The following is a 143,397-nucleotide window of genomic DNA, read 5'->3' on the forward strand; positions in this document are numbered from 1 at the left end:
TGCCAGAGTCACGTAATTTACTGATTTTTTTTTTTTTTTTTTCTTTTCACCCACGCGGGTGCCGGGGGGCCTCCCGGGAAGCCCTCGCCGCCCCCTCGCCCGCGGGCCGCGCTGACAGGCCGGGCCCCTGAGGGCGGGTGGGCTTCAGCCGTGGGGGACACCCGGCTTTGCCAGCGAGACCGACGATGTCCCCCGTCCCGGGCATCGCTTCGCCTCGGAGGAGACGAGCAGGGCAAACGACTGCGTGAAGAAGGCCGCGGCGCGGGGTGCTGAGCCGCCGGCCCTCCCCGGCGCCGGGCTGGGCCCTCGCCGAGTCCTGCACCAGGGCCCCGGGCAATGGGCGCCGTCTCCTAGGAGACCGGGGGGCGGTGGGGAAGGCAGGCGCCGGGGAAAGACTACAACTCCCAGGATGCCCCGCGGGCGGAGCGGCGCCGCGGGCGGTGACGTGCCGGGCGGAGGCGGGGCGGAAGTGGGTTCCCCGAGCAGAGCGGCCGGCCGGGCCCGGTTCCGGGTGTCCGTGCCTTGGCGGCGGCGGCGGCGGCGGCGGCGCCGGGGGGGGAGAGAAGATGGCGGCGGACTTGGAGGAGGAGGTGCAGGCCATTGACAAGAGCCTGCTGGAGTGCTCCGCCGAGGAGATCGCCGTGGTGAGGCGGCGGGCCCGGGGCGGAAGGGCGAGGAGTGCTTGGGGCGGGGAAGGAGCCGGGGCTGGCGAGGCCGGCGGGCGGCACCGGCCTGCCCGGCCGGCGGTGGGGCCGGGAGGGCCGGGGGCCCTTCCTGCGGCCGGGGCGAGGCTGTGGCCGGGGGCGGGGGGCGAGCAGGCTTTCCGTGAGGGGGTGTCGCTGCCTGGGCTGTTTATAAGGGCACCCCGGCTGGCGGCGGCGGCTCTTTCTGGCCGTAGCCCTCTCTTGTCGCCAGCGTCGCTATTGCAGTAGCCGAAATCGGTCGCAGCGAGCAGCCAGCTTTTCCTGTTGTTCCGGCTGGCGCAGGTGGCTCCCCAGCAAGCCGCCTGGACGTGGTCACCCCCAGCCGGGGGCGATTCCTCGCCGCTTGTGGGGCTTGGCGGGCGCCGAGGCCGGCGGGGGGAGCGGGGCCGCTTCTCGGTGTCTCCCTCCTTCACCTACTGCTTCCTCGCCTTCTCCAAGCAGCCGAGAAGATCAGTTCTCCTACCCAGTGTGCTGCCTTCTTGCATCTCTCTACCGGCGATCGTGTCTTGACGTCAGAGGATCCCCCTTCCCCCGTTAATTTAGGTCGATGTCGGCCCCCATGTATGCTTTGTCGTGTTGAAGTTTCGTGACAGCATCCCCCCCCCCCCAAGTATTTAAGATGCGGTTCTGCCAAAAGCTTGCACTAGTTAACCTTAAGACTATTAGAATGGGATGCTTGTAGAGGAAGTATTAGTAAAATCAGTGTAATATTTAAAGTAATCTACTCTTGTTTATATACTTTTCCTGCTTTTATGAAGAGTTGTTGGAAGAGGAGCGAAGTCTTGAGGGTAAAGCTTTCAGAGAAACTTTTGTTTCTGGCTTAGGTGCCAGATCTTATAGACACTCGTGCATTTGAGGAACTGGATATATGCATTAAAATATTGGGACTGCTCATGTGCCTATCTGTAGGATAAGACCTTGATAAGTCTGTGTGTATGTCGATGAAAATTACATTGACTGCTTTACAAAAGAAAAGACAACATTGTAATTCAGATTATCCTCGGATTATGGTGATACGTCTACAGTGTAGAGGTATGATTAGATGGGCATATGTGCATAGTTAGCTATATCCTAGCCAGTTTAGCTCCAGGATCAGTCTTCCTTCCTCTCAACAGAAACCCCAATAATTCCATCAAACACTTCACATAGTAGCCCATCCCGAGCCCAAACTACCTTGTTTGTGTGAGTAGCAGATGCTTTTTTTGGGTCACACTGTAGTTAAACCAAAAGCAATGGTACACCAAGTGGAACACATTTAGGAATTTGCTATAGGTACAAGTGCCAGCTTAAGCTTAGTCAATTCTTTTTCATTTTTATTCTCTGTGATCACCAGCACGAGCTACAATTCTGAGATCTATCACTCTCAAAGCTACAATGTGCTAGCAGCTAAATGCTGCTGGCACTACCTGATAGATAAGTAAACAACATACTTGGGTTTTAGCATTGTTTTTCTCCCTCCTTTGCTGATAGCATTACTTTGCTGATAGCCCAATATTAACAAAACATGCCAGCCCAAAGCAATAGTTGCAGCACTTTACACTTCAATTTCTTATTGCAACAACTTAGTGATAAACTTCCAAAGAACAGAATCAAAAGAATGTCATCTGTAACAGAACATTAGCCTACATTGCAAATATTTGTTCAGCTAAGAAAAACATAAATTGTACTTTTTAGCTTTTGAAACAGTAAACTGAGTTGTTTTATGGCTTATTTGTATTACATGTTTTGTTCGCCTAGTATCTCCTACTTAGATGTGGATTTAATAGAAACCCTGATGGATCATTAGGTATTTACTTACATAAAATGTTATTTGATCAGTGCTTCTGGTTTTTGTTCGTTTGTTTATTTTTTTTTCCCCAGGGCAGTCAAAAATTGCTGCAGGAGAGTAAGTCTGAGGGGGGAGGAAGTGAACAGGAATACACTTACCTTTTTAATAAAAACTTCTCTTGGGAGTGTAGAACATAGGTTTTCTTCCATGTGACTTCAGGATAGGAGATAGACAAAAACTAACTGAAAACTTGCCTAAATACAAAGTATCTTTGTTAAAGAACAAATTCCAACGTTTTGAGTAGTTTTACTGGAGATCAGTGCCTCCCAGGCAGTGATTTAGAAAGGCAGTGCAACATAAGTATACGTATGTGTATATTTCTAGGAACAATTTTACATGCACAACAGTATTTTGAGTTGCCTTCCTAGTAGCTCTTGGAGTGACATGTTTCCTTCTCCTAGTAGCCTGTACATCCTTCTGATATTCATTTAGCCAGGATCTGATTTTCAAAACTATATGCACAGTTATATGTATAGAACCGGCACCACAAAGAGATTTAGGTGTGATGACATTCAGTGTTGCCACACCTAACTTTCAGGCAACTACTCCCAGAATCTTTGGGACGGGAAAGCCGTTTTACTCGAGGAACAAGAATTTTCGCTGGCTAGGTATTTGTCTGAGCTTGTAGTGTGGCTAATATGCCCTGTGTATTTTCTAGATAGAAATTAGTAATGTACTGCTGAATTAAAAGTCTGAAATTAAAGGTATTTTGCTGAGAAAAATGCAAGCGTAATAACTAATATATGCCCTAGAAAATAATCTAAAAAATGATCTTATTAAATGGAAATCATGGAAGAGACTAAGTCAGTTTCACTGTGATTGGGTCAGTTCCTGGCAGTAGTAGATATTTGGTGACAAATGATGACAGGAGAGGAAAAGATTAATGAGCTTGGGAAAAAAGCAAATTAGATTCTCAGTAATGAAAACTTTACTTTTTTAGATTTTTGTGCTGTATTCTCTGAATCCTGGTGGGAATGGTGAGATTATCTGTAAACTTCTAGATAGTTGCATACGGCTTTTTGGCAACCTTCTCCCATGGACTTCTGGATTTCCTTGGAAAAATTCTGGGCTTTGACCATCAAAGCTAGATCAATACAGAAAGATTTAGTAGATTGATTATGATTTTAAAAAGTCAAACTTAAGGCAAGAGAAGTGAGGGATGCATATTATTCTACTAAGACCTGTACTGACAAATACTTTTTTTATATGTAGTTCTGCTTTAGAAAACATAGTAAATTAAAATACTACAATATATTAAAAAAAGAAAAGGCAAAAATGCAGCCATTCTTAAAAGGCACAAATGGACTGCTGACTCTGTGTCCTGAAGAACTTACTACAGCTGTGTTGTCTCAAACATAAGTTCTTAAGAGTAAGTCATAAATAATTCAGAGTAAATCAAGCTGTAACATTTGATTACCAAACCCATTTATTTTGGTATAATTAATTCTTGGTTTTCATGTACAGTTTTAGGTTGATTGTGAATTCTTTGTCTGAAGTTGCCAGGGGGTATCTGGTTGTCATATTTACAATGAGAAATGGCATACTAAGGCTGTTTATGTAATGCAGGATTTAATCGGTGCACACTTGCAGTATGTGCTTGCTCCCATTTGTTTATTATAAAAACCTTGCAGCCTTAATTTATAGTTTAAACCTTTATAAAATTGTAATCCACAAGGCAGAAATGAAACAAATGTTGTCCTAGAGGATTTTTTTTTTTACTCTGTGTGTGTATACAAGGGGAAAAAACCTAGAATGAGATGTGAGTTTTTCAGTGGCTTATGGCAGGTACAGTAGTTTGATGGCTTTTAAAAACTGTCAATGTTGTTTTTTACAGTTGATTGACTAAGAGAATTTATGGATCTAACATCACACTTGAAATAGTAATTCAGATAAGTTATTTTGGTGGTAGGAGAAACCAGACCCCCTCATTTTCATAGGTAATTTCTTGAAATTAAATAAGAGAGGGACTGTTACCTAATACTGTGTTTGCCATTCTCCTTGTACTTTTTGTCTTTGCCTGTTACTTGCCAACTCTAGGCTTCCGCTGCTCCTGTGTCCCCAGCTGGCAGCATCAGTCTGCACTCCAGAGAAATGCAACCAGCATAGTTTGGGCCTCATCCTAAAAGTCAGTGCTAATGTTGGGACGTTTTACTGGTCATGCACCCTGGAGGAAAATTTTTAAGAATTTGGTATCTTAAATTTTGTGGTTTTGAAATGAATTTTATATGTCAAAAAGGTAAAATGTGCAAGCAGGGAAACAAATTATTCCTTTCCTAATGTCTGTCTTCTTTGATCATCTAGATTTAACACTTGGAAGGAAGCATGGCTTTCTAGTTTTTCAATGCCATTTTAGCTTTTTGATTTAGAAAGAAAAAAGTCATCTTGATGGATAGAACTGTGTTTGGTATTTTTATTAATGAATGGTTTGTGTTCTCTTTCCTTTTAATTTAAAAGAAATGGCTGCAAGCAAATGACCTTCAGAAAGAAGTATACCAGCATCTGGCCTATTATGTACCAAAAATTTACTGCAGGGGTCCTAACCCTGCCCCACAAAGAGAAGACATGCTGGCACAACACGTTTTGCTGGGACCAATGGAATGGTACCTTTGTGGTGAAGATCCTGCATTTGGTTTTCCAAAGCTTGAGCAAGCGAACAAACCTTCCCATCTTTGTGGCCGCGTTTTTAAAGTGGGAGAGCCTACCTATTCTTGCAGGTAGTTCAGCTTAGCATTGTGAAGTATTTATAATTTGTGAAGCCGTGGAACATTTTTCAATAAGAATATACTGTCCTCATGAAAAGTTAATACCCCAAATGTATTTTAAAGTAACCTTGAAGTGTTTCATGACAGGTGGGATCAGGGGAAAATTAACACACTACAGGTTTGTAAATAGGAAAAATATTAATTAGTGCAGAGTGTTTTCTGTACAAAAGAAATGCAAGATTAAGAAAGTGGTTGGGGTGAATTGTCAGTGTGATTTAAGGGCATTAATCAGAAGTAAGTGGGTAGGTGTATGTGTGTGTAATTCAGGTGTTTAATATCAGCTGTATTTTAGACCTCTTTCCATGACCTGTTTAACCAATCTATTGGATGCTAACACAGGTGTAATGCATGCTTAGTGGGGTGATGGGGGGAGGGAATGTCTGTCTTATTTGGAGGGTTTATTTTTCTGGGTTTCCATCCCCTTCACTTACAAGGAGAGAATGATTGTAGAAGAATTTTACTCTCTAGTGCCCTTCTTTTCTAGAAACTTACTGGCCTTACTCGCTGAAGTTCTGATTCAGGGTGGACTTGAGATACTTAATTCAGCAAGCTGCCACTGCTGCTTTTCTGTTTCAATGATCAGTTAGAATAGGTAGTTTTGGAAGTGTTTTGAGACCTGTTATCTTGAGATGGATGAGATTAAACTGGTGAGTACTTTAGATCCTTTCAACTGCTAAGAAAACTATCTCCTCTCAGGTGTTTTTAGGTTCTTCCTTCACACCTGGGAAAAAGTGGAGAGATCTGGGTAGAGAATTAGAGAGTGGGAGGCTGAGTACTATCAAAGGTTATAAAAAGAATTTCCACAGTTTCTTTAGTACCTTTTAATGAAATCTGGTCCCAAAGAACTAAAAACCCAAACCTTAGAACTAGTGTTTTAATTCAAGTCAAATTGCATTGCAGCTTAGGAATAATAAGTTAATGATCAAATGCTCTTTATATGGTCTAATGAAAACTGTGGGATTTCTGTTAATTTCTTCTAAACACTTGTTTTTTCAAGACCGACAACTCAATATATGAAGTATATCCTTGAGAATACTGTCAGGTATGGTGAAAACATAGAATAATGCAGTCCATTGGTGTAGAATTTAGAGAATGAGTGAGAGTACTGTTTATACTCAGGGTCTTTGTTTCAGTAGAAAAATTATTTAAATACAGCAATATAATTATTCAGCTTAGAAAGGACGTCTTACTAGGCCATCTTGTCTGATCTTCTGCTCAAGTCAGGGTCAGCAGTGAATACAGAATATTTTTGCTGTTGCTGCTATCAAGATGAAGTCTCATCTTTCAATTAAGTACTGAACATAGATGTAAAACTGTTAATGTTTCCTGTTGTGTGTTAATACTTTTCTTTGACTAATTCTCTTCGGTAATGGAGAATAATGAGAGTTTAAATCAAACTTTTGTGAGATACAGAAAATAATTGTTTTCTGAGTCCATGAAATACATTAAAAGCAGTGGCTTTTCTGTCCAGTTGTGAAGCTTGCAGGTCTGCCTCTGCTTTAGGTATAAGCACCCTTATTTGTTTGAGAAATTACTTGGCAAATGGTTCTGAGTTTGTAAGTGTATTGCCAGAAGTTTAGGGCTCTGAAGAATCGATACCCAGTATTGTAGAACTAATCTGCCCAATACTGTAGGCATATAAGTGGGTTTGATTTTTTTAATTAAAAAAAAAAGAAATGCCATGAACATAAATTATTCTAAACCAGAAGAGCTTTGTATAATTTTACTTTGACATTTTCACCTTTAGTGACTCCTCTGGAGAAAACAAATGTGAAAATGGTACTTTATGCATAGTAAGTTATGGTTGCCTGATCATCTTTCAGTAATTACCTGGTTTAATTTATCTGGTGAAATGAAATTAAGATAATTCTTGATAATAACATTTCATAGGATCTCTGGTGTTTTGTTTTGAACAAAATAAGTTGTCTCTCTGAATTCTTGTTTTAATAATAGCCATCATAAGACATTAATTCTCTTGGTAGTTATTTTTACATTGCAAAACCTGACTCCCTTAATCTGGAGGTGCCTTGGAGTCAGTTGCATTACATAGGTTCATGTATTTTCAGTGTTTCTCAGGGAGACAGTTAAATGTAATGCGTAATTGTCTCATTCGTTTGTTTAGCCCCTTTTGCTAGAAATGTTCTATCTAATATAGCAGTGCCTGTAGACTGGATCTTATTATGGTTTCTGATCTCCTGGTTGAGGAAGTTGCATTCTCGGACCTCTTCAGTGAGCTTGTAGGGCTAAACTTAGAAGCAGAGGTTTGATCTAATCTGTTGTGTGCTATCTTTCTTTCCAGTGTTCAGTGAAAAAATGTCTTCTGTGATTGCTGGAGATTGTTAATGCTTGTACTCTGCACTTGAGAGAACTTGCTTGCATTTATACTGTTTACCTTCCTGTACAGTGTTCTGTAATTCATCTGTTTACTTGCTTATATACTTGTCTTATCTCTTGAAGGCAATGGCTATGTTGCCCAAATATATATGCTACCTAGACAGCATTTTAAAGCCTCTTCTGTTACGAGAACAGATTTTTTTCTCCTTTATTTGTTTCCCCCTCCTTGGAAGCCATCCCTTTCCTCTTTCAGAATATATATGTTAGACAGAAGGTTCATATTGGTGATATTTGAAAATTACTTGTTGTAAAATATGTGATTAAAGGCAGAAACATTTGTTTAAAGCTGCGTCCCATTTTTTTTTGCTGTTTTCAGGGACTGTGCGGTTGACCCAACTTGTGTGTTATGCATGGAGTGCTTTCTTGGAAGTATTCATAGAGAGCACCGATACAGGGTTCGTAATACTGCTGGAATATATGATGTAGCCATTAATAATTTTCTAAGTGTATGAAACTCCTTGTTTAATGTTTTAAGAATGTATACATAATTTCAAAATGTTAGATGAACACAAAGTTTGGAATTACGTCTGCAATAATTTACAGGAACTTGAGTGTTTTGTTCTGACTGTAAATTCTGAAAGTTAACACTTTAAAATATCAAGCAATTAAATTTTATGCACAACAGTTAAGCTTACAAATGTATGTTATTTTTAACATGGGCCTTTTAGTGTATTTTACAGAATTAGAGTTGTTTTTTGACTTGCTTTGACCTATTTTTAAAAGGTATTGAAAAACCTTTACTAAGAAACCACTTTTATTTAAAACTTATTTCCTTTAAACATCTGAATTGTTATGAAATTCTGTACAATAGCAGGATTTTTGTTTGGTTTTAAGCATAAAGTTAGAATAGCAAACTAAAACTGTAGATGCTGTTTATTTTAGTAGTCTAATGCTATTAGTAGTACAGATTAGTTCAAAAAACCTACAAACAAAACCAAGAAGGCCTTGGTGTGTTCTTAAACTAAGATGATAAGTGAAAACTACCTGTGCATTTCTGTAAATCTGGTTTTGACAATACTGCACTGCTGTTAGTGTAAATCCAATCACTGCATGGTTACACTGAGCACTAGGATTTAGGGAAAAAAACCCCAAACCTACAAACACAACTTGCCCCAAGAAACCCAACCCAATTCGCTGGTATCAGCATGCTTCTTGTATGTAGGTTTTTAGTTTGCAAGCTTAGTGAATTAACAAGTCTAGGTGACATCCAAAAGCAAATGTTGTTTCGAATGTCCCTCTAATTTTCTTGATACTGTAGGATGTACCTGTATGTACAGAACGTACCTGTATGCCAAAAATAGGTGAAAGAAGAATTCTTCTATGTATCAGTTAATAGTTCAAAAAGAGTATTATTTCACTTAATAATTCAAGGTGATCGTAGCTTTAAAATCCATTTTATTAAAACAGTGTAAATGTATCATTACAGTTTTCAGATATTTTTTTCTATGCTTACTAAGACTTAAGTGGACAATTTGTAAGTTTTGTGTGTAAACTCTGTGACTGTAAACAGCACATCTTTTACTCACTGTGTAGTAGCGCTGTATGAAATGATTTAGCTTTGTTCAGATTAAAAATGTGAGAATCTGAAATAGTACAGATGGCATTGCAAGTAATAGATTCAGAAGAACTGAAAAGCAGAAAAATCCCACATCCTTCACGTGGGGCAGAATGAGGGTGTTTGAAGCTTTTGGTTTTGTGATGTTTTTTGGTTTTGTTTTTTTTTTTAAACTAACTTTTGGCATGGGCAGACTGATGAAGTAGATAAGCTTTCAGCTATCATAGAAACAGGCATGGTTTCACTGTGCTTTTTTAACAGAGTACTGGCTAAAGCTATTGGGTGTTGTGTGATGATGCTTTTGTAGTTTAGCTATGACTACTCATTTCTTAATGTGCACGTATGTATATGCATATTCACATGAACCATTTCGTTTTTAAATAATTTTAGATGACAACATCAGGTGGGGGAGGTTTCTGTGACTGTGGTGATACAGAAGCTTGGAAAGAAGGTCCTTACTGTCAAAAGCACGAACTTAACACTTCAGAGACTGCAGAAGAAGAGGTAACAACAGTTGAGACATCATGTTTCAAAACACTGTTAACCGTGTATATATGTGTGTGTATATATATATAAAAAACTCATTCATATGAGGTTATTTTTAGTTTTGTACACCATGTGTGAGAGACAGGAGGGAATTTAATGGTAATACTTGAACCAGACTATGAGTTAGACAAAATTAATGTCTTGTCTAACTTAAGGAGTTATATAGAATGACATTTTCTACTTGAAGACTTTATTTTGTATGGTTTTGGTTGCCTCTGCAGCTTTGGTTCTGTTTCTTTGTTTTTCTGTCTTATTCTGAAAGGTGAAGGGAGTCTGCCACGTGAAAAAAAAAAAAATCTGTATGTAGTCATGTGCATGAAGAAGCCAAATTAAGCTGTCTGTGCAGCATATGTTCTGATTCATACCAAAATAAAGTGCACAGATTTTTTAAATCAAAATAATTTGCTGCTACAGGAAAGCCATAATGGAGATATAAGACAGAGGTCTATAAAAGCTTGTTTGGTATGGAGAAGGTAAATAGAGAACATATCTTCACCATTTCTCATAGCATAACAACTTGGACACATTAAATGCAGAAAGACATGCTACTTCTTACAGTATAAATTCAAGCTGTTGGACTAACTGTTACAAAACGCCATTGTTGTTAAAAGCTTATATGTGTTCAAAGGGAAATTTAACATGTTTGTGGAAGGAAAAAATGATCAGTGGCCATTTAAAAATTGCAGATACCATCCTTGGTGTGGGAGGTATTAGTGTCTTAAGTTACTGGAGACCAGAGGAGGATTCTGTCCTTTTCTTACACTCTTCTCTTAGTATCTGTTATTACATCTCAGGAATGAGAGTGGCTAGTTGGGCTTCTGGTCTAGCCACTCACATCTGTTCTTATGTAATATAATTTCTGTGAGATTTTTTTGGAAGGGAAAAATATAAGGCAAATTTTTGTAGTAATTTTGTTGTTTGATGGTTTAAGTGAAGCGACTGTAACTGTATTTGCAGCGACAGTGGTCCTTCTAAAATCTGTTATCACTCTCTCAACCCTAAGACTCTAGCACTGCTGCGTGGACTCACCACTTGATCTACACGCCAGTTTATGTTAGTGGGCAGCCTTAGAAAACTGTTGTTCTGATATCTTGGGTGGACTGCTACTTCTGTGTCCAAAGATACTCACACAATGAGTGTGAATAACAGAAAAATTAAGGTACTGGGCAGGCTTTGTGTTTCTTCCCCGTGAGTGATGGGGATTGACATCTCTTATGTTACACAATGTTGTGTTCAAGGTAGATCAAGGATCATTTGTTGAGCATTATCAGAGCCTGTTTTCTGCCTTACCCCCAGGTACGTGTCTTTGTTGAAAGCACTGGGAATGGAGGCAGTGCTGTTGCTTAAGATTTGCCTTTGCTTTTGGTGACTGATGGTTCTTCATGCCCTAGATAAGTTTTAAATGAAGCAAAAAAAGAGAAATGGCAGTTATTAACACTCCTGTAAAGCTTCCAAATATTCCAAAAGAATCTTGGGGTGGGTGGGTGAATAAACTTTACTAGTACAGGTGAATTGCTGACTTTCAAGGGCCTCCTGTAGATAATGCAGATTTAAGTTCTGAAAAGATTATTGTGGCCATTTTTATACAACATAAACTGTAGTGGAATGCAGCATCTGGTATTAGGTAATCCTAAACCAGGAACTGGGCTACTGTTAAATACTTTAATGGGCTAACAATTACACATACTTCAAAATACCAAATACCAAATGATGAATTGAGTCAGTGACCCATGTCCAGGTGACCTGCAGGACACGCAGTGTTCCCTTTCCAGCTTTGTAGAAGGGGTACTAGTTGTTCTGAATATCAAAAATTTGAAATAGTAGAAGAAGAATCAGAGAAGAGGTTTTTAATGTTTTCTATTCACATACAAATCCCTTGAAATGGATTGGAAGGAAATGGCAGTGGTACCTGTACTACCTGATGCAGAGTTGGCAGTGGTTCTCATTTGCTGCTCCAAAAAGTAGTCCCTTTGACTTTGCAGACTGAAGCAGCACTCCTCTTCCTCCCTTTCCTCATTTCAGTTCCCCCACCTGCAGCAGCAGCCATTCTGCTCTGGCAGAGAGGAGAACGAGTTTATAGTGGCTGCCGATGTCAAATGGAGGGCGGCCTGGAGAGTGTGGAGTGGGCACAAGTGGGTGCACGGCCCACGAACAAAAGGGGAACAGCTGTCTGCGAACAAGACTGAGATATGGGCAGATCATTATGAAATACCTAGTTACATTTAAGCATTTAATTATTTTTATGCAACAGCATGTAAGAGACATGCATCATAAATCATGATCCCAGTGTGCTGTATGTTGTATAACCTTGGATAGATAAGACTTCTGCCTCTAAATATGCATCTGTTGCCTTGTTTTATATGTAGCACATAGTCGTTTGTGTTCTGCAGTTTACTAACATTGGTAAGTGGAACAAAAGATAGTGATTTGAAATTACGTTGTTTGAAGGCATTGCGGAAAAAGCAGATTTTAGTACAGCCAAGGTTAAAAGTTCTTCAGAAGGACTATCTTAGAAGGTGTGCAGAAGTGGGAACAATGCAAGTGAAAATGGAGAAGTGTGTGAATTTAAGTGGGTGATCAGAGGCAAGTTAACATTTAGGTATTGAATGTTAGATTACTGTTTTGGTGATTGTCAGTGAAGAACTGGAAAAAGAAAACAGGATGATTGTTGACTATTGCTTTCAAATGTAAAGTCATTTAAAGAAAAACATCATTAGGATGCTTACATCATCTTTGACAAAGAGAGGTGCAAATTTGACAATTTCTGTTTTGAATGTCATTTAATTTCTCAATTGCTATTTATTTTTATTTTTCAGGATCCTCTTATGCAGTTACCAGAAGATATGGTAGCAAGAGCTTATAATATTTTTGCCATCACATTTAAATATGCAGTAGATATATTAACATGGGAAAAGGAAAATGAATTGCCTGGCCTAGAAATGATGTAAGTATGGAATTCATCTTCTGCCTTTCAAAGGCTTGCAGATATTCACAATAGAAAATGCAAATTCTGATTTTAAGTCTATTTTCTGCCTTTCCTAAAATTGCCAGGAATATCTTGTAGACAATGGACTAAAATAATTTTAATACATTTGTTTTTCTCATATTTTTTACTTTTGTGATTATACAGCCCATTCCTCTCCACAGTGATAATGAAACAATGTCTTTGTGATACCTTTGTTTTCTTAATATCGAAAAAGAAGTATAAGTAAAATACAATACCCTAAAACTAGTGGCAGGTTAATTTCTTATGATCAAAATTACTGAAATTCTGATGGCAAAAGTATTTTGTACTTTCGGTGATCCACTTACTACAAATTTTGAAGCATTACAGAATATTTAAGTGTATTGTAACAGCATAGTTATCATGGATTCATTTGTGACATCTTGTTAGTAACTTCTTTTACTTTGTGTGAGTAAGAATGCTGTGTCAATAAATGATGGGAATCAAAAGATTGCACTTAATCTGTGTAAGCGTAGTAAGCTGTGATTATGAGGATTGTGGAGTTTGAGCTTTTTAAGAGACTGCCAAGTGTTTGTTGTCTAATAGACCTTTATGCAGTATTGGGGGAATAGGTGTGGCAAAATAATGCCAAGACCGGTGAAATCTTTAAGAAGCTATGGGGGAATGTATTGAGCACAGCTGCGATCAAAGGAAATGTGTTTTCCTTAGTAGAAAACTATCAATCCATAATCAACCAATGTTCAAAGATAATACTCAGCCTTAAGTATTGTCTTAAGATTTTGTTCATTTTGGACTTAATTCTGCAGGAAAGATGCACATTCCTATAGAGATTAGGGATGGTCAGTCCTTTTCAAATAAATTGTTGAGGTATGTTCCAGTATAGCAAAAGAAGCCAGGCTTGGGTTGTCTGCTTGGTGGAAAACTTTCTTAAACTAGGAGGTGATTTTTTTTTTTTTAATTACATTACTTTGAATTACATAAATTCAATCCTTGCTTTGAAGCGAGAAGAGTGACACTTACTACTGCATGCTGTTTAATGATGAAGTCCATACCTATGAACAAGTTATTTATACTCTTCAGAAGGCTGTCAACTGCACACAGAAGGAAGCTATTGGTTTTGCAACAACAGTAGATAGAGATGTAAGTAAATTAATTGCTAGAACTTTTAATTATACTTACCCTAATATTTATTTTATATGACTACACTTTATTTTGTTTTCCCAAAGAGTGTGGTTATATGTAGCTGAGCCCTGTGTGTCAGGCCACCCTAAAATGTCTTAACTCATTGGCCAACCCAAACCAGACCTAATATTGAATATATGTTTCAGTGTAACTGTATTCCATTAACTCTTGGGAGTGTAGATAGCAGGGTGTCTCTCCTCTGTCAAGGACAGGCAGCAGCTTTAGCTCATCCCTTACTGTACACCAAGGAGCTGACATTGAAAGAGCCGCTATATGTGCTCCAAGCATGGGAAATGCTTCTCAGAGTAACACCAGTCAACTGTGAGGGATAAAATCCATAATTGGCTGCTTTTGTTCCGGTGCTCATGGAAGTATTTGTGGTTTTTTAAAATTTAATTTTCTTTTTCATAAATGTCAGATGATAATGGCGGGAGGAGGTAAAGCATTTCATACAGCATTTAGAAAGAACAATGAGTTCAGAATCACTACATATTGAATATAATTTTAACCAGTATGTCGGTCTCAGAAGCACTCTGCCAGCTCTGTTTGTGTTCTGGCTTGTGTGCATTTTTTAAGAAAGGGAAACTTTCTAGGGACAGTTGCATCTTGTTATTTGTGCCATGAGCCTGTAAGCAGTTGCTGTGAAAATGAGTGTCCTTTTATGTTGTTTTGTTGGCTTGTACCTTTTTTTTTAAGGGGGGGTGGTGCGAGGGGGGAAGTCTCTTCCAAAACAGCAATGAGAGTGTTGTTTTGGGTTGTTAAATTACTTTAGGAAGGTCAGTGGAAAAGGAAATATAACCACTTTATATTACTTAACACTGAACTAGATTTTGGTTTTGTGTTATCACTACTCTATTTTTGTGACACCAGTAACCAAAAGATTCCTGTCTGATCCCTGAATGCGTGCTGACTTGAGCACATGCTGTGTATTGTAGGATACACTTTGGAAATTTTTCCCTGCTGTTGATACCTGTCCTACTTCTAAATAGACACATGAATGCATATATATATGTGCACATGTGTATGTATGTAAAAGAAATGAGGTTATGCCTGAAACAGTAATTTGGCATCAGACCAGATCTAAAATCTCAGTGAGCTATTCTGTCTATAATACGCTATAAATTGAATCAACTATCTATTTTAATGTATGTATTGACAGTATAGAAAGACTTGCATGATATGAAAACCTTCCAGTTTTGAAATAAACCACGTGCTTTAGTTGTATGTTTAAAAGACCAATTAGCTTTCATACCTACTTTTCAGAAGACATTGAAATGTCTGAAATATATTTAAATTGTACCGCAACTAATGATTGATGCATTAGTACTAAAGACAAGGTTTTGGTATTTTAAGTAAAAGTGTGATGGTTACATCTTAAAAACAATGTTATACACAGAAAATTTAGTATAACAGGTAACTGCATATATGGTATAATTTTATTTTCTTTTAAAAAGTACAGGGTACATTTTGGGAACTCAAGTATGTAACTATATACAGTAATTTAAAAAAATTAGAATAGCATGAAAGCAAGAGTGGTTAATGTGCATCTGAAACTTTTACTGTATCTTTTATACTAATGTAAAACACAGCATTTAGAAGCTGATGGTAATGTTACTTCTTTACAAATTTAAAGGGACGTAGGTCTGTTCGATATGGAGACTTTCAGTACTGCGATCAAGCAAAATCAGTAATAGTGGTAAGTAATACTACCTACTTATTTGCCTCATCTTGAGCAACAAGAGGCTTTGCTACACAGTTTTGGAATATTGTTACTGTAATAACTCTTTATATTTTAATAATACAAAGTGTTGGAGATACTATTTACAATATGCACAGTAGAGGTATCAAAATACAGGTTTATGCTCAGTTGTTTTTTTTTTTTTTTTTTTCTTTTTTTCCACTATGGTCTGCCTTGCACCTAAAATCATTCCCTAAGAAGACGTTCCTAGACAACTTTTCCCTTCAGAAAACAGAGTTTGGTCAGGAACTTCAGATGTCATCTTTTAGAATTGCATGTCAGTTCAGATCAGTGAAGTTAAAATATTTCAGTTTTTCTCCTATAATATGAAGTTATTTGCCTCTTTCACAGCTACAGCTATGGAAACTGTTACTGATTTAATCCAAGTGTGAAACTACAAATACACTTTTATTTTGCATGTGTGTATTTATTTGTGTGTATATGTATTCATAATATCTATATATTACAGGGGTTTTCCATGTAATAATATTTTCTATTTATTTTTTCTTTAACTGCTGCAGTGCAGTACTTAATCACATGAAGTAAATAGTTTATGTGTTATACTGCTACCACTGAAAAACAAATACTGCAACTAGAGTTACTGGCCTTAAACTATTTAAGGTATTTTGAAAACGGTAACGTATCTTTGAAGTTGTGCAATATTTTTAACTTGCCACCTATGCAGTCAAAGGACAAATGGCTTTTATGTGTAATGTCTAACTATTACGGTTACTAACACAGAGATGAGGAGAAATACTTTCCTTCTTGTTTCAACTCTGTGTGTTTAATTTGTATTATTGAAAATAGCCCATGGACAATCCATTTCTGTCCTTGGTGGGCTGCTGTGTGACTTGCATGTCACGTTGTGAGGAACAAGTGTGTATGGCTGTCTTTGGTTGTGCCTGGGACTGCTTATGAGTAAAATGCAGCAGATCAGTGTGTACAGTGATAAGAGGCCGAGTGGAAAATGGATTGGCCTGAATATGTTGATATTGCATAATAAAGTCCTTCAAATATTAATAGGGTAAACAAAGTTCAGACCTTTTTGGTTTTGTTTCTTCCCGATGTAGGTGTTAGTAATTAGAATATGTATTAATATTATAAATTATTGAAATTAATCATAGGAATGCTGTGTTTCTGTACAGAAATATCTGCTGGTCCTCACTTAAATATGCATTACCTCCTTTTTCCTTTTCTTTTTAAGAGAAACACCAGTCGTCAGACAAAGCCATTGAAAGTACAAGTTATGCATTCATCTATTGTTGCCCATCAGAGCTTTGGTCTGAAGCTCCTAACCTGGCTTGGCAGTGTTATTGGATATTCAGGTGGGCAAACTTCAACTTTTTTGAGATAAGCTAGAGAATATTTGTGAGGCAAGCTGAATTCCTGAAGCAATGTTGTCTACTTATTTCAGATATGTAATATATAAGGCAAAGCTATTAATAACTTGTCAGACTGAATTCTGTTTTCTCTTATTGGAGCGCTGTTCTGAGTTCTGTCTTCCATATGAAAGTGCTACCAGTCGTACTTAGTCTTCTTGGATACTGTTTTCTGTTTAGTTGCTGTTGAACAGAAGCTGAGAATCGTTGTCAAATGCTGTGTGCCAATCTGCTATTTTTTCAGTCCCTAGTTCTTTTTAAATGAATGCAGTAAGTTGAAAATAACCTGTCTGATTCGATAAAACAAAATTATTCAGAAGCAATTTGATGAATGATGGTGAAAGTGATTGCTTCAGATTTTTTGCTAAGTAAAACAGAGAAAATGCAAGGATGTGTGGAGGTTTTGGGTAAGTACAGAAACCAACAAAGTGTTAATCAGATATTTAGAAAGAGGTTTCTTCAAAGGATATATCACAGTATCATTTTTATGGGAAGGCTCTGTGTTTGTTTTGGCTTGGTTCCTCCTTTGTCCTGATGAATCATAAGGTGGTGAAGATGTGGAGCATGAGGGGAAATAAAAGGAAAATGTGTCAAACTGCTGATATGTAGAAATGTAGATGCAGTCTCCAATGCACTTTGTGTTCTATGCATCTGTAAATGTAACAAGAATTATTAGCAAAGCACATTCAAGTGTAATATTGCACATATGTTCTGCGTAGGTGCAAGATTTCTTCAGAGATTGTATGTTTTATTAGACCGATAGCTGGAAAACTAGCAAGATTTCAGGCACAGGATTGCTATATCATGTTACATTTTTTGAAAGATAAATAGTTTGTGTTTGCATAGAGTCAATTTCTAAAGATACACAAATCAAACTTTTCAAAAGTTATGGTAGCAATTTGTTCAACTATTTGCCAGTGTTGCTGGCAAATGATAGGTATTAATAGAAAGGAGAGACATGAAGATATTTAATTTCTGAAATAAATTTTCCTTTCAGTGTAACATGTAGGCAGGCACTGTCTTTCTCATATTCTTTAAACCCAGTTTTGTGCCATATCATTTGTGCCAGGTACCTAAGTCACTAATTTTCAGCACTAAATTACAGTTGCAAAAAAGTAACTTTAGTATGTTAATGAAGTATCAAATTACAGATGAAAGTGTTCAATTTAGTTTGATTTGTGTGTGTGGTGTTTCTGAAGTTCTGCAGAGTCCACTTCATTTAAATGCAGTGTCCTTTATGATTCAGAAGGGCAAAAATAATATTAGATGGTAAGCAGCATGCATCTGTTTTGTCTGTGACCCACATGCTCAGGTACTTGAAATGCCTTACACACCTTGGGATGCAGTCTTGCAATGTACTCTGGAGTCTGGTTTTGTGAAATGCAATTTTGAAAAAGTTGGTTTTCCTTAGCTTTTTGACAAACACACCGAAACATCTAGATTCTGCTCAATCTTTTAAACAGCCTGTTACTGTTCATCTGTAATAATGGGTGATAGAATTGCACTGCTTGGGTGGTTACACTTAAATGTCTCTGAGCAAAGGGAGATTGGCAGGTGGAGGGGTCTTCTGCTGTGCCGGATGGTTGCTGTGAAATGAGTGTCAAACTCTTGTCAGTGAATAAAGGGAAAAACCTTACTACGGAACTTTGTCGCAAGCTTGACTACCACATCATTTCTAGCAAATATCAGTTCTTCAAGAATAAGCATCTGTTTGCCATTTGTAGAACAATGCAGTAGTTTCCATTAATTTGTTTCCCTTCATAACAGTAGTTGGAACTGAACTCTGCAAGGCAAAAAAAAAAAAAACAACCAACCCAGACTGCTATAGGGGTTCACAAACTGTATAGAATTGCACCATGCAGCACATGGTATGGTATACATGGCACTAAGCCACTGCCAACTCTACCTAAGAAGCTGAGATGGCTAAGCAGTGTGCAGAAATAAGGGCTAATGTGTCACAGAGTTGTGTTACTGAATATGCATTACCTGCAGTGTGAAGCTAGGTTGAACATGGTTAATATAAATGTGTCTGTGTTGTGTTCTGCTGCAGATGCAGGCTTGTCTGCCAGCATATAATAACTTACATGTTCATATAAAAACAATTATTACTGCTTTCCATTAGAAGAAAATACATAGAGAAGCTTTAAAATAATAGCAGCTAGTAAGTGTAAGCAAAAACCTCATGAGTATATGAGTCATTTCATATATGAATTATATTTTCATTTTGCTAGGACTCTAAACAGGAAAAATAAAGCCTAGAAAATTAGCCTGCTGTATAAGTATTTCTCATATTAGTAAGGCAGCAGCACTTTTAAGAAAGCACATTTTTATTTAATAACTTTGAAGCAAATCGTTGTGTTTGGCAATTTTCTCAGGGTTCTTAATGTTCCCTGAGGTCAATGCGAAACTTGCAAGGTATGAAATGTTTATGTTTCTGTCAGCAAAATATGAGCAGTGTTACTCAGTTGTCAAGGAAAAGAAGGCTCTATGGCTTATACTGTGTCTTATGAAAACTCCAGTACATCAAAATAATGTACAAGTTAGCGTTTAAGCTAATTTATAGCTAATAACTAATTTATATCATTTGTTGTCATTAAGATGGCCTTCGTCGAATATTGTGTCAAGTTGGTTTGCAGGAGGGGCCAGATGGTGAAAATTCTTCTCTTGTGGATAAGCTGATGCTGTATGATTCTAAACTGTGGAAAGGTGAGTTTTCTCAAACTTCTGGAAAATACTGAACGATGCTATGCATATGAGTTTTCCCTTTACCATATCTGCTAATGTTTGATCATTTTTACTGTGGTGTATTATAGATAGAATTGTCTGATTTGTGATAATCTCTCTCTTCATGATGCACTCCAAATATATTGAAGACAAGAATATAAGGAGACCATTTGGGATGGGATTGGTTTTAGATCTAATTTTTCAAAGTAGTCTGAAATTAAGGCTGACTTGAATACACAGATGACAGTGATAGTTGAGGGAAATTGAGTAAACAATAGAGTGACTTGGGGTTTGTCTGTTTTATAGGATCTCAGCATCTATATCATATCTACCAACATGCCTCTCTTTAAGTGATAGGACAGAGGGTTTTCTGCTTTAACTTGTGTTTGTGTTCATGAGGTATTCTTAAGTGTTCCTAGAACATTCAGTGAAAACTACTGTTCTGGTTTTTTTGGAGCCCTTAAAATTTTAGAAGCTTGATTGATATAATGGCATTGGCTAGAAAGTTGTAATGTTGAGGAAGTGGAGATAGTTAATTTCTTTTCCATCATGGATTCTGTGTCTGATTTGATATCCTGAAAGGGCGTGTAAGGCCAAGTGTAAGAAAGAGAAGCACAAAGAGAAGGCAGAGAATGATGCAATATATCTGTCCTTCCCTTATTTAAACATGAATATAGTGTTTTGAAGATTGCTACCCTCCCCCAGTATCTTTTGTTGTTCTTGAGTTCCAAGGTACAGATATCCTAGAGAGTAGTAATATCTCTCTGTGGTCTGTCTTGGGGACTTCTTGGAGCAGCAACAAAAGCAGTAAGTAGTAAGGTGGAAAGCAGATGTAGTATGGAGAAAATTATTCTTTTAGGTTTTGTTTATCTTATACCTTTGTCTTGAGTGAATGAATCCCTGGCACTCAGATTTTCTTTTAATTTTTTTTTTTACCTCAAATTTCGTGATCTGAAAGGTACTATTGTGGACCATTACAACATTTTTAATACAGGTTTTGTTAGGATAAAGTCTTTCATGTAAGCAAGGACTAATTTGCATTTCTATTTCAACATCAATATTTCTCTACTTTTTCATGTATTCCACGGTTTCTCTGCATTAAAGAAATAGTGTAATGCCTTTTGACTTAAGTGACCTGCAGAAATAAATAATACATACATGCATGTATTTCCAAGATACATACAGTCAATTCTCATTTGTATTGATAATATTTTCTGGGATGCTGCTCAGACAGACTAGAAATTCAGAGATAGCTGAGCTGATTATTTTGCAGAGTTGTTCACAACTAACAAAATTTATTGCAATTCCCAGGACTTCTCATAATAGCACGCTCTTTTTTTTTTCCCTGGGTTATCTAAATCCTCTGTTTATCCTGAGGAAGAATAGAGTTCTGCTCTTGTTTGCCTGACTTGCCTTATATTTGAAGGTTTATGTTCCCAATCAACAGCTCAGTGTTATCTTATAGAGGAGTAATAAATAATGCTACCTGAAGAATTTTGTTTTATGTATTCTTCTTCATCGTTTGCTACCACCTGACAGACTTAATCAAAGCAGCTTCTGCTCCAAAATGCACACTTACCTCATTCTGTAAAAGTTTACTTTTCTAAACGTTTCCATAATATTTTGACAGAAAATAGTGACATGCAATATTTCATTCATTTTTCTTGACAGGAGCTAGAAATGTGTATCACCAGTTATTCATGAGCAGTCTACTTATGGATTTGAAATACAAGAAACTTTTTGCTATCCGCTTTGCAAGAGTAAGTATCTCTCTTACAAAGAGCTATTAAATGGTTAAACTATCTAGCGAAGAGAGTTTAGTTAGTGTGCAGTGCTTCAAATGAACTGTTATCCAGAATTTTTTTCCTTTTTTCAGAAGTGCAAAGTTGAACTGAAATGCTGACTACCTTATTTCTGTCTTCAAAATATTAGTTATAATGGCATCTCATCTCCTGGGAAGAAAATGAGCTTTCCAGGCTCCCCAGAACTAAAGCAGTTCAGATGTTTTTGTCTTCACCATCAACTATACAGGCTATCACTTCTTAAGAGCTAATTGCTTCTCATTGTTGAGGTGTAAGCTGTTAATAGCACTACTCAGAAATTGTGCTGAAATTCAGTTATGCTGATTAGTATTTCTGTAGTAACTAGTATTTGAAATGCTTTAAATCAGCACTGCAAAATTCTGCTCACTCTGCTGAAGACAAATAAGTTTTTTGAGTAGAAAATAAAATATTAGCCTTTATTGTGAAAATGAGAGTGAGTAGATCTCGCGTGTGAGCAGATTAAGTTGTCATGTTCTTTGCACAAAATATCTATATAATAATCAGTAAGAGCTACTCTTCCCTTTATCATGGAATTAGAGTTTCCCAGAGCAGACATTTAAATAAAAAAAATCAGGTCAGTGTGGATTAGAGGTGAATTTCCCCTTGTTGTTTAGAATTACCGGCAGTTGCAGAGAGATTATATGGAGGATGATCACGAACGGGCAGTATCGGTGGCTGCTCTGTCTGTCCAACTCTTCACTGTACCTACTCTGGTGAGTAGTGCCTGTCTTTCTTTTAAAAACTGATAGTTGGCACTCCTTGCCTTTTTTTGCCTCCTTCTTAATAGAACTATGAGCGATTGCAGAGTGATTTTATGAAAGATGACCACGACAGAGAGTTCTCAATTGCTGACCTCTCGATACAGATATTCACAGTGCCTTCTCTTGTAAGTACTAAAAGACCAAAAAAGGAAATCTTTATTTGTTAAAAGCAACTCAGGGTTCTTGAATCAAGACTGCAGATTTCTTTTAACATTACTGTGAAAATGCACGGCGCTGCTGCTGCACAGCAGTCAGACTGTTTACATACATTGCTATGGGTTTAGACGGTAAAGTGTTCACCATTGCAAAGTTTGAGTCTGACTTCCCAGAGTGGGCTGGGTATTTGTGGTTTTTCTTTTTACATTTTTCTTTTACTTTTTTTGGAAAGGTACTTAAATTTTTATTTAGACACACACATATAATATTTAAATTCTTCATCATACTGAGCCACAGTTACTGTTTGTAGCAGTCTGCATTATCACAGTGATATTTGCATATCACAGTTTCAGAGCATACCATTCTGGTCCAGTTTTATGATTGATCCACTTTATGTTAATTTTCCAGTCAACACAAGTGCAAGCAAGAACTGTCTCATGATATTCCCTACTTCCTTTGGTACTTCTAGACTCAGATGATGCCTTCTTTCAGGTTTTCCGTTAATTTTTGTTACGGTGCTTCAGGCACTGCAACTTCTCCCAGCTCGCTAACTCTGCTGGTCTTTCACTGGCTTATGCTTGTTTGGGAAATGTCTTTTTTTTTTTGCTCCAGTCTCCAAATAAGTCTGTCTTTGCTTGCATTACAAACTAGACAAATTAAACTTTGGAGCTGTACTGCAAATAAGTCTGATTTTCATAGCCAGAATTGTTTAAAAAATGAATGCTTCTGAATCCTTCCAAATTTAATCAACTTAATTGAGCTCTAAAGTTCAATAGTAGCATAGCAGTTATGATGCTGAGCAAAGTTGTTTTTCAGTTTCCTAGGGCTGGATGTTATTCATGGAAATTCAACAAGTCCTCAGGATTTTGTTTCCATGGTTCAGGGCAATATTGTGTTACCTCTTTTAATTTTGATGCTGTCAATAAGAGTGTTGCCAGTATTCAGATTACAGTTAGACTTAACCAACTAGTACTATTCAAAATGGTTACAGTATTATTTTTTCCTTTGGCAGATGGAGTGGTGGAATATGTGTATTAACACATTTTTTTAAATTAATTTTAAAAATTTCCTCAGAGGAGAATAATTAGTGTCCCTTTTACATGTTTTCTATTTCAAAAGGCTGCAAAAAAAAGTAAAACAAATTGTTCTTAACTGTTTTGTAGAAGTATAGAATAGACAGGACATGAAAGTAATCATAATAAGCTCATACCATATGAAATAAGAATTGTTTTTAATATATTTGGAGCTATTTGGATTCATTCTTAACTGAATGAGTAGGTTGAAGAATGTAAAACCATCCCACTGCCCCCCCCAGTAACCAGGGGATTGAGTGCACCCTCAGTAAGTTTGCAGATGACACCAAGCTGGGTGGGAGTGTCGATCTGCTGGAGGGTAAGATGGCCCTGCAGAGGGACCTGGACAGGCTGGACCGATGGGCCGTGGCCAACTGTATGAGGTTTAACAAGGCCAAGTGCCAGGTCCTCCACTTCGGTCACAACAACCCCATGCAACGCTACAGGCTTGGGGAAGAGTGGCTGGAAAGCTGCCTGGCCGAAAAGGACCTGGGGGTGTTGGTTGACAGCTGGCTGAACATGAGCCAGCAGTGTGCCCAGGTGGCCAAGAAGGCCAACAGCATCCTGGCTTGTATCAGGAATAGTGTGACCAGCAGGAGCAGGGAGGTGATTGTTCCCCTGTACTTGGCACTGGTGAGGCTGCACCTGGAATACTGTGTCCAGTTTTGGTCCCCTCAGTACAAGAAGGACATTGAGGTGCTGGAACGTGTTCAGGGAAGGGCAACAAAGCTGGTGAAGGGTCTAGAGAACAGGCCTTCTGAGGAGCGGCTGAGGGAACTGGGGTTGTTTTGTCTGGAGAAGAGGAGGCTGAGGGGTGACCTTATCGCTCTCTACAACTACCTGAAAGGAGGTTGTAGTGAGGTGGGTGTTGGTCTCTTCTCCCAGGTAGTTAGCGATAGGATGAGAGGAAATGGGCTCAAGCTGCGCTGGGGGAGATTTAGATTGGATATTAGGAGAAATTTCTTCACGGAAAGGGTAGTCAAGCATTGGAACAGGCTGCCCAGAGAGATGGTGGAGTCACCATCCCTGGAAGTGTTCAAAAAACGGGTAGATTGGCACTTTGGGACATGGTTTAGTCTAGTCTACCCTTGATTGGCTTAGTGTGGACTTGGTAGTGTGGGTTAATGGTTGGACTGGATGATCTTAAAGGTCTTTTCCAACCTAAACGATTCTATGATTCTATGATTTTCAAACTGATCTTAGTAATTTAAGAGTTTGAGCTCTCAAGTAACGGAGGTTGGTTGTTTTGAGGGAGGATGGGTGATTGTGCTGGTAGTGATGTTTCTGGGGGAAAATGTTAATCATAAGATTTCCCTCCCCATCTCCCCCCGCAGTAGTATTTTAGAAACTGTATTTTGGAGTGTCATTAGCAACTGTAGAACCCAGAAGCTCTAGTCAACAACCACAGTGTCAGTGAGGTAGATCAGAGTAGCCAATCTTCTTGACTCTACCAGCCACATAATAAAATCCTCATGGGATCTGAGAACTGCAAGACTCATCCCATTTACCTTGGAGCACCGACAGAATAGGGGAGTTCTGGAAGAGCTCACAAGTAGGAGATGTCAGTAACTTCTTAGTGCCCCCTATTCTGTTGTGGGGTTCGGTTAGGTTAGGTTGGGTGTGGAAGATGATCTTTGTTGGACTTCACAATGCCTGTTCATTTGTTTCCTACAACACATGGATATATGCAGTAGCCCTTGAGGGGAATCTTAAGTCATTTCACATAATTTCCATGTGGAAATTGCACTATACAGTTCCTTAGCAGTTCAGAAGATGCACTGTTCACCACAGTGCTTGACAGTTTGTAAACAGAAAGCAGAAGAGCTGTTACTCCTCTAAAGGGCTCATACTTAAATTATATGAGAAGAGACAACACATACTTAAAGGGAGGTACAAGTTAATTATAAGACACAAAATAACATATGTCTTGTGTCATAATTATGTAGGTTAGCAGGAGCCTAACCACGGTCAAACTTCTGTACAAAAGGGATCTGAAGAGAGAGATCTAGATTATGATAATTTCTGGCTAGATTACTTTTTTTCTTCTGCGAATGTTTGGAAGATTGGCTTTCAATATGTTCTTCTGTTTTAATTATTGAACTATTTGGGATAAAAATTCATGTGTTCTGTAAACTTCATGGTGCAGTGTGAAACTCTTGTTAGCTGTGTCTGTTAATTACAGCAAATTTCAATGTACTTTGGCATAGGCTCGAATGCTAATAACGGAAGAAAATCTCATGACCACTATCATCAAAACTTTTATGGACCACTTAAGACACCGTGATATCCAAGGCAGGTTTCAGTTTGAACGTTACACTGCTCTGCAGGCTTTCAAATTCAGGCGTGTTCAGAGCCTTATTTTGGATCTCAAGTAAGTATATGAACTATGTGCTGATTTGATCGATTAAGGAGGAAAAAAACCCCATAAAATTAACACTTTTATCTTTCTAATGTACCCAGGTATGTGTTGATAAGTAAGCCAACTGAGTGGTCAGATGACTTGAGGCACAAGTTCCTAGAGGGTTTTGATGCCTTCTTAGAATTACTTAAATGTATGCAGGTATGTAAATCTGTGAATTACAAAATTTGCGCTGTGTTAAAGCAGGAAGTTAGCTATCATGATATAAAAATGGAGGAAATTTAATGTACCCTCCATTTTATAACTTCAGTGCAGTATAACTTTTGGAGTTGTCATGTTTTTCTGAAACATAACATCTCGCCTAACTTTTTTTCATTTAGTTTGTTGTAGAGGGCAGTAGAAAGGAAGAGTGGTTCAAAAAGGCAAATGTAATTTTGGGCATATTTTGTAGCTATACAGGCAGACAAGACACAATTAATTGTGTGAGCAAAATCTGGTCCATCTTAACCAACTTTCTTTCAAAGTGAGAGCTCCAGTTGCTGCTGAAGTGTCAGCAGAGTTGCTCCTTGTATTGAGGAATATGTAGTGCCTGACATACAAATAGACCTCTTCACTGTGTTTTTTTTCCCCAGCCTTTTCATGTACTATGTTACTGTAAGAGGAGTATTTTAAAAGCAGTGTGGCTTTTACAAGGGCAAATCGACTGTATGATCAGTAAGGTATAAGTCAGAATCACTCCGGCTTTTCAGGACTTCAGTAGCATTCCTTTCTTGGTACTTAGCTTTTGTTAGTCTGTTTATGATAGTCTCTTGAATATATTGTAATCCTCAGGCCATGCTGGTTTTCTTCTTCTTATGCCAAGAGCTGATTAGGTACTGTAGTACACAGTCTTTAGTTAGTACTTAACTGCATTTAATAGCACGTCCCTAGAAAATACATTCAAAAAACAAAATGTGTATGTAAGATAATGTATGTATGCAAACGTTGTTGTACTGTTCGTAATACTGAAATCTCTGCGGGTGTTAGTAATAAATAGAGCTCATATCCAAAACCTTTCTTGTCCCAGTATTCTTCTCTTCCAATTCCTGTTTCATTTTCTTGTTATTATTTCAATGTTTATAATTCCTTTTCAAATGGTCCCAAGCTTCTTTTTTCCTGTAACAGCAACAATATATTTATAAGGACAGGTAGCCACTGTCTCACACTTACGCTAATGTTGTCAACGTATTTCAGTGATACAGTGTTGAAATGCATAATTCTTTTTGTTCTAGGGTATGGATCCAGTAACTCGTCAAGTAGGACAACACATAGAAATGGAACCAGAATGGGAAGCAGCATTTACATTGCAGATGAAATTAACACTTGTTATTTCAATGATGCAAGACTGGTGTGCTTTAGATGTAAGTTCCTTCTGAATAGTTTTTCCATGTGACTATGTGAAGGGGAAGAAAACCCAAGCAAATGTGTAACAATTGAGCAAGACAAGTAATTGTGCCATAAGCCAAGATCATCTTCTCTGAGCAAGTGCAAATCTTTTCTGTATTTAAACACATCTTTCATGGCTTGAACTGACCAAGTCATAAGAATGTGGTTAAGCCTTTTAAAAAACATTGCAGAGAGTTTTGTCACGCATCTGATAGTTGTGATCATCACCACACTATCAGGTTATAATTTTCAGAGAAGAGGGAGTAGAGGAGTAGGCCCTGGATCTGCCAAATACTGCCTCATTATAAATCGGGTTTTTATTCCATAAGTGTTTCAAGTTTTAGAAGTACAGAACTTCAGCGTGGTAAAATATGGCTGTGGAACAAGTGATCCTAGAATATTTGAACATTCAAGCTGGCTTTAATCTGTCACTGTTAGTTAATGTGCAGGTTTTACTAGTCTAGCCTGATCATTGCTTAGAAAGTTCCCATAATATAAGTTACAAAAAAAAGAAGAAAAAAGAACTAGTGGATGTTTTTCTAATCAGACATACCTGTATGAGTTTCACAATCTGTGTCCCCCTTAATTCATCTCCTTTTGTTGGATTCCTTATCTTAATTTTGCAGGACTGTTAATAAAGGTAAAAACCTCAAACCAATCAGGCTTTTTTATGTTGGCTGTATTATTTTGCAGAGCTCTGTTTTTTTCATAATCTCTGTAAACTGTGATTTTTTTTTTTTTATTTGATTTTTTTTTTTTTAGGAAAAAGTGTTAATTGAAGCTTACAAGAAATGCCTGACTGTGGTGATGCAGTGCCATAGTGGTTTTACTGATGGAGAACAGCCTATTGTTCTCAGTATGTGTGGACATTCAGTTGAGACCATCAGATACTGTGTTTCTCAGGAAAAAGTTAGCATTCATCTCCCAGTTTCTCGTTTACTTGCAGGTATGAACTAGTTTAAAAATATTTCAGGAAATTAAAAATGTTGTATAGATGTGATTTGTATTTGTGTGTACATAAGGAACCACACAGCAGTTGTTTAAAGCCTGAACAGGATGCATTTTGGCCATTTTCTAGCTGTTTGATAGTCCCTAGGCAAAATGTTCCCAAGCATTGGAGAATGTTATTGTTTCAGGCCTGGGGGAGATTCTCATGCCTCTGGATTTGTCACTACGATGTGTTGTAGGCAATTACTGCCGCTTTTTCCACTTGAGTGATGCAAAAGAAATGCAATAAAATATGGACTGTAGTTGACTGTTTGTAATATGTTTAGCTGTCAGATTGAATAGACTAATCAACATTCTGTTACAGAACAGATTTATCAAACAGATGTGTCACCAGAAAATTAAGCTATGTCTTTCTCTTTGTATTGTGCCTATCTTGTTCGACAGTCGTGTTTAAAAAAGGTTCATGAATTTTAGTTTACAGAATCAGAAAGTCATATGATAAAAATAAATTCACGGGTAATGAAGTGAAAAAGGTAATTCTTAGGTAAAATACTGTGCTGCTCAGCATTAAATAACTGAGTGTTTAAATCTTTAAGTAAAACCCTTGTAGCTTTAAACCAAAGCACACCAGAAAACCCTTACGTGTTTTGTAGAGGCCTCCTTAAGAGTTCCTGAACTGTTTTATAAACCTCTAAGGATTGGTAGAAAGGGTGAGGTATATGTTGTTGATAATTTGTCCTGAGAATCTAAGGACTCTCAGCTGCTGCTGAGGGGACATGACAGAGTCAAAAGAAAGGCAAAAATCTTGTACTGTAAGTTTTGTACAGATACAATGGGAAAACTTTAATTGTCCTAAAATGTATGCTTTGTAATATGTCTCTTCAGGAAATAGCTGTGTAGCTCCAGGGTGATAAATTTGCAGACTTACTTGTAGCTGTGTCCAGAAAATGGTCCAGTAGTAAATTAGATGACCTTTTTTGTCCCATTTGAATTATATAAAATATTGTGTTTAATATTATGTATGTATTTGTTTCATGTATTCATGTAGGCTTGCATGTTTTGCTGAGTAAAACTGAAGTGGCATACAAGTTTCCAGAGCTGCTACCCCTGGTATGTAATTAAATGTAGCATATTCATTAAATATAGTTAATGCTGAATGTGAAATTGGTCATGTAAGTGTAGGATATTATTAAATAAAACAAAGGACCTTTATGCTATGAATTCCATTCAGAGAGACTATCTTTAGTAGATAGAATTACCTCTTAAAAGATTAATATCTAGATATTCATGACTGGAGCGTAAGCAAGCAGTATTGCTCTCTTAAATAACTTAAGACTCAGATTTAAGGTTTGTACTTTGTTCTTCATGCATTACCTTCTTTTTGTAGTAGAAACTGGTTTTGGAACTTCTGGCAGGATCTGGTTTCTTCTTGGCCTAGGTTCTAATTTTCTTCCCCAGCTGTTTCTTGCTTTCCGCATGTTCTTACTGATGTGCTCGTTCTTTAAGGGGAAGTTAAAAAGAACAAGATAAATTAAAAGAGGAGAAAACATAACTGGGAGAAGAAATCTCAGTGTCTTTTGAAAGAAGCAGTACTTAACCTTTGAATGAAAGAAAGCGAATGACAGTGTTATTAAATTGATAGTGTTGATGTTTTAAAATACAAGACCTACCTTCTTTAAGAATAAACTAAAGCCCTTGCAGAGTACTGTGGAGCAAAGACAGAATGTAAGGTTGGTTAACAAGTGGATAGATTGTGAATAGGCTCCTCAAACTTTTCTAATATATATGTTGGATTTGCTTCTCTTTTGTATTACCAAAATATTTTAATAATCACAAATATCCTCCTCCTTCATTTCAGTCCCATTTTCTTTTATTTTCTGTGTATGTATCAAAATATTGCATTTTCTCAATGCAGAGTGAACTTAGCCCGCCTATGTTAATAGAACATCCTCTCCGATGTCTAGTCCTATGTGCCCAAGTGCATGCTGGGATGTGGAGAAGAAATGGGTTCTCTCTTGTTAATCAGGTAAGTACATAGTAGCTGTAGAATCACTGTTTTCTGATAACTCCCCCAAGATAATTTTGGACCACAAAACCTCCCCTTTCTGTATTGATTTCAAAGTTCACTTATATAAATCTTACGGAGGGCAATGCGAGATCGGCTTTTATGTCAGCATTTGTATCATTTGAATATTTGTGCTTTTAAACTGGTCTTTGATTTCTTAGTCAGAAATGGCTTTTTTGTTTCAGGACTGCTACAGTGCTCAGTGAACTTGGTGCTCTGTCCATAAAGAAGTTTCTGTATAATGCAGTGAATGACTCCTAGCCTTTTTACTGTACACTGTCCAACAGCAGCATGAAGTGCAGAATTAGATCTGTGCATCTTCAGTAATGCATTCATCACCTTCACATAAAGGTGTCTCAAATATAAAAATATGCACCATTAAGATGCTATTACTATTTATGTTTATAAAGTAATTGAAATCTGAAGACCACACAGAAGCATTAGGACCAGTGTAGAACTGAGTGTTTCTTGGCTTTTATCTCGCACACTTCTTTCATACTTCTGGAGACTAGCTCCATCCATCTCTAAACTTAACGTTCTCTGTGTTTGTACGAATTGGGTCTTAGGCATTTCAAGCTAACAACTATAAAATGGGTACTATAGTGTCAGTGTCACCCACCAGGGTGATCATCTAAAGTGATTTTTCTCAGCAAGACATAGATTACAACAGAAATAGGATTTAGTTATGTGAGGTGTTCACTTGATTTATTTGCAAGAAACTTCTTTCCCTCCCACAAGCCCCCATCTTCACTAGATAATTGCAATGCATGTGTACTAGAAGGCTGAATTAAGCTGCCCAAACATATTATATTCTAACACTTCTTGCCTCTTAACCTAAAGGATCTTTATAAGGTGATGTCCTTTATTGTCATTATTAAAGCAAAAGGAGCTCTAGTTACGTACAGTTACAGCAACGCCCATATTACTGTAGACACACATCAAATCTGAAATATCAGCATAGCTTTTGATGGAGAAATAAGTCTCCGTGTTAATTTCCCCTAGTTGTCAGCATCTTGAAGTTAAGGTCCTGGTTTAGTTTAGGTAATATAGCTCCCACAGTCTGGAAGTTTTTTCCCTTTCCTTTGGCTGTGGAAAGCTCATATTCAGCCAGCTCCTTTTGGATATTTTCCCAGAAGATAGGAATGGGCATCTATGTGTGGATTATTAGTATGGGGAAGAGAGGGAAGGCATGCTTAGCGCTCTTCCATGTAATTCTGGTGAGAAATGGTGTGTCTCTAGAGGAGAGTTTAGCATGCTGAAGGTTGTTCTCAGTCCCAGGTAGAAACTTGACAGCCCTCTTTTTATTTTTCCTTAATTGTGATAGAATCAACCTTTCCCACATTTCAGTGCCATGCAGTGATTGTGGTGTTGCTGCTGCTTCAGTACTGTTCAGTTCACTCCCAGGATGGTTTGGGTTAAGTATGGTTCTATCACAATACTAACATTTTGCTGAAACAGGCAATTCCTGAAAGATTATATCTCAAATAATTAAAGAGCAACACATGGAGCAAAGAAAGAACATTTCTCCAACTGCAAGGGCTTTCTCTCCTGTGAATTTCAAACAGTTAATTACTAAAGAAGTAGATATATTAAAATGTAGCCCAAAGAGGTCCACAAGATTTTTCTTTCTAAGTGTATGCAATCTAGACATTAGATCAATAGAACCCAGCCAGCAACTCTGCTTGTTTTGTGCTATATAAAAATGCTTTTTGCATACAAATATATTTGTATAATTTTTTCAAATCACAGATTCATTTTTTGTTTACTAATACTTTATAACAAAGTTTACTTTTCCAGAATGAGAATAAGTTTAGACTAAATATGATGTTTATTAATTATTGTGGTCTGCTTTCTTGTTTCAGATTTATTACTATCATAATGTGAAGTGCAGGAGGGAGATGTTTGACAAGGACATAGTAATGCTTCAGGTAACCACATGTACCAGTTTGCATTTTTATCAAGCATTTTCAGGATATGTGTGCATTTGGTTTTAGCTCCATCAGAACCTTTTAATGGCAAGGAAAAAGTAAATTTTTGTGGAAGGACTTCTATTTTTTTTTATTGTATCTGTGTCTTTATGGGATAATTTGTAAAGGAAATACTGTTGTTGTAATCCTTGTTTTTTAAATATACTGAGGAAAGTGCAGAATTTCCTGTGTAACCCATATGTAATGCTACATCTTCAAGAATGTAATATTTTAACTAGTGGGTTGTGCTGTACTGGCAGTCGTGCAAGTGTGCAGGTCTTCAGTAATGTATTCAATGTATGTGTTGCTCTTCTCCCTCCCTTCAAAGTTGGCATCTAAAATGCTGGCTAGAAAGTGAAACCCCATATAGTAGTTTGTGATTTTTTTTTTTTTTGTTTGGTTTTTTTTTCCCCCCCTTCAGAAGGGATTTTACAAATCTGGCAGTCTACTTAGCTCTGACACAGAGAGGTCTGATGCATTACTTCTACATTGAGAGTGACAAAAGCTAAAATTTGCAGCTCGGGGTGTGTAGTTCACCTAGACAGCAAAATCTGTTCTCAGAAAGTCACTGAAATCTTACCTAGAGTTAGCAATACCCAATGTGATGCATATGTCTCGAGTTCTGCTTTCAGACTTCTTTCCCTGAGGCTTGATCTGCCCCTAACTCTTAATGATCATCTGCAGCTGGCCATTTGGGTAGATATCCTTCAGTTTTGTTGGAAAGTATTCTGTCCTAAAGATGGTCCCATTAGCAATAGTAAACTAACAACAAATATTTATAATTGGACAGCTGAGACACATTGTTTAATACACAGAAAAAACTTTGGCCAATAGTTTTCAGAAATGGAAGTAAACATTTGTGGCTACATTGAAACATTAGTATTGTTCTTTTCAGGAAGGTTTGGGAAGTCTTGCTAAAGTCTTCAGCCTTTGTTTTGAGGATTGGAAATAGTTTTTAAAATCTTTCTGTGCTATATACTAAGTGATACTATGCCTTCTAGAAGTTGAGCCAGCAGGAACAGAGACAAAACCAACAAACCAAAAGTCTTTCATTGAATTTTATTTAGAGTATTTGAGATAGAAGGGATAACCCAGAATATTTTACACTTAAAAGGGCATCAGAAATTATTAATAAAGCATAGGATCCTGCTTGTCAAATGTGCTGTCACTTGTGTTATTGGAGTCCTAAGAGAGTAAACTTAAATAATTAAATCTTCATGCCCAGGATAGAGAGAGAGGAATGAATTTCATAAAAGATATGCTGTGAACATTGTGTATAACTATACAAACATGCTATAATAACACTCAATCTGTTTTCTGTTTATAATCCTTTTTTTCTTTAATAGACAGGTGTGTCTATGATGGATCCAAATCACTTCTTGATGATAATGCTGAGTCGCTTTGAACTTTATCAGATATTTAGTACTCCAGACTATGGCAAAAGATTTAGCGCAGAAAATACTAACAAGGTATTTTATGTACTACTGCAATAGAAAATCTCCAGTCTTGTTTTCAAAAGTATATCAGATGCTGTTTACTGAGACTCTGCAATTTGTTGATAAAAAATCAAAACCTATGCTATTTTAATTTAGTTTGACCAATTTGAAATATGCATAAATATTTTTACCTGTCAAACTGGTAAATGTCAGAAACTGATGCATAATTTTTGCATTGTTTAAGAAGTTTAAGGCAGCTGTGATTGCATTTCAGCATAGCTTAATTTGGGAGTGCTAAGGGTGAAAACAGGCAATGTTTTGAAGCACCAAAAAAAAAATGTTTTCAGCATATGGAATAATTCTTTTACCCTTAATTGGAAAATGTAAATTCTTTTTTGTTTGTTTGTTTTAATTCAGGATGTTGTTCAACAAAATAACACTCTTATAGAAGAGATGCTATACCTCATTATAATGATTGTTGGTAAGTTCAGAATACATTTGATTTGATTGATACAATACTCTTTAATGGTCTGGAATGAGCATTCTTCATTGTCACCTCAAGTTCAGTTCTATTTTGAACTTCCTGTGGTTCTGACTTATTTCCTAGGAGAAAAACCTTGAAACTAGCTTAGATTAATGTAATGAATTTTTGAACACTGGTGGGTGAACACAAGATTTCACAGAAGAGACTTACTTTCCAGTCTTTTGCTTTAAGTTGCAAAAGAAAAGAAAGAGATGTTTAAAATCCTTTTTAAAAAAAAAAAAAATTTTACAGGTGAAAGATTCAGTCCTGGAATAGGACAGGTAAATGCAACAGATGAAATCAAACGGGAGATCATCCATCAGTTGAGCATCAGGCCAATGGCTCACAGTGAATTGGTAAAGGCATTACCTGAAGATGTAAGTAACTTGGCAGGGGGGTGGGGTGGATGGAAACTTCGACTTTATAAGGCTGATTGCTGAAAATTTTTCTTACACAAGTTTATGCCACTTAATGTGGAATGGGAGCAGCATGATGATGCCATGAGTAAGATTAGCATGAGTACAGATTAATAGTTGTCATGGAGAAGGTAGGAAAGACCTATAGAAGAAGAAACATATGAAAGAGGCTGGAGCCTGAGAGTTTCTTCAGCTCTTTTCTCTTAATACTGTTTCTTATCAGGCCATCTGGCTAGCAGTCTCTGCAGTTTTCTTGTAAACCCTGAACAGATGTATCGAAGTGGGTTGTTGGAGCTATCCAGAAATATAAGCTAACAATAATTGAAGAGATGTGGATTCAGACACAGTATAATGACTTGTGTAACATAAATGCTTCATTTGCATGGACAGAAGCATTTATCTGAATCCTGGTATGAGTGGTTTTGTAGGATAACAAAGCTGTATTTATTTATTTATTTTTAAGAATATTTTTGAAGTGATCTTAAACATGATTTTTGAAGGCAGTCAGAATTCAAAAGTTAATCTTTTACTATATTGGTAGTACTTCTAATGATAAATTCTAAAATATTTCTTGTTGTTCTAAGTATTTTAAACAATTTGAAAAGTCAGATTTCAGGGTAACATTATGTTTTTTTAAAAAAAATATTTTAGGGTTGTATGAAAGAGCAAACTAGGATGTAAACTAGAGTTCTAAATTGTACTGTCAGTCTTAAATACATTTTCCCTGGCCTGTTAACTGCTGTGAATATGTATTGCAGGAACAGGATGGGAATGTTAAAATGTAATTTGTGTAGGAGGCGGCTGAGCTGATTCCTCCTGCTGCATTTTGTGGTTGTTTTACCATTTTTCAGTGACTTATCTTTTTAGCTTTCCTATATATATTTCATTTTAAAGGGCTAGAAACCAGAAATGTTGACTGTATATTCCTAAGATAGGCTGAGTAAGCTAACTTTGGTTTTTCTTCTGTTACTGTTACATGCAAGTTTATTATGACAAGGAAAACCAGTCAGAATTAAGCACGTAAAATGGCATGATTTTTTAAAAGTATTCTTCGCAGAGATGGTATTCCTGAATGTATTTTCATGTTACATGCTTTAGTGTTCTCTTGAGAGACAGTAAAATGACTTTGTACTACATTTGTTTTGCATGCTTATCTAGTGTTGTATGATAATTGGATGTGTTTAATCCAAGAACTACAGTAACACTGTCTTGCCTTTTCACTCAATGTAGGAGAACAGAGAGACAGGAATGGAAAGTGTGATTGAAGAAGTGGCCTGTTTCAAGTATGTTTCTCTTTTATTCTAATACTTCAGCTTTAAAAATGGAATATCTAAATTAGTGAAAACGAGAAAATAGAAGAAAGGGGGCTGGGTCATGGTGTTTTCCCATGTCTTTACTCATGTGCATCATTCTGAATACTGTTACTTATGTGATTTCTAGAATGCCTATTGAACAGTGTTTTTTAGCTGTTCTGGTTAACCATTTATGCTCAGATGTTAATAACCAATGAACATAAGTTTTTATCTCTCCCACACCCCCCCCCTTTTGTAGGAAACCTGGATTAACAGGCAGAGGGCTCTATCAACTAAAACCAGAATGTGCCAGGAACTTCAATCTGTATTTCTATCACTTTTCAAGGGCAGAGCAATCAAAGGTAACTAGTAATCTAAGTTACTGGGTTTTATTTTGTGTCTTTTTTGGTTTGCTTTTTTCCAAAGCTTTATTCTGTGAAGAAGTATTATCAGCTGGTTAAAAGTTAACTTATTTGAGAATGTTGACAAAATTTGCCCAAGATTTTGCAGTGATTTCTGTGCCACCAGATCCTGTGCCCTATACAGAGCTGCTGAAATCAGTGGGGCTTTGGAAGCTTGTCTGTGGGTTCTCTTAGGTCTCGTTTTACTGAAAGTATTTAAACAATCTGTATTTTCACTTACCTTTATGGAAATTACCATTTCATCTCAGACTTGTCTTACCATTTTATGCTAGAAAAAGAATCCAGGCTGGCTCAAGATGAAAGATTAATTTTGAAGATGCAGGCTCTAGTTTATAAGTAGAATGTAAGACAAACTGAAAAGACATGGAAGCTTTCTTGTTTTATTTAAGGCTGGGAAAAAGGGGAAAAAAACAGTAACAATGTAATAAAGTGTGAATGTTTTTTTATTAGTTTTATATTTATACAGGTTTTGAGTAACATTGGCATCATTCTTCTATTTCAGGCAGAGGAAGCACAAAGAAAGCTGAAAAGACGGAACAGAGAAGATACAGGTATTTCTCATTGAGAGAAGATGGGAGAAGAGGGAAGCACCCATCAAACTGTGTATCGCCCTGACACTTAGAGTAACATTCTATTCTTGGGCTAGCCAGAAATTGGTGAAAATGTAGCAATTTCCCTTATGTGTCTCTGGTTATAGACAGGAATCTGATCCATCATAGAACCAGCCTTCTTCTGAAGGGCTTATTCTTTTGGCTTTTCTGTTACATGCAAGCCATGCTGAATGTTACAACCTATTACTGTATTGCTGTTTATCAAGCAACTGTATACTGTCTTGGGTTAAGCTGTTAAGTCAGACATTTTTTATGTGGGTGTTGCAAATTTTAGAGATGCTGAAATGTCAAACACACAAATTTCCCTTTCAGCACTTCCACCCCCAGCTCTTCCTCCTTTCTGCCCACTTTTTGCAAGTCTGGTTAATATTCTGCAATCTGATGTCATGCTGTGCATTATGGGAACTATACTGCAGTGGGCAGTAGAACACAATGGCTATGCCTGGTCAGAGTCCATGCTGCAAAGGGTATGTTTCCTTATTTAAAATTACACTTATGCTAAAGGAAGGAGTATGTATTTTAGCATTTTAACATGGGTTTATAGATTGGGGTTGTTCACTTGGTATCTAACACATCCAGGATACTCTGGATGAGAAATAAATGGTGTTTTATGACATACAAGACTAGGGAAACCCCTCTGCCTCTGATGCAATTAATTTTTAAAAGTGAATGGAAGATGGAGGTAAATTTCTAATGGGATGCACAAAGAGGGAAGAATTCTGCTTGAATCAATTGAAATAGTTAGTGTTTACTGTGGCAGAGAAGCAGTTTATCTGAGTTGTTGCATATTAGGTAAAGCACATTGACTTTGTCTTGATGTTCCTTTGCTTATTTCAGTTTAGGCTAAATCACTTCGTAAAAAATCATAGAAGTACAGAAAAGAACTTTCTAACTTGAAAATGTATCAGCTTTGGGAAACTCAACTAAGCTCTTTGTTTCTCACTATTTATAATGGTCTTTAAAAACCTGGAGGGTTACTGTAGATTTTGTTGTCCATGATGGTCATTTTGTGGGGTGTGCAGAGATAAGTGGTGAGCTGCCATCACAGGGCTATTCATATTGCTCAGGGTTGTTGGTTTAGTGTCCAAACCCAAACTTTTCTAAAATATTGATGGATTTTTAAATAACATTTTTAAATAAAACCCCAGCTCTGAAACTGAGTATTAACTTTTTACATTCAGTCTTGTTGAGTGTATATTACCTTTTATAGCTAAGTTTAACATAAGCAATTCTGTATACTGCAAAAAAAGTTGAAAATGGAACAGTATTATCAGTATTATAAATCACAACAAAAATTGAAGAATGTAGTTACGTTTAGGTAATGTGAGAATGCTAGGCTTTGGAATAACTGTGTAGAATAAGATTTTATTTTAATTTTTTTGAAACTGAACTAAAACATGCTCAGCCATACGAGTCCCTCTGTGTTGTTCTCCAAAACGTGTGATTCATTAGGGACCTAGCACTTGCTCAGAAACAGTGCTTTGTGTTCACTGGTTCCATGCAGTTGGACTGCATCTTTCCCAAGTTAACTGCTCTCATCTTGGAAGCAGCATGCAAAGGTTGATATGAGGCATCTGGAAGAGGTGGCCTATATCTGATGAGACTTTGTTAGATAGATGTGATAGACTGAGGAAGAATTGACTGTTACTTACTAAAACAAATTAAAAAAACTTGAAGACTCAAATCAGGTTTTACCACTTTTTCTATAGATACTTTAGTTATTTTACTGTTGCGTTCCAGTTCTGCTACAGATTTTCCAGTGATTATCCTTTCCTTACATGGGTTTCAGTGTTGATTCCAGGCATTCAGTAACGCTTTTTGGTCTAGAGCAATTTGTATGGGGTGGCAAAAGTGATTGATTCAGCATGACAGAGCTCACCACCAAGATTTAAGTTTTTCAGCTTTAAAACACTGTTCAGCCTATTTTAGTGCCAAATAGGGTAATTTTAATTTTTAAATTCAAGGAGATTACAGCTTTTCACTGACCTAAAAGTTAACATTATTTTAAAATGTGTTTCTAGAGTGTTAGAATAAATTTAGTTTAATAATTTTAACTTTTAAATTTAAAGTTAAATTTTGTACGTAAAAAGGATTTAAAGTGTGCATCATGCTTCTGTCCAGAGACTTGTGATAATAACATGCAATTGCTAGGGAGAATTGCTGCCTTCTTACTCACTAGACAGGACAGCAAACAGAAAGATAGAAGTGGCATAATGTGTTGGGTTTTTTTTTATCTGGCAAAGTTTTGAGAATTTGTAAACAAACACTGTTACTCCTGTGTAATGTAGCTTTGGAAATACGTATATAGAAATAACTTCAAATATGTTCTTATTATATAATTTTATTATATTACTTCCTTGTCTCTTAATGAATTATCCAAATTATATAAAGAAACTATATGAATTATTTTACCTAGGTTTTGCATTTGCTTGGAATGGCACTGCAAGAAGAAAAACAACATCTGGAGAATCTCAGTGAGGAGAGTGTTGTAACATTTACCTTCACTCAGAAAATATCAAGTATGCCTTTCTTTTCAAATGTATAGCAAATTTTAAATAACTGAGAATGCCAGTATCTCATATTTTATTCTTCTGAAAGAGTATTTACCAGAAGAGTATATTTGGTTTTCCATCAAAGTTTTACCACGTTGACTGTACATATGTGCTTTACATATGTGTAGATTCTATAGTAGCAATGCTTAAGGCCTTTTCTAGAGGAGAAATCCAGAAGTAGAATAATTCCCAGTAAATCCAGTTCTTAATATCTTTAAGTAGCGTCTCAACATGCTGTACATGATCAGATGCTACGATTTTAAAAACTGTAGTTGCTTTCTTAAATGGTCTTTTAATCTTGGCTCTACTTTGCATCTTCTGACTAGTGCCTCTAGTTTTGCTAAGACATGAAAGTTGCTAAGACAATTCCATTTAAAATAGGTGGGAAATAAAATGTTGGAGGTTCTACGTGGCAGCTCCAAGGATGAAAATGGCCAGGGAGCACATGCAGTGCATTTGTCTTGTAAGGAAATATAGTCAGCGAGCAAGACTTTTAAGACTATTTCCTCTAACTGTTCAGGATTTAGAGGGTATTAATGAAAATGTTTGTGGAGGGGGGAATGTAAGTTACATATTGTGCCTGTTTGTTGAAGGAATTCTTCATCTGCTGAACATATACAAGTGTTGTTCTTTGTTTTGTGTTGTTTTTAATGTTAGCAAATGATGAGTTTGTCAGGTAACAGTATAATCAATTGTTGCTGTAATTTTTTTCTCAGGACCTGGAGAGGCACCCAATAATTCCCCTAGTATACTAGCTATGCTAGAAACACTGCAAAATGCACCTCATCTGGAAGTGCATAAGGACATGATCAGATGGATATTGAAGGTAAATCTATTTTATATAACTGCTGAAATTATGGAAAGAAGATTTTAGAAATGTTCCTAATTATATTGTGATGATTTCCTCATTTCCCATGTTGATTTGTTGTACCTACTTTTTTTCCTCTTCTGGAATCCAACACTGCGCATTATCAGGCCAGCATTCTAGTATACACACTTATATTCACGTGTCACAAATTGTTGCGTTTTTTTCTTACAGACTTTTAATACTATTAAGAAACTAAGAGAAAGCTCTTCAACAAGTCCTGTGGCTGAGACAGAAGGAAATATTATGGAGGAGGTAAAAGCAAGCTGTAACAGTTAGCTGATCTGGAACAGGTCTGGATTTTGACTAGCAGAGGACTATATTTCTAATTGCAGCTCTAAATCAAAGATAGGAAACATCAGTGATTTCTGAAATTCTGTCTTGCAGCTTATAGATTGAACCCATTTGTTTGAAAGACCTGTTGGGAGAGTCCCTGGACTATTTTTCTTCACTTTATATATTGTAGTCTCCAAATCTTTTGCATGTTTACTCCTTAGAACTGTTTGTAGTACTGATCACATTAAATTCACACAAAATTTAATGATTCTGCTCTTCCCATAATTTCAGACTCCGTGGAAAATTGTTAAAATAAATGGTATCTGTGTATTTTTACCATGCAGGTCATTCCAGATAAGCTCTGCTGATTTGTTTACCTTGACATGACATTATAGATACTATACAAAGACCTTGGAGCATTGTAGTGCGTTTAGGAATACAGCTCGTTTGGAGGAAGAGCAGCACTAGAGACGAGACCTGTCACTTACTTACCTTTTTACCTTATGAATGCTCAAAGGGAAGAGAAATACAAAATACAGTTAAAGGTTGAGGGGGAGAGGTAGCCTTATGGATCTGCAGTTCTATCTGGCATTGAACATGAGCTAAAGAAAAGAGGGCACAAAATAACTTTTTGGTAGACTTTTCTGTTGCCTTTTTATGAGATTTTCATTCTTTGGGGGTTAGTACATGTTACACATAGCAGTAGCTAAAATGAATTATCTGTTGTAACAAGACTTTAAAAGTGGCTGAGCGAACAATACAATTTCAGAGTTCACGTGATAAAGACAAAGCTGAAAGGAAGCGAAAAGCTGAGATTGCCAGACTGCGCAGAGAAAAGATCATGGCCCAGATGTCTGAGATGCAACGGCACTTCATTAATGAAAACAAAGAACTATTTCAGCAAACTTTGGAGGAGCTAGATACTTCAACCTCTGGAGTACATGAAAATAGGTAAAGGAATGTAATTTAATTTTTTTTCCTTTAACTTCTACGTCTGATTGTCCTATTGTTACTGCTTAAAGTGCTTTTTTTAGTCTTGATGGAAAACTATACATAAGTTTTTGAGAGCAAAAAAGCAGCAGTAAATGCAATGCTTTCCTCCCCCTTTCTGTCAAGATGGTGGGTTAAATATTGATTCCTCCCTTGTCCCATCCTCATAGTGCTCAACATAAACTTGCAAGTAATTTTTTGTATAAAATCATCTAGTAAATTGTTAATAATACTGAAGAGACTATGCTATTAAATATAGTAAATTGGAAATAGCTGATTATATGTCTGTTGAGGATCTGGAAAAAAAAATCTGCTTGTAGCTGGAAATACGAACTGAAGCATGCTAATGATTTTGTGGCAAGTGGAGAGTGTTTTCAGAATTTACTTCAGGCACTCTAAGGGATGGTGATGATGGAGGGTCGCAGATATAGTTTCTGTCTTAAACTGGAGTGGGTAATACTATTGGGAGGGTATGAATTTTTTCTGTAAAATATGTTCTATTTCTGGGGACATAGGAATTGTTGTATAAATTCCAAAACTATTTTTTTGTCAGCATTTATCATAAAGCTAGGAAGCTCATTAATCACATTTAAATCACAATCTGATTTGTAATGTTTTTCAAATAATTTGCTCATATTCTTTGAATATTCTAGCCCTGTAATTTCAGATGCAAAACTCACAGCCTTGGGACCAGAGCAAACTAGAGTAGCTGAACACAGACAGGTTGTTATGTGTATATTGTGTCAGGAGGAACAAGAAGTTAAAGTGGACAGCAGGGCTATGGTCTTGGCAGCATTTATTCAGCGATCAACTGTGTTGTCTAAAAATAGAAACAAAATTATTCCAGACCCTGGTAAGTAAAGTTCATAGTTGTCTTTAATGAATGTTGGAGTCACTGTAACAACTGCAAGCTTTCTTTTGAGACAGTAGCATCACTTTCTTATGTTAACTGTATAATTGTGAGCGACTTCATTGTAATCAGTGGCAAAACTCCCATATTTTTAGTGAGATAGAAATGTGTGTTCTAAATAATGTAAAATAACTGCAAAGCATTATCTAAATATTCTGCAAGCCATTTATGACAATTATTTGTAATTATTACAAAACCCTTTAACATCAGAAGAGTTTATCCTTAAACTAATGCTCATAATGTTATAGAGAGAGGAGGTGTTGATGTAGTGCTGTAAAAGCACAAGGTACGCATTTCCTTCGTCTGTTACATGATCCAAAATGCCTATTAGCGATAATAAAAAAAAAAGCTTGCATTTCGGTAACTTTGTGAAACAGATCACAGTGATCAGTGGCATTGTTACAAAGGTTTCTCTGGATTCTATATATGTAAACATATAGAAAATTTCTGCACTGAATCATTTTGCACTCTCACTCTGAAGATTGACGTTCTTAGACTCATTGTTTAATGGTACTGAAACACCAAACCTGCAGGTAGATCTTGGGGACTTTTACCAGGGCCCAGCACCTCTGAAAGCTTGGTTTGAAGTCTAAATACATACAGTACATATGCTCAAAACAAAATGACATGATACTTGTAAATGTTCTAAATAGTTTAAGTTGTTATGGATTAGCAATATGGTTTATGTTTCATCAAATGAGTTATACTTTTATGATAAAGTTTAGTAATAACACAAATGTGGTAACATTTATCTGCAGTTAAGTCTTTTGATAAATGTTTATTTCAAAGTTGTTTTGTTTTATTTTAAATACAGAAAAGTATGACCCATTATTCATGCACCCAGATCTGTCATGTGGAACACACACGGGTAGCTGTGGACATATTATGCATGCTCATTGTTGGCAAAGGTAAAAAGCTATATTTAAGTTTTTAGTCCACATAGCACATCATGCCATCAGTTTGCCTAATGGCACAGATTTTAATGGCAAAATTACTACCATGTAGTAAACTGAAGAAGGAATGTCCTGAAGCAATTAAACCAGCTTGTTTTCTGTTGGGGGGAAAAAAAAGTAGAAATCATTACAATAAATACTGTAAACATGTTCAAAATAATTTTCATTTCCTATCTGTCATCTTGGTAAAGAAGAATCCAAAGCCACACGTGGCAGCTTTCATTCCCTTTGGTTGTTTATCCCTATGCATAATCCCCTGTAGTGCACATAGATCTGAACACTGAAGCTCAGACTTTTTTTTTCCAGTTTAGTAATAGACATATTCCTGCTGCTTCTTGTGCTTTTTACTGAAGTTTTAAATGACAGTGCCTCCCTTGCACCCTTAATTTCTCCGTCATGCTTAACTTGAAGTAGAAACATCTGCAACCTAGTTCAAGTTCATCTTCAACATAAACTCAATTTTATCCTTTGTTCTTAAGGTTTTTTATAAAACCTTTTTCAGTTATTTTTATTCTTTGATTTTTGGAGGGGGATAAATGTACTTTGTGCTGTGTGGTGCCAGTAGTGTGGCAAATGCAAGCCATTCAAGGTTCTGACTTCTGTTAGGCCCTTGCTTTGGTCCTTGGCATGGCTCCTTGAAGTGCCTGCCTTCAAATTCTGCCTTGTATGTGAAGAGTGTTAGGAGCTCCCAGAGATTCTGTGGCCATAACGATGCAGCGATTCTAGTGCAGGTTTCATTTGTGGTCTTTGATGTCACTGCTCACTGAAGATGTGTTCTTCGTCTTTTTGTGTAGCTCATGTACAGTCCTGTGTGGTTGCCATTAACTCCTGGGAATGTCCTTAGATGCCTGTATTCAGACCATTTTTGGATCAGTCAGGTGTGCTATAAGCCATCCAGAGGCTTCTGGAATAGCAGTTACATTTAGCAAAGCAGTGAATTCAGTTCCTTATTGTATAGGATTTGGAGATCAGCCACCAGTTTTTCCAGTGGCTGCTCTGTTGTGGCCTGTAATGGAAAATGCACATGGATAATGCTCATGGCACCTCCCTTAAAATTTTATGGAAAACTGAAGAATTTTATTTTTTTTTAATCCTTCAACATTCTCTCTACCTCTCCCCCTCACCCTTTTTTCCCTAAATGGAAATTGCTAAAGTTCAGATTTTAAATGTGATTTTGGCAGCCCAATGAACTTCAGCATTTTGGGGGATTTTGGCTGCAAAAAACTGGGGATAGCCTGCAGTTAGCAATACTTTATCAGTCAGAGGGTAGAGCTTTTTTTCTTCAGATAATTCTCTTACTTATATATGGGAAAAGGCAAACCAGTGTCTTTGTGAGAATTTGTGAATTTACATGTTAAAGTAATGTTTTAATAATTTGCCATTAATATCTCGCTCTTTTCTAAAGGTATTTTGATGCTGTCCAAGCAAAAGAACAACGAAGACAACAAAGATTTCGAGTACACACAAGTTACGATGTAGAAAATGGTGAATTCCTTTGCCCACTTTGTGAATGTTTAAGCAACACTGTTATTCCTCTGCTTCCTCCATCAAGAGCTTTGTTTAACAGGTCTGTTTGCTTTATAAATGTCCTTGATAAACGTAAAAAAACCCAAAATCCCAAATGAGCCACACCTCAAAACCCCCTATCAAAATATTTATTATCTTCCATTTTGATAATCTCAAATGGATTGCCTGCCTGCTTATTTTGGTTTGTGGACCTTCCTTGGTTATTGTATAGTATGGAATTTAAGAGTATGAAAGGACAGTGAAGTGTAGGACCTGCAGGAGAAGAACTGAAGATAGAGAAATATGTGGGCAACGGAGAAAGAGTCTGTTGAGACAGAAGAACATGGAATGCCTATGAAATACTAATTCTGTGTATAGTTTGTTCTTAACCTAATGTGTGTATTCTGTTTATATATATTTTTGGACAGGTTAGACTTTTCAGTCCAACCAAACCTAGCTCAGTGGATCAAAACAATATCCCAGCAAATAAAAGCACTGTATTTACTTCGAGACGAAGACTGTGCAAGTAAGTCTGAAGAAATGTGTATATTTGTATGTGAAAATCATAGAATCATTTAGGTTGGAAAAGACCCTTAAGCTCATTGCGTCCAACCAGTAACCTAATACTGCCAAGCCTACCACTAAACCATGTCCCTAAGTGCCACGTCTACACGTCTTTTTAAATATCTCCAGGGATGGTGACTCAACCACTTCCCTGGGCAGCCTGTTCCAGTGCTTGACAACCCTTTCAGTAAGGAATTTTTCCTAATATACAATCTGAACACACCCCCCCACCCCCACTGCAGCTTGAGGCCATTTCCTCTTGTCCTGTCTCTTGTTACTTGGGAGAAGAGACCAACACCCACCTTGTTAAAGCCTCCTTTCAAGTAGTTGTAGAGTGTGATAAGGTCTCCCCTGAGCCTCCTTTTCTCCAGGCTAAACAACGCCAAGGCAGGAGGAAGACTAAGTATTGTTGTTCTACCACAGTGGCATTGAGAGATGGTGGCAAAAGTGGGAAGAGTAGCTTGGAATTTCAGTGTCTGGTGATGCGCTCCTGCACCTTTTTATAATATAAAAATTATGTATAGGTGAATTATTGGTGTTTTATTACTTCTTGTTTCTACAGGCAATTCTGGTAATTCAGAAAAAATGCATCAGCTGCAATTACCTGAAGGATTTAGACCAGGTTTCAAACTGAAGTATGTATATACATCTTAATAAATCATTAACACTTCATTATGAAATGGTAAAATGAAAATAGAATGTGACTTCTGTGCTATAAGGTCTCACTAATTAAGGCAAAAATATGAATTTTGCTGCTGTTGTATAAATTTCAATATCAGGATTAAGCTTTCTTTCCCTGTTACTTGTAACTGCATGAAGGACTTGTCATTGTAGCTCAGCACTACAAGTAAAGCATCAAGAAGGACTATGAAATGGAGAGTATGCTAATATGTAATTTTGGCTACTATTTTATGTTTGTATTTGAGTCTACCACTTTTTCCCTTAGGGGAAAAGTAATGAAATTCGTTACATGGTACAGACATTTACCTGTCAACTGCACACAAAAATGCAAGACACCTATCCCCGCTGATGGTAGATTTTGCCATCAGTCACACACGGTTCTTTAAATTTAGTCTTAACTATATTATCTTTGAAGACTGGATATTCTTCATGCTAAAAAATGAGATTGGTTCCAGTCAAATAATCAAAAAATAATTGGGAGTGTATCTGTCACAGAAAAGAGGTTACAGAATACCAGATCCAAAGAAAGATACTGGAGTTCTCACTTAAATTTTAAAAATCCAGGTGTTTAGCTATGGGGTGGATGCTCATCATTAAAAGTACTATGCTGCCAGTGGAGAAAAAAATGAATTAGTAATATTGTTTTCTTTGTTGCAGGAATCCTTATTCTGAGAGCATAAAAGAGATGTTGACAACTTTTGGTACGGCAACATACAAAGTAGGCTTGAAGGTTCATCCAAATGAAGAAGATCCACGTGTACCTATAATGTGCTGGGGAAGCTGTGCTTACACGATACAGACTATAGGTTCTAATGTATTCATTTTGCTCCTTTATATGTGAATTTCAGAATTCAGTTAAATTCACAGCATTGAAATGTTGTGGGGTTTCTTTTTTTCCAGAACGAATTTTAGCTGATGAAGATAAACCATTATTTGGTCATTTACCTTGTCGACAGGTAAGGATCAAGTAGCAGTTCTTCTCTGAATCAGTGGAAAAAGAGGGAATTTTGCTTTTTTAATGCAGAATATCTCAATTTTAAGTTACGGTTATTTGATAGCTTTATTTCTTGGATCCTACTGTTTAGTCAATCAGTATCTGATTATTAATCTATGTAAAAATCAAATCTAGCAAAAGAATTATGTGGGTTTTTTTTCTACAAATGCATAGTTTAGTAAGGTCAGGGTTTCTCATGGTAACAGTTAAAATAAGAATACCAAAGGGAACTTAGATAATTGCATAAACATAAATATCTTTGTCATGTACTTAGACATGCATAAACTGCAGCTGAGGGGCCTGAAAAGAATGCTGTAAGTCAAAAGACCTTTTCATGTTGAGGAACCTCATTAACTGTGGCAATGTCTCTTTTTCTTTGTTTTTAAAGGATGACTGCCTTACATCATTAACAAGATTTGCAGCAGCTCACTGGACAGTTTCATCTCTTTCGGCAGTACAGGGTCACTTTTGTACTCTCTTAGCATGTAAGTTTACCACCTTACTCTGTTTTTTACAAAGATACAGATACAAAAAGATGGTTACAGAATGATTGTTAGTCTTGATTACCAGAAGATTGTTTTATATAGTGGTTTTAACTAATAGACCAAGAGCTGGTATTTTCACATGTGTACCTATACATATTTCATCATACCACAAAAAAAAGACATTTCTTTCCGTCTGCGGTTCCAAGATACATTTCAAGAGAAGCGTGGCTGTTTTTCTGTGAAGGTGTTGTGGTTTAGCCCCAGCCAGCAACTAAGCACCACGCAGCTGCTCGCTCACTCCCCCTACCCTGATGGGATGGGGGAGAGAATCGGAGGAGTAAGAGTGAGAAACACTCCTGGGTTGAGATAAGAACAGTTTAATAATTGAAATAAAGTAAAATAGTAATGATAATAATAAGGTAATAATGATGATAATGATAATATTAGACAAAGCAAGTGATGCACAATGCAATTGCTCACCACCCACAGACTGATACCCAGACAGTTCCCGAGCAGCGATTGCTGCTCCCTGGCCAACTCCCCCCCAGTTTATATACTGAGCATGACGTCACATGGTATAGAATAGCCCTTTGGTCAGTTTGGATCAACTATTCTGGCTGTGCCCTCTCCCAGTTTCTTGTGCACCTGGCAGAGCATGGGAAGCTGAAAAGTCCTCCACTGGCATAAGCAGGACTTAGCAACAACTGAAAACATCAGTGTGTTATCAACATTCTTCTCCTACTAAATCCAAAACACAGCACTGTGCCTGCTACTAGGAAGAAAATTAACTCTATCCCAGCCGAAACCAGGACAGAAGGAGTTCTGTTGATTCTTCCTAGCATTTATATTACTGATTTTAGAAAGGTACCTAGAGCAAAGAAGGAGGAAGTATGGTCTTTCACAAAAGAAGAGTGATACGCTGGAACTTTAAAGAGGAGGAAATTAAGATTAATATAGTATTGAAAGGAAATAGGATATTTGCAGAGGTCTGTAATATATCTGCAAACTTCTCTGCCTTTGAAAAGTAGAATCTGTGAGAAGACAGGACTTATTATGTAATGTCATGTATTAGCTGAGAATTTTAATGAGAACAGCCAAAATGTTCCAAGCTTGAAGCATTTGTAGATACAGGTGAAAAGTCCAAAGTTCAGCCTAATGCAGTAATTACACGAGAGGACTGCTCTGAAAGGGTATTATAAAATGGGATAATTTTAATGTTTACAGACAGTAGAGCATGGAAACTTTTAAAATGCATTCATATACTAAATTTACTAGTAGAATTGATGCCACCTACTTCAGCAAACAGTTAGCAGCTTTATGGGGAAGAACTTAATTGACATCAGTTTGTAGTAGTAATGACTGAGCCTTTTCCTGTGAAGCAGAAGAGAAAATGTTGCTAGATATTTGACCAGAACTTTGTAGTGTACCATGTTCTTCATGGTTTGGGTTTTCTTGAAATTGAATCAATGGTTCTTCAAAGCTCCTCGTCCCTCCAGGTGACAGAAGCAACTGTACTGCTTTTATTTTTGTGAAGGATAAGTGCGTGTTGTTTTATTTTTCAAGGCTAGGAATAAGGAAAATTATTAGCCTTTGATCTGTCAGTATTCTATGAACTATTTGTACATAAAGATAACTTATCAAATAAAAGTTTGGTTTTGGAAGTCCCTTGTTCTGGTCACATTTTTGATGGAAGCATTTTTAAGACTTTTTGGTTGAGTTCTGTGGCTGTATGCCTACAAAAGTAAAAGTATTGGAATCTGAGTGGTGGTGAAATGTTTGCTAATAGAAGTAGCTTCAAAATGTCACAGATCTTCAGCTGTTAATTTTCTGGCCAGCAAGGCAGCAGTCTTCAGCTGAAGTATTTTTAAGTTATTATGATGAGACTCTTTTTTTACTGTAGTAGTGTTTTTAAACTTGGCAGCTTAATGCTTATAGCTACATTGTAAAACTACTCTCATAGCTGCAGTTCAAACTCGTTTATTGCAAATCCAATTTACTGCTTGGAGTAAAGAAGTTTGCAACTGTTCCTTGATTTTTGTTTTAAATACATTGCCACATTTTGCAGACACTTTATTTGTGTTTGCTTTTAGATGGAGTTTACTGTATTACTTGGGATTTATTAAGTGTGTGAATTTCTGTCATTAGCTGGAGTGCTTTGGTTAATACTTTGGTTACTACTGTGAATGTGAATACTACAGAGATGGAGAGACCAATACCTAGCTTTTTCTTAATTAGAGATAAAATAATGAATTTAAGACACTGCATTTTAGCAATGCATTTTGAGCAAACTTAGGGAACCTTGTAAAGTTAAGCGAATTGCAAGTCTCCTTTGAACAACAGCAATTAGTCTTTCTGTTTAGTCACTAGTGTATGAGCTTATGTCTCCCACTGGAAACCTAAGCATTAGAAGTTCACCGTGGGAGTAGTGAATGGCAGCACTTACTTTGTTATAGTTACTTTGGGTTTGCTTCATTTCAATACAGTATAGTCAAGCAGGCAAGAGTCTTTTCCAATAATGTTGAACAGCTCTTGAATTCACGCCTTTCTGTCCAAAACAGGTACATTTGTATTTTAAGTAGTTTCAGCATGTAAACCAAGGAGATAGCTCTCATCTTGTAACTGAAGTACACTAAAATCTTTTCATATATAAATGTTCAACTAATAAATTTATTTTTCTTTCTCAAATACTCAGCACTGGTGCCTAATGAAAAAAATGGAAATCTTCCTTGCATACTTGATATTGACATGTTTCATTTATTGGTAAGTATTCCATAATGCATATTAATAATGTTTTGATCCACTAGGCACTATGTCAAAACTTCACTGGAAACTTTCTGTTTACTCTGGGTTAGGAACCTTTCAAAATCTTCTGGGGTTGATTCTTTTTTTTTCACTACTTAGTACAATTTAAAGACTTTTTTCATTGCAAGTATTCTTATCTATAAATAAAAAAGGGGTAAAATGAGGCGGAATGTATACTCTTTGGATGTTAAAAAAAACCCCCAAAACCCAAAAAAAACCCCAAGCCCCAAAACCCAAGGAAAAAAAACCCCAAACCGGCTCCCCCCAAACAAACCACAAACAAAAAATAGAAAAAAAAAAATCCCAAACAATCAAACAGACACCCCCCCACCCCCACCCCCCCCACCCACCCCGATAGTTAATCATTGTGTCGTCCTGTCCCTTCTGCCCCCCATCCCCCCTGGCTAATTAGTGTCAAAATTAGCCTTATGAGGTATGCTGCCTGCAAAAGGTATATTTGCATCACGAGCAGAGAAAACAGGATGATTCAAAAAGAAAAGGGATATACCAGCTTTCTTGTTTTCTTTTACAGGTAAGCTTGGTGCTCTCTTTCCCTGCCATACATTGTCAGGATTTTTCAGGGGTTAGTCTTGGCACTGGAGATCTTCACCTGTTTCATCTTGTCACTATGGCACACATAATACAGATTTTACTTACCTCGTCAACAGGTAATGCCACTTTCTTTCAACTTCTATTGAAATGATTCCTCAAATTTGTACTTGGAAAACACTAAGGTGCTATTGGTAAACGTATGCAGTTCTGCTCTCTCTTTCAGCCCATAGAAAGTATTGATAAATTGTACTCATGGAAGTTCAGTCTTTTGTCTTTATTACTTAACGCTGGAGGGTTTTTGGAGCATAGCTAGTTGTGAAGCCCAGCTTTCCAGCTTTTCCAGTGCCTGGAACTGTTTATTGCAGAGACTTGGCTTAGGCATTGCATGATGAATAAGTTGCAGTTAGCAGAGTAAGGAATCAGTGTATCTTCTGGCAAAAGGAACTGGATAAGGTGTAGTGTGCCAAAAGCAAAGAACTCCAAGCAAGTGTATTAAGAAGCCCAACCAATTGAACAAGTAAACCAGCACCTCACGGGAGCTGACAATAGGAGAAACTTAAAACATATGATGTGCAGCAGAAAACTTTTTTTCCGGTACATCATATTGTAGTGCAGTAGAATGTTTCACTTAGTTTTGGCCTTTTTCTCAAAACTCGAAAAATTACATTCTTGCCGTGTAAACATGTATATATGAAGTAACATGCTTTTTATTTTTTTTTCTTCAGAAGAGAATGGCATGGATCAAGAAGACACTAACAGTGAAGAGGAAGTAGCTGTGCTTAGGCTGTATAAATTTCTTTGCCAGTGGACAGGAAGGTAAAAGGGTGACCTTTGGTAAAATTTCTAATATTTTCTCCCTCCTGGACTCAAGATTACTTTAACTACTGACTGGATTCTATATACTAATGCTGTCAAAGATGAGGCTTTTAACTTGGGAACTCTTGCATCTTGTTTCTTATCCACTGCTTCTAAATACAATTTTCAAGTAATTATTCCTATAAATTCCTCTGTTTGTGCTCATGAAGATACCTGCTCATGAAGATTATGCTCTGGAACAATTTTTTTAGTCAGTTTGCAGATGTGTAGAATCTGGAATTGGCAGTGTCTTGAGTACAGAAAAGTTGTTAGGATCTGAAATCTCTATGCAAAATTTTCCTTAATTTAGTGTTCCAGTTGCTTACATTTTTATGAATCTCTATTTGGTTGTTTTTCTTGGAATTAGCTTTGAAATAAACACTTCACATAATGCTTGTTTCAACTGAAGTCAGTAATTTAATAAGAAGTATGACTGAAGACTTACTAAATATAGCTCTCAGACTGAAATGATTAACTAAAAGCAAACTTTTTTTATTGTGTTCTCTTAAGTGCCTTGAAAGAAATTTCCTCAGGCTGGCACCTGTGGAGGAATCTAAAAGCTGGAATCATGCCTTTCCTGAGATGTTCTGCTTTGTTTTTCCATTACTTAAACGGAGTCCCAGCACCCTCAGAAATTCAAGGTACTGTCTGCTTTGTATTAAATCAGCTTTTCAAAAGATGCAAACGTTTATGGACAAAATAAATCACATTTAAACTCTCTTTTCTGAAGAAACTGATTGAATGAATGAGGGTTTGTTACCAGTGCAGAATCGTATCTGCATAATGAAAAGGGGGGAAAAAAAAATTGTTTCTTTTTTAAGAATGTATTTTTTTAATATCAAGTCCAACGCCGTTCTAGATTACCTAAAACAGAAACTGATGCTCTTCTGTTAAAAAGTGAAGTGTTGATTATTTCAAATAGATTGATTACTGTTTTCAAATCAGACCTGCTTTTCCTTGTGTTGATTTCATTCAAATCAGCATCCACTAATAATTAAAATCTCCAAATATACTGATGTTATGTTACATCCCAAATAATCAATGTTATTAACATACCTTACTGTCTTCCACATATGGTGTATGTAGGGACTGAACGTAAATCTGAAGATATTCCTTATAATAAGTAGGTTCACACTGCTTCAGGATTCCCATGTTTGAAACAAAGTATGATATGTGGTGCTGAGCTGACATGAGAACAGCTACAGAACTTGTAGAATGTTTCCTTGATATGTAGCTTATTGACAAATGGTGATTAAAATGTAGATTATTTTCATTTTACAATAGCAATGCTTAAGTATTCCCCTGCCCACCCTCCCCCCCCCACCCCCCCACCCCCACCCCCCGAAAAAAAAAAACCACAACACCACAACCCACCCCAAAAGAAAACAAACCAACCTCTATTTCTGAACTTTGATTTTCTGTAACAAGTTTTCTCAAATTCATAGTCTGGACCAGTAGTGACCACTTGAGTTCTTTGTAACAGGTACTCTAAAGATGAGGTACAAAGTAGTGCAGCTGTACTTCCAGGCAGTAGGTCCATGGGCCTTTAGAGAGTTGGTTGTAGGAGAGGGGAAGAGGAAGGCTTTGCTTCACTTTGTTACAGTCCTCAAGTCCCAGGTGGTTGGATGGCCCTGCAGGTCCCCACCACTGAGGGATGTCCTGATGGTGGCTGTAGTACTTTTTGCCTTCCCTGCCCACTTCCCTGCCCCAGGACCCACTGATCCCCCAGCTGGCCTGTATTGCTCTTCTCTACTATTTTATTGAGGGTTGCAAAACGGGAGTTGTTTGGCTGTGAGAGGGAAGTGAGCACAGCTTTCATTTTAATTTTCTTCGCTCCTTCATTCAGGAGCAAAAGAGCCCATGCCACGGAAGAGGTACTGGTACTCTTTGTCCTGAAAGTTGGGAGAGCAGAGGCCCAGGGACTCAAACCAATAGACTAGAATCGTGAATATGGCAATGTAATAGTTGTGTCATACATAATATTTTTGAAGAGTTTAGCATTGCAGGCATTTGGAATTTCTGTATTTCTGAGGCTATGGTATACTTCACTGCTATACTGTCACAGACCACCTGCCTCACTTTGTGTCACAGACTGCAAGGAGCACGAAGTAGCCATTTAATGGATGACATTAAAACGAAGACATACTAAGTTGTAAAGACCATTGAGCGCTCTGTTGTGGTTCTTAGATGTCCAGGCTTGAAACATGCTTAGAGAGGAGGTTTGGGGAAAGTTTTGCTTCTCATTACTGGCAGTTCTCCAACATAGCTGTCTGGTGCCTTTATTAGTACCTTCATACTTCAGACCATGTTTTGGGTGGGGGGGAATACAGGTTTAAAAAAAAAAAAAACAAACTGATGTCCCATTTAGGGCTGTATTTCATATATTGTAGTTAATGTCATTTAAAAAAATGCAGTTATGAGAACTATACTTTTTTTTTTTTTCCCCAGTAAATGGAACTAACCAGTTTGAACACTTATGTAGCTATCTTTCCTTGCCAAACAACCTCACTTGCCTTTTTCAAGAAAATAGTGAGATTCTGAACACGTTAATAGAAAGGTAAGTTGTGTTTTTGTGCTTATCTTAAATATAATAATGTATTCTGCACAAGATGGTAATACAGGTATTCTCCCAGGAGTGCATATATGGAAATGAATAGTAGACTTTGAAAAGCATTTGTGAAAGAAGTGTTTTCAAAGAAATGGTTTTGGTTGTAGAGATTACCGAGTAGATGTACTTTGGAATTCTAACTTGTTTTTGGAAAGTATCATCCATTGAAGGTAAAAGCCAATTTTTTTTCTTTCTTGTAGTTGGTGTAGTAACAATGAAGTAAAAAGCTATCTTGAAGGCAAGAGACATGCTATCAGGTAAGCATGGAGAAATTTTAAGCAGAGATGGGAGAAACTTTAATGTTGCAGTTTTCTCTGAATATTTTTTCTAAAGGGTGTTTATAATAATAACATAGTGTCAGTTCTGCTTTATTGAATGACAAAGATATTGGGGAATAAGCAGAGATTTTTGGAATTTTGTAAGAAAAGTGAAATACTGCTTAAAGCAATAGATTTTACAGGCAAAGTTAAATATTACAGTTTTATTTAGACTGATCTGCAGTAATCAGAGGCCATAACATTTCTTCTTGTGTATCCTGTAGTAGATTTGTACCTTCTGATTCAAAAGGTATGCTGTTGCTAAAATACATACATAACCTTTGTTTAAAAATACCAGGCATTGAAGAGCTTTTTAAAAGAATCCGAATTCTTCAGTGAAATCAACAGAGTCAGTTGCTAAAAATAAAATTGCTTTTCATACATTTCTACTTGCTAAGCAATTATTTTGAATTCAGAACACATTTAATGCTTAGTGAGTGTAGAAAAGCATTTGGGGTGTTTTTCTTTAGAAGGCTTGGTAAAAATAGTGGTTATCAATTATCCAAAGAATTATAAATTAATATGAGGTTCACAGTGCTGTCATTAAAATATATATCCCTGCATTTTATACTCTCCTCTGCTAAATACATAAAGTCAATCTTTCAATGTTGTACATACAATAAGTGACAAAAATAAAAATTAATCACTTCATCTGTTAAACACCAAGCAATTAACAGAATATCTTATACAGTAAGAGTACTCTGATTGCATAATCAATTTCCTGTTGTGTGATCGTTGAGATTTTTTTCCATGTGTTCCTTTGACTGATTCTTAACTGCTCTTCCCAAGATTATGTCTAATTTGACAGTGGGGTTTTTTTTTTCCTCTCAGCATGTTCTTGTACATTGCTTCTGTTGCAAACCTGTATTTACATTTCAGTCTAATTTGTATTGTTCCCAGAGTTAAAGATTATTAAAACTTAGTGTATAGCATCTGCAAAAAAAAAAGAACTTTTAACTGTTATTTCTAAAGATAAAATTATGTGGTATTAAATAGGTTCTTTTCATTGCATGAATATTTCATTCTCTTTAGGATACAAGTTGTCTGAACTTGAGTGTCAGACTAGTTTCCATTCAATATTAGTGACAAAAGGAAAATACAAAGCAAACTGGTAAGGGAGCAGAACAAATATTCAATTAAACCTCTAGTGACGTCATCATGAGGCTTTGCTAAAAGCGTGGATACAAGATGTATTTTCCTGACTTTCTGCCTGTGTGTTTTTTTCAAATTCATTAAAAATGTAACTGAGAAAACTGGAGGTGGTCTAGCTGAGAGATATTGGGGGTTCCTTTTTTATGTGCTGCCATTTTACTGTATGAATGGCAGAGAAGAAGAAAACTTTAAAAATTTAATTATTCACAGATGCTGTTTAGATGAGTCAGGAAAACATGAATGAGTTTGAAATCGCTGTCTATTAGTCGTTGAAATACGAGTGGTTAATTCGATTGCTTTGTTCTAGCTATGCAAGAGAATCCAACAAATTAATTGACCTTCCGGACGACTACAGCTGCCTCATTAACCAAGCATCCAATTTCTCGTAAGTTGTATACAATTATAGTGAGGACCTCTAAAGTCTTCTGCTCCTTTGATGAACTGAGAAACCTCTAACCTGAAAGCCTCAGAAAGGTGTTTGTAGAATCATAAAGTTAATGGCATGTATCGATTGTCATAACTTCCAGCAAAACCGCTGTGTATTTCAGTGCAATAGAAATTGCAGGGATCTGTATGACTGTTAACTGCATAGATGTTCAAAAGTACTTTTGAATCTTTTTACCATCTAGAGTTAATACATACAGTGGATTTTTTTTTTTCTTAACAAAAGGTGTCCAAAATCAGGTGGTGATAAAAGCAGAGCCCCAACATTGTGCCTTGTGTGTGGGACCATGCTATGTTCTCAGAGTTACTGTTGTCAGACTGAATTAGAAGGAGAAGATGTTGGAGCCTGTACTGCACATACATACACTTGTGGTTCGGGAGTGGGCATATTCCTTAGGTAAGGAACTGAACCCCTCTACTTACATTGCTCGGTTAGATGGTATGTGTGGACATGAAATGAATAGTTCTACAAATGTGATTGTAGGGGTGGTTTGTAAAGGCAGTGGTTTGTTAATAAGACAGTTATCTAAAAACTAGGGTGTATTCATCTTCCTTATACTTTGGTATAAGGTTTAGAGTTTGTTTCCTTGAAGATAAGGTATCATACAAAATTTGAATTTCATTTTAAAGTGGATTTGTTTTCTCTGTGTGTTTATTTCCACTCACCTATTACAAAACAATGAAGGCAAATACCTTGATTTTGTTACTGTTGTTGCTGTTGAAAACATGAAAATTCATTTTTGTTGTCTTCCTGCATACAAGGAAAGGTTAGATAATGTCTACTTTCGCTTTGGCAAAGATCAGTGAGAAGTGAAATTGTTTTATGTTCTTGTTGTGGTTATGTCAAGTATTTTACACAGTCTGCAAATAATATGACATGAAACTACATTATTTTTAACTGCTACTGAGGAAGAGAATATGATCTTTAGTTTTAAAAAACAAAAGTACCTTTAAAAATCTGTACATGCAGATAATACAGAATGAAAATAGGGGAGAATTGGAAAAGCAGTGTGTATGAAAATATGAGAAACCACCTAAAACTCAATACTCAAAATCTTCTCTGTGTGTGTCTCTAGAGTACGAGAATGTCAGGTGCTATTTTTAGCTGGAAAAACAAAGGGCTGCTTTTATCCTCCTCCTTATCTCGATGACTATGGAGAGACGGACCAGGGACTCAGGTAAATACTTAAAAATAGATCTTTTAAAGACAGGAATTCTAAAATTACCTGGTTTGTAAAATACACTTTCTATGTTACCTTTTTATTTTAATTATATAGGTAGTATTATATTTTGACATTGCTGTTGCATCTAATATCTTCAAACATTTTAATGCTACTATGTGTTTTTAGGTTAAAAATATTTAATGGAAGATCTTTCTCAGGTTATAAACGGTGTCTTGAGGTGTAAAAACTTAAATCTTTTTAGCATCTGTGAAGTTGCCTAGAAGCTAAGGCTGAAAATTTTACTTGTATATAGTGCATTCATTTGTATAATCTGTGTTAATTTAATACCAAGTGAGAATACTATGAGGTGATTTCATTTAATGTGATAATTCTTTGTCTTAACTTCTATCTTTGCTTCCTGTGAGAATAGTTTGGGGACTCAGTATTGCTAATGCTTGCTACTTCTGAAACTGGTCAAAATCATAGAATATGAGCTGGTTCAGCATGGAAAGATTGCTGAAAACCTACATTCAGACTCTGGTGGACTGTGCATGAGATTCCCAAAGGCTGGAGGGAACTGTTGAGCAGTAAGGGTGGGAGACCAGGCAAGGTAGCACTCCAGTTTACTAACCAAAATATCTGTTGATTTCTCTGACAAGATAATAATGTTAAAGGATTATCTAAATATTTTAATATTTTAAAGGGTTATCTAATATTTAATTATGTCGCACCTGAGTGTTTGTGCTTAATTGCAGTGTTTAATTGTTCCTGATACGTATTATCTCCTTTTCAGACGTGGGAATCCCTTACATCTGTGCAAAGAACGATTTAAAAAGATTCAAAAACTCTGGCAGCAGCACAGTATCACAGAGGAAATTGCACATGCACAAGAAGCAAATCAAACACTAGTTGGCATTGATTGGCAGCATTTATAATGATTACCTGCTGAAGACTGGAACTTTATTAAGATTTTTTTAACTCAGTAAGCTTTTCAAAGGAGAGATTAGGAAAAAAAGTCTGAGGGGGAAAAAAAAACCAAACCAAACCCAGTCTTGTTATTTAATCTTTGTTTTACAATGTATTTCGTAAAGATACCAGTTAACATTACTCAAGTAAACTTCTTTCTATGTAAGCAAGTTTTATCAGTCCTATAATTTGCACTGTGCTTCCTTCACAGAAATGTCTTGGGTTATAAACCTGGGCAAATGAACTTGAGTTTCTGATAAAAAAAGAATGACTCTTTTTGGAAGTCTGACTATGATTTTTCTTATAAACTGCAAGAGAAAAAGACTGCTGAAACAGAAACTAGATAGAGCACAATTACGGATTGTGTTTTGCCCCTTGCTAGTAATCTGAGCCGTTTTATTTATTATTCTGCATTTTAATACTTAAGCTGTGTGTACATGCAATGGAATGAAGTAAGGAAGCGAACAATGTAGCAAATGGATGTTTCTGTCTGCATCAGTGGATAATTCACTCTTTCACTTGGTGTATCTAAAACAATTTTATCATTTGTACTCTTGCAGCTTTCTTGCTTCCAGTTGTTTTTTAACTAAAAAAAACCTAACACTAGCTTTACAAGTAAAATAATTTAATTTAAAGCTTTTTCCAGAGCATTGCACTCCTTAGAATTCTGTAGTTTGTAATTTGAATTTAGCTGGGAAACCCTTTCACTTTCAGTTGTGTGATTGATTATTGGTATTCAAGGGTTGACATTGTGCTTTAGAAGATATTTTAAGATAATGACAATACGTAAAATGTCACGGAAGCTAATTTTATGTTAATTTGCAGAAGCACAGGGGATATTTTCTTCGTTTTGTTAACAGTCGACTTTTAAGGTGCAAATCCCACCTTCTTTTTGTTGCAGACCAACTGAATGGTTTCCTCTGGCTTTGAAGGGCCACAATCACACTGCCCACGTTTTTGCGTCGATTCATTTTTTTTTTTTCTGTTGTCCCATCAAGTATATTTACTTTTTGGCTTGATTTAAAGCTCTGTAAAGATGTTTGCATATAGTATATTTTATAAATATATTCTATAACTGCGCAGATTTGCACTTGATATGAGGGTGCCTGAAGGCAGTGAGTTTTCTAGCTGTATGTAATTAGACCGCTGAGGTGTCTCTAAAAAGTGACATTGTGCTTATTGTTTTAAAATAAAATCCATTACCTTTATCTCTCCTATCTTCTGACAAATTAGTAAAATCCTAATTTACATAGTTCTGTTTCCTTAATAATCTGTGGTTCTTTTAGTTCAGTCTTACTTTCTGACTACGTCTTCAGCCCAGATAAGCAATCCCTTTGCTGTCTGCCATGTCTTCAGTTACACTTGGTCTGACTGAATTGTTTCTATTTTTACAGATTTAATGCTTCAGATAAATTTTGTATATTCACGGTGTACAGGACAATTTTTCAAACATTCAGCAACAGTATTGAGTGAAGATGTGAAATATGAAATAAAGAAACTTGGCCAATGTGGATTTTTTTTTTTCTTAAAAACAGTACAAACTACTCTTGTCTCTACTACCTGTCATAGTTCTAATCATTTATATATTGCTGTCACTTTTTGCAGAGAGACATGCAGAAGTTGCAGAAAAAAATTACATTAATGCTTCATCTCTGCCTTCCCCTACCTAAGCTGGTTGCTATATCAACAATCTTCTGTGCATGGTACTCGAAAATCACACTTTTGGTGATGTTACTATTCCTTTGCAGAGAGTCTTGCTTCTTAAGCCGTGTGCCACGGTTTCAAATAATGTGTAACTGCACTGAAAAACTCTCTTTTCCTGTAAGCGTAATATTAAAAAGCTAGTTGATGATACTGACGGATTTCTCTGTGCAAAGCAAAATATTGACGGCAAGAAGGATTTTGGGGGGGGGATCAGAGTTGGAGACTGCAAGGTTGAATAGGTTGGTATAATTATGACCACAAATCATTGCAAAGTACACAGTTAATAATTTTTTGCAAGTTTAGTCATTCTTTACTCAAGACTGCTATTTTCTGATTTGGTTTGCATGTATTTATGTTAATGTAGAAATATTTTTATATATAACATTGCTTCAGTATCAGGGAAATAATATCTGTAATAAATTGGCTATAACTTTAATATTTGCGGATTATATGTACAATCTGCAATGTATTATGTGTTTGGGGGGAGAAAAAAACAACAGCAAAAAACTACAAAATCCCCAAACCAGAAATCATCACAGCAGAAAACAAAACAAAGCTGAAAGCATCAAGTAAATGATTTTGGTGTTGACATTAAATAAGTACTTTTTAAACGTTGTTTTTAGAATTTTGCTGAGCTTGTTCCTTCAAGTGTGTCACCTTGTTAATCACAAACTAACAGAAATACCTGGATATGCAACATCTGCAATTCCCTGGCTCAAAATATAAGATGATTATATTATTAGTGTCATTTGCTTCAGTCAGCTAAACCTTTCTTGACCTCTACCAAAAAGTCTAATCATCTTTTTAAAGGCTTGTAAGTTACATTTTATAAAGGGATGAAGGTTGAGGTTCACATCAGTAATGTTTTTTACTCTGTTCGTACTTCAAGATAACACTTTGTACTCTCCTCAGTCTGCTACAGGAGGCTCTCTTTCTTACTCTACAAGTGTGGCCACATAGACCTTCTGTTCTTTTACTTTTGATGTGAAGCCTTACCAGTTCTCAAGCTCCAGCCCTGGCATCTCATTTAAGTGCATTTTATTTTATGTGAAATGACTTGGTGCTTTGTTTGGAAGCTACATCACCATCACTCTGATCGTTTTCTCTATGACCTGAATGCATAGAGGAGAAGCTGGATGCTTGACTTACTGTGAAAGTACCTTCAGCACAAAATCCCAGCTATTTTCCTTTCTGGAAGATTAAATTGCATGAGGGGAATTGCATCTCAAATCTCTTCACAGTGGAGTCCTGTTATGATCCAACTGAGTATGTGGTCTGCCTCCCTTCTGCCCTGGACTCCCCTTCTCCGCTCCTTTCTAGGAATTGCCTTTGGCAAGAACTAGTGGCTCTGTATTTCCATCCCACTGTTGAGATTATTGATTGTTGAGTTAAATATGACAGTATTAACAGTTTTGGCTTGAATATGAGCCCCTGGGGAATGCCACTTGTAACTGGTTGGTGTCCAACTGTTCACTGCTGCCCTCTGAGCCTGAAAATCCAGCCAGGTTTCTGTCCATCTTGCAGAGTGGTCTGCATCTCCCCAAATTGCTTATGAGGATGTTGTCTGAAATCATATTGAAAGTTTTTCTAAAGTAAGACATCTACTGTACGGAGAAAGTGGGTTTACAGCAACTTTCATTTACTAAGAAGCAAAAGAGGAGCAGGCCTTTAAACTAACCCAACAGTTGAATGTTTTTGTGTATGACCAGGATAGGGAGGCTATTTCTGATAACAGCAAGAGATACTGGGTTGATCTTTTTGGGGCTTCTATGGGTCTTCTGATCTTCGTATTTTCGTATTGCAGTCTGCTGTGCTTTTGGTGAGCCAAATCCGGCATCTTAGTGGGAATGGGATGGTGCTCTTCATGTCTTAACTGGCATTAAAGGAAAACATTCTTAGGGAGGCATCCACTTCTCTACCATTAGCTGTTCAGTTCCTCAGCTCCTTATGGTGAGTGTCTCGGAGTCCTACTTGACCCTGCATGGAGAAGGTTGGAGACTTGATGGGAACAACACTGGATGCAGTTATTATCAAGGCTTGCCTTCTGCAGGAATGCTTCCAGGTGCTCAAGGAGTGACGACAGCCAGGGAACCTGCCAACCATGCCTCTGTGTAGGTATCTAATGCGTCACCATCTGACTGTCTGCTGTCTCTGGATAACTGGTTCAGGTTGTATGGTGCTGCTTCAACATATCCTCAGCGAAAAGGCATGGGGACAGGCACACAGGAAGGTTGCTTACCAGTTGTCATGGTTTAGCCCCAGCCAGCAACCAAGCACCATGCAGCCGCTCGCTCATTCCCCCTACCTCGATGGGATGGAGGAAAGAATCGGAGGGGTAAGAGTGAGAAACACTCCTGGGTTGAGATAAGAACAGTTTAATAATTGAAATAAAGTAAAGTAGTAATGGTAATAATAACAATATAGTAATGATAATAATGATAATAATAGACAAAGCAAGTGATGCACAATGCAATTGCTCACCACCCACAGACTGATACCCAGACAGTTCCCGAGCAGCGATTGCTGCTCCCTGGCCAACCCCCCCCAGTGTATATACTGAGCATGATGTCATATGGTATGGAATAGCCCTTTGGTTGGTTTGGATCAACTATTCTGGCTGTGCCCCCTCCCAGTTTCTTGTGCACCTGGCAGAGCATGGGAAGCTGAAAAAGTCCTCCACTGGCATAAGCAGTACTTAGCAACAACTAAAACATCAGTGCGTTATCAGCATTCTTCTCCTACTAAATCCAAAACACAGCACTGTGCCTGCTACTAGGAAGAAAATTAACTCTGTCCCAGCTGAAACCAGGACACCAGTGATGGGAAGTCTTACAGGCAAGTTGTCTTTAGGGAAATGTCTCTCCTTACCATGAGTTCCTTTTTTTATTTCTTATGGTATTTGAATGTTTAGAAGAATGGGAAGGAGTAGAGTTGGCTTCTCCTTTTGGGCTATGTTCAAGCAAAGGTGGGAAGAGTCCTGCAGTAAGAACACTGCAAACAGGTATTGCTCAGGCAAAAAAAGTCTCCATCATTTTAGTGCCTGATGAAAGTTGTGTGCGTGTGCATGCGCGTACACAGCATGCCTTAATCTCCAGCTGCTGCTAACTTCTAGTTACCAGTAAGTGGCTTCCCCTTGTTGGAGTGTCAGTCGGCAGTGTCTGATTGAAGGGCATTGCTGTCAGCCTGGGCTAACTAACTGGAGTTGCCTGCTTGGGCGCTGGGACTGCAGTGAGAGTACATGCTGCAGGCAGCTCTCGAGCATGGAGGCGTTCCCAGGAGGAGCTGGAGTCTTCCTGCCTCTCCCTGCTGCCAGCCAGCAGTGCCCGTGCAGTTTGGGGGTTTGCAGTCATGGAAGTTTGAACTCTTGGGTAAGGGACAGTGAAGAATTCCACGTCATGGGGATGGTTGGGGATCCCAGGCTTGACCGAGGCTCTTGACCAGTCAGTGCTTGCCCCCAGACCAGGCTCTGGGAGTTCATCCACTGGAAAGCTCTCCGAGGCCTGACGGAAAGTCCCACAGAGCTGTGCTCTTCAGACTGATAGGCAGCTTTTTCCAAGAAGGGGAGAAGGGGTTTTATTATCATCTTTATTTTATTCCAAGGCTAATAATGGCCAGGGGAAATAGTGATTCCTGGCTCTCTTCTGGGAGAGTCAGCTCAGTGTCTGATTGCTAATGCAGGTGTGACTCTTGTCTAACTGTATTGAGCTAGTTTTGTCAATATTATTTTTACCTTCTACTAATCGATACATACGTTGTTAAGCATGCTACAGGCTGATACAAGAACATAAGCTACAGTAAAATAGTTCAGATATTTACAAAGCAGGGGCTTGTGAATGTGACACACTGAATGTGTGTTGTAACTCTCTGATCAGGTAGGGAGTGTTTCGATGCTGTTTAGTACACCTTATCACCAGGTGGCCCTAAGAAGTGGCCGGGTATTTATGGTGATAGGTGGAAGCCTCATGCTAAAACGCCCTATTGCTCCAGCTCGAGACCTTATGGAAGGTATGGTGTTTTTATCTTATTTAACTTTCTAAGTTCACTGTATCCACCTGCACACTTACACCCACAGGCACTGAGATGTGTGTGTCCAAGTGGTCGGGCCAGGACTCTGTGCCACAGAGGACGGAAGTGGTGGCTGCCACAACCTCCCTACGTACCCCCCCAGTTGGTGATGGCAAACTGGCTTTTGGAAAGGTTTTTTTTATAGCTGTTGGGATTTGGCAGTAACGGTGGTGTCATGTTTTGTCTCAGTATCCTGCTGCTTCTGCCACCTTTCCCTCTCTGCTGGCACACAAACATTAGATGCCCAAATCTTATATCTTCACATCTTAATGGAGAGATTTGTCACTCTTCTCTTGGAGGAAAAAAAGAAGAGGGAGAGCATGAGGAGTTTCTGCAATGCACCAGGTGTAGGAGCTAAGAAATGGCAAGTACTGATCTTCGTCTCCATGACAGCAATGATTAAATGTTACTTTTTCATCAGTTTGTGAATATATATTTTCAGTCTTTTTCCAGGCAGCATGAGCTCGGAGGTGTAAGTTTTCCAGCTTGTTCTTTCCGTAGGATCCTGGAAGGAAAGCCAGGCTGGCTAGTCCGCCCCAGGCAGGCTGGGACAGCTGAGCTCAGGTTAGCGATGGCATCTGTGCAGCCTGCTGCAGGATGTTGTAGTGACTTACAAAACCAAGGTGTTGATTTGAAATCAGCCATGTATTTGAGGAATAATGTGTGGAACATATTTCTGTACTTGCAGTACTTTAAACATGGAGGATGCTAAAGTGTGTTAATAAATTGGAGAAAAAGTTATATAAAATAACAAAGGCAAGGAGATAGCAATATGTTCACTGATGTAATTCACTGGTGTCCTCTAACCAGAGATGCCTACATAGAGGGGTAACGTTTTCTCCCCATAAAGACACCTCCAAGGAGCCTGCGTTTTCTTGCAGTGATTGTATCGGAGTCTTTTGGAATGAACGTGTAATTTGGCACAAAGTACACTAGAAGAAGAAAAAAAGAAAAAATCTGCAGTAATTGTTGGGCATCCATTTAATGCTGTTGAACTCGTCAGGCATCTCATCTGTGTATTTTAAATCTTTCCATGTCAAGCTTTGGTAATTCATAAAATGCTGTAATAGCTGAAAGTTCAGAAGATTGCATGAACTCTGAAACAAAGTACTTTGTGTTGCATTTTCTTCTTCTGTATACTCAATGTGAGCTTTAAGCTCCCCTCTATCAGCTTGATCAGGATGGAGCTGAAAATGAGAAATTTTGAGTGTTTGTTTATTTAATGGAGAGATAAATGCTATGTGATAGCAACATGTGTGGCACACAGTGTTCAGCTGGGATGCTAGGGGATAACTGCTGTTAATATACGTGAGATATTTAAATAAAACACTTTAGTGGGTAGCGTTTCAAATGGCTGGGCAGATGTGGAAGAAAAGCAGGTGTTGAAAGGTGTCACGTCCGTCTAAGACTGCAAACCCAAGAACAAACAGGATTGCTTCGTTGCACTGGAGCGTAACACGCGCTCGGGGTGGGAAGCCCTGCTCCAGGCGCGACTGGCGAGGTGCGCGCGGTTTCCCAGGGCTGTAGCGGCAGGGATTGCGGTGGAAGAAGGATGAGGTTGTTTCCTGCTCTCAGAGCTTCAGGACCCACTTGTAAGTCTTCGCCAGTGGCAGAGACCTAGCTGTGAAATATCTGAGGAAGGTATGTGGCACTGGGAATGTGTACCTGCATAAGCAGCATGCCTGGTTGAGCACCGGCTTGCAAAGAGGGAGGGGACAGAAAGTCGTTTTGTCCCACTGGAGCTGGGCACATGCCGTGGTAGCAAGTATTTGAACTCTAGATATGCCATTGTGTGTCTCTTCCTGAATAAAATCCTTCCTGAAATGAATTTAATCAATTTTTAACATTACCTAATCTCAAGAATAATCTGAAGTATTCTAAAATTTAAAAAAAAAAAAAAACAACTTAGAGAAGCAGAGAATAACTGTAAATTCTAGGACCTAATTACACTTAAATTCTGGGATGAAAACAAGAAATGCTGTCATAATTTACTTAAAATACGCCTACAGCAACATTACAGAATCAATGTTACTTCTGCTCTTAATTTATATAATTAATGAAAGATTCATTCATATGAGCTTGTGAATTCACCTTCTCCTTGTTTGTATTTTCCACCTGTGGTTCTTTTCATCTTTAACCTTAGTCTTACTTGTGTCAGAGCAAACACATGTGTAAATGGGAAAACTCGCACCCATTTGAAAAAGCGTTTGTCGAAGGCAGAGCTGCGTTACCCTCTGAACAGGCTCCTTGGGCAGCTGGGAAGGCAAAAAGCAATTCTTAAAAAGAAAACTTTGCATTTGGGGGACTACGCACGTCTTGGAACAGATGAACGCAGCGAGCGAGCTCCTTCCAGTTTGCGCGTGCTGATGTTACTGCCTGGCTGGAGAGCGGGCTCGGCGTGTCTCCAGCTGGGAGGCGGGGGCGCTTCTTTGACGCCGCTGTTAAATTCTGCGTCGTCGCATACTTCAAAGTGATTTCTATGGTCTTTTTTCAAGAATTAAACTTCATTTTCACCCTCTTAACAAGCCTGTCAGTCTGGGGAATTGCCTGCCTCAGACTTAACTGCTTTCCACTTCGCTGCTGGGAGCCAACGCTTTGGTCTCCTCCTTTCACCGCCCCCCCCCCCCCGCCCAGAGCTGGCGTCGTGCCTTGCCAAATTTCACGTGCCCGGATCCCCTCATTTCTGATTTGTGATGCTTTGACCCTGTTTTGCCTGGGAACGCGCCGTAAAGCGCGTGGAGGCTTGGTCGCTTCGTGAAGCGGTGCGACTTCATCAGACGGTAGGCTGCAGACCTGCCCTTTGGTCCTTGTTTTGCTGAGTTTGCCTGGCACGTCTGATCCCTGCACCACCCTTTGCTCTGGAAAAAAACTGCCTTTGAGAACAAACTGTGGCGGTGCACCTCATAATTAACTTAATAGTTGACTCCTGTTTATGCACTGTCCTTCCTTTTTAGTCGAAACAGGTGAATCAGGCAAGACTTGTTCTCCGTGTGTTGCTTTCGAAGGGGGGAATGGGATGGGATGGGATGGGATGGGATAGGATGGGAGGTGCGAACCCTGCTCAGCCCTTCCTCTGGCACCACGCCCGAGGGGGAGGCTCCAAAACAGGGGGGCCTTTCCCAGGGAAGGGTGCTGCAGAGGTTGTGCCTGCAGAGCTGAGATCCAGGCCAGGGTTTCTTCCAGCTTCCCCACTTCACAAATGTGCTTTCGATCAAAATTCAGTAATACCTGGAAAATTACATGGGATCAGCAAACGCAGGTGCTTTGAGAGAGGTGTTTTACTGCTTCAGTGTTTCAGTCAGTCACTGAACACTACAGGTCTGATATAATTAAAAAAAAAAAAAAAAGTTTCACGTATGTTACTTTGGATTTTGTTGAGATAGCTGCATTCCTGTTACCAGAAATAAATTTGCCTAAGCCTTCATCTCCCAGCAGGGAGCTGTTACCACATGGCACTATTCTATTTTTCTGGCCTTATCTCTTAATTAACTAATCTCTAATAATGCTTTTTTTTTTTTTTTTTTTTAAAATAAGCATTTGTGATCCGTCCCCATTTTACATTGATTATGGTAAGGGCAGCGTTTGGTTTTTTTACCAAACAAGTCAGATGGAAATAAGTAAGTGCTTTTCTGGGATCCCTTTTTCTTTACATCAGCCTTGAAAACCTTCCTTGAAGGTTAGGAAGCGCGAGGTGCCTACAAGCCGGATATAGCATTCCCATGCTCTTTGCTAAGCTGCGCACATGCATTTGGTTGGTATTATAAAATGTCCAAGCTCGTGTAATGCATGGAGGCTAATCTTATCAATTGTATTAAGGCTACTTAGGAATTAATAGCTTTAAGGGAGCTGTTTATATTTCCTCCTTTAAAGCACTTTAGTGAATGTTCTGTGTCCCTTCAAATAAATGTCACCAGTAAAATGGTGCACTTTTTGTCATTTCTTTTAAAAAATAAATGATATTTCTTAAAAGTTGGCGCTTCAAGGCCTTGGGCTGGCTCTCAGATCTGGGTACTTGGATTTAAGCCAGTGATCCATATGGAGGGTACCTAAAAAGAAGTGGCCTGGTTTGTATGAATTAAGCTCACATCCTTCTGAAGTTTACTAGTTTGAAAATCAGGGCATGGCTCTGGGAGTTGTTGGATTGCTGCAGGCAGCTTTGACTACGTGAGCTTTGCTACTTAAATTTAAAATAACAACAATGCTTTCTTTTGAATGTCTGTTCCAAGTTAGATTTAAATGGGGAAAAAGGAGGCTATACACACAATTTAGCTGATAACCAAAGATCCTGAGAATGCTGGTGGTTTCACTTGTTGAGCACTTCTAGAAGCTAAGGCCCATGAAGATGTTGTAATTCCTATGTAGTACAAGAGGATACTACTAAAATGGTCCAGCAAATTCTGTTTCCAGTGAAAGGAAAGTGATTTAGGGGTCTGTTTGCACATCCTGAGCTTAGCTGGGCACATGAGAAGAGGAAGGATTGTTTTCTCTCAGAGCATTATATAGAAGGGGGGGAAGCTTCCCATCTATAAGAAGGTACATAATGGGTCAAAAAAAAAAAAGAATTCAGAAGCAAAAAGTCAGCAGTAATGCAAATTAAAGAAATCTGTATTAAATTGTACATATTTAAACATTTTCTTTAAAGAGGTGTTTACTTGCAATATAATTTTTAATACCTAGATTTACATTTGCAGGCAGCAGAGATATCTTTATCTAGAACAGCATTTGCAATGTCACAAGAAAGTATATTTAAGACTGGACGAATGATATATTACATGTAATATTTTACAAACAGTCATATTACAATCTTGTAGTAATCATAAGTTGTTACAAAGATCTTCATTAACCAGGAGGCTTTATTTTAGACAGCATTAGCATATACACTGTTTGTTCTTATTTGTACAAAACCCCGATTCCAGTACTGTTCTTCATAAACATGTCTCAGATGGTCTCTCTACCTGTCTAATACTGTGAGACCCTTGCTCTGGGAACTGGCTTCTCCAATGTGGCCTTGAAAGAATAATTTGACAATTTGTTATGTTGTTCTAGCAATAGACTGAAAAAAAAAAAAAAAAAATAGAGACCACAAATAATTGGAGTCCCGTCTAAAGCAATGGCCTAAGCCAGATTTCAAGGACAGCAATAAATCTAGATCTCTTTGAAAAATCAGATGTCTAGGCAACTAACCAGTATAGATCACAGCACACTGAAGCCTCCCAAGGAAAAACTGTAATTAATCCTTGTAATGCAGCTCCTATCCGTATGTGACTCCTCAAAAAGCTCTCCTCTGATACATGTGGCCACATCGCACACCATCCACAATCCTGTTCTTCTCTAACGGACCAGCTGAGAGGAGCAGCCGGTCGTAGCGATGTCTTATGGAGAAGGAAGGAGTTGGTCTGATTTGTACAGTTCTGCCATGCGGAGCGTCCCTCAGCAGAGCAGTAGACGATAGGCTGTGGTGAATAGCAAGTTGGCTTTTACATTAGTTGCCCTTTTTCTAGTCAGTCTTACCCACAAAAGAAGAGAGTTGACTTTTTAATTCATTATTGTAACTAAATTCATTATTGTAAGTAAAGTTAAAAGCTTTGACCAGCTTTGAAAAAGTGAAAGGATGCCACAAGTACCTGTCAAAATCAAACCTCATGTGCAGGTGGCCTGAAACAGGTTGGCCACCAAGATACAGACTATGGCTTGATGTACAGACATGTCCCTACCTGTCCCACTGCGAACTGGTCTGTCCATCCTAGAAGGAGTTTGAACAAAAGCTGGAGGAGCTGAGTGCTGCTGGGGCCAGTGCGCAAGTAATTAAGAATGAAAACGACTGGGCTGCATGATGATTAGGCAGCTGCAAACATGGCTTTGTCTGAAGACAGGCCACCAGCCAGGCGGAAGAGACTCACTGAGAAAGCTGTCCCAGGTACACCGCAGAGAAGCAGAGGTTTTGCAGAGCCAGGGTGAAAATAAGTGTGGTGCCTGGCTCGTAGCTGAGGGACTGAGATGTCTGCAATTGTTCGTGCAGGGGGCTGGGGTTTGCTCTCTCAGGTTTCTTTCCCTTTAGCTGAATTTGTCTGGCAGCTGCAGAGAAACTCAAGGTGATGCTCTGTTCCCTTACTAGAGGCCATGCACCACAGCAAACTCTTTCCATTTCTTATGCCAACTTTGTATGTGAGAACAGGGTCCTGCAGCTATGACAGTAGGTTTGGAGAGATGCAGCATATGCAAAATGTGCCTTCACTTTGACTTTGAAGATATAATGAAGGGTACCCAATCACTGATAAAGAAAAATAAAACTTGCAAAATTTGTGTACTGGGGACTGATTTAAACTTACGCTTCCCTGGCCTCACAGTTTGAGGCTTGACATACGTGCGGATGAGTGGTATCCGTTTGCTAGGACCCTGGAAAACATTTAAAGTGTTAGAACTAAGTAGCTTTTTTTTCTTTTTCCCTTGTCTTAAAAATAGTTGGGCTTGAATATTCTGGAGCAAGCTATGAGATTACATACTTTTTAAAATGCCCAGAATAACTGTAACTGGCACATGCTCATAGCATTGCTTCCACCCACTGCAAGAAGAATCTTCTAAGCTTCTGCTTGTTTAAAGACAAGGTGAAGCATGTCTGCAACACGCTCATTCAAGCTATGCAGGCTGAAAAAAAACCCCGAGAAAAAAAACCCCTGTCTTACCTCAATGCTGTTTTCATGATACTTGTGCTGTTTCATTAAATTACAATTTTTGCTTAATACATAAATTCTCATCACAAATTTGCATTTTGTTCTATGTACATCTTAGGAATACAGCAGAAAATACCATTGCTTAGCACATTAACAAAAATCACATTATATGAGAGGCTTGTCAAAATACCTTTATACTAAGTTATATACAATACTGGAAATCCTTCTTCGTTTGACTTCTCCCCAGAAAACCAATCTGTTTGTCTTTGAAAGCTGAAGTACATAAAGTATGCTGATAAAACAACTTGAGCAAAAAATATTAACTTTTCAAATTCCACTTTTAATTTCAAAATAAGATGGAATGGATTACTGTGTGATGCCAGCAATTTTTTTTTTTTTAAACTGCCCCTGATAAGTGAACATGTGAATTATTGCAAGTCCTATGGGGTCATTTCCCCCAGAAGTTATGAATATAGTGTACTCACATTGTGGATAAATGTATTATCCCAAGCTGCACTATGTTGTATACTCCCATATACCCAAAAAAGCATGTGTAGAAATGTGTATTCTGATGGTTGATACATAGCTTTTAAAACTTAGATAGTCACAATTCTCAGGTTTTTTTATTCCTCTCTGATAAAAAGTCCACATTGATTAGAAGCTCAACTGACCGTTGTGATGGCTGGAGTCTTCCCACCTTCCTCTCCTTCGGCCCCTTCAGCATCTGCTTCCACCTGATTGAACTTACCAATCTTTTTCAAACTCTCCAGCACAGACTTCAAAGTGTCTTTCAGGCTGTTCTCCAGGATCCAGCCTTCACTTTCACATTCAGGGTCTTCAGGATTTGCGATGCTTTCCAGAGAGGTGTGCAGAAGACGCAAGCCAATCATCACAGCCATCTGCGCCATGCAGTGGAAAAGACAGAGCGCGTCAGGCAAGCCTTTACACCCTTGTCCACATCTTCACCGTTCTCTGCTATCAGCAGCTGGGGCTGGTGGTGTGAACAAAATGCCAAAAGCACCAAGCAGCCTAAGGGCTGCGGGAGTCCTCCAAATGAGAGGAGATCCTGAGCAGCCTTCCCCCTTGGATGGCCAGTGGGGTGGAGGGGGAGCTGGTAGGAGGGAAATGGCCCTTCACATGGAGGAAAGGAGAGGGTGGAGGTCTGAAATCGGTGAGTGCCACAGGAAGTGTGGCTGTTGATAAGCAACACGTGAATGCATCAACTTAGGAAGGAAGTATGTGCCGGCTGCTGCAAAACAGCAGCTTTGTGTGGCCTTGTGCACAGGGGGGCTTTCCACGTACCCCGTCACAGGGTAGGTGCCTCCTGAGAGATTTTAATGAAACCTCTGCTCCCATGCACTAGAGGTACATAAAGCTGTTTATATGTGCAACAACATGCTCTGCCACCATCCACTTGATTTTAACTCTAAATATTTTTATTTCACATTGACCTTAATATGTTTGGCAAGTATATTAATCTGATCAAGGAGATACTCATGAATCAGCATCTGTGCAGAACAGAGCAACATTAGGATTTGAGCCATCAGCTCGCCCACTTCAAATTCTGGTTTTGTTTTTATATAGGTATGTGCAAAGAAGGAAACCAAGGCAGGAGGTCATCTGTATCTCTCACTGGTTCCATCTAAAACAAATTGCTATTTCTGATAAAATATTTATCAGTCCCAGCAGCCCTGACTGAGACTCTTTCTATGGTACTACACTCATGTAACACCCCTGACACCAGCAACACCCCAAACCTGCCTCCAGAGAGAATGTTTTTAGCCAGTCTCCTGCCTTCTGACACAGTTCAGAACAATCTGACCTCCACCGTTGTGGTGCTTATGAAGAAAAGTGATTGATTGATCTGTGAAGTAGAGAAAGAAAAAAAAGGCAGTGCCTAGAAGAGCCAGCTTGATGAGGTCGTTGAGCAGGTGGTCAGGACAAGGAAGCAAAAGACTAGTTTAGTCTTTTGTGCACTAGGTAAAGCTGAGATCGAGACCACTTATTGTTAATGACCTCATAGGATTTGTTTTGCAAGGGAAGTGTAATGCCTCTGTTATGCTATCCAAATTCCCAAGCAAGTGGTCTTCCTAAACCCTAATGGTTAACGAGGTCGGCATTGCTGTGTGTTGGTTACCTGGTGGCACAGCTGAGGTCCCACGGAGAGCTGCCCTGGACCTGCAAGGTGCTGCTCTCTGTTGGCACTTTTGAACTAGAGATGGAGGAAGCTTGCAAACTGTCATGCAGGATTACAGCATTGGGTAGCTGGGCAGATTTGAAGTTGGGATTCAGCCACATAGCGTGGCCAATTACAAAATTCACATTTGGCCTTTGGACTCATGGGACTGCTCAAGCATGTGCTTCTGTGGACCATTCGTTAGCCTGTCTACCCTGGTCATCCTGCTTGTGTATGATCAGTGTCTCCAAACTCTTGGAAGACTAAAGGGTAACCATTGGTTAGCCTTGAAATTTTCAGATGTTGATGTTTCCTCAAGACCAGAAAGGGAAAATCATTTGTCAGACAAACAAGCTTCATCTAATACTTCCATATCCAAAGGCAAATTTTCATCCTGTTCAACACAGGAACACATGACTTGCAACACCTTGGTCCTCAAAGAAGGTTCTAATGGCCCTGAATCTGGAAATAGTCTCATTTTGTTGTGGATCTACCCAATACTATGATGACTGCAATCAGTTAAAACACCATTCTATAATGGTCACAAGAAGTCACAAATCACATCGTACTAGTCTTGGGATTTAAAGCCCTTGACATCTTCCTTTCAATCTGAGTCCTAGTTTTGCTGCTTTCAGTCATGCGACTAATATCTTTCCTATTAATGGCTGTTGCAAGTAAAAATTAATAGGACTGGATGCAAAAGATGGCCTCTGCGTTGCTCTCCACTTGTGCTGCATCCCTGTATGTCAGCAGGAGCTTTTCTTTGTGGCTGACTTACTAAGTCCCACTATTTGACAGCAAAATTAGCTGTACTTACAGGCTTCCTGGATGGCTCTAAGTCACTGAATACGATTGTGTTTTAAAAAAGGAAGGTGCTTGTGTGGAAGGGAGCAGCTGACCTGCCCTCAGATGAGATTCTGTGACATTTTCTCTCAGTTTAAGACTTCATTTTCTTAAAAATCTTGCTCAGAAAGATTTTAGGTTCCTGGGGTTGAGATTTGCTAAAAGCAGTGCAAAATGTTTGGGCTCTCCTCACCTCCTCTAACCTGAGCCTGCCTTCTCTGCCAGCTGAGAAGAGAGTCCAGGAAGCTGAAGACAACTATCTGGCAAATTAGTCTCTCTCCTATATGATAGCATAGAGCCTTGGACTATCAGTTTTGCTGAAGTAATTTATGTTGTAAATTATTTAATCAGAACCTTTAACACAGGCCCATATAGCCCCATCTCTCCATTTGCAAGTCCTGGCCAGGACACTTAGAGCTGCATGCAATGCATAGATCATATTATCGGCAAAATTATGGAAGGTAGCTGGATGTGTCTGCTGCCTCAAAAATGTATGTTAATGCCTTAGCATGCTTCAGCTTTGTAGAGATACTTTGAGAGACCGAGACAGGCAGGAGAAATGGACTGACAGGAGCCTCATGAAGTTCAACAAGAAGTGCAAAGTATTGCACCAGGGAAGGAACAACCCCATGCACCAGTATATGCCGGGGGGTGACCAGCAGCTCAGCAGTAAAGGGCCTGGGGCTCTTGGCGGACACAAAGTCGAAAATGAGCCAGCAATGTGGCCTTGCGGCAAAGACGGCTAATGGCATCCTGGGCTGCATTGGAGAAAGCATTGCCAGCAGGTCGAGGGAGGTGATCCTTCCCTGCTACTCAGCACTGGTGAGGCCACAGTTGGAGTGCTGTGTCCAGTTCTGGGCTCCCCAGTACGAGAGAGACACGGACATACTGGAGAAACTCCAACAAAGGGCCGCTGAGATGATGAAGGGACTGGAGCGCCTCTTCTGTGATGAAAGGCTGAGAGAAGTGGGACTGCTCAGCCTGGAGAAGAGAAGGCTCAGGGCTGATCTCATCAGTGTGTGCAAATACCTGAAGGGAGAGTGCAAAGGAGATGGGAGCCAGGCTCTTTTCAGTGGTGCCCAGTGACGGGACAAGATGCCGTGGGCACAAACATTGGAGCTTCTGTTTGAACATCAGGAAATGCTTTTTCACTGTGAGGATGACTGAGCACTGGCACAGGTTGCCAGGAGAAGTGGTGGAGTCTCCCTCCTTGGAGATATTCAAAAGCCATCTGGACGTGGTCCTGTGCAGCTGGCTCCATGTGACCCTGCTTGAGCAGGAGGGGTTGGACCAGATGACCTCCAGACTCCCTGCCTACCTCAACCATTCTGTGGCTCTGAGTTGTAGACCTGTCCTACATCACTATCCAGCAGAGAAGGCCTGGACATCAGGGTCCCAAAGCTAGTCCAGTCTCGCTGAGCGATGATTTCCCCTGCCCAATGGACAAACTGTCATGAAAACTCTTGTCATTTTACAGCAACTTTAAAGTGGCATGAAGAAAAAGGCCACGGTGTTTCTCCAGGGCTGGGTATGGCCAGGCTGGGCTGGTGCATCCCCCTGCACCACAGCATGCTCAGCCCCTTGGTAGGTGCCAGCGGAGCAAAGTGCGTCCTTCTGGAGGGTCCCTGTTCCCCTACTGCCTCTGGGCTGGTTTTGAAGGATATTGGGAGTTCACTCCTAGTGTTGAATGCATCGGAGAGTTTACTCTCCAGCGCATGATATGCAATGCACCTCCCGCTCGTGTCTCATTACTCTTCTGGGTTCCCACCTCCTGGAGCTCAGTGCTGGACTTCCTCTGTGGAATGTGAGATGTGAGATGAATCTCAGGGTCTCAGCCATCGCAGTAGCTGTGACCTATCTAGAGCCGCATGTTTATACAAGTGAAGGACCTGGAGCATTTCAGGAAATGGCTACTGCCCTCCCTTCCTTTTGAAATGCCCTATTCAGGGCACCCTTGAACCCCCCATTTCCTCTTTGCTGGCAAGGCGGGTCAAGACGACAGCCAGGCTTGCTCTGCTTGACCTTCTGCAGTGGAGCCCATCTGTTTGCCAGGGTTTAGCCTGAGGAGGCTTAGCTAGAGCAGGTTGTGATCTTTTTTTGTCACCCTCATGACCAGTTGTCACTCCAGGGAAGCCTACAGCTTTTGCTAGTAAAAGCAGCACGTGGATAATAATATATTTCCAGAAAATATGACATGCTGCATTTTTTTCAAATAGAAGTTTTAATACTTTGAAACAGGTTCATTCTTCCTTGCACCTCATATAGACGCGGTAAACCTAAATGGTCTTCCCTGAGGTCCCTACACCGATTTGGCACATTATGTTTTTCTACAGCTCAAAGTAACAGCTGCGATTAGTGTTTCCCTCCATGCTCTGTCCCACTTCCCACAGGTCAATACCACCAATGCGGCTGGAAGAGTCCTCCACTGGCCCCCAGATGGGCTTTGCTGGGGAGGTGCGGTGGCCGTGCTGCTGGCCTGAGTTTACAGCGGCTCCAGGTTCAAAGCAAACCAGGGCGCTCCTTTGCTTTTGTGCTTTTCTTTAACTTCTCAGCACGTTGGTCTAAGGGAAAATGAGAAGCGCAGAGCCAGCATGCTGGCTCCCCGCTGGGCTGCACCCTGGTCAGTCTGAAATCTTATCTTGGCCAGGAGCTGGGACCTCTGCTATGCTCCTACTCAGTATAAAATTGCTTCCTACCCTGACTGCAATTCAAAGAAAGTGGTTATATTTCAAGGGAGACTAAATTAATGTCTCCTTCCTGCTTTGCTTCCTCCTTTCAAAGTTTGTCTTAAAAGCAGAGGGAGTTTGAGACCCAAATCAGGACCCTTTATGGTAAAATATCAGGCAAGTCATAAATATCCAGGAGGGCAAATTAATATAACCCAGGATTGTGATATTTCTTTAAAGCTTTGCCCTGAGAGTCCTCTGATTACCTGAGAAAAATCTCACCTTTTATTTTGAAAAAGATGAAGGAAAAAAGAGAAGATCATATTTCTCATTACACCACAGATTGAAAATACTACCCGGGTGTACTTTGAAGAGTTAGAAACAAAATACTGTATTTTTATTGCTGCTATTAATGATAATGTATCTCTATCATTAATCTCCTACAAGTCCGCAGAGGTATGTTACAGGTCCCTAGTCATGATTTTTCACAGCTGGCATTAGTATTTCTGTGCATTTTCCCCTGAGTTTTTGAATCTCCTTCTGATTTTCATATACAGCTGAAATTTCCCTCTCTTCAAGAACTCTTCATTTGAATTTGGGCTGAGACATGAGCTCCTCTTTCTTTTCTTACCAGAAAAACAGTGCTACAAGGAGGTAGTACCTTTCTTAGCTGTGCAGAGTGGTTATTTTTAAAATAACACAACATGAAGTAACTTTATGGTATTTTTTTTTAGTTCACAGATTATTTGGGTAGGTGTTTATTTTCTAAAAAGCGTCTTCATTCCTGGAAGGGTGTTGCCCAGTGCTTGTATCAAAATATAACACGTCTTTTTTTTAAATTTGTGTTCATCTAAATTTTTAAAAAGCTGGCTGAATAATTTAAAATAGGCAGTGCCATTTGCAGCAGCATTTCAAGGGTTAGAAAGGGTCTGCTGCACTCCGTGTCGCACAGTGAGCTGCACCCTCCCCGTTTGCCATCCCATCCTGCCCTACCTCTGCATCCCGAGCCTCACGTGCCAGCCCTCGTGCCGCTGCCAGCCCACGCTCCCTGCGTATTAGTATTGATTAAACACCCCACCTAGAAAATTGGCCATCTCCCAGAGGCAGAAGGACATGTTTTCCTTGCATTCAATGAACAGTATTTTAGCAGCAAAGCTGTACTTCAGGTTATGGTCCCCACAAACACCTACACTGGGCAGTATCTGCACCTGTTTGCATATGCACAGTGGTTTTGGGGAGCAGAATAAAATAAAATTAATCCATCTACTTCACCTAAACCACTTCTTGTGACAAAAATGATTGATGGAGCTGATGAACGATCTTAAACCAAATGCTGCCCTGAAGGTGGACACTTGCGCATGGCTCTAGGTCTTATTTTCATCAGCACATAAACCCCTTAATTGCACTTTCTGTCCCACAAATTACTGCCACCTCTTTCTGATGTGCTGCTTTGTGTACTTTTCATTCCCCACTAATGGTGGCACAAGTAAAATGAATGCATCTGGCAGCTGAGCCCTCGCACACTCTTCCTTGCTCAGCACCCTGCATTTGGCAGAAAATCGGTCCCTTTTTCCCTCTTGCTATGGGATACTCGAGGCTCTGGCCCCTTGCTCTGAAGAGGGGGTCTGCAATCTAATACCCACCCCACGCTTCCCAGCTCTGCCTCCAGCCTGGGACCTTTCAGGCCTTATGCAGATATTCACTACTAGATGTTTTCTCAGCCAAAGAATGGCAGCAGACAATTTATTTTAAATAGATATGATCTTTAACTTGAAAGTCCACGCTGAAAAACACGCTGCCCTTCCGGAGCTGGCGCTTTGGCAAAGTGGGGCTGAGGGCAGAGGGTTACCTCAAAAAGCCAGACGAGGAGGACGACGGCACCCATGGAGCTCATCATACTGCTGTAGTAGTGCAGGAGGGCTTCCCGGCAGCCACGGCGCCAGAGGTTGAGCTCCTCCGTTTGGTAGTCGTAGCTGTAGTGAGCCGAGTTGTTGGTGACCTGGTACTGGATGCAGGGTCTCGGTGAGCTGGGGTTGCAGCAGCTGAAAGGGACACCGTCCACCAAGTACCTTCCGTCCACGTTGCTTTTGATCCGACTATGGGCAAGGGCAGAAGGAAGCGTGAGCACACACGCACACACACACACAAAGATATACTGGAGCAAACTTGCACGAGAAAGGAAAGCAAAGGCAACGCAGATTTTCCACCATGCCTCCTGGCCATGCTATTTCTCCACACCCCCTGCTTATATAGTGGCGTTTGTCCCCAGTGTTTTTCCTCTCTGAAATCCTTTTCTATGTCAAGGCTACACTGAGTCTATAATTAACTCTTCATGATGGAAACATGCCCTCTCGGGTCACTTCTTCAAGGAAATTAATTTTTAAGAAAAGTAAATGGCAGTGAGAAATTTCAGGAGGGGCAGTCAGAAAAGAGTGCTCACAGCATAGTTAGGGTGGAAGGGAGATGCTGGAGGTGACCTGAGCTTGGAAAAGGACCCACCATATCCAGCTTGTCCATTGGTCCAGCAAGCCTAATAGCTTCTCTTTGATGATAATAGCTCCAGGAAGGGGTTATGCATTTATTCTTGGCTTGGGAAGGTAGCCAGTATTTAAAACATGAAATGTGCTTCAGCAACAGGATGTTGAAAAATTTCTGAAGTCCTTGCAGGAGCTCCCCAAATGTTGTTCATTTGAGACTGTGGCTGCTCTCCATAAACAGCCATTTAGTCTCTGCCTTATGAGATGTTTAGATGAGAGGTGCTTAGAAGGCAAATAGTTCCACTGGCACTGCAAAAAAAGGCTAATAATAAGAGGACTGCAACTCTAACAAATGCCCATTTTGCTTAGAAAAATCACAGAATGGAGAGCCCCAGTGATCTAGAATGGTGAAAAATTCTGAGAGTTGCTTGTAGGTTTCTATATGGATATTTTGAAGTTGTGCCATAGAGAGAGAAGTGATTGCAACAGCCTGGTGAAGCAAAATTCCACTTTTCAGTCATGACCTAAATATATCTAAACGCCAAATGCAGTTGAGGTTTTATCTCTAGATGTGAAGTGTGCTCTGAGTTGGGTCTAATTCCCATTGATGTGTAAATGCTCCACCAGTTTCAGAGAAATTGGATCACACCTTCACTCTACAAATAATATAAAAATCACACTGCACGGGATGGACTCCCACCTTCCCTGGCATTAAGGAGAATTTTGCTATTGACTTCAAAGGGGCCAGAATATCCCACCAGGAATGTGAGCAGAGATTGTGCACCACCGTGTAGTTCAAACCTTGAATTCACTCATTAACATCTATTTGTGAATTTTTAATGCCCTATTTCCTGCCTCAGTAGTACAAAGAAATTGCCCTGAGTCTCAGTCCCAAACAAGACATCATTTATTAAGCACAATATAACCTTGTTTTCCCTCTGTGCTTGCCCTTCCACTGCTGCTGGATTAAGTTACAGCTCTCAAATCTCCATATAATGCTGGCAAGGTGAACTTATTATGTTTCCAAGCAGTTATTTATACCCATGGGCATACCTTCGCAATGCAAATACTCCCTTATTAAATAGTGAATGTATTTGTTATAACCCCGCAGTGCAATAGGTTAAGCCTGTAACAGTTTTCACTCTAAAGTCCTAGTTCAGAATTGCAAAAACAACCAGACCACCCAACACATCAAAACAATATGCAGAGACACACACAAGTGAAATACCATTTACACAGTCAGGCAGGGATCCCAAGAGATACATGAAGCTTTGTTCAAAATTACTTCAGACATTTTTAACATAGGCAGTATATTTAAAAGGCAGATTGCTTCCATTTTACAAGACCCTTTGTGCAACCAGAGAGTATGAACATTAACGAACGATGTTCCCAAAGAACTCTGAATAACGAACTCTTCCTCCAATGCTTCATTTTTTAAAATGTTGTGGATATTTATGCTCAATGCTCATGTTTTTATTCCAAAAGTGCATTTGTTCTCATGTTTATTTTTTACTTGCGCTTATTGTGCCTAACCTGATTTTGAGATTACTGCCTCTTTGGGCACTTGACATCAGAGCTGTTAAGGTGTTTCTGGTCAACAATCCATTCTGGTTTGTATAGAGGAAACTAGTGCTGGTTTCATGTGAGGTTTAAAAAAATTAGGCACAAATATATATGTTGAATGTGTTTTTATACAGGAGAGAATGTAGAATGCTTTTGGCTACAAGGGACGCCGTGCAAAGCTAGGAATGTCAATGGGTGTTGACAGCTCAATATTGTCACAGTGCTGAAGCAATCCATTGAGTGAATACAAAAATAAAATTCTAAATCTTAAGGATTTAAAACACATGAGTTATTGGTAAAGCATTACTGTTTCTATTTGTTTCCATGAGATTGATTAGTTGCCAATATCTAAAGTGGAGTTTTAAAAGTGGTGCCAGCAGTATATATCCAGCGAAGTCTTTTTTAACGAACTTAATAAGTTGCATTGAAATCTGCTCTAGGAATAGTGAAGTTCTGGTACTTTCCTGTTGATTTTGGGAGTAGGTGTGTGGGGGTAATAGTGGGTTTATAAAGAGATAAAAGATAGTAAAAAAATACTATTTTAACTCTGTTTGCATCACACTGCGTAAGAGTGAGAATCGTATTTCGGTGCTTTATATTTTATGTTCTGGATAATGTTAGAAGAATTTTTTTGTCAGGAGAGGAAGCAATCTAGCTGAACGTTTGGGAGGCTCATTAAGCCATAGCAGAGAAAATACCCTTTTTATACAAAACCCCCTCCAGACAGTGCCTGTTATGATGTACATTTATTTAATATAATACTGATCAAAGAACAATACTATGTGATACAAACCCCACAAAGTCACTTACTCTTTCACTTCTTTGGAGCTGAAGTCCAGATATCTGTTGCTGATCCACTGAATTTCAAACCAATCTTTGAAGCCGTTGTTCCCACAGCATTTGAACTCAATTTGGAGCATGTCAATGGTCTTCTTCATGAAGCATCTTCCGGGGGTGTCCGTGTCCCGGTAGAACTTCATGCCGTTCTTGAGCCCCTGGGCCAGCGTGCTCTCCAGAGAGCCCCGCATGAGAAAGCACATCAGAGCCACAAAAAAAATGAGTGTGTTAAAGAAGAAACATAGTGCCAGGTAAGGTTTCAGCAAAGGCTTCCACTTGGCAAATTTAGTGGGATCCAGAGAATCGTAACAAATTTTGCCAGCAAAACCATTGAAGGCGCAGGATAATATACCCATCAATATCAAAGAATTGGGCACAAAGTGGCTTTCAGAATTGTCCATTACTTCGCTTCGCTTCCGGAGTTCAATTTTGAGGAACAATCCCATGCTAAAAACAAGGATTCCAGCAAACACCGAAAACCAGTTCATGAGCCATAGTCCCTGCGCTAGTTTTACCCGTTTCTTCTGGTTAAATTTGACTTTCAGCAGTGCCATCTTTGTAATGTGAGATGTTGAAAGACTTCACAGCCTGGACCCCTCTTCTTGGCGTAAGCGACTCGAGGAAGAACCATTCAGGCGTTGGAAGACACCCCAAATGGCATGGTGGGAAGCGAGCCACTGCACGGTCCTTCCATCTTGAGCTCTCCTGGTTAGGATTCAAGCAAGTAAAATATTCAAAGATCCAAATTAACAATTTCACATTAGTGAGAATAAGGGGCAATTAGCACCTACAGCTATTTCTGGTGGTTCCTTCCAAGCAAAGGAGAAACAGTCTCAAGGTTTCAAATGATTTGATCTGGATCTACAAGACGTCATTCTAATACCTTTAATCATTTGATCCAATTTGGGGAAATGTCTGTCAACAGATGAGTGGAAATAATCCCTCATTTTACTATTTAGTAGCTTTGTGCTTGAGGCTGCTGGGCAGAATGTGAAAACCCAGAGATATAAAAAGATCTTTGTTGCCGGAAGAATATGGATCCTTTGAGGAAAAAAGAAGGGGGCTCCAAGATTAAAAAAGGCTGCTTGAATACAAAAATATGCTTCCCCTATGTGATCCTGATTTATTCATATCTACAGCCAAAACCACCTTTCTAGTCCTTATCCTTCCATGTTGACCCGAGATGACATCCCGTGGCTTATGTGTTCTGGAAGCAGATAAGTGTGTAGTTTACAGAGATCTAAAAAAACTAAGCTTGGCATCTTCTATTTACTTCCAGGGCTTGTACCATCTCCAGGCCTCGGCAGGAGGGAAGGAGAAAGGAAAAGTTCAGAGAAACTCAATAAATAAACCCAGCCTGAAATCGAGAGATGCTTTTATAAAAAGCGAGCTGACACGAGCAGCTTACTGGATAATCACCGGGCCAGGGAGGGGAGCAGGGCTGCCCAAGGAGACCAGGGAGGTTACACCATGGAGGAATTTGACCCAGCGGCTGGGGAGGGACCCTTGGGCCGTTGTCACCAGCCAGTGCAAGGGAGGGGCTCCCGGGGTCCTCGGGGTCTGCTGAGGGACCTGCAGCCTGGCTCCGCTTTCATGCTGTAGCGGGCAGAAAAGGAGGGATGAAACTCCTCCTTCTGCGGTGGCCTTCCTCCTTACGCCATGCAGCCACTTCAGGCAAGCACGGATGCTGGGCTTTTGCTCTTTCCAGTGCTTTAGGAGTTTTACCCGCTTTGAAATATCACCTTCTGCTCCCCCCTCGCCCCACAGAGGTTCAGAGCTATTGGGGAAGTCCTGCACTGGCTCACCACCTGCCACGGCAAAGCAAAATTAGCCTCAGGCAACCTCAAGCAATGCAAAATTAACCTGCAGGTGTGTGAGGGCGTGGGTGCCAACGCCACAGGTGAGAAAGGAGCAGCCCTAGGAGAGGGACCGGGAGGTTCTGCCCTGAGCTGAGCCAACCTGACCTGCTGCTGCCCGACTACCCTGGGGGCATCCTCTAGTAGCTGCCAGCAGCATGGTGCACCAGCCCTGAGGGAAAGGTGAAGGGACCTGCCCAGGAGGAAGGCAAGTGTGAAAAATAATAATTAAAAAAAAATGCACTGAAAAGCAGAGTTTTGATAGGCTGCTGCTGTGTGGTGCTGCGGATGCTGCTCAGTTACTGTCTGAGATCCCAGGATGCCGGAGGTCTCTCCAGTAAAGACAAAGGCTATCAAGCTGCTAATTTTCCTGTGCTAAGTAAATAGAAGGTTATCATGACGGACCTTTCCTGGCCCATCTGGGTGCTGTTGCAGTGACCTGGAGAGCAGCTGGTAATGGGGATTTTCTTCAAGCAGGCCTGGTTGTTAGCATTGCTGCTGCCCTTGAAGGTGAAGGGTGCGTGTGTAAGAGGAAAGGAGAAAGGCCCCATCATGGGCTATTCTCTCTGCTTGCCATTAAGTGGATGAAAAGTGCTGTTTCTCGGGAGAGCCTGTTAAATATTTTTGTGCAATAAGACATAGCACTGAAATAACATCTCTCCTGGCTTCCTGGCAACACATCCCATAACCATGCAGTGCATGTTACTACATTTCACTGATTTCTCCAGGGCTCAGCTAGGAAACATGAGATAGTTTAGAGGGTGTATTTATCTGACAGCTTGAAGTTAATTCTAGATAAATGAACTTAAAACTATTTCCTTTCTTGTCAAAGTCAATTTTCTATCAGATCTGTGGATCACGAGGATATACAGTGAAATATATGCTACAGTGCAATTAATAAGACGAGAAATAGTAAACCTGCCCACAGCAGATGTAAGCCTGGCACTGCTGTGGTTAAAGGGAGGTTTGTATTCAGGAGCACAGATCTCAGTCTGAATACCCTCTACCTTAATAATTTAACATTCAGATCTCCATGATAAATCTGATGCAGCAAAACCATGTCATTGTATACACTAGGGTGTTCCATGTTAATTCAGGAACAAAAATAGTGAAATAGAACATGCAGCATATGCTTCAGGGTTCATCGATCCCTCCAAATTTACTCCTTCTCAAACACAGGTAACAGGAAGGGTCCTAATAAACCACTCCTAAATAGTTGGTGTTTTCTGGGTGATGATCAGTGATTCACCTGATGCTCAGGAAGGGACACTCAGGTACTAATTAGACCTTTAAGACTTCAGGTGGTACCTTTAAAGTCATCACAGAGAGCAATCAACACAACCAAAACAACCCAGATTTGGAAATCTACTGTTTATTTCAATAGTTTCAGTAGTTCAACACCAGCTGGGGACTTAGAGTGCCAAAAACTACCCACCTATCAAGTTAACTCATCATGCTTGGAAGCTTTGAAGGGGATCGGTGATAGTAAATCAGATGCTATACTCTGACGCTTCCTTTGAAAAAATAAAGTTAACACTTTAAAAAGTGGAGATTTAGTGCTTCCTACTTATCCCAGACACAGAGCTGACAAGCTCTGTGCAAGCATCAGCACAAAGTGATCAGCTGAGGGCTGTCTCAAGCAGAGCAACCAAAGGAAGAGAAAGGTTATGGGGGATCATTGAGAAGTGCTTCGAGGTGTGGACAGTACAAAAAAGAAAACTGTTTTTGCCTGGCATCTGCTTTTCTTACAAATCTTTATCTTGACTGGGATTCGCCTTTAATAGGGCAGACTTACTACCGCTTTCTACTTCAAATAGAAAATACTGAAATCAATCCATAGCAGACAACAGCTAATTGCAGCAAGGATGTTTGAGTTAATTGTCTCCTCAGAGGTTGCATATTAACTAAAATGTATAATTCGTATGCCATTTTGGAGGGAAAAAAAATGGTAGAATAAAATATTCATAGAGTCATAGAATGGTTTGGGTTGGAAGGGACCTGGAAGATCATCTAGATCCACCCCCACCCCATCATGATCTGCTAGAACTTATCATGAATGTGTTCAAATTAAAGATATTGTTAAAAAATTATAATTTCTAAGGGTAACAATACAATATTGATACCTTTCCAAAAAGGTATGCCTGCTAACCTGAACATAATCCACAAACTTACGAGTTAATGCTGGTAAGGAGGGAGGGAGGGAAAAGTTGTTTTTAAAGCAAACATTAAAAGCATGGTATTTGCTACGCAGTCTGCTGCCCAGTCCTGGACTAACCATGATCATTCTGTCTTCAGGAATATGAGATATAAAAAGTGAATTACCTTTATATAGGTATATCCTATGTGCCTGAACTATGGAAGTGCTCTTAGTTGGTAATAAAAATAATTTCCTGGCCTAATCTTCCTTTCATGCTGCTTTGTGATATGACACATGTGGCTTTCTTGGGTTCTTTTTTCTTTTCTTTCCTTAGAAGTGGTTAGGTTTCATTGCAAGGATGAAGATGTCTGGTTTCACCTATGATAGGAAGTTATTGCGTAGAGATAAGAGGTTTGTTTAGGCACTGTAGTTTATGGTTTGGCTTGTGTTTGTAACTGTGTGGCGTGTACAGGGACACTCCCGAGGAACGACGTGATAAAATGGCTGCACCGCATTGTATGATCAACAGGTGAAGAGTCTGATTGATGACTTTTTTTTTTCCTTCTATGTACGCAAGTAACTTGGTAGGCTCCTATTGTTGTGGCATGTAAGGCACCTGCAGGTCCTGAGGCTGGAAACAGAGGCAAATTGCTAAATTCGCTGCTGGGGCTGTTGTCTGCCCTGGGAAGGGCGATCTAATCCACCGGATCCCATGGCCTCTCGACTATGCTGGGGCATACTGTGAGGGTTTCAGCGTGGTTTTGCTCTGGGTAGTTGCCAGCTTTCAGCCATCCTTATCCACAGTGTGGGTAACGTGTTCAGAAAACACAGTTTTTCTCTGACCCCCTGAGATGCTTATTATGAGTATTTATTTGTATTACTGTGATGCCTAGGGTGTGTGTAGTGTTCGTCACAGTTATAAATCAATGTTTGTACTTGCAGAAACAGGAAAGAAATATGGTGGGAATTGAAAGAAGCTTACAAAAGGCTCACAATAGTCATTACTGCTGCAAAACATCTTAGCACAACAGATGGATCTTCAAATCAGTCAGATAAATCAGAACACAACGTGAATGGAAATGCTGAAATTCCACAAGTTGCACAGATTTTTTTTTCCTTGCTATTCCTGTCTTTCCTGGTATGTGATGAAATTAGCTTTTTAGTACAGTACAGGCTATGAGCTCTCTTATGCAGATCTGATGGCCATAATAGGAAGGCTGCATAGAAAAAAGGCCACAGTCACAAGAAGTGGGGACAGCCTGATAGAAAGTAGGTAGTAAGATGGGCAGAGCCAAGCAGCAAAAGGACAATGCATAACGGGGTAAAGAAATTTACTTGTCCGCATACAGTTCTCAAATCCAACAAGTCTGCCCTCAGATCCCACTCTTATATGCTGGGAGAAATCCACTTGGAAAGGCAGAAGTAGGATGTATATGAAGGGTAGGTATGGGAGGAAGGATTGTATGTATTCACAAAAACTCCTTCCTCTAAAGAATTTCTAAGTGCTTTGTAACACCTGAAGCAATTTCAGGTAAAGCCACTGAGACTTGATCCTTGTCTACATATAGCTATTGCTTGAATAGGGAGAAACTTAAAAAAACAAACCAAATGAACAAAACCAACAAAAACCCCCAAGCCCTCAAAAATATAATGCATAAATGTGTTGTCGTGGTTTAGCCCCAGCCAGCAACTAAGCACCACGCAGCCGCTCGCTCACTCCCCCTGCCCCGGTGGGATGGGGGAGAGAATTGGAGGAGTAAGAGTGAGAAACACTCCTGGGTTGAGATAAGAACAGTTTAATAATTGAAATAAAGTAAAATAGTAATGATAATAACAATATAATAGTAATAATAATATACAAAGCAAGTGATGCACAATGCAATTTCTCACCACCCGCTGACCGATACCCAGCCAGTCCCTGAGCAGCAATCACTGCTCCCCAGCCAACCCCCCCCCAGTTTCTATACTGAGCATGACGTCATATGGTATGCAATAGCCCTTTGGTTGGTTTGGATCAACTATTCTGGCTGTGCCCCCTCCCAGTTTCTTGTGCACCTGGCAGAGCATGGGAAGCTGAAAAAGTCCTCCACTGGCATAAGCAGGATTTAGCAACAACTAAAACATCAGTGTGTTATCAACATTCTTCTACTAAATCCAAAACACAGCACTATGTGAGCCACTAGGAAGAAAATTAACTCTATCCCAGCCGAAACCAGGACATGTGTGTAAGAAATTGTCTTATGCACACATTTCTTACCTGGTTTTTTACACAACAATTTTGCTAGAGCCCACACCACAGTCTGTTCAAATGAAATGGGGCTGGATAGAGAGAATGCAAATAACTTCATTTTTCTTCCTGCTATTCAGGGAAGCAGGTGCAGGCAGAAGGAAATGTCTGAACTCCAGTGGGAACTGAGGGGGTCAGCCCCTCTTGGGATGGACCTCCAGGTGAGATGGTGGCCTCACTGGGAGCAGTGGCAAAGCTCTCAGCTGCTTCTCTGGAGGCAAACTTTGGTCCATGCCACCTCTCAGAGCCTCAACAAATACTAACACTCAAAGCTCTGTGTGTTGAAGAATGGTCTCAATTTTCTTCTACGGATTCATTGTTGTGTATTTTTGCATAGAACTATTTCTTTTCATTCACAGACATGTATGAGCTTTAAAAAGTTGAGTAACAGCACTGTGGTGAACTAAGGATGTTTAACTGTCTTTAAAGATTTTGGTAAGGCTGTGAGCTGGAGCAGGGCTGTCCAACCAGGCTGTTTTTCAAAAATATTTAAACCAAGAGTTTGGTCTCCTGATTCCCTGCCATGGTTTAACCTCAGTCAGCAACTAAGCACCACACAGCTGCTTGCTCACTTCCCCCCCCAGTGAGATGGGGGAGAGAATCAGAAGAGTAAAAGTGAGAAAACTCATGGGTTGAGATAAAGACAGTTTAATAGGTAAAGCAAGAGCCGCGCATGCAAGCAAAACAAAACAAGGAATTTATTCACTACTTCCCATTGGCAGGCAGGTGCTCAGCCATCTCCAGGACAGCAGGGCTCCGTCACACGTAACAGTTACTTGGGAAGAAAAAACTCCATTACTCCAAATGTCGTGTCCCCCCCCCCCTTCCTTTTTCTTCCCCCAGCTTTATATGCTGAGCATGATGTCGTATGGTGTGGAATATCCCTTTGGTCAGCTGTCCCAGCTGTGTCCCCTCCCAACTTCTTGTGCACCCCCAGCCTACTCGCTGGTGGGGTGGGGTGAGAAGCAGAAAAGGCCTTGACTCTGTGTAAGCACTGCTCAGCAGTAACTTGAATGTTCCTGTATTATCAACACTGTTTTCAGCACAAATCCAAAACATAGCCCCATACTAGCTACTGTGAAGCAAATTAAGTCTATCCCAGCCAAACCCAGCACACTCCCTGTGGAAAATGGTTCCCCACCTCAAAGCCCTGCAGCGGTTTTATAAACTTTCTGCCAGTTAGCCCTCTATTTAGGGCCAACTTGCACCTAGTTACGGTGCTGATGTTTCTGTTATCCGCATAATGTCTTCGCAACTGTGTCCCCGGCAGGCATTTGTTTTTCAGCCTCTCCTGATGCCTAGCATAATTAATTTGTTTAGAGCATGTGGGGTTTTTTAAATAAGTTCCTTGGTTATTCTGGTGGCAATGAGTTGCAAAGAGCTAGAGTTCTTGAGCAGACTTTGCTTCAGTCTTGTGTCATGCAGGTTACATGAATCTAGCCACCATGGGGGTCACACTGACAAACTGCTGCAGGTGGAGGCAAAACGGTGCTGGTGATGCTCTTAACTGGTTGAGGGGTTACCATCCCTGAACATGCTCATTCCATGGGCTCCTTTGAATAGTTTTCATCATGTTTTTAGTCCTCCATTTTGCTACCAGGCAAGGTAGCTTGAGACCAGCTTGTTTTCACAGCAGTTCTGGCTGCTTTTGCCCTCCCTGTAGCATGACAGTGAGCCCGCTGTTAGCTGCTACCCACTCGGCCATGAAACCTTGCTCAGCTGGCACAAAGCCTCCTGAACAAAGAACCTCTTCCCCTGTGGGTCTCCAGGGAAAAGGGATTTTTGCAAGCTCTCCCTAGCAGGTTAGACACAAAGCAATCCTGGCTGCTGGCCTAGAAGAGGCTGCCAGGCATTTTCTTCATGTCAGTGTTGCTTATCGCTCCGAGGGACAAAAGCGAGCATGTGCTGCCCTCCTTTCTCCAAGCTGCGATTAGCAGAGAGACAAAGCGGCTCTGACCCGGCTGGCATCCCAAGTCTCCTTGACCCAGGAGAATGGGGACAGCCTGGCACACCTCCTCAAACTAGCTGCTTCACGAACTCTGCCCAGACTTCCCTCTGAATATTTCTCAGTGGCGAGCTTCAGAAGGGGGGTTCAGGAGCCCGGCCACTTGCTGCTGGCAGCTCAGGGCATGTCGTGACACGTTCCTTACTCTCTTTGAAGGAGGCTTGCTTCAGTGTGTTGTCAAGTCATCTAGAGAGAAGACGGCACAACATTCCTCGCTTGTTGAAACCAGACACTCTCAGTGAACCTATTTCCTCGCTTCCATACTTAAGATGTTTTTGACCTCTTGAACAAACAGCTTAAGGCTTACCTGCAGGCAGGAAGCAATTTTTCGGATGCCTTGTCAGTTGAGGTAACAGGTGAAGAAATATGATGAAGTTACAAATACTGTGGACTAGACTTTTGGTCTTTCTGTGTTTAGTATTTACTCTGTAAGTAGTTCAAATTAAATAATCTAGACAACTCTATAGTCTAGACCTGCCAAAGTATCTCCAACATCTTATGTCAACATAAAAAGATTTTTGTCCAAGAAAATAGATGCTAAGAAATGCTAAGAAATAGCTGAGAAATTTAAAATAGATTATATACACGTAAATATCCTCTAAAACCTTTTTTTAATATATATATATACACACACATACTTACTCCTACCATGCTTTTAAATACTTTTGTAAAATTTCATGAGTATGTAATTCTCAATACATCTGAGTTATCACTTTCTACTAGATTTGACTGGAAAATGGATTCTCAAATGAGTAACTGTACTTTTGGGATATCAGCTAATAATCTCTCACTCCGTGGCATTTTACTTTTTTCCTACCTACAAGGGCTTGCGGAATGCTGGGGGTTATAGCACAGGTGCGTAACACATGAGCTGTCTGCACTGGTGTTGGCAGGAGGAATTGTTTCTTCTAGAACACACAGATGACAGCCAGATACTGCTTATACTAATTGTGACTTCCTTTTCCATATGTATTTTTAATAAAAAAACCCAAAACAATAATGTTGCTAAAAAACCTCATTAGATGGAAATGAATAGGTGTTTCTCTTTCTTCCAGATCTGAAAAGGTTGCAATTTCTATAGAGCCTATGAATACGCTAGCAAACTTTTTCTAGTGCATAACATGCTACATTACTATTAACATAACATACTTCTGTTTCAAAATAGTTTTGAATTTCTCCTAGGAAATTATCATTTAAAAAAAAGGTGCAAGGAAACATGTGCAATTGTGTATGTGTGTATATATATATGAAGGTACATATTTAGAACTATAAATCACATATAAAAATTTGCCTGACCAAGCTTTTTCACAGCCTTGTTCTCAGATTGAATTTTCTCGTCTCATGTCATACTTGAGACCAAGATTCAGTTACCTATTTTGTATTACAAAGGTAATGATAAATCTTTAAGGAAAAGTAATTGTCTGGGACACCTTTATCAGTTTCCTCTGTAGTCATATTCCTGAAGAGTATTACCTAGTAATTTTGGTTTGATGAAAATTAAGTATGGGGGGGTGGGTGTGGAGGGGAGAAGACACATTGGGAACTGGGATGTCAGTAACTGACCTCTAAAAAATATCACTAAGGAAGCATTTTCAGACTGAAAATGAAATCAAATTTCCTTGGTTTGACTCATGCTGTTTCTTCAGGCATCACTGCATGGTATGGACCTATGGACCAACAGCTAACACAAGAATGCACTTCCATGCCAGTCTGAAGCATGTTGAGAAGCGCACATCTCTGGTACCTCCTAAAGCCTACTGGTAGTATCTCCATTTCTAGATTTGCCAGTGTCCAACACAGTAAGTAAACTTAAATGTTTATAGCTTTTGGCTGGCAGAACAAAGGCATTTCTCTAGTTCTTTACAGGCTGAACAGTCTGCAATCCCAGGACTAGATGATGCTAAGGGGACTAATTTGTCACTACCCAGTATATGTGGGGAAGAAATATTAACTACAAAATCAGGTTCTCTAAGGCAGATGTGTTAAAATTAAGATACTTGAGAGCCTCATCTGATGACATCCCCTTAACAACAGATACTAAAAATTATGTACATTAAAGCAAGACTAAGGGCATTTTCTTTAAATTGTTTTACAATGCTATCAATGCAAAGAATCATTGGTAAACAGACAACTGAAACAATTTAAAACAAATATATTTGAAATGCAAAATCCAATTCAGTCAAAAAGTATACATTAACAGAAGTAAACAAAACTGAAAGTTGTGAACAATATATAAACAAATCCCTTTTTTTCCCCCTCCCCTTTTAAATTAACTATGCTGAAAAAAACTTAGACAAAAAGTTTCTCTGCTCAAAACCAGCCAAGTACTCAAGTGAAGCTTCAGATACTTCTCATGGGAATGATGCAGTTTTTGATGGTTCAGCTAGTATTAATTTTCTGTTGGAGGCACATATATGATGGTGGGGCAGCATAAATATTTTGCAGTTTTAAAATATGACTCTGAGCTGATTTTTAGGCAAGATAAACAATGATTTCCTGTAAAATATCACAAGTTAAGAAGTGGCTTTGGGAACCTAGAACTACTATGTATACTTTATGTATAGATAGCGGTCACTTCACCACCACTAACAGAGCACTGTAAAAACATCATATTCCGTAATGTTGTTACTTTTTTTTTATTTAGCAGAAGTGAAGAAATGTGCACTTTATGCAAGATAACATGCAATTTTGCGACTGGAATATAGCACTCATCTTCCCATTTTACTGACTCCCTCTGTCAATGCTGCACTCATACAGCAGCAGGGTGCTGTGAATTAAGATGACAGCACCACAAAGCCTAGTGTCTGGTAGACAGATGAGAAAAACAGTAGGACATACCTGAGCCATCTCTCCCCTGAAGTTTCAGACCGCAGTAGAGCAGTTTACCTAGCTTAATGTTAATCAGCACTTACTGTATGCCCCCAAAAGTACACTCAAAGCACTCATTTATCTCAAAACTGTTTACAGAAGAGGCATTCTTTCACATAGTATTTCCAGATTGTGAAGGCTTAGTATTTGTATAGCCTCTATAGGTTTGTCAGTTTCAAGCAATCATTAATATATTAGGAGAGCACTGGATGTTCATTAGGAAACTTTTTTCTTTTAGACTTAATCTCACTTGAAATAAAAGCCTAACTAGACAACTTACAGATTTCATTGTTCCCCATTACCTCACAAAAGTCCTCTCCCGTACTCTCCATAAGATACAGCACACTGTCATCCACAACTTGACAACCACAAAAATATGAAAGATTTGGTATTCGCTCTTCCCATTCCAGTACAGCTTGTACTACTTGCAGCTAATTCAGATTCTGCCTGTGTCAGTGAAAGCAGCACAACAGCTGTAACAGAGGCTCACTGTGGTGTATTGGTGCCCCTTGCCCCACCTTCATTAGAAAAACTCAGCAATGAGGTGCTGCAGCAGTTGGCAAATTCCACAGTGATACATAAAGATTATAGCAGCAACCTGTGTAAGAATAGTAAACTATATTTGACTGGTATTCTTCAATTAAAAAAATCCAGTCACACATTGTAATTCATAATTTTAATACTGAATGGACTCATTTAACAGCATATCGGGGATGAAGTCCCACAGTTTATGAAAGAACGAGTTTGCACCAGGATTTCTTGCTCGGCACCGAGCTGCCTCTGCAGTCAGTCCCAGCAGCTGATTCTTTCCTGCTCGGGGATCAGGCTCCAGTTGGGTGAAGGCTTGTCAGTTGCCAGCCAGTTAAAGTCATCCACCACGTTCCAGTTGTTTCTGTTTCTGTCTAGGCCAGAGGACTCGAAATCTCTCTCGATACCAGGGTAGCTCCAGCCGTAGGGGGCGAAGGAGACCTTAGCGCAATCCTCGATTACGACGCGGCTGGTCACTTGCACGTAGAACTGGCTGTTGCGGGTGCTGTGATTGCGGAGCTGCTGGCAGGCCAGCACCAGGACGCAATCGCTGCAGCCATCCACCAGCACGGAGGTGGAAACGGGCCCGCAGAGCAGGGTGCAGCCCCGGCAGTCCCGCACCCGCAGCGTGTTGGCGTTGCCGCGGAGCCGCACCCGGCAACCGCGCAGCCCGGAGAGCACCACGTCGCGCTGCAGCAGCTCCGCGGGGCCGAGCTCCAGCTCCTCGTCCTCGGCGCCGCTGAACCCGCAGAGCGGCGGCCCGCCCGGCTCCCCTTCGGCGGGGCCGTGGCCGTGGGCCGGCGCGGCGGGCTCGGCGGGGCGCGGCCCGCTGCCCGGAGCCGCTTCTTTCTTGAGGGCCCGGAAGGCGAATTTCTTCTTGGGCTGCAGCTGCTGGCGCCGGGCCGCCACGTCCCCCTGGAGCCGCGCCACGGCCTCCTGCCCCTGCCGCACCTCGTAGGGCGCCAGGAACCGCACGCTCTCGGTCAGCAGCTTCTGCAGCCCTTGCAGGCGGGCGGCCGCCTCCTCCAGCCGCCCCGCCGCCAGCAGCGCCTCCACGGCCTCTCGCTCCCGGGCGAAGGCGGCGACGAAGAACTCACTCTGCTCCTCCTTCACCACCTGCGCCTCCTTCTTCTGCCGCTGCCGCTCCACGCCCTGCTGCCGCTCCGCTTCCCGCCGCTGCAGCCGCTCGGGCAGCACCACGGCGGCGGCGGCCGCCTCCGGCTGCAGGGGAGCCACGAAGGCGGCGGTGCCCGCCGCCGCCGCCGCCTCTCCCGCTGCCTCCATCTTGCCTCCTCGCCTCCCCTCCAGTCACTAAGCGGCCCGCCGATTGGCTGCCGGCGGCCCCGGTTGCGTCGCCGCCGCCGATTGGCGGGCTGGGGTGCTCCCGGCGGGAGGGGAGGGAGAGGGGAGGAGGGCTGGAGGGAGGGGTCTCCTGTGGTTTTAAAGGGGCCGGCGCCTCTCTGCGGGATGGGGTGAGTCCTGGCGGCAGGTGCCGCGCTCCGCGGGGCGCGTTATCCCGCTTCCCAAATTAGCAGCCGGGCTATAAATACCCGCCCCCCCCGCCCTCCCTTCCCTCTGTGCGCGCGCGCAAATGCCCGCTCCTTCCCAGCCTTCCCCTCCCCGGCCGCGCCTCCGGCGGGGGGTGCGGGGCCCTCGGGCCGGCGGCCCTTGGTGCGGGGGCAGCTCCGGCACCCCCAGCCCGCCTGCCCGCTCGCCGCCCTCCTGCGGCGGCAGAGCCAGAGCGGGGCCGGGGGGGCGGCTTCTCCCCGCCGCGGGGCTCGGGGCAGGGCGGCTCCGCGGCGGGGAGGGCGGCTGAGGGCCGCAGCCGCCTCAGGCGCGCTGCCCGCGGCAGGCGGCGGCAACTCCTCTCCACCTGCCCTTAAAAATAAAAGTCGGGCCGGGCCGCGCCCGCTGCTCGGGGCTCGCCGGAGCTGGTCGTGCGTTTCTGGTAGGCGCCAGGCCTTACCCCGCGGCCCAGCGCGGTGCCCGGGGGCGGCGTTCCCCGGGCCCAGGCAGGCGCGGAGCCGCGGGCCTGGCGCCGGCCGGCTGCGCTCCGCGGGCCCGGCCTCCTCAGGGGGCTCCGTAAGGGCGCTGTTTCCATAAGCCTTCCCCGCTCTTTCCTCTGTTGCAGTGAAGTGGCGAGGCAGAAAGGCTGTTAATGCTTGCAGGTAACTGCCAAGGGGCTGCCAGATGGACTGTTTCTCTTCTTAGCCGCTTCCTTCATTTCTGGAGTGTTTTGTTCCGGAAGAGAGTTCAGTTCTTGCGGGGGTGGGGGGGGGACGGGACGTGAGAGCAGTGCCTGAGGATTACTGTGCCCTGGAGGGAGGGCTGTATGAGGAATCCACAGAGGCCTGTATGGACACATGGCAAGGAAGACTTTCTTTACGTGTTTAAGTTTTACAATTAGGAGATGTGTTTTTAAGTAAATTTGCAGCAGGAGCCAGAAATGAAATGCACCTGACAAGGAAGTAGAGAAGTGACCATCATTCTGATGTATTCTTTTCAGAACTGCTCTTCTGTTCTCATGGAACCTTAGTTTTTGCAAAGAAAGTTAACACTAAGCACTCCTTTAGAAACATATGAAAATAAATTTAACTCCTGTCCAGTTCTACAAATATCATCTCCCTGCCCTTCGCATTTAAAAGTTACCTGTCGTAAATTAACATAGGACCTAAAACTATCCATTGAAACAAAAAGGTGGTAAACCCAAAGTAAATATTCTGAATTTACTGTCCTCTATTTGGTGATAGCATGAGTTTTTTGTCTAATGATCCTGTTTGGAAGTATAGATTGTTATGCTACTTCAGGTTACCATTTGAAAGTAACCTTACCTTGAAAGTAGCCATTGTTTTCTGTTTCCTGAGAAATAATGGTTCAATTTCTGTGTCAGACGTGATAGGGCATTGTTAGAGGGTACGGAGTACCTGAACCTTATATGTAATAATGTCAGCCCAGTTAGGATGACAGAAGAAAGGCAGTGAAATGCCTTTAATCCTTGCAATGCATAAAGGACTTACACTGAAATAGAGAATATTCTTTCCTTATCATTGTTACAATATAAAATCAGGGGATTTTAAGGGATTGTTGTATAACAGTAGTACTTTGGAGCAGGTTGAATGGGGGGCAGCTGGATGGGTAATGTCGTGGTTAGTGCATTACAGCTCTTAACTGTCATAACACTGTAATGTTCATGTGTCCAGAATTTTATTTGTGAAAAATTTGGTTTTGAGCCTTAAAAATTAAATCCTTGAACCCTGTAGAAAGGGAGAATGCTCAACCATGAAAAAGGAAGGATATCTTAAGATAGTCTCACTTGATTTTTTTTTTCCTACCAGTGTGTTTGAGTAATACATTTAGTAAGCATTAGGCATTTTTGCTAATATATAGTCAAATCCACTCCTGCAGTAATTGCAGTAATGTTACATTAGGCAGGAATATGGTGCAATTAATTCACTGTAAGAAGAAAATAAATCCTTATTTCCATCTTGTTTCATAAGAAAGATGTGTACGTTTCATTTTACATAGCAGGCTTTTTTGCCTTATGCTCCCACGAGTGTAAGTAATACAGATGGTAATAGTGATGTAAGTGCTTATCCCATACATAAGAATATCAACAGAAAAAGGCTTTTGCTGCTTTCAGTATGCGCAAATGTTACTGGAGTATGGCTTTGGTACTGTTACACAGATGTGACCCCGCAGATGAACTGCAGTGGGTAAAACGACTTTATATATGAAAAGATTACAAGAAAACACTAGTGTACACAGCTCAAAATAAATGTTAAGTATTTTATGTTGCAGTATAATGATTCCTTTTTATTACATTTGGGCACTTAGAAAGCTAGGTACTCTAGATTGTTTTTTTCTAGAGGTGATTGGAGGTTTAAATTAATGAGGACCAAATACACTTGTGAATAGGAGCTTCTGGGAGAGACTGGAATCTTTTCACCTTGCTAATGTGCACAAATGATTTTTGGGTTAGAAGCAAAATAACCCCAGATACAAGAAGGTGAAGTGTATGACCATAATGAAAAATTAAAAAGGGAGCAGTAAAATTCTTCCAACCATATCATCTTGATGTTCCAAATTTACTTTCCACACTTACAATTTGAGGTTTTGGTATAACTGATATTGGGGTTTTGGTTTTTGGGTTTTTTTTTTGTTTGTTTGTTTTTTGTGGTAATACAAAGCTTGACAATTTTCTTCCTGACTCCGCTGGTGGCAACTTTTATGTTTTAAGGCTGTTTAGTGTGCTCCATTATAAGCCATAGAGAACAGAAGGTTTACAATTTCCCAAGCAGTAACCACCTGAATAAAATGTAAGCCTTCTAGCTCAGGCTTGGACTCATTTTGGTAAGCTGCAACAAGCAGTTTAGCTGTTTGAGGATATTAGGTAAGAGTAAGGTTACGTAGTTCTGTCTGTGTTATAATTTTTCCCTACCTTTTTTTTCCCCCTGGATGTGCTTTAGTTCCTCTCTGGCTTGAAAGTAGACAGTAATCATTTCAGTAACACCTTTTGCTGTTGCTTGAACTGTACAGTGTTATTTGTTTTACATGAAGTTGCAGGTTGCACATGCTTACTTGGATCTAGCACTGTGAAACTCCAAAACATAAGCTCCATTATGCATGCTTCCAGGTTTAAATCTGTACCACATGGTTATAACTCTTGAATACTATCTACCTGAAATATTTTGTGCTGATTTAAACTAGCTGAACAGCATGAACTCATAGCCTTTTGAAGTGAGATGTACTGCACAGTTCAGGTGAAGGTTCAAGATCCTGTCTCATTCCATCATTATTTTAAGAGGAGCGGGGAATAAAAGCGAGATCCGCAGAGGCAACTGGGTGTCTGGCCTCATAATAATGGATTCTTAAAAAACGAGGTTCCTGTGCTTGTGAAAGTCAAGGACCTCATAGTTGTGGCGTGATCTTGAGATGTAGATTTGCACTCTCTGAAGCAGAGAAGTAAACAGTTATTCCTTATCATTGGTATGCATTTCCAGCACTGACATTTTCTGTTCCAAAGGGTGTAATGCACTTGTGTTGCACCATCACACACACAAAATGCTATTTTGTCTTTTAGCTGTGTTTTCAAGAAAAGCAGCAGTGTCTTATATGGAGCTCTTATCTGATAGATGTGATCTCTGCCTGTTAGATGGAGTTTCTCCAGAAGAGATTAGCAGGTGAATGTAATTACTTCTGACTACAAAGTAGGTACTTCAGTGGCTTGTGCAACCATGGTATTCTACTGCCGGTTTAGTAAAGGCTCTTTGAACTCCTCTGGCACTGTGGTCAGGCATTAAAGATGTAACCTATGTTATGATTCATTTAAGATACTGTAGACTGTACAGTTTTCATGGTGGAATGGGGCTTCAGTAAAAGTGACTGTCGAGTCACTGTATCTCTGTGTTCTTCTCTTGGGGAAAAAATAACAAATTCCTCTAACATTACATTTGGTATACTGATTGTTTTTAAAAAAGCTTTTGTTTGGACTAAAGTGTTGTGCTTTACATATTTGGCCATATGGAAAGGCAAGACAATGTAAAATACGTGTGTTGTTAAATCACTAATTAGAGAGTTAGAGCTAAAACTATAAAAGTTACTTGGTTCATCTTAATTGCCGTGAGTAATGTGAAAGCTTTGAAAAGTAATCCTTGGGAATGCTTAAGATACTAATTATATTGCAACCAGTCAAGGTGCACTTGTTTTGAAACGAGTCTGAGCTGGTCCCTTCTGAGAACCTGGTATTCCCAATGCCAAAGGTGGAGAAAGAAATTAATTTCTATGAAAATGAGTTATCCTCCAAAACCAGGGACAGACTGCAAAGCATAACATTTTATGACAAGAGGCACTTCAAGATTAACAAAGCAAGGCCCAAATACGCTAAACACAAAAGCTCAAGAATGGAAGAGCACTTAGGTTTGGTCCAGGCCTAGCTGCTAACAAGAAGCCTAACTTGCTAATTGACATCAGTTAAATTCCAAAGACTGAGTACGTAAACCACAGATGCTGTCTTATGGACTCTCCCTTTGAGGTAGTTATTCTATTAGTTCTGGAGTTCCTAAGAGATTTTTTTCAGTGCCTCACTTTAGAGTTCAGATGTTTTTACTTTTTTTTTTTTTTTAATTTTAAGGCATTTCAGAAAACTATGTTTGGTTATTGGACTAGCCAGTTCAATGGACCACCTAGGTTCAATAGTATATCGGTGTTTTCTATTTTGGAATTGTGACTCTTAATTGCAAGCATATTCCATTTGTTTTCTTGAATAATGTAAATAGAATTAATTTGAAGTCATTGTATCTAAGTTTGTTGATTTTTTTTTTTGTTAGCTCTCCTGTATTGTATTCATTAGTTAACAAAACTAAACTTGTACTCTTTTTGCCTTTTATTCATCTTAGGAAAAAAATCTGTCAGCTGTCATTTTGGAGGAGGACTGCCTCCTGTTATTAGCATTTGTTCTTCAGTGTAAATCTGAGAGAATAAATTCCATTCATACTGATACACTTTCTAGTGATAATATTAAGACTTATCTTACAGTAGCCTTTATTCATATCCAAATCTTATCCAGTTGGTTTCTAGTAGGGTCCCAGAAATACCCAAGTAAAACCATTCGTTCTAAAAAGTTGTGACTTAGATGATGCTTTATTCATAATGTCCCTTCTGTTCCTCTATTTTGTCTTGTCCTTATACAAGTATAGCTTAGCATGTTTGTGTTTCTTTCCTGAACATGAATGCTTTTGGTATTACTATTCCACTGTGTTTCTGTTATCCCTGTAATGCCTGGTTTCATGTTGTAGGCCTCCATTTTTTGCTTAGGTTCCTTCTATTAATATTTATTTGATTTTTTTTTTTTTTAAAATCATCCACAGCACACATTACCACATTAGTAATGGTTGTTTTGTTAGCTTCATTGCCTGGCTGCTGTTTTTAATTACTACTACTACTTTTTTTTTTTTTTTTTTTTGAACCTTGTGTCCATCTACTCATTAACATACTCTTATGTATTTCTGTATCCTTACTTGCCCGATTTTTTTTCCCATTCATCTATGCTAACCCAATGAACTATGAATATTATAGAAGCTTCTCCCAGTTTCTGCCATCATTTTTAGTTTAAATTTCTTCTATAAATTGTGGCAGTGTTAGTTGTTGAAGATTATTTCTCCAGATACCATAGCAAAGTTCTGTCTCCAGAAGTGTTTTTTTTTCCTAATACATTTCAGTGGCTCAGTATCTTAAGATTATTCTAAATTCGAAGTGAGAGCTATTAATCTTTCAAACTTAATTCTCTTTTTTAAGGTACTCTAAGGTGAAAAATGTGAGACTCTATTTAAATAAGCTTGAGCATGGTATAATTATTCTTGATCTGTTCCAGTAATAATTTTGCATTGTTGTTGGTTTCAATGGGAGGTCCAGTCACCATGTTTTCTCTGGTTTTACTTGATTGTCTACCATACGTCAGATCCACATCTCAGAGAAGCACAGTTCTCCAAAATCTGTTCTTTGGATTCATCACAGAACAGCCCTGTTGGCCTTCACATAATCTCCAGTCATAGAAACCTGTCTGTCTTCTGGTATTGGTGTAAATCTCTTCTTCTGAGGTTCACACTTTGTTACCTCCTCTTACTACCTATGTCCTAACCAATCACCCCTTAAGATACGTATTGGCTAGATAGTCCTGTGTTTGGTATGATGATTGATACTGGAGTCATATAGCTTTATAAGTTATATCATGCAACTGTGATCCTGGTTTTGTAAGTACTGTTTTGTATAAGTAAGGCACGGTATCAAGCTGAAATTTGTATTTTTTACTGGCGGGTCCTCAACGTATTGGTGGCAACTATTCAAAATTTGGTGGTTGATATGGATATTGAACTGAATTTTTCATGTGGTATGTTGCCTTTATATTCCAAGTTCAAGTCCTTGACTCCCTTCATGCCACTGTATTTGAGTGTCCTCCTTTTCAAGTGTTGTGACCTCTACCTTTCTATTGCTTGTACCTTTTAATGATGAGCTATTTGTTTCTGTGCCTTCAAGCTTAGAGTTGCTTATTCTTATCTAAATTAGTAATTAATAAAGCAGTATGTAGTTGAGTAAGTGGTGTGTCTGGTGATGAGCTCACACAAGAAACATTCTAAGGGATGGAGAGATAAAGAAGCATGGGAGGAAGAAGTGCCATCAGTAGAGCTGAAGCACTCAGTCTGAGGAAGCAAGGCTGCAATGGAATAAATGGTGTTCTTTTCCACCCAGTACACCTCAGCGAGGATGCAGTGAGTTGAGGTTTCAAAATAACTTATTCACGCAAGAATCTCGGGATGACTGTGGAATTCATTCCTTTAACGCAAATAGCTTAGTCCTTAAATTCTTTCTTATGAATCTGCTGCTGCTTGATCGTCTTTTGGGGTACTAATTTATGATTGCACAAGAATTGGAATGCTTGTGATGCAGACCTGGAAAAATGAGCTGAATAAAAATGAAGTGACTTGATCTAGGAGAAGCCTGGAGACAGAATGAATGGGGAGGGTGTTTTGTACCCCCTTATTTTCTCCCTCTCAATATCTAAGCCTAGTTTTCACTTCCGCACAGTCTGTCATTTCAGGGCTATGTGTATCTCAGCTCACTCCAAATGTCGTTTGGTGTCTTCGCACACCTATGAGAGTGGTAGTTGTTAAATAGCATGGTCACAGTTTGACAGCCGATGTCAAAATATAGCCAAGTAATATGTTGTGTGATGGGTGCACATGATGTTCCTGGTAGCTGTACTTAAGAATTATTATGCCAACGTCTGTCTTCTAAAGATTTCTCCTATTCCTTTTTGACACTGGTGTTGCCTTTCTTCTCATGCTTATTTCCCCTTACTTCTTCTGAAGCTGCTACAGGAAAATGAATGAGAAAATGAAGGAATGTGATTGAGGAAGCTGAGGAGAGACGGCAACTGAGTGTGCATTGTATGTAATTTGGAGAATAGGACTCTGACTGAGGCCAACAGCTCTGGGCAGGTGACCTTGGGGTAGAAGAATTTTGACATACTAGGGTCTTTTGCATTAATGCAGTAAGGCAGTGAGAAGAGGGGAAACCTCCTGGGGCAATGATACTCAGTTCAAACCACCATGTGATCCTCTTAGAAAAGCTTGAGTACCTCACGGTAAAAAGCAATATTTCTTTAGAAACATGGTCTGGAAAATTCTGTAGTACATCAGAAAGTGGTAACACTACAGCTGAAGACTGCATTCAAACTTTTTAGTATTAAAGGTGACATTAATTTTTCTTTAACTGCATACTTCAATCTGACCTATAAAGTCACATCCAACTCTTGATTTTTCTTTAGAAACTGTTTCTACCTGAGCCAGTTTTGTTTCTGAACAGATATAGCAAATATAGAAATATATGCAAATTTACTTCTGCAGAGGGTACAGCGTGTTCTGGTTTGGTTTTGTCCACTCAGTAATGTGGCAATGTAAAGGGTTTTCATTCTTAACCTCACTGACTTGTGTAGGTCTGGAGCAATGTAGTCACTCCAAGGTGCTTCACTGTATAGATGTTAGTTCTCCTTCTCTTTTTGTACTGTCCCTGCTTAGCAAGGCTGTTGCCAATGCTGCTTTGAAACGTCCTTCAGGGAAAGTAAGTGTAAATTACGGTACAATCGTGGACAATTTACATAGGCCTCCCTGTGTTTCTTTGTCCCCTTTCCTCCTATTCCTTCTTTGTATTGCCTACTTCCTGTTTGTGGTTTCTGTAGAACTGGGAGAATAATAATATACCCATCAGATGTTCTGCCTCCTAACCTCTGAAGCCAAGTTCCTTCCTGTTAACCAAATCAGAAGAACGCTTGTGGGGTCCCTCCAGCTCACAAGTTCTTACTTGCGCAATGTTCTCTAAAGCCAGGGATGCCGAGTAGGCTTTAGTTCAGGGCAGGGTTTGGCCCCTTGAAGCATTTGCTGAAGTTAGGGACCTTGAACTTTGGCCTTTTCGATTTTCTAGTGCTAGTGCCAGGAGTATGGGCTCTAAGAGCAATTAGGACAGTGAGCTCTTTGCCACGTGGTGTTTGCATCCATATTGTTGGCTCTTCAGGCCCATACTGTATTTATGAAAACTGAAGTTAATGTATCGGCTGATGGACTAGGCAGCGCCACGCTCGTGTTCAGTATGTCAGGACTGCATAAAGGATCTGTTGGATTCATGCTAAGGCCTGTTTGCTAGGGCCCGGCCTTTCCGTTTAGGGAGTGATTTGAAACTTCACCTAAATTTTCTACTGTGGGCGTGCATGTAAACAAGAATTGCAGGTGAGTCTTGGCTTTGGCAAAGGTTTGGAATTGGGCTTAGCCTTTGTTTCCAGTATTATAGAATGAATTGGTTGATTACTTAAAAAATAATATAACCAGATTCTAACTGAAAACAATGACTTTTTTTTCAACATAAAAAATCTGACCAACCCCTTCGAGAAGGTCCACTTAGTACACTGCCCATAACCGTTTTCATGTAATTGTATTTAAAAACTGAAATCTTTGGGTTTTGAGCTGTAAAGCTAGTAAAGAAGAATGCGCTACTAAGTAAAGTCTTCAAATCCTTCTCTCTAAGGAGTTTTAACAAAGATACTTTTCCTTAGGAAAAACATAGCAAAGGTTGCTGTGTACAAGTCCTTGGGAATTAACGATTACTAGCAGAAAAAGGGTCTTAAAGAGATTTCTTGTTTTAAAAGCATTACCATGCATATCTCTACACGCTAAGGATCTGTTTTCAAGCAGAATTTTTTTAAAATGAACTAGGCTTCTCTGAATCATCTGAATAAAGAATTTTTAATTCTGTTCTTAATGAATAAAGTGAATATTTAAATTTGCATTAGTTTTGTATAACCAAAAAGCTTTGAACAAAGTTATTATATTAATGCTAAAGCTGAACAAAAACTGTAGAATTGTATCAGTGGAGTCCTGGTGCTATAAGCTTTGACTCCAAATTAGCATCTTTAGGTTACCCAAAACTTTTTTTTAAGCAGCTGACATTCATGTCATTTGTTTCCACCAGGGGTGGCAAGAAAAAGAACGTATCTAAAAATATTCAAAATGTTGCGGCTCGTAAGAGGATCAAAAGCTATCTTTTTCAAGGTGACCTTGCATGTATTATCCTGGGGACACCCCCCCCCCCCCATCGCCCACCCCAACTGTGTAGTGGTTTACAACTTTAATATGTAGGAAATCAACCTAGTTGTTAAGATTAATGTTCTTTTTAGTGGGAAAAGCCTGTTTGTGTGTGGGTTTTTTTTTTTTTTAAACTTCTCTGTAACCCAAAACACACCCCAACTTTTAACCGAAAGTAGACAGCTCAGGCACGTATAGCTTGCCAGATCGACGGCTTTCTCAAAAAAAAAAAAAAAAAAAGCAGCTAAAGTTTTTAAAGGGACTGGCTGTACAAAAGGCGAAGAGCGCGCTGGAGCTGGGGGCTCATCATGTCAGGGCGGCGGTGCGTGTGCCCGGCCGCCGGCCTTGCGGCATTGTCTCCCGGCGGAGCGGCGCGGCGCGGCCGGGCCCCGCCGGTGCGGAGCGGTGCGGTGCGGAGCGGCGGGGAGCGGAGCGGAGCGGAGCGGAGCGGAGCGGAGCGGCGCCGCGCTGCGCTGCGCTGTGCTGTGCCGTGCGGTGCCGTGCCGCGCCGCGCCGCGCTCGCCTCTCTCCCTCGCTCGCTCCCTCGCTCGCTCTCTCCCCCCTCCCTCCCTCGCTCTCTCGCTCTCCCTCTCTCTCTCTTACACTGCCAGCCCCTGATGTGATGGCGAAGAAACCCCGTTGACAAGGCACTGCTTTTTCATGACGGTGAGTTTCCCTTTGAGTGTATTATAATTTTGTGATAAAAATTTCAAGGAAAAAAAAAAACACACAACCTCCTTCCTCCCTTCCTTCGGGGAGGGAAAAGAGAGAGGGGGGAAATCTATCTCCAGACAGACAGAAAAGAAAGAGGAGCAAATTAACAACCAGGAGTTGCCAAAACCAGGATATTAGGTTTCAGCCCAGAGAGCTATTGGCTCTGGGGCTATGTATATAAATATATATCTAGAGAGAGAGCGAGCGAGAGGGGAGACGAGGAGGAAGAAGAGGGATATTTTGTGGGTGGCTGTTGTTTGGGCAGATGTGGATTCACATGGAAATGAACTATATTTTTTTTTTTTTCCGCGAGGCTGTTGGTGGTGGCTGCTGAGGGCACTTAAAAAAAAAAAAAAAGTTGTTTCTTAAAATAAAGGCGAGGGGGGAGGTAGAAGGGAGAGATAAGGTTTCAGGTCCAGGCTGATAGCTGCAGAGAGGGGAGAGGTTTGGGGTGGGTTTTTTTTTTCTTGCTGATGCCATGCAAATTCAGGAGAGGAGGGAAGAAAAATCTCTTTTAATGACTCATTGATTGAGCCGGTTTAAAATTAGTTGTTGTTGTTGTCTTTTTTTTTTTTTTTTTTTTATTTTCCGCCCCCTTGATGGCCATCAAGAGAGGGATGGAAAGAGGAGAGGAGGGAGAGAGTGTGTGTGTGTGTGTATGTGTGAGTGTGAGAGAGAGAGTGAGAGGGAGAGAGGGGGATAGAGAGAGTGTGTGAGGGAGAAAGAAAAATAATCTTTTCAAATCTCCTCCCTCTTTTTTTTCCCCCCTCGTTTCTTTGCTTTTCTCTAAAGCTCTGTGGTCTGTGAAACACTCTTTCTTCCTCCTCGCCGGGAAAATGGAGACACTTCGTCTCTCTCCTGGCTGTAGAGCTGGGAAGGATTTTTCTTTTCTTTTTTCCTTTTTCACTCCTGGCTTGATTTTTTCCTTTCCCCCGTCCACTCGCTGCCACCCTAATCTTGTCATTTCTTTGAGCTTGTGTCTCAGATTTGTGCCTTCTGGGGATTTATTTTTCACTCGTTTCCTCGTTTTCGGTGTTGCTACTAGATTTGATTTGATTTGTTTGGTTCTTTATTTGCAATTTCCTCTGAACTGTTCCGTGCCTCCTGCTTTTAACCAAGGAATGGAAACGGTGCTGCTTTTTGTGGGTGCGCGAAATGCTCGGGCGGTAGGTTTGGGCTAATGCGCTTTTTTCTCCTTTTCGGGACCAAGTTTGCCGCTGTGGGTTTTTTTTTGTTTGGGGTTCCCCCCCCCCCCTCTTTTGGAGAGAGAGTATTTTAACTGTAACGCCTCTTTAAAACATAACAATAAACCGTCTCTTTCTGGAGTAACCCGTTTGGCTTTGCCGTAGAGTGGATGTGAATCTGATTTCTTTGTGCTGCTGGGATTATTTTCCGTCAAAGAAACAACGTTTCAGAAATAGTTTTTACTTGTGGCTTAAAACAGTAGTTGGTTGTGGAGGGCATTTTCTGAAATCCTCACAGTTCACATGCATTGCGTTACGGGGCGGGGGGGGGGGGGGGGCTTCAGTACTTAAGTTGTAGTTTGTTTTCGCTATTAATTGCAAAATTCACGTAGAGATGATGGCAGAAAGCAGGGGTAGTAGTGTTAAAAACGGGGCAAAATTAAACGACGTATAGAGGGCCCGTTTGTATTTACTTAGAGCCGTTACTAAATAATCGGTGGGGGAAGGAAAGCGATGTGGAGGCCTTTGCTTTTCCCCCGGTTCTCCGCTCCCCGCTCCGCTCCTCCCCGGGGCTCGGCACTACGGAACGAAGCGGGATTTGAAGGAGAGGGCAGAGGTCCCCCGGAGGTGGCTGCGGCCGTGCCCGGGGCTCGGCGGCGAGCGTTTGCGGTGCAGCTCTCGGTGCGAGTGGGAGTGGGAGAAGAGGGGGGAAAATGGCGCTGCCTGGCTTCCTGCCAGCGTTTGTTGCGCAGTTTCACGCTGACTCTCCTCCCCCACGGGCGCCATTTTAAGGTCCTTTCTGCTGTCGCCGCGCCGTGTGGGGCGTTGCCGTCGCGCCGCGCTCGGGCCATTTCTCTTTCTCTCTCGGAAGCATTACTCTCTCGGGCCTTGAAATCCTCTCCCCGAAATCGCAGAAGCTGCTTGCTTCCCCCCCCCCCTCCCCCGCTCTTTCTTTAAGAAATTGCTGTAAGGGGTTTCTTCTGTGGGTGCCGTGGGGGCAGAGGTGAAGGATTCTTGGCTGTGTGTGTGCAGGGGAGCGGAAAGGGCGGATTGTTTCGGTCAGGGTCTTTTCGGGAAGGGCCCCGTCAGAGTTGTCGCTCGGAATCGCTGCCTCCCCAGGCTTCCCCCATCTCTTCAGTGGGCTGAGTCACTGTCCCGTCGGGTACTAAACCGGCTTGGTTCAGAGGGGCCCGTGCTCCCAGCTTAAAGCCTGTAAACATCACGTCAGAGCTTGTTTCCGTATCTCTGAAATACGTGTTTCTTGACATGAGGTGCATTCAGAGTGCAGGAAGAAGAAAGATTTGGAAGAACAGCCTCTCCTGTTGAATGGTGACCAAAAGATACAATGTGTCATTAAAAAAGAACTCCACCTTTAAAAAATGCTGCAGTGTAGCACATAGGGCAAAGTAATCTTCATTGAGATCCTTCAATATCTTTAAAAGTGCTTGCAAAAATACAAGGGCAAGTAACTTTTTGGTGAGTGGGTAGATAACTCATTTTGTTGCTGTTAACTCTCTTGGTAATTTTCTTTGAGGGGGGGACTAGCATCTTTCCAAGTTTTTATCATTCCTTTATGTCTCACAGGAAGCAGTGCTTTTTCCAAATCATTCAAATTTGGCAGCTCCACTTTAATGTGCTTTTGAAGTTTTGTTTTGGTGCTGGTTTTTAGGGAGAGTGTTGAAAATGGACCATTTTTTGATCAAACCTTTTTTTTTTTTTCCATTTCTGTGTAATCTGATCAATGCTCGCAAGGCTTAATACCCACATCATCATCATCATCCGTATTTGGGAACAGCAAGTATGCTGCCAGACCAACTCATGCTGCGCCCACTAAGGAGTGCGGAATACTTGTTTAGTTCTTCCTTCTATGCTTTTGGACAGATCAGAGGAGGGCTTAGCCATGCCTCTTGCTTGTTCCTGAAAGAAGTGGGAGATTTCTTTAAAATTTGGGATTAATTTTAAGGCTGTTTAAATTCTTTACCTGTTGGTGTTGAAGGGTTTTAAGCAACATTTCTTGTGAAATTCACATTTTTATTGCTTGGAATATACTAAAAAAATTGTTCTGATATAAACTCTTTCCAAAGACTTTCACAGGGACAGCATTGTCAACATTTTAGCTTTTTAAACAGTACACCTGCTAAAACTTTAATGATTTAAAAATGTGTTCAGTACAGTATTTGTACTAATTTACATATTTCGGAAATCGTATTGTTACATGACATTCACTTTCTTTAAGTGATTATTTTGTATTTTTGTTAACAGTAGTCAGGATCAAGATGCTGAGTTGTTTTTAGTGGTAGTGTATTCTTATACAATAAAATTTCTCAATTATGTACTGATGTCTGGCAGATAGTGTGTGGATTTTTTTCACTAATTCATGAAAATAATGAAGAAATCACAGAAATAGGATAAAAATGACCAGTTTATATTCTCTCAGGGCATAATACTTGCCAAATAACTACATATGCTCTCCACTCTGACCTGGTTGCATTAAAGCAAAATGTATTCTCATCTTGAGATCTTTGGCAGATAGTATTTAAATATACTAGATCTGTTCTTTTTAGATGTATTTCTTCGGCTGTGTCTGACCTTAAAAGTTTTTTCTTGTTTTGGCAAGTGGTACTTTGTATTTCACATAGCCTATTTATGTTGACGGAGGAGTGCAAAAGTTCACTGTGTTGATACGCTAGCACAGTTGTGCTTTCATTGGTGTACCTTGGCTTATTCACTAGTATGATACTCGTGTATTTTAAGTGTGTTCTTATTTTGTTCATACTTCGAGCACTTGCCTTGTGTGTTATACCTGTATTCTTGAGTTGGTAATACTCTCAGTGTATCTGTGGCCTTAGGAGAGGTCAGTGCTACATGGTTGTGCCCTTGACAGAGATGGTTCTACCATACCTAAGTATTTACATCACCTTATAGATGTGCAGTTTTCCTGCCTCCCCCATGTGTCCTTTCCCAGTTTTTTTAGTTTGGTTTTTTTAAATTTAGTTTAATTGTACTGAGAGAAAAAAACTAAAGGCCTGCTAGTATAAGCTGCATTTCCAGTTTCCTCCAAGGACCCTTTCTGTATCCATAAAGTTTTGCAACAGGTGAGTCCATAGTCTAGAGCTGAAGAGCTTTGCAGGCATGGATGCATTGGTATGCTGCTTGGGCATTCATTGTACTCTGGCTGTATTTTCAGGGTTTTGCTGGTATACTTCCACATTGGTTCCAGAAAAGTTGTATCTGCATAACTGCAGTTATGTTTTATAATATGGCTTTATAATGGTCAATGATCATGCCTTTTCATGCTACATTAGGCTTGTGATAAGTGTAATGGCTGGTGCTTTTTAGTGTAGATGTAGCAGTGAGAGCGTGAAAGTGTGTCATCCCTGGCTAAGTAATAGGTATAGTCTAAGAGACTCGTAAGAGCCTCTTTGATAATGTAGTTCATTCTGTTCAGAGAGTTGGCATAATTTCTTTTAGTAGTTCTGCTGGAATAAGCTGCATCTGTGCTTGAAAGGTTTTTTTATAGTGATATACCCAGCATAGACATGGGGATTGTCTACAAAAACAAGCGTGTTTTGCTTTCTTACAGTAGAGGAAAAGCAGCAAGATTAATAAACTGTTTGAACATTCATTGTGACCTCCAGCTGGTTTAGTTTGAAAGTTGGAGTAAGCAGTATCGGTAAAGCCCTTGTTGCACCAACATAAATGCATAAACACCGACCTGAACTGATGTTTTTTCAAGATCATCGCATAGTTAAATGAATAAGTGTATCTTTATTTTCAAATGTTTGTTTGCCCCTGCTTTTCATTGGTGAAAAAACAATTACTGTGTCTGTATTATTTTTGCTGTATTTGAGAATCCTTGATGTTTGAGACAAAATAAATGCTAACGTGGTAAAATAGCACAAACAGACTATCAGGTTTTTTTTTATTGCTTTAGTTTATTTTCTTGCACTAGTTTTAAAATGTTCTAGAGCTACTTCCGGTGTTACTTTGAGTAAGGGAATGCTTACCAAAAGGAAAAGAAAGTGGGCAAATCACTGTCAAAACTTAATACAGTAGCCTTTCTTTCATTGAAGGTGTTAGGAGAGGGTGCTGAAGTGAAGAGAGGGGAGTCCAGGCAGAAAGTTTTAACTTCATTGCAAGAGACTGATCGTTTTTGTAAGGGCTGATCTTATGCCTTGTCTCAGGTGGAACTTGCAATAGTTTTACCGTGAGCTTGATCTGAGTGTGGAATTTCAAGATCTGGTGTTGAAGCTTGAATTTACTGAGATGTGTCAGCTGCAGAAAAGATCTTGGCATGACTGAAATAGGTGGGAAAATCTCCATTGGCTTTTGCAAGGCATTGGCTTCAACAAGGACGAGATTGGCAGTGTGGAGGATTTTCAGTGTGGTTTTGGGGGCTTTGGTATGGACTGCACTGCTGAACTAGTTACACATCTGTCAGTTCATCGTATGCAAATTTCAGTTAATTTCCCAAACATCGTAACTGAAAGGAGTATAAATCTCCATTCAGCTTTAATTATTGACAGTTGTTAGCTGATACTAGCTTGTGAGAACCATGCCTGTGGCAAGGTAACCTTTCTTTTTTTAAAAAAACCCCAAAACCTAGTATGGACTAGAGTGGCAATGAAAAGGTATTAATTGAGCATTTGTTTATAAATTAATTGAGAAATGATCAGTTCATAAGGAAGTTACATTCTGGGACTGCATAAGTGGTTTTTTCAGAATCTTTGAAAATTATATGCATAGAATGAAAAGTATGATACACAGGTATTCTCTAGTAGAAACAAGGTGAAAACATCTGAAGAACAGACTCGTCGTTTCTTGAAGTATTGTGTTGCCCAAATAATGTATGCTAATAGCCTGCATTATTGCATACCATAGTTTCTAGAAATACTTAAGAGCATCTAACTTCCTTTGGGCAGGTGAACATTTCTTTCCTAAGGAACCGCTGAGATTACGCCTCTTCCTTTTCCTCTTTTGGGATGAAACCAGGACCTTTCAAAACGTTTAATGACTATTGAGATTCCTGAAGAATTGTGTATGTGCTGGAGCAGCTTAGAAGACAGAGCCCAAAACAGGTTGTAGCATGGTGATGAGGATAGTCACTGCTGGGAAAATGGGCTGAGCCGAGTGTTCAACCTGGTGAATCCCGTGGGGTAGGTAAGAATCCTGACCTCCAGGCTGCAAGTTACTCTGGATTTTCTCTATGTGGTTTAAAAAAAATCTGTTTCCAGATGAAAGTCCTGTCAAGAGATTGGTGTTGCCAAAAGCAGCTCTGGATGCAATAGGAAAAAATTGTATTGAATAAATTAGAAATTCAATGCTGAACGTGTGTGTCTGAGGGAAACCAGATTTTAGACAGCTGCACCAGGGGTTCACACATCTACTTGATGTGCTTGACTGTAGCTGGATTGACCTTTACTGTCATACATGCTGTTTTAACAATTGAACTGCATATTTCCATTTTTTTCTTAATATACTAAAATATCACGGTAGTTCTTGGAAGCTTGATAAGTTAACACATTTGCCAAACTCAAATCAAGAATCTTTTTTATGGTATACTAAAGGGAAATAAAATTGCTTGGATAAACAACCTATTGTAGTTGTCCATGCTTTAGTGTGTGGTTTTTATTTGTCCTTCTGTATGTGGAGCTGGTACTTCACAATTGTGTAGAGACCCTGCCTGCCCTCTTAGGTGTGTTCCTCTCCTGCCAGGTCTTAGAAACCATGAAGATGCATAATGTTGCACTTACCAATTCACGAGAGGTAGCACTTTTGTGTTTCTTTCCTTCTTGCTATTTATCAGACTTCTGAATAGTTCCCATTTTTTGGAGTAGGTTTTTTTTTGTAGGGAGGTTTTGCATCATTCTTCAGAATATTTAAAACTACAAATTTCTTTTCATACTCTGTTGTATACAGATGTCTTCGAAATATTGATGATTAAATTCAGTTCCACAGCTAATTTCAAACATTGTAAGTTCATCTTAAAAGTACTACTGGGATTTAGAATCTTGGAATGCAAACATGTTTTCATGTATATAGAAAATTCACACTTGCATGTTGCACTGTGTAACTAGGTTAGAATCCCAAATTTCTTACTTTGTTGGCTCTTTTTTAGAGCATGAGTCTTGGTAGATTTTGCAACAGTATAGTAGTTGCTTTTTGTTGATTACTCTGGAAGAGAAAATATTTATAAGAAATAATTACATGCTGTAGAATATAAGCACAGCATGGTTTACAAGTGAGTAGTTAAATCCTTGTGTTTTACGAAGTACATTTTTAGAATTAATTTTGCTTCCTTATTCCTGTTGTCCTGAAGTTACAACTTTTTCATAATTATGCCTTCTGTATTTTTCCCTGAGTAAAATTGAGAGCAAGATTTTAATTTGCAATCAAGTTTTTCAATATTTACCTCTTTTCCATTGAATACTGTGTCATTATTCTGCTGCACGTAATTTTTTACAGTAGTGGGGGGGGAGTGGAAATGCCTCTTAGTAATTGTTTTTTTGCATTCTATCTGTGTAAAAGAGTTTCTTGACAATGAAAGGCTTGATGTGGTGAGCAGCTCTTAAGTTTGTCATAAAACACATGCTTGGTTAGTTACAAGAATCTGAAATTGTCCAGTTTGCAAGATACTGGATTGTTCAAAAGTAGCATGGACTTGAAATGTAAGAATAAAATATATGGTAATAAGGGTTTGAGTTTATACTCTTATCTTACACTCCTGTGTTGCAGAGAATGCAAATGAGGCTTTGTTCCTGTGTAGGTAAGTTTCCCTCAATGAATCCAAGGCTGTCTGTTTGGAACCTGAGAGATAACTGACAGTGCGTGTAAGGCAGTAGTTACAGCACCTTGAAGCGCATACTGCTTAAATGATACGTGTTACCTAACACGTGGTAAAATGGCGTCCTCCCCTCCCACAGTTCAGAAGCACACTGAGCAAAATGCTAGCGCTGCAGAAGTTAATGGAAGTTGTGATGGAAGTTTGTGTGAGGGGAAGACTAAGGACTTCAACTCTTGGCGTTTTGCCTCTGCAGTCAGTGTGGAATCACTTAACGCTGCTGTGATCCTTTGATGTAATTTAACAAGGGATGGATGCTTTTATTGGGTTAATAGAGTTATCTTACATCTGTATTCAAAAAGGATATGAGGGATAAAAATGTCCATGAATTTGGTCTAGTAGGCTTGGTTCACTACAGTACCATTCTCTACGGTGACTACTGCAGTAACCTTGATTTCTTCTATTTTCATTGTTCTGGTGATTGTTGTTACAGTGGCAGTTTATTTCTTTAGTATTCCATAATGAAGTTACTATGAATGTTGGGATTGTAGGTTAAAATTCCGGAGAATGGTGGTGTAGAGCACCAGAACGGTAAAGAAGGTTTAATGACTCAGATCCATTATAAAACATGACGGAGGTGTCATCAGAGTTCCTGCTGACTGGACGTGTACAAAGTCTTACTGAACTTGTAAGGATTAGTGGGCATGTCTTGTAACTGAAACAGTAGTTGCTTCAGGTACTGCGTATGTTACGGTATGCAAGTTTAATTATTTCCCACTATAAAGTTGTAACTACAGCAGTCATTTCCTTGCTTCAAAGCTTTGATTTCTAAAGGTCAGCATTCACTCTCAGAAGTCATGGGCCAGCATGCTGCCAGTAAGGAACTGATCCCATGTAGTTGTGTGGAAGTTACAAGACTGTAGATTTTTACAGCAGTTTTGCAGATAAATTTATTTACTTGTGGCTTACCAAGTTTTGATGTTGATTGTATCACACTTTAAGGAATTACTGCTCTAAGTGCTGCTTTGCTGAACTAGCCACTATCTTAGGCTTTTTACAAAATGTGAAAATAGTATTTTACTGCTTTGTATCTGCAGTTATGTTATCTGAAACGGGGTGGATGTGTCCAGGCAATGGCATGGCGCGTGCGGGGGCATGGCTGCCAATGGCCACGCTCCTCAGTGGGCAGCGCTGGGCAGATGGGGCCGGGCTGGGGGCACGGCAGGCTGGGCTGCCTGGCCCTCAGGTGGGTTAGGGGCCTGGCGGTGAGCGGGTTGGCCACCGCGAGCTCAGCAGCTCTCAGCAAGGTCAAAAAAAGGCTCTGTCTGAGGGGTTGTTTAGCCTGGAGAAGAGGAGGCTGAGGGGAGACCTTATCACTCTCTACAACTACCTGAAAGGAGGTTGTAGTGAGGTGGGTGTTGGTCTCTTCTCCCAAGTAAGTAGTGATAGGATGAGAGGAAATATGCTCAAGTTGCATCAGGTGAGGTTTAGATTGGATATTAGAATCATAGAATCGTAGAATGCTTTGGGTTGGAAAGGACCTTTAGAGATCATCTAGCCCAACCCCTCTGCAGTATGAGGAAAAACTTCTTCATGGAAAGAGTGGTTAAGCATTGGAACAGGCTGCCCAGAGAGGTGGTGGAGTCATCATCCCTGGAGGCGTTCAAGAAACATGTAGACGTGGTGCTTTGGGACATGATTTAGTGGGCATGGTGGTGATGGGTTGGTGGTTGGACTGATGATGTTTGAGGTCCTTTTCAACCTTAATGATTCCTAGTTTTTACGTTCATTAAAAAATAATCCAGCCACCAAGCCAGGAAACGTGAAATTAATTATTACTCTACCCTTAATTGGTTTAGTGCTGGACTTGGTAGTGTTAGGTTAATGGTTGGACTGGATGATCTTAAAGATCTTTTCCAACCTAAACAATTCTATGAAACTATAAATGACTTTGAGAAAGGAAAATAATTTTTCTGTGACAAGCTTGAATACAATTTGAATATAAAATCCAGTATTACCACAGTTTTGAATACTCCCATTTTTTAAGTTATAAAAATCATGTACAGTGTATGCAGCATGTATGAATAGCTGGACTGTTTCTGCACAAATCCAGTTTTAATGACTCTGCAGGTTGTAGACCCTGCATGTATTGCATGATACTGTCGATTGTGTAGCATGCTCATTAAAAATTAGGCTGGTAAGGACTGCTGGAGGTTATGTGGCCCTGCCCCATGCTGTATGCAGAGCTAGCTTCAAAATTAGGACAGGTTGGTCAGGGCTATTTGAGTTTTGAAAATTTCCAAAGAGGGTGATTCCACCCTGTTGCTTAAGCATTCTTGTTTGTGAACTTTTTTCCTTACATCTGGTTGGGATTTTCTGTGTTGCATCTTCTGGGTGTTGCCTCGTGTCTTGCTGCATGCTGATGAGAAGAGGCTGGCTCTGCTTGTCTTAGCACGGCTTTTAGCTAGTGGCAGACTGCAGATAGCGCCTCGGTTAGCGTTCTGTTGTCCGGGCTGAACAAACGTAGTTCCCTCAGACTTTCTTAGTGCCATGTGCCTGCAGGATTTTATTAGCACGCTTGCTGGACTCTTTCAAGATTTTCTGTATTTCTTTTAAGGGGGGGATGTGTGTATGTGTGGCAAACTGGACACTATTTCAGATGGGAGCTCACAAGTGCTGAGTAGAGGGGAATAATTGCTTCCATTGACCTGCTGCCTGCACTGCAGCTAGTGTGAGAGCGGTGGCTGTATTAACTGGACATGTGTGGCTGCGGTCCGACAATTGCTTTAAGCTGGCTGAAGCACTGCTGCCTTCCCCCGTACTTAACTACCCCGCTCCCTCATTCCTATTCCCTCTCGTGTGCTGGCACTAGCACCCTTGTAGCCCCGTGGCAAGCCAGAACCAAATCAAGAAGCTAATCTAAGTTGAAACAGATCAATGTATCTTGTTAGATCAATTTTCTGTTCCAGGCGACTGCTCAAAGCCTTGAGCTGACTCAGGGAAAGCGGATGAAAGGGTGCAAGACTGCTTTCTTCCTCTGTTGTTGGTCTGTGCTCTGTAGTAGGTGAGAGTGCTGAAAGGAAGGCAGGGGCTTTAAGGCTGAGTTATAGCAGTTCCCCAGAGGGTTGGCCTGCATAGCTGGGATTTCCTTGTCAGTTTTATTACTTTCACCTTTTCTCATATTCTGTTTGAGAGTGTGCGATAAAGGGCACTCTGATTATTTCCCAAAAGAGATAGGCAGTGCTGCTGCCACAAGTACATGTGACCCAGGCTCAAGTATATACTGGGTTCACCAGTGCCATAGCAGGGGTATGAAATAAAACAGTAGAGGCTTTGCTAATGATAAGTTACAGGGAATCTCTCTGCTGGATTGTGACTAATTAGTAAGGATTGCCCTTCGTAAATTGGTTGGATGAACCAACAGGGCTGAGTTTGGCCTACTTATGATAAACTTTGATCTTTTTGTGGGTTTTTTTGGTGGTTTTTTTTTTTTTTTTTTTGAAAAAAGACATTGTAGAACAGTATTGATGATAATTAGATATTTGTTAGGCTACATTGTAACAGCTCTCCAGCAGGTTGTGTGAATCTTCCTAATGTGTATTTTTCCCCAGCTGTTTCTAGCGTTGCCCTTCTCAAGCACTGGCTGCACTCATGGGCCCGGATGGCCCGGACAAGCCTCACCTGGAGCCTCCACCCACACCCTTTGCCCATGGGCTAAAGCCCCTGTGAACTGATCCAAATACAGAAGTGACTCAATCTTCAAGAGTCTAGGCCAGTGGTCTCCAGATGTTTTTGATCACACACCCCATCTGTAAAAGTTTTTAGAGCATCCACCCCCAATATACGTATATTTATTTACAAATTATATGCATGTACTACTGAAGTTCTAATATTTTCTTTCTGCACCCCTGTGGATTGTCTTGTGCACCCACTGGGGTGCACACATCCCACTTTGGAGACCACTGGTTTAGGCTACATAACTCTAATCCTCTAATTCCATTCATTGTCTCACATTTTATTTTCAAACTGTCTTGGTGTAATACGGCTTACACCCATTTCATACATCAATCATTAGTTTGGCCTACTATACCTTAACAAACACTGACGAGGACAGAATTTGTATAACTTGTGTATAGAAAAACTGAAAAGATAGTGGGCAAGAAAAGCAGCAAAGTTTTCTACCGTTTGTGCTGTGGAAAATGTGTTAGGAAAATTTCACAAGGACAGGCTTGTATTTATTAATACACTTTTATTTGATCATCTGTGTCAAGGTCATGTGTTGCTAAAGTTGCCCTCTTTTCTAAATAGACTGAATGAGTAGTTGTTTTTGGGTGTGCAAGGACTCGGTCTGATTGTGCACCTCCTCTGTTGCTGTCCTGAAGTTAACAGGACGCTAATCCTCATTGAAAATCTGCATCAGTTAAAAAGATTTAAACCTGCAGTTTTGTGGTTCTGTAGATCTTGGGTACGTGTAGTGAAATAGGAACAGAAATTAGTCTGAATAGGTAGGATTGTGGCTTGGTTGTGATCTTGATTGTTCTTTCACAGACCACATACCCCTACATGTGCTGTTTGAATTGCGTGTTGGTCCTGTGGTATTTCACAAAAGCACTGCCATGCAGCATCATGTTAGTGTAAAGTTACCTAGCCATCATGTGTGGAGATGTTGAGATGGTAGTGATCTGTCTGTGCTTTATTTGCAGTTTTCAAGGTGCAGGAGCATGTAGCCCCTTAGGCTGTGAATGCTGATCAGAACAACTTCTTAATGTAGCAAGAGCTGTGTATGATAGGTGTGTTCATGGCTCTGTGAGGGTCTACATTCATCAGCTGTATGAAAACTTGGTAACGGTTTGATACAGTCTAGCTTTCTGGTAAACCAGAATTAAAAAAAAAAAAAGTGACATAATATTTCTTTTCCATGTATGTATAGAATTCTGCTAGTGATGACAAGAATGTTGTTAAAGCTTGTTGGGAAGATGCCCTTCTGAGGGGACTGGTTGTGATTCTTGGTGTTTATCAAAAATGTAGCTGTTTTCTTTGGGTTTTATTGTCTGTTGTAAACTGGTAGGAGTTTACAGTATGTTGGGTAGATTTTTCTTTTATGCTCCTTGTGAAATGAGGAAAAACAACAATTTGTTTTTTCTAATAAAGCCAGCTGCGTGTTCAGCTAAAGGGCTGAAAAGAATATGTATTACTATTAAGATTTTCTGTCATTGGTGTTTTCATGCAATTTATTTTCCTTCTGATAGTTATATGCAGGTTTTCAAGATTTCAGTGAACTTACCAAATTTGTCTAATTTGTGTTAGTTTTAATACCCACGGGAGTCCTGATCGATCAAAGTTCTGTGTGGTCACTTTCCATAATGTTGAACCCTTTCTGTAGTATAGTCACAGTGAGTATTTGGTTTTTGTAAAGCAAAGACATTTTATTTTGTTTAATGATGTCAGTATTGTCATATGGGATGGGATGGGATTTTCAGAAGTAGGCATGCAGTGTGAAAACAAAGATCCTGTTGACTTTGGGTAGAGCTGATTTTTTACTTTTGGTTAGCTAGGAGTCTTTGAAACCTTGCTTTTGAGAGATAGATATGCTGTTAGAGGAAGTAACAGCTTTCTGCAAGTAGTACTAACAGTGCAGTTGAAGCACAATGCTAATTGCTTATTAATTTGTTCCTACTGATGCACATTTAAATTTTGTGACATAAAATGTCATGTGATTTGCTTAGCATTAAATTGCAAGATCAGTGCTCATGCTGGTGGCTGTATGCAGCAGTGAGCAGATGTAATGCTGAATCATGGGAGAAATTATTTTTCTTAGCATCACCTCATGAATGCTGATTTTGTTGACATTTGAGGTAGTTCTCTGTAGCTGTGCTTTGCTTTCCTGCTCTCCCAGAGAGGTGATACTGAGGGATCCTTATAGTGATGTATGCTCTGGTTCTGCTTCACCCTCACTGTAAGCTAAAGCGCAGGAGATTGAAGAAAAAATCTGAATGAGGCTATGCAGAATAGAGGACAGGGTATCCTCTGCTAGTCTAAAGTATACCCTGGTTTCAGAATCAGTGGAGTATAGACGAATTTCAGGAAAGAGGTTACAGAATCACAGGACTGACGTGGGAAGGGATGGCTGGAGATCACCTCATCCAACATCCTGCTCACAGCAGGCTCAGCCAGAGCGGGCTGCTCAGGGCTGTGGTCCAGCTGGGTTCTGGGTATCTCCAAGGATAGAGACTCCATAACCTTGCTGGAAGACCTGTGCCAGTATTTGACTATGTACCCTCAGAGTTTAAAAAAAAAAAAAAAAAAAAAAAAAATGGCTGCTTAAATAGGTTGGTTGGTTTGTTTCGATTTGTGCCCCTTGCCTCTTGTTCATTCACTGGATACCACTGAGAAGAGTTTGGCTCAGTCGTCTTTACACCTTCCCACCAGGTCTTTATACACACAGATAAGATTCCCCCATAGCCTTTTGTTCCGCAGGCGGAACAGTCCTGGTGCTCTTAGCCCCTTGCATAACAGACGCTCCAGTCCCTTCATTGTCTTAATCATTACGGAGATCTGTATGAGGGAGAGCCTGAAGAATGATTCACGTGGATCTGGTCAGGGAGAGTAAGTTTCTATTTGTCAAGAAGTAAGAGAGAGAGCAAAATGAATTAAAGCCAAAACTGTATTAATAAATTTGAGTCATAAGTATGACAGCGGACTTTTTAAAGGAAGTCGAGGAAAAAAAACAAGCACGGAATGCACAGTATCAGTTTGATGTGATTAGAAGATACTGTGAAGATGAGATTGGGTAACTAAATGGAAGCCAGGGTACCAAGAAGTTTAGGAAATGCTAGCATCAGTTGATAATTGAACTGGTGGATGAGATGGGATCTTTACAGAGAGAAGAAGGGAGGGTGAAGTGGTCCTGAGAGTTACTGACAGGGAAAAGGGAGAAGGTACAGTCTCAGGTGACATTCTGAGAGTTACGGTGGACAGGAGAACCAGGATATGCAAACAGGCTTCGAAGGAACAGCGAGCAGAGGAAACAGTGATGGAACGTGTTTGGAACAGGCAGCACCTGACCAACTAGGCAGTGCGTAAGAGAGTTTGTGGTCATGATATTGTGAGGCTAAAAATGCTCTGCACCCAGTGAACGGATGCTTGCATTCAGTTTGGCTAATGCAAATAAATTCCCCCACCCATTGTTAAAAGGATTGTCAGAACTCTCTACTGTTAATCACAAGTTCACTTAAGTACACTTCTGAGTATTGTTGAGGAGAAACTGGAAGTGGCCGTGTTGTCACTAGCAATAACTAAGGAAGGTCTGCTAGAAAATAGCATTCTTTTTAATGCTTTGTCATGTCTCAGCTATAGTTTCAGTTCTAGCCTGTAACAACACTATCATGATACGGACCTAAATTTGTTTAGTTTTTTTGGCTGGTCAGTATTATAGGTGATAATTTGTAACAGTCTTTGTAGGTTCTGTAGTGTTCGGTTATTCCCTCACTGGGATTAGTTGCGAGTAAATTCCTATAGAAGCATTTTAATTAGACTCTTGAGATTGCGTTCAATGTTGATTTTTTTACTACCTTTTTAAGTCATAGTTCTGTGTAATCAGCTTGGTTAATCATTTGTCTTTCTCCAATTTAAATTTCTAAAAAAACCCCTAAATGGTACATGTGACTGAATTTGAGTTTGAGATAAATCAGTGGACCTCTGTAGAAGGTGCAGTTTTGTTTAAGAACTTTGCCAACAGTAGACATCTGTCAACTTCATAAATTGTTTAATAAAAAATATTGAGATATTCTAAATCGGTTTTATTGTTGAAAGCAATCTTTGGTCTGTTATGTATCAAATATCCATCCTCTCCCTTTTTGTTCTAGTTGTCATGGATGATGACGACGATGAATCCTGTCTCCTTGATCTTATTGGGTAAGTTTTCCTTAAGCAATTCGTTCAGAAAAGTTGGGAAAAACAATTTTGCAAAATCATCTTCTAGAAGGCGGTTCTATTTCAGTATAGTCTCAAGGCTAGGTGACTTGCAAATGGAATTGAGTAGCTATGCTTCACTTCCTCCATGTGGAAATGCGTGTATCATAAAGCCTTCAGTCCCGGTGTATGGTAGCTGACAGTCCACTTGCTGGCATTCTCCTCAAGAGAGGCTAAGGAATGAGTGTGCATGGATTTCGGATTCTCTTCTTAGCTAGTGTTATTCTCCTCTTAGTTTATCAGGTCAGTGTTGAAGCATGTTACTAGGGATGTTGTTACAGACTTCATTGCAAAGAACTATTTTTTTGGATTAAAAAAATAAAGATCTCATTTTTTTGAGTAGTGGAACTAGGTACTTTATTAACACTATGCTTCTGTTTTAAAGGGAAAAGCAAAATTATTATTAATTGTAAATACTTAATTTCTACTAATAACATGCATATGCATAAAAATATTAGAAAAAAAGAATTGCTACCCAGTACTGTTAAGTATTCACAACAAACAAGAATTTATCAGCATTTTGCACAAAGATACTTGATTTTAATAAAATTGGGGATTTTAAATGGTTAAATGGTCCTTTTCTTCCCCCCCCCCCCCCCCTTCATTATTTCCATAACAGATTTATTTGGAGGTTTATAATTCCATATGGGGATCTTAAACAATAATTAGGATAGCTGAAGCCTGAGCAAGATTTTTGTGGATTGTATATGTGACAAATTACCTTCCTTTGGCTAACGTTCAAGAACAGATAATGTGCTATAATGCATTCAAAACATAAGAAGGAAATTGAACATTTCATATATGAAGCTTTGTTCAAACTCTGCCAGAAATTAGTATGATATCAGTCTCATAGCAGCTAATAAAAGATTGTCTCCACTTCATACAAGAATTTTTTACTGTCTTAAATGTAGTAAATAAATAGGCCTTTTACCTTTCTCACTCACTCAAAGCTTCCAGTGAAACCAGTGAGATCTTTAATTTCAGAAAAAACAAAGTATCACCACAGTGGCTGCTGTAATTTGGGGGTTACTCTGTGGATGCTATAGCAAAAGCATTGCCAGTAATGGCTCACGGTTATGTTCTGTGAAATATACTGTGCAAGGTGGCTGATTGTAGCCGTATGAAAACACATCCTGCTTGAAACATAAAGATGATAATTGACTGCATGGGGCAATTAAGTGCTTTGTCATGAGCATGAATCACGAGGATCCTGGTACAAGTTCACAAGTGGTCCAGAAAATTAAGTGCTCTCTATACAGATGAGTGTTTGTGTGAAAAATTACAGTGTTCTTCTTGCTGCTGGCAGCAATTACTGTCTTAAGCATCTAGAAGAATGGAAAACAGCATTTTTTTTCCATCTGATCTTTGATTTTGGTAAGTGTCTTCTAAAATTCCTTCCTTACTAAAGACAATATTTGAGGTGATGAAGTGTTCTTCATTTTTAATTGCATTTTTCATGATTTAAAGCCAGTGAGTGTAATTAGTATTAAACGGCCTGGTGATTTATCAATAAAACTCGTAAGCATGATAGAACCCTATATGAGATCATGAGTTCTGTTCTCCTTAATTCTTGAAATTTAGTGTAATCTACTATGAAAATGGCATTTTGTTTGAAAATATATGTAACCACTTCTATGTTGCAAGCATAACTGTACCATAAAGCCCCTGCCAAGTACTGTCTGTTTAACAAGTCTTTTGTAAACACAGGAATGCAGTTTGGTTTTTTAAATTAAAAAAAGAGGAATAGAGGTGTATTTGTGCTTTTAGAAGACCAGCTGTAAACCTGAAAGATCTTTAACTTGTTCCCTCTTTGTTTTCTAGGATGATCAAGAGAGAAGGAGAGATGTTTTGAATTAATATTTTTTTTACATGAGAATCTCCTGCTTCTCAAAAATGTTTTATTAATAGTTGTTAATAAAGATGTTTTAAAATCAAAAAACTCCATGTCATTTTACTCTTCATGCTAATGGACATGTTGGGAAATGCTGTATAATTGTTGTATTAAAATAATCCCATGTAACAACAACCTTTTAATGTTTTTTACTTGGTCTGTATGTGCAGTTACATTAATGTATTTTTGATTTGTTTGAATTTCCAACACTCATTCTATCAAACCACATTTTTAATCTGAATTTTATTCAGTGATAGTGCTAAGTTAATAAAATATACTGAAATTGTATTTCATAATATTTAATCAGTTACTTCTGTGGTTGATTTCACTTGGAAATGTGCTGCTTTTTTCTCCAAATGAGGGGACTGTTACTCTGTCAAGCATAAGTTTTTGTTAACTTATGTTAAGGGTGGCAGAAAACACGTTAAAGATTCAGGTTTGACAATAGGGTATTTTTGTTACCTTATGTTAAGGGTGGCAGAAAGCGTTAAAGATTCAGGTTAGTAAATACCCTATTGACTTAGACACTAGTTAAACAGACATCATAGTTCGTTTCTGTAGAAGAGATGGTACCTGTTGTAGTTCTCATGTTATTTGGTGGTAGTATTTTCCTTAGGTTTTGTACTGTGTGCTGTCATAAAGTACTGTGTGTTTTAAGAGTGTGAGTAATACCCTCATAAAGGGAAGTAAAGTAGAATGCAACTATAATTTTGTGATTAACATAGTTTATTGCACGAAATGCCTTGGTACAATGACAGCAGATATGATGAACATCTGAAAATTGTGCTGATAGAGAAACAGATCCTCAGATGGTATAAACTTCCAGCTTTGTATTGGAGTCAGTGAAAGAAATGTGTTTTTACTGTAAACCTGATTTATGTGAATACAGTATCTGGCTTAGTTAAATTAACCTCGTTAGCAGAAAGGGCTTCCTAAAAGTGGTAACGTGTTTTTTTTTTTCCCCCCCCTTAAGGGACCCACAGGCTCTGAATTATTTTCTACATGGACCTACTAGTAAATCTGTAAGTAACATTCCTGTGTAGTAGACGTACATAAGCTTCATTGAGTGTATTATTTCTAAACGTGATTTTTTGTCTTTTACCAGAGCAATGAAGACTTGACTAATGCAGAATATTCTGTAGCCAACTCAAATTCAATTTTCGCCAACTCCAATGTAAGTGGTCAGGAGATAAATTATATTTGTATTGAGGTTGCATGCTCTTGTTGTGGCTTTACTTGGCTTTTATAAAACTGAATGAAGTAGACATGGGTTTTGACCTTTTTCATATGAAAATTCTGAATGCTAATGGAGCACCGTTTCGTGCTGTTAAAATTTGAAGTATTTCATTGGGTATTCAGTGGGGAATTAATTGAAAGATACTGCACTGTTGGACCATGTTTCAGAAATACCTAAACCAGCTTGCTGAGCAGTGAAAATATTATCCGTTGTAACTCTCTCCAGTAAACTGGACTTGTAATTTTAGTGATTGTAGATGTAGTAGTGCTCAAATGTAGATCTTAAAAGTTAGTCATTCATACATTTCCTGTGTATGTTAGGATGGTTTCGTTTCTTATTTCTGAGTAGAATCTGAGCTAGCAATTTTTTTAAATTAATGAATGAGGGTTTTTTGTTCTTTAGACTGAATAGCTAGCTTGGGATGTTTCCTTCCTGTAACTTCAATGTTAGGGAAGTCACTTTAATTCATTAAGTGTTGCAAGTAGTCTTCAGTATTCTTTCTTCGCCAGGAGTGTATTGCAGCCCTGGACCAAGTTTTACCCAATGAGGTTGTGGAATCCCCATCCTTGGAGATAAAGCCAAGGCTGAACTGCTCTAGTGCTGGCAATAGTCCTGCTTTGAGTAGAAGGTTGGACTAGAGGACTTCTGAGATCCCTTCTGACCCACGTTTCTTTGACTTCATTGGTGTGTTTTTAAAAAAAGAAAACTGCATTCTTCATCCCACAATTCAGCTATTTGAATATTTAGAGTAGGGTTTCCTTGGTAATTCCTCTTTCTGTTGTACTGTTTTCTTGACTCTGTCCCATGTTCCTAACAGATATGTGGATATGCTTGTAGGTGTGTAGGGACCTTAAATAATTGGCATAAATAAATCCTGAAAACTGTTTATCTATGCATAGAGAACTGGTGACTTTTCTGTAGCCACAGTAGTGTGATATGAAGTGTTTGCCCTGTCCTTCCCCTTTCAATATCATTATTAAATATGGTAGAAGAAACATAGGTTGAGTGACAGTTCTTTCTCCGATCAGCTGGTTGAGATAATGGTGGGGGAGTGGGGTACCAATAGTAGTAGGCTGTGCCCAGTTTTCAGCTAACTGGGAATAGTGGTTTCAACTTGATACCAGGCTAGCCATTATTGGACAGCAGCTTTCTGTATGCAACATGGCAGAGGTGGGTTTTGAGGATGCATCCTAAGAAAAACAGGGTTATAGGGGAAAAAGGGTGACATAGGACATGCATTTGTCATAGCCTAGGCTTCCGAGTTGTTCTTTGTAGAGATTCTTCTGACAAGCATGTGTAGGTGGGCAGGAGTCAGGGGTGTATTTCTGGTGTATTTTCAGGAAGTGAGTTTTTGGAGTAATTTTGTGAGGGAGTGGGAGATTTTGGGCAAGGCACGATTGTTGTGTAGGGAGTAACAGTTGGAAGAAACAAAAATATTTGTTGAAAGCCAAAAGACCTTTCTGGTATATGAGGTTGGGGGGGTAGGTAATCTTGAAGGCAGGTGATCAGAGGAGCAGGGATTTCTACTGTGTGTTCCTAGGATAGCTTACTGTATTTTCATTCTCCAGCACTTGTTGCTCACGTGTTCTGTTCTCGTCCTTTTGTATCTTCATAATGAATACCAATGCCATCTTCTCTTCCCTCCCTCCTTCACGTGAGAGCCCTGTGCTGACCTAAATGAAGAATGACTTGATTGTGAAGGTGGATTCTTACAGTGCATTGTGAAGGAACAAGGGGTATCTTAAAATATAGATATAGATGGTTTCACAGTCCTTGCTTATGATGTAAGATACCTGAAAAGTTAAAGGCTTCTGAGTTTTTTGTCATTAAAATTTTTGCAGATACTGAAAGTTCTGTCTTTGTATGTATTCAGAATTGCTACCATGAAGTAGGATTGACTGTCTTGATGTGTGTCTCGTGCCTTTCAGTGGCAGAGTTTACAAATTCAGTGTCAAGGGTTCAATGCCTTAGCTGGTAAGCATGCTCAGCCAACACCTAACACAAACAAGATTAAGTTCCTCTGACTGAAGGACGAGAAAGCAGCGCCCACCGCCCCCCACCCTGAGTTGGAGGATTGCACATGACCTCTGCTGATTCCTCACTGGTTTCCTTGGCTGGTCGTCAGTCTCTGTTATAACCCTCATGGAGGGTTCCGTAGCCATTGTCCTGTTACCTGGGTTGTACTCAGTGACTGCTTCCACCTTCCTATTACAGTATAGTAGAACAGCTTAAGAGAGCAGAATATTCATGCAGCCAGGAGAATAAGGCTCTTGCTGGTAAGCAGTCATGAAGTTGCAGAGGCATTAATTTTGTGTTGAAATTAGTATGGTGTTCTGTGTGGCTGTTCTGAATCTGGGTAGCAGTGATTCAGATGTTAACTTGGAAGGTCCCTGGTTCCAGTTTATGCACATAAAATTGTTTTTGGATGTTAAACAGTCCTGGGAGCAGGGAATGAAACTTTGGTTTCTTCATTCCAGTGGGAGAGTTTTAAGCTATTAATCTTGATGGCACGTGATATTATTTATTGTTACTGTTGCTATTAGTAGTAGTAGTAATAGTTGTATTGTTAGTACTAACTGGAATAGCATTAACTGGAGCCCTCTAGGTTATGCAGTCATGAAAGATTTTGGATTGGTCATTGTCACCGGAGACAAGTTACAGATGCAACAGGGAATTCTCCTCAAGAACCTGACAGTTATGAGTCCTAATAATGCCCTAGTTAGTGACTCCATCTGCCTGATGGTAGCTAGGTACAGTTGTGAACCTGATTTGTAATTTTAGGTGTTCATGAGATGCAGACATCAAAACATTTAAGTACTACTTTAGTTCCTTCTGTTAACATTAAATGTAAAAAAGTTTATTGTAATTTTATAATTGTGTTCTTAAAATTCAGTAAAATATTTTCAAAACAATCTCTTAATATTTTAAAACATGGCCAAAGTTTCATAAACTGCACAGGCTGATTCAGAAACAGTTTAGGGTAAAATTCTGAATAAATGTGCTTGGGGAACTGAAGTTAGGGTGGGGACGTTATTGCATGTGATAATTATGGCTTGCAGCATCTCCACGCTGTTTATATGAGGTGAAAACAAGCGTCTGTGACCTTCAAAGAGTGAAGGCTCAGAGTATGAAGCTGATTGATAATTTCACACCCACATTTTGCCTTTATCCTCACCTAAAAAGAAACTGGATGTTGTCTTTGAGTAGTTGGGATACGATTTGGCAATTTAGAAAGGTGTACCCTGTCTACCTTAAAACTATTGCAAGTATTATTATGCATTTGAATTCGTCATTCCACCTGTAGAAACCTGATACTTGTGTTGTCTAGAGTTTCTGGACATAGTTTTGTTTTAGGAAAATTTTATTGACGGTAGGCCAGAGTGAAGGTTCTGATTTTCCTTGTCACAGTATTTATGGATGTAGATTTGAAGTTTTTTTTTCATTCAAGGTATCACTTTATATTTGCTGTAGTTTCAATATTTGTGGTTCTCTGTAATTTTTTTACTAGCATAAACCATAGTCTGTAGCATTTTTTTTTTTCTTACTGCTTTGTTTCTAAACTTTTTCTAAACAAAGAATAAGTGTAATTCCTTAACTTTATGAAATGGTCACTAGTTTGCACTGTGTGACTATAGAAATATTGGTAGGACCTTGGAGATGGATCTCATTTGATAGAAGTCAGTGAAAGCACAGCTTTATCCTGCCTTTTCCCTGCTACTACTGTTGCTACTGAAACTTTGCCCCAAATTGAGTTACAGTGGAGGTCTTTTCACCCCTCCTTTCTTTTATCCTTTTGTCCATACAGTGCTCAGCTTGAGGAAGGGAAAATGGTACTTCAAGAGCATGTCACATCCTCTTGAAACAGTGCAGCTGCAGAGCTGAGTGCTGTGGAATTGGGAGATTTGAGAATTGAAAGGAGATTAGTGTCTCCAGCAGTCTGTTATGAGGGCATGAGTGGGATGTGACGCACATGTTTATGCTGGCCTGCTGTATGGGATGAATGTCACCTTATCGACATACTATGCAAAGAATGTAATTTTGTAAAGAAAGTTTGCTTGCATGAAGAAAAGCTCAATGGGGAAACAAGGTAGAGCTTGGAATTTCTGAAAATGATGTATTTCTTGTTTTACATTTCAGAACACTGATCCTAAGTCATCTGTAAAAGGTGTGAGCGGTCAGCTTGGAGAGGGGCCTAGTGATGGACTGCAGCTGTCCAGTAGCCTTCAGTTTCTTGAAGATGAACTTGTATCTTCTCCTTTACCTGATCTTACTGAGGATCAGCCTTTTGATATTCTTCAGAAGTCCTTGCAGGAGGCCAATATTACTGAACAGACTTTGGCAGAAGAGGCATATTTGGATGCCAGTGTAGGTTCTAGCCAACAGTTTGCACAAGCTCAGCTTCATCCTTCTTCATCAGCATCCTTTACTCAGGCTTCTAATGTTTCTAATTACTCAGGTCAGACGTTGCAACCTATAGGAGTTACTCAAGTGGTACAGCAACCTGTTGGAGCATCTTTTGCAAGCAATACAGTTGGTGTGCAACATGGCTTTATGCAACATGTCGGAATTAGTGTTCCCAGCCAGCATTTGTCTAATAGCAGCCAGATTAGTGGTTCTGGGCAGATACAGCTAATTGGTTCATTTAGTAATCAACCTTCCATGATGACCATTAATAACCTCGATGGATCTCAGATAATACTGAAAGGCAATGGTCAGCAAACACCTGCAAACATGAGTAGTGGCCTCTTGGTTCATAGACAAACTCCAAACGGTAACTCACTGTTTGGTAACTCAAATTCAAGTCCAGTAGCACAACCTGTAACTGTTCCATTTAACAGCACAAATTTTCAGACATCATTGCCTGTCCATAATATCATCATTCAAAGGGGTTTGGCACCAAATTCGAACAAAGTTCCCATTAATATCCAACCAAAGCCTGTCCAGATGGGTCAGCAGACTGCTTACAATGTGAATAACTTGGGAATACAGCAACATCACGTACAGCAAGGGATTCCGTTTGCTTCTGCAAACTCACCTCAGAGTTCAGTAGTTGGTCCTCATATGTCTGTTAATATTGTTAATCAACAAAATACAAGAAAATCAGTTACACCTCAGACAGTTAGCAATGCTGGAGGTAGTATTGTTATCCATTCTCCTATGGGACAGCCTCATGCACCTCAAAACCAGTTTCTCATACCTACAAGTTTGTCTGTTAATTCTAATTCAGTTCATCATGTCCAGGCCATAAATGGACAACTTCTTCAGACTCAGCCTTCCCAGCTGGTTCCTAGCCAAGTGTCTGCTGAGCATGTAATGCTCAACAGGAACTCCACAAACATGCTTAGAGCCAACCAGTCGTATTCAGGACAGATGTTGAATAATCAGAACACAGCTGTTCAGCTTGTTTCCGGCCAGACATTCACAGCTCCTGGAAACCAAGTTATAGTAAATCATGGAACTTCACAAATTGTGGGTGGACAGGTGCCACTGCAGCAGGCATCACCAACGGTGTTGCATTTGTCACCCAGTCAAGCTAGTGTTTCTCAAGGCAGATCGAGTTTTACTACGATGTCACCTGGGCAGTCTACAGTCTCGAATATGTCAGCTTCTAATCGATTTGCTGTTGCGAGTTCTTCTGGTTCAGTACATCCTAGCTTGGGACCATCAGTTCAGTCTGTCGCATCAGGAGGAAACTTTACTGGAGATCAGCTCACGCAGAACAGAACTCAAGTTCCTGTCAGTGCATCGCATCGTCTTCCAGCATCCTCTTCCAAATCTGTCAGCACCTTTAGTCACACATCAGTTGGAGTAACACAACAGTTCGCCTTTGGTCAGGTATGAAAGCTGCTTGAGAATGTAGCCAAAGAAATGCTTCTAAGCTATGCTAAAATCCAGTTAGCAAAGTATTAAAGTTGGTGTTAATAGAGAGAACATTAATTTTGCTAGTTTGTATTGTTACAAATGCTGTGGAACTGCTGAAAATTACTGTAGCTGGGATACCATTTCACTCGGTATTTTCTTAAGTCTGTCACCGAGTGAATGAGTCTGTCACTTCCATTAATTCAGAAGATTTTGTTGGTAATTTATAGTAATATTTTCAGAACTACTTAACACTGATCTATTTCTGCTCCCATTTAAAGGAATGGACATTGTAAGATTATAAAACTGTAAGCTCTCCTGAAAAATCTTAATCATAGGGCTAGATGTAAAGGCTCGGGTACATTCTCAGCACTTACAGGTCTTTTGACCTCACTAAAAACTATGCATGTGTTTTCAAGGTTTGACATATTCAAATTAGAGACGAAAAGGTTTCTTGGGTTTCTCTTTGTTATTTACCATACAAAGCCAATCTGTTAAAACAACCTTTTTGGCATTTTGCCCACTGTAGTTTTGTGTGTCTAGAGCAGTTAGACGCTTTCAAATTTGAAGCAAAGACAAGGCAAGAGGTGTTTCTTAGAATCCTTAAGAGAAAATACCTTTTAAAACAGTTTGTAAAAGCATAACATTTAAAAAAGTATTTTCTCTAAGAAGAGGTCTACTTAGTAATAATTAAAAACATTTTCTGAATTTACTTTTAAGGTGAGAACTAGTCTTTTTTTGTCCAGTTGGTGCAGCTGCAGTGTTCATTCAACTCAAGCTTGTCTGTTTCATAAGTGAACTTCCAAACTCTGCCAGTATTTAACTCAGTGACTTGTCACACAATTAGCAACAAGCTATTATTCTACTTCTGCCCTTTTTTTTGCTTTTGTTTTTTTTTTCCTTGGCCATTATAAAATACTGATTATAGAATAACTGTCTCAGAATGCATTTGCACTAATTATCTTGGATCTTTCTCTTTTCCCAAAGGTCTAATGGATTTTTTTTAACCAAGACCAAAATGGGCAATGAAATGATGTGTCTTAGAAAATAATGTGTATTTAGAAAATAAGGGCAAACATCGTAGAACCACATTTCTAGTCTTTGCCATAACTGCTAGCACAGGCTGTAGCATTTTGTTTGCAGATGAGTAATTTGAGCCCTGCCTGACTTTCTCTTCATGTGTCCACATCTTTCTGTTTGTAGGATATGTGCTGGGTCAGTGAGTTTCAGCAGTTACAAAAGCATAATATTTCTTATTGCTGTAAAAGATCATTTTGTTTTTGTGCTGAAATTTCAGAGCTAAAAGTGGGAACTACAGAGAACAGATTCTATAGTTTACTAGAATCTTTTTAGTTTGTTTGTACTTGCATTTTAAGTATTATACTGTATTGTAAACCATGTATCATTTAGTTGCTAAACACTGGACAGTTTGTTCCACTGTATTTTTTTTTGTTGTGGAGACAGCTTATTTAGTCATCTTGCAGTTTTGAGACTCTCAAACGCTGAGCTTTCTGAGGGCCACTTGTAGTGGTAAATCATGGTTTTTCTAGAATGTAACTGGTGTATATTTGTACTATTAGTGTAATTTCTATTCCTCTCTGATTTACTTTATAAAATTCTTGAACTTAGGAGGAATTGAGATGTCTGAAATTTCACCACTTATGAGTTTGAGGTTGAAAAAGGATGTATAGAGCTGAATTCTGTAAATATTTGACTGTGGGTTGTTTGTTTTTTTTGTTTTTTTTTAATATATGTGGCACAGAAAAAAGCTCTGAACCAGACATCACCAGTTTCTGCATCGAAGACACAGGATAATTTGAGACAGCCTCAGCTAACAAGTCTTCTGAGCAACACACTATCAGGTCAACTAAGGTCTTTTTAAAATAATTTTCTTAATTTTCTTCAGCAACAGAAATCTGTTCTTCTTCAGTGTGTCAGAATTGCACTGATGGCTCGTACTGATAGGGTCCTAAAGGTTATTAAAATTTTATTTTTAGAAGAACACAAACTAAATTTTTCACATTGAATGTGTGCTTTTATTTTTCCCAACCATGGCACTTCATTTTGTAGAGTGAAAAGTTGAATCTCCACATTAAGCAATTATTTCTCCCCTCTATAAAATCCAAAATTGTACCTTCTTTATTTTTTCTTATTTTTTTGTTCAGCTTAGGAAAATAGAAATAAGTCATTTTCAAAATATGGACATCTGCTAAAAATTCTATAAACTTCTAGACCCTCTGTTGTGATGGCTGCTTCAGATACAGAGGAAAGAAAAATAGTGATTAGAAGGTTATGTGAAGGCTGTCATCACTCGATTTGTTTTTGAATGTGTCACTTTCTGTTGGAATAGTTAATGCATTGTTCATGGCAAAGTACTGGGCTTTTCAAGCAGCACCATGCTACTAAAAGGACAAAACCAATATATTCAAAACCAGAAAAATGGAGTAACCATCATGTTCTCTTTTAAGTAACCCTTTTGAATAAGGTCCCATACTCTAAGTGCCTTTTCTTTTTTCGCTTGTGTACTGTTATGTGCAAGCTGTCCAGGCAATTCTCTACAGTCAGCACAGTTTGGGGTTTTTTTTGCGGGGAAGAAAAAAATGCTTACTTGTGTTGCTTGTAATGTAGCTTGGCTGATAAGATGCTGTTTGAATTCCTGAGCAAGGCAATTGGAGGAAGTCTGCCCATGTAGAAAATCTAGAAAAAAAGTATGATGACTGCTGTCTAAATACTTTCTGGAGCTCTAGAAAAATTTGGTTTATATGCTTGAGGGAGGGTTAGTTTTGAAAAGCTTGATAAAATGTACTGTATGATTTTCAGTAAATTGTTGGGACACTATACTTACGGTACTTGAATTTCTTCTTACATTGCAGTGCTATGCAAGGTAGCAGATGATTTATCTGAGGATTTTTGTAGTATGCAGCATAAAATATCAGCCCTGTTCCATTTTTATGAGCCGGTTTCTCCACAGGGTAGTTGCACTGATGTTTTTAAGCATATGAAACGTGTGTCTTTCTCCTAGAAGCTAAAAACTCAAGTAAAATCATGAAATCATTCTGTTCTTGCTTAGGATGACAGTCTTTTTAACTTTTTTTTTATAGGACAGGACTCTGGAGGAAAAATCATACAGCAATCTCTAGGAACTGCACAGCCACAAGAAAAAGTAATAGGATCATCATCAATTCAACAGTGTATACAGGTAAAGAATACTTTCATTTATACGTTTCCCTTTCCCTTAAAATTTTAGTGAAGTTAAGTATGTTTCAACTCCATATTGATAATCTAGGAGTCCTTCTAGGGTGGTTTTGTTTTTAGACTATATGAAGTTATCAAGTTTGTCAAATTGTACCTTGACATAATACACATTGAGTATTTTGCAAATTGATATTCTGAATGCTGTTTTGAGATTTAATTAAGTGCAGTCTGACTGTACTGTTCGGTGAAGATAATTTCATATGACATAGCAGTTCTTCATGGAGTTGGACATAAATTAGACCTGTCTTATCATTACTTCTTACAAACTCAGCTATTGTCTAGCTGATTAGGTGGGGATGTTTTGTGAGAAGTAGCAGAAAAATTCCGTCTGGTCTTTGTCTGTTTTATTCTTTACTGCATTGTCTTCTTTCCCCAATGTCTTTTGGTGGTTTAAAAAAAAAGAAAAAAAATTCTCCTATATATGGCAACTATGTACAAAAATTTAACACCACGTCCAAGGCTTGGGGCTGGAAGGGGAGGCCAGCTTTTTTGGAGAGGCAATACAAGAACTTCTGGAGGAAGGAGACAGTTGTTACATTCATGGACTGAGTAACTGAGGGCAAGAAGTGAGGGTTTGAAGTAGGTTTGAAAGTTTGGGCTTTTGTTATGGATGGAGCTAAACTACACAATCGTGGAAGAAAACAAGGGAGGATCTGATTTAGAATTTTTGTTCCTTGCTGTAAATGTGTTTGTCGATGTAGTATAACGTAAATGTTTTTCCCTGTCTTACTGATGTACAAGTAGAGCAGAAGATACAGTAGTGCTCAATTACGAGTTCAGCCTGGCTTTGTAATTGTTGGTCAGATGTTCATTCTCCTGTGGTGGTGAATAGTTCTTATGCTCTGAAGCTAGAGACTTTTTGGCCAGCAAGTACCATTACAGTGTGCATGCTTCAATGTGCTCCTACTTTGCTAAGAAGGATGCTCTGTACCACATGCTTTTTTGTTCCTTCTAACCATGTTGTAGTTCAAAAGAGATTTCATGCAATCTTTTTTTAAATCATAAGTAACTTTTGGTCTGTGACCAATTTCATTAGTAAGACTAGTTGGCTAAAGAAACCCAACAACTTTGTATTAACTGAAGACTCTCTTTGATCCAGAATGGCTTCCTTGGGAGAATACTTGGATTGCAGTAATGCCTCTCATACAGTAGCAACGTGAGCCTTTACCACCTCAGAGACCCTCGCATCTTTGGACAGTGTTCCCTTGAAAAACCTTGGCTTCATAAATATCTAAGGGAAGGAGAAGATGATGTAGATCTACCTGCTGGGTATATCTATAGCATCGACACTGAAACGGAATTCCTAGAACCACTTTCACCCCCACCCAGCCACCATGGCTTTTGAGAATTTAAGTGTGCAACCTCAGCCTGCTTTCCTGACAGATACCCTAATCCATCAAAATCAGGCAAGATGACATCAGTTGAGAAATGCAGAGGCAGTTCTTGAAAGTAGATTTCTTTGGAAAAGTTTTTAGTTGTACCTCCTCTTCTTTTCACCTGCTAAATTTGATCACCAACCTTTTTCTAGTGAAGGATGTATATGTACTACAGTGGAATTTGTCTACAAACAACATTTCAGACCTTTGGTTTATGCAAGAGAAGTGACTTCCCTATTTCATTGATGCAGTGCCCTGTGAAAATAGGACATAGTTGAAAGTGTTTATACTTACGTGGTGGTTACACTTAGTATTGGTGATATACTTAATTGGCAGAAATAAATGCTGAAACTTAGGCTTTGCAAAGGAGGTGATAAATTGTAATTTGTCTTTTATTTTGAACTTAGGTGGATGGTCATTTAGTTGGACAGAAAAGACCTGCTGCTAAACAGTTAACTAAAGGAGCTTTGTAAGTCATTCTTCTTTTCTAATTTTGTTGCAGGTATTTCCTTTAACCTTAATTTCTTTTAGTATTTGTCAAATGTATAAACTTCTGTTAGAGTATGTGTTAATTATATATCATTAATTTTCCTTGTAGTATACTACAGCAGTTACAGAAGGATCAAGTGCATGCTGTGACACCAGATAAAAGTCGGTTCAGATCGTTAAATGATGCAGTTCAGAGACTCCTTTCATACCATGTGTGCCAGGGATCGCTGCCAACAGAGGAAGACTTAAGAAAAGGTAGTTATCTTTTTAAAAATTGGCAATAAGTTTGTAATCAATGTATTGAGAGAATTCTTTATGTTCGTTAGAGCAATAAGAAAGGGAACATTTTGAAATTTGTGCAGGTTACTGAACCTTCTGGTTACTGAAGAATAGTATTTGAAAGTATACTCTTGTCTTTCTAGTGGACAGTGAATTTGAATCTGTAGCTGCACAGCTTCTGAAGAGGACACAGGCTATGCTGAACAAATACAGATGTTTGCTTATAGAAGATGCAATGGTAAGGTATATAACCCAGGTACATTTTATGTTTAGAGGATGTGATTCAGTTTGTTTAAAAAAAAAAAAAATCTACAGGAAGGTGAGAGCTAGCATTACAGTTAATTTTGTTGATACTATGTATTGCCTTATGAAGGTGATAAATATGTATATGACGGTTTTAGAGGTACATATATGTATATAGCCAGTGTACTTGTTACCGGACCAGCAATCTCAGTGGCCAACCTGCATTTTTAAGTGTATGCACACATCTGAAAATCAGGGAAATGGGTTGAGTTTGTATTTCACATACCACCTAAGTAAGGGTGCTGCTATATATATAAATTCCACAGACATTTAAGACTCATGAACTTCCACTCTCTGCTTATACTTTGCTCTTGCGCTGAACAGGCTGTGGTAGTCAGGCAGGTGATTTCTGTGTATGTCTGTGGGAGATAGAGCCTGAAAGAATGTTGAAAAGCTCCATTCAGAGGCCTCCAGCAGTATTATAACCGGAGCTAAATAATATTACAATTTAGGAAATCATTACTTCTCCTCAGAAGCTAGGTGGAGCCTCACATTTTCATCAGAAATGCTTCTGATTTAAGTGTTTTCATGATCCCAGGCGTGAGGTAAAAAGAAAACTGACAAAGTTACTCTAAGAATGTATTTTACAAGGATCAGGAAATGTCATTGTGGTTTCAGACATGCTAGTTTTCAAGCCTGGAAGAGTTTTGAGTTTGATTATAATAGACATTTAAAACACTGTGCTTTAGAGACAGGAATACATAATACAAGTGTTAGAATTAATACGGTTTTGGAATCTCGCAGTCGCATTAAAAAAAGATACTAACCATCAAATATTGGCAAATAATTACAGGTGCAGAGGTGGGGATGGAGATTAAAATCTGTTCTTTTAGCATCTGGTATGTTGTAAATCCCATTCAGTCATTTTCAGTTATTTCACATAGTGTTCAGGTTTGGAACTAGTTGCCTGTGTTGTGACTTAGTAGCCAGTGAACTTTCTTCTGTGATGGATGGATCCACCTGGCTTGTAGGCATCGTCAGCTAGTTAGAAGGATGGGAGAGAAGTGCAGGAAGGAAACAAGATGATAGGGTGGTCCCCTTGCAAGATTTTTGCTGTTTTTCTCTCTGAAAGATGCTGTGTGATGTAAAAAATTGTGGTGTACAGTAGTAAACATACTCAGTCCTGAAAAGGTACAATTCTTAGAGTTGGGGTAGTAATTCCTTGTTTTAAAATCTTTAACAAATAAAATGTACCTTAAAATGTGAATAATATTTTATGGTTGAGTTTCAGTAGTGGTTGGGGTCGCAGTCAAGATCATTGAAGATGCTGTGGGATTGTGAACATTCTCCGCAAATACCTAATGAAAGACATTCTTTTTCTCTGAAGAATAACTAAGCTATAAATGTTTTGATTTGGTGCCAACATGACAGTGACTACAGAGATGTTTGTTTGTTTTCCTTTTCCTGCAGCGGATAAATCCCTCTGCAGAAATGGTTATGATTGATAGGATGTTTAACCAGGAAGAAAGGGCATCTCTGACCCGAGATAAGCGTCTTGCACTAGTGGATCCTGGTAAGTAATGGTTAACTTCTGAATCTTATAAAAGCAGCGTAAGTACGGAGTGTTTAAAAATAGTTGTGGCCACAGTGAGGCACTGATTGCTGGGGATTCCAGTAATTGAAATATTAAATAGGCAGTTGCAAGTTAAATTTTAATAACTCCCAGATTCAACAATCTAGAGACACTGTAAGGTTGAAGGCAGTTATTTGGGGAAAAAGTGTATTTGGTGTGTTCGGCAGAGAAATATTTTCTGAGTTTCTTTTGACAATAGTCATGACTCCTGCATGGTCTCAATTCTAGTAGGGAAGAATCTGTGAATTTGCTGGCAGTCAGAAAGAACACTGCTGTATGAAGCATGAGTACTCTTGTTCATCTTAATGAAGCGTTGCTTTTTGGAATGTCATGTCCACTTAAATGGCAACATTTTTAACTAGGCTGTTGTTGAATGTAGCAGCTAGAAGCACATTATTTGTGTAAGAGAACAGTTACTGTTTGTTTAAATGTTGTGCATATTCTGCATATTTTAGAAGATATTCAGAGGATGTATTAAAGAAGGTATTAGTTTTCCAGGTACCGTATTTGCATATTTAGAATGCCAGGAAGTGCCATCAGTCTGGTTTTACAGCACATACATGTGCATAATACGCTGCTTAATTTTGGGGTAGTCTCCTACACTGGACGCAGCAGAACACTTAAGCATGTGTACGTCTCTTAAAGACGTGAATCTGTAGGCTGTGGATGTTACTTGAATTTTCATACTCAGAAACTACGGTGGAGTGTCTGTTATTTTGATGTATCGGTAATTTAAGTAAAATGTTGTTACTTAATTTTCAGATGGTTATCAGGCTGATTTTTGTTGTTCTGCCAAACAATTTGATAAAACAGCTGAAGAAGCACAGTCCAGCAAAAGTGACCATCAGTCTAGCAAAACATTACCTTCTCGAAGTCAGACTACCAAAACCCAAGCTAGAGACCGGCCAAAATCTAGCTCAGCAGAGTCCACAAATCACAGTAAACATCCTCTAGTGCCTAACAGCGTTCTGACACCACAAGAAGGAATAGCTTCTACTAAAAAATCGGAGAGCCTCACTAAAGCTTTAAAGTTTGAAAAAGCTAATTGTTCTTCTGAGAGCCAATACGTGGCCCTTCCTGAAGAAAAGGTGGCTGGGAAAGATCTTGCCAAGTCCACAGAGAATTCTTCGAGTTCCGAAGACTTGTCAAAAACTGTGTCAAGAGGCAGTCATGGAACACACAATAAGATATCAAGGAACACAGTTCAGTCTTTCTCAAAGGTAACGTGTAATAATTCCCTCCAAGACAAAACTCTGAGGAGCTCTCCAAAGAATGAGGTTTTACATCCTGATAACAGGAAAGGCTCTGGTGAACCCCAGCAAGACTTACTGCTCAGTAAGAGTTTAGAAACTACATTTAAAAACATCTTGGAACTTAAAAAAGCTGGGAGACAGCCGCAAAATGAGGCGACAAGTAGCGGCTCGGTTGAATTAGAATTTCCTAATTTTTCACCTATTGCTTCACAGGAAAACTGCCTGGAAAAATTTATTCCAGACCACAGTGAAGGTGTTATAGAAACTGACTCTATTTTAGAAGCAGCTGTAAATAGTATCTTAGAGTGTTAATAGTTACAGTACCATGGACAAGTTTATGTTTCTCTTAGCAGAAGCAAATGTGAATGACACCACAAGTACAGCCTGACATGCATTTAAGGTTAACCTTTCTAAACTAGATTCTGTTCTGTGTTTGAGAGCAATACTCATTGTGGTTACAGTGAGATATCCAAGTAAAGTTAATCCTTGTTAGAATGCAGTCTGTTAGGGCCTTACTATTTCAAGTATTAATTACGATAGTGCTTTTGATAAATGTGCAGTACTGCAACATAAGAAGGTTGCAGGTTGTTAGGCCCTATATAATATGGTAATATACTGACAATCGCAGTCATTTGAAAGGATATATTTATTAAGAAAATGTTTTTAAAAAATGATGGAAGCAACAGTTCTCCCCTACCCTTCTCTTCCACAAATCATCAGATTTTTAGTTTTTCTGGAAAACCCACTGTACCTCTATTTGGAAGTGATTATTTGCTTTGTTAGTGAATCTGTGTTCTAGGATTCTTAAGTTGGAAGGATTATCATCAGTGTGTTTACAAGGCTTCATAATTTAAACTTAAAGTGCTTTTCTATTGCTTTCTGAGCAGAAACTAGTACTTGATGATATATTTGTAGTGGGTAACTTTAGTCTGTGGGATGATATTATATGATCTTAGTCACAGTGGCATGATATGAAGTAATAAATGCTTGACTAAGGAAGGTAGAATGGAAGCCAGTAAATGGCAAAGTGTACAGGATGAGGCCATGATAGAGCCATGAATTTATATATATAATACATATATATGTTAACTCTTGAGGAAAAGATTTTGCATTTTATAATTGGATGTAGTCAGCCTTGAGTCTTTCTGAAGTGGTATAAATGTTTGGTTTTTTTTTTTTTAATTTGTTGTTTGTTTTTTTTAGACCAAGTGTCAAAAGCACTTTTATTTGAAAACTGTTATATTTGTAGCTTATATTTTAAGAGGACATTAGCCTTACTCTGATTAATTTTAAAGGCCAGTGTTTATTTTTTATTTTTTTGCTTTTTGCTGTCAGAGAACGTTAAATCATCCACCATAGCAGTCATAATTATCAAGATATGTACAGACCAAAGTCGATCAGCAATCCCATTGTTTAAACATATCAAAAAGTGTGTAATTATTAATTCATATTGTAGAGCCAAGTGAAACCATTGCATGGTTTGTATTTGGCTTGCTGTCATGTTGTTAAGATAGAATCTTATTATTTTATTTATTTATTTTAATCTATGACATCTTTTTTTTTTTTTTTGCTGCCCATGCTGCTTTTTCCTAGTTTACTTTGGTCATGAGTGCTTTTGTGCACATAAGTACGCTGACATTCGTCACGTGCATGTAGTACATATGTCTGCTCAGGAGGATATAGCTTTTGTGATTTCTAAGGTATGCTCATGTTCTCCCCCAGACCTTCTCCACAGTCACTTAGAAAAATTACCAGCCATTTTCCAGGTTTGTTGATTACAATTTTCATAATAGAGAGGCTCATTGTGACAAGCTGTGGTTGTCAGTCAGATTGCCAGGAAAGAAAAGAGAAGGTTTTGCTGTCATGTAATTCAGTCCATCTGAGTAGCACAAAAGAAAGCAGAATTAGATCCTTGTGACAGTAGAAGTGCAACTCAGTCTTGAGCTACACAGTCCACTGTCTGACCACTAAAGGAAACCAAATCTAGAAAGCAACGTGAGAAAGATGAACTTACTTAAAATTCATTTCCCCTTCAACGTGACTGGAAATACTGGTTTTGTATGTTACTAATTGCCATTTAAAAAAAATTGTGCCAATTTTAAAGTACATGTTTGTAAAAACCCAACATTCCCAAGTGTTGTATAAAATATTCAAGGTAATAATAAGTATTGCCAGTTTTAAATTTTTAGTTAGCTGTCCATAGAATAGACTCTCAGGAGGTTAGTTGTTTTGTTATTGGCAAAACTGACAATATAGTCTTCACCTATTGCCTTTTTAGATTTAATAATATGCTCATGGCTGTGTATCCTGATGTGTATTTTATTTTATCATTTTGGAAATTTAACCATTCTAAACTATCTAGGAAGGAAAACAGTAAGTTACACAGCTGTATGTTAACTAGTTAAATTTTTCTTTTCTAGGGAAAAAAAAGTAAAGTTGCACAGTCATTGATCCACTTGCTTTTTGTACCACCTCAAAATGGGTATGGGGTTTCCAGCCTCTCTACAGCAAATACATAATGAAGTATCAGGCTATGTGTCTTCTATTGGATCTCATTTGGGGATGGGGGACAATGGCATATAAAAAATGGCAAATTACAAAAAGTAATTGTGGTTGATCTGGTCAGACACATTTCTCTGAACTACTTACGAGAGGAACCCATTGAACAATCTTAGCAAGATTAATCTTAGATTGTTAACATTCTGTTGTTCACTCCTTTGAATGAAATTCTAAAGGAATTCTGGTACGTGGTAAAGCAGTAAATGAAAGAATTGTATTTTTGTTGTGCTAAAAAAAAAAAAAAAGAAGAATTTATTAACCATGTGGGCTCAAGTCCAGCAAAGTATTGTGAATGTGCATGACTTTAAACATGTTTTCATTATTTTGCTGGCTCAGCATTGTGATTTCAATGTTATTTAATATTGCCTAATATTAAAACAAATTTTAAACTGGCAATTAAGAAAACTATGTTCGTTCTGAAGATCTTAGTATAATTTATCTGTTAGATTAGGGAGGCCTTACAGACTGACTTCACTTAAAGAGGATGTGTCACTTATTGTCAGTGTGGTATGGACTTTATTTGCTTAAATACCTTCATTTGTAAAGTATGTCTCACTTGAAATTGCTTTGTATACATTTTGTAAAAATATTTATAAAATGTTTTGTAAAAAAAAAGTATAACAAATTGCAGTTTATTTTGTTATGTTGGATAAATACTGTTAAAAGACACAAGTCAGTAAATATATTGTTAATCCATGGATAGGAAATGTTTAGTTGGAGAATACAAATTGAAACAACCATTGCAATACAGCCAAAGATTTGGGAAAAAATGTCTATCTGTGATTGTCTTGATTTAACTAAGTTGAGTATTTACATTTCCAAAAGAAGATTGTTCCAGTTTTAAGTAATACGGTTGCAAAATATTCTTACTCCTGTGCTTTTTATAATACAGCCCTGTTATAAAATACTTAATAGGCCAACTTTCCATGCTTTTTATGAATCTTTCTGAACATATGCTATTAGGACTTGGTTCACATGGCAGTATAACTACATATAGTAATGCTGATCTCCAGATAACAAGATTGCCAACGTTCCTGCTCTGTTGTCATTAGAAATCATGCCATGGCGAGGTTGCTGAGACATACTCTCCTTCTCCAGCATGTTTTCACAAGATAGAGGCATCATCTTCCTGATACCTCAGGGAGATAGAATCAAAAAGAGGGATTTTGTTACTCAGCTGGCCCCCTCATCCATGCCGCAGGTGTTCTGAGTTGTGCCAGTTGTATTTGGTGATAGATACCTGTGTTTGCAGTATTTCCCATTCCTTCCTTTTGGCTGTGAGAAGATACTACAATTGCTGGTGATGTAATGATTCTTCATACTTTTAGAGGGGTGATGAACCTTTTCTTACTGTGATTGAATTTTTCAGAAAGTATGCTGAGATTCTGATCTAGTAAAGCTCTATGCTTGGAACTTCAACACTTTATTTTTGGAGGCTATGAAAACGAAGGATTGGTGAAGTGCACTGCCTCTCAACTTGGAGTAGGGCCTGCAGTGTTGAAAGGTAGAAATCTTTATGGTTAGTATTCATTATTTTGTCAATGAGACAAAATAAACATGCATTTTGAATGCTTCTCACATCGATTCAGTCAGTAACAATATTAATAAAATCAGTTACATACTATTTTAATCTCTGTTTGGGTTAGGCTGGCTAAGCATCTTGGAATTTTTTTGTCTTTTATCATATCCCTGTAGAATTACCAGGCAAACTTTCTGGGGTGGGAAACATTTGATGTACAGTTTACCATACCGCTGTGTTCACTTCAGAATATCTTTTCGTTACAAGAACATGGTGTACTTTTTTTAATTGCCTTTCAGTAGTGTTTTTATGGTGGGGTTTGTTATGTTTATTCCAACATTCAGGGCAGAATTCCTGAAGATTTGGGCATGCATGTTAATGTATAGCTTATTTAAGAAAGTCAGAACACCTTTCATTTTGAGGATCCATACAAAGAAATAAAAATTGCCAGAATAAGCTTGGCACAAGGAAAGGTATGTAAGTAATTTTAAACCTTAGAGAAATTCCTCTCTCCTTCAGGAAGTGTTTTCTTTATAAGCCTTTGAATTTTTTCTTTAGGATTGTACACACTCTTTCTTTGCATTTTCACGATGATGTGTTTGTCAGACAGCTTCAAGAAATGCAAGAAATTGTCTTCGTGACTTGGGGGTCAC

At 39.4% G+C, this 143,397-nt stretch overlaps 4 protein-coding genes across 18 annotated transcripts; 2 read left to right on the forward strand and 2 right to left on the reverse strand.

Annotated features, from left to right (window-relative positions):
• The first annotated feature begins 532 nt into the window (after positions 1–532).
• Positions 533–60,194, forward strand: UBR2 (ubiquitin protein ligase E3 component n-recognin 2). 10 transcript variants are annotated; one of them, XR_012830929.1, is made up of 48 exons: positions 542–644; positions 4,987–5,246; positions 8,005–8,083; positions 9,634–9,747; positions 12,606–12,733; positions 13,756–13,894; positions 15,570–15,632; positions 16,879–16,999; positions 19,652–19,759; positions 21,449–21,537; positions 22,388–22,486; positions 25,798–25,961; positions 26,051–26,150; positions 27,221–27,349; positions 28,137–28,320; positions 29,371–29,432; positions 30,238–30,348; positions 32,250–32,315; positions 33,701–33,823; positions 34,208–34,271; positions 34,566–34,690; positions 35,960–36,012; positions 36,281–36,383; positions 36,946–36,994; positions 37,367–37,521; positions 39,471–39,573; positions 40,323–40,432; positions 40,646–40,726; positions 41,517–41,698; positions 42,391–42,590; positions 43,462–43,555; positions 45,006–45,167; positions 45,535–45,632; positions 46,233–46,305; positions 47,009–47,157; positions 47,252–47,307; positions 47,734–47,830; positions 50,523–50,590; positions 51,165–51,300; positions 51,910–52,000; positions 52,550–52,680; positions 54,488–54,596; positions 54,848–54,904; positions 56,424–56,501; positions 56,787–56,957; positions 57,637–57,738; positions 58,154–58,333; positions 58,517–58,552. XR_012830929.1 is itself a non-coding variant. In XM_075707291.1 (48 exons), the coding sequence occupies exons 1-48, from the start codon at positions 567–569 to the stop codon at positions 58,656–58,658; spliced, it is 5,253 nt and encodes a 1,750-aa protein (XP_075563406.1). In that variant the 5' UTR covers positions 542–566; the 3' UTR covers positions 58,659–60,194. The 10 variants fall into 10 exon arrangements, 8 of the variants coding, with proteins under 8 accessions (XP_075563411.1, XP_075563410.1, XP_075563409.1 ...); XM_075707291.1 differs by lacking the exon at positions 58,154–58,333 and adding an exon at positions 41,864–41,866 and having other exon boundaries at positions 45,535–45,626; positions 58,517–60,194; XM_075707290.1 differs by lacking the exons at positions 22,388–22,486; positions 58,154–58,333 and adding an exon at positions 22,215–22,313 and having other exon boundaries at positions 58,517–60,194.
• Positions 60,195–71,791: 11,597 nt separating this feature from the next.
• Positions 71,792–82,245, reverse strand: PRPH2 (peripherin 2). The gene is made up of 3 exons (XM_009486236.2): positions 81,665–82,245; positions 78,664–78,910; positions 71,792–72,028 (listed from the first exon to the last, which is right to left on the reverse strand). The coding sequence occupies exons 1-3, from the start codon at positions 82,243–82,245 to the stop codon at positions 71,792–71,794; spliced, it is 1,065 nt and encodes a 354-aa protein (XP_009484511.1).
• A 9,867-nt stretch (positions 82,246–92,112) lies between these two features.
• TBCC (tubulin folding cofactor C) lies at positions 92,113–94,656 on the reverse strand. The gene has a single exon (XM_075707817.1). It carries the CDS (start codon positions 94,654–94,656, stop codon positions 93,631–93,633), a length of 1,026 nt encoding a protein of 341 aa, XP_075563932.1. The 3' UTR covers positions 92,113–93,630.
• Positions 94,657–94,806: 150 nt separating this feature from the next.
• BICRAL (BICRA like chromatin remodeling complex associated protein) lies at positions 94,807–141,990 on the forward strand. Of its 6 annotated transcripts, none has more exons than XM_075706615.1 (12): positions 94,807–94,844; positions 121,046–121,094; positions 124,016–124,064; positions 124,148–124,216; positions 128,417–130,114; positions 131,901–132,000; positions 133,240–133,337; positions 135,177–135,238; positions 135,368–135,513; positions 135,681–135,775; positions 137,251–137,353; positions 138,176–141,990. In XM_075706615.1, exons 2-12 carry the CDS (start codon positions 121,051–121,053, stop codon positions 138,976–138,978), a joined length of 3,267 nt encoding a protein of 1,088 aa, XP_075562730.1. In that variant the 5' UTR covers positions 94,807–94,844; positions 121,046–121,050; the 3' UTR covers positions 138,979–141,990. The 6 variants fall into 6 exon arrangements, with proteins under 6 accessions (XP_075562730.1, XP_009478020.1, XP_075562732.1 ...); XM_009479745.2 differs by lacking the exon at positions 94,807–94,844 and adding an exon at positions 105,015–105,167; XM_075706617.1 differs by lacking the exon at positions 94,807–94,844 and adding an exon at positions 105,703–106,381.
• Positions 141,991–143,397: the final 1,407 nt, after the last annotated feature.

The sequence above is a fragment of the Pelecanus crispus genome, chromosome 3, assembly GCF_030463565.1.
Source record: "Pelecanus crispus isolate bPelCri1 chromosome 3, bPelCri1.pri, whole genome shotgun sequence".
NCBI classification, from domain to species: Eukaryota; Metazoa; Chordata; class Aves; order Pelecaniformes; family Pelecanidae; genus Pelecanus; species Pelecanus crispus.

Excerpts from the sequence above, each read along its gene's own strand:
- PRPH2 (XM_009486236.2), bottom strand. The coding sequence starts at position 82,245 with ATGGCACTGCTGAAAGTCAAATTTAACCAGAAGAAACGGGTAAAACTA. Across the intron at positions 78,911-81,664 it reads AGCTCCAAAGAAGTGAAAGA|TCGGATCAAAAGCAACGTGG; the intron begins GTAAGTGACTTT and ends CCTTGCCCATAG. Across the intron at positions 72,029-78,663 it reads TCCTCGTCTGGCTTTTTGAG|ATGGCTGTGATGATTGGCTT; the intron begins GTAACCCTCTGC and ends TGCATGGCGCAG.
- TBCC (XM_075707817.1), bottom strand. The coding sequence starts at position 94,656 with ATGGAGGCAGCGGGAGAGGCGGCGGCGGCGGCGGGCACCGCCGCCTTC.
- UBR2 (XM_075707290.1), top strand. The coding sequence starts at position 567 with ATGGCGGCGGACTTGGAGGAGGAGGTGCAGGCCATTGACAAGAGCCTG. Across the intron at positions 8,084-9,633 it reads ATAGAGAGCACCGATACAGG|ATGACAACATCAGGTGGGGG; the intron begins GTTCGTAATACT and ends AAATAATTTTAG. Across the intron at positions 13,895-15,569 it reads CAACAACAGTAGATAGAGAT|GGACGTAGGTCTGTTCGATA; the intron begins GTAAGTAAATTA and ends ACAAATTTAAAG.
- BICRAL (XM_075706615.1), top strand. The coding sequence starts at position 121,051 with ATGGATGATGACGACGATGAATCCTGTCTCCTTGATCTTATTGG. Across the intron at positions 124,065-124,147 it reads ATGGACCTACTAGTAAATCT|AGCAATGAAGACTTGACTAA; the intron begins GTAAGTAACATT and ends GTCTTTTACCAG. Across the intron at positions 130,115-131,900 it reads AACAGTTCGCCTTTGGTCAG|AAAAAAGCTCTGAACCAGAC; the intron begins GTATGAAAGCTG and ends TATGTGGCACAG.